The following is a 143,114-nucleotide window of genomic DNA, read 5'->3' on the forward strand; positions in this document are numbered from 1 at the left end:
TACCATGTTGTCCTTATGACAACCTACAATCTCACTTAGAAAGGCTAGCTAGAAGGTACTATATAGGTTTTTTAACCTCGTATAAATATTCAAATTTTTTTAGCTCATAATTGATGTGGGACTAAATAATGCTTGCACAGGCTCTTCTTACTTGCTTCCTAGCGCCCTCACCAGGCTAACCATTCAAATCTAATCAAATTAATCACCAACATGATGAGCAGCTCCTGAACAAAATTTAAAAGATCCATGCAATAGTGTCTTCTAGTCTACATAGTCTCTGGTTCAGACCTTGATGTCATTGCTAACAACCCAAAACCTTACCCAAAAAGACTAGTCAAAAAGTATTCTTGGATTTCTTGCCCTTGTATAAGTTCCTAAGGTCTTCCCAATGCAACCAATATGGAACTAAATACATGCTTGCACAGATTTTCAACCAAAAAGGTTAACCAAAATGTACTATTTGGATTTTTTATATAAATATCCAAGATCTCCTTAGTGTAACTGATGTGAGACTAAATACATGACCTATGGGTCCTCACATATTCTCCCCTTTAAGTTCTAGCATCCTTGTTAGGTTAGGAGTATAAATCCAGTCAAATCTAATCGCAAATGCCATGATTAATCATTCATAAAAGCCCATGTTCAGCCCCAAACAGGTTTGTATTGTAGTATGCCTTAGTCAATACAGACCATGGGCAGAATCCATTCTAATACCATCTGTAATGACTCAGAATCTAATTCAAAAAGGCAAGTTAGAAAATATTCTTTGGTTTCATTAGCCTTGTATAAATATTCAAGAGCTCTACAACAATAAATGATATGGACTAAACATACACCCGCATGAGTCCTCACACGTCTAGATCTAATTCAAACTAGTTCTAGTTTGGAAAGGAGTGATGCATCTAGTTGATCGATATGGTCTAGGTGGTTTCTAAATTAATATTTAGCTCAGGATGATGCAGGATAAAGGGAGAAGGAGGATAAAGAAGAAGAAGAAAATGAGTGAAGAAAAGAGAGTAAGAAGAAACTAAGAATCAAAAGGAGAGGGCAATTCAATATTCTCATATATCAATAATACAGAACTTAGGTTCTTAATTGCATATCGGTGGATATTTGTAGACTCCAAATTCTAATAAGAGTCCAAATGGAAATCCTAATATGTATAGAAATAGAAATATTGAAGTCCTCACAAAAGTCTAGTCTTAATAAAAATAGAATTTCTAATAAAAATAAAATTCTCTAATTTCTATATTTGTACCTAATGGTAATGCGCTTAAATCTCTTTTTAAATAGTCCTCCATCATACACCTCCAATTGGAAAGAACTCAAGTCAAGGGAGTTGGAGTGTAAATACCACTCAAAAAGCTCTGGATCTAAGCACACAACTTGTCCTTTGTAATCCAAGAAGTATCAGATGATGGGTGGCCTTTCAATTTTTTTTAACAAGATAACTATAGAAGCACCATCAGAAGAAGTAACAATCTTATCATTCAAGTCTGCTTCAGTCTCATCTCTTTGCTGAGGAAAATATGGCACCTTCAAAACTAAAATACTTGCATGATCACTAGATAGCAAAGCAGGAGGCTCAAAGGTGTAATAAATCCTCCACATTTAAAACAGGGCTAATATTCAGTTGATCAGCTAAATTACGTAGATATGCATCAGATCCAAGTTTTCTACTAATGGGGAATGGGCCAATGGCTTGTTTTAGGCAATCATTTTGGATAAATGCGAACCATGACATTAACCCCTACATGAAACTCTCCATCCCTGCATTGTACCTCAACAACAAATTTATAATTTTCATTACTCATTGCAATTTTACACCTTATCTCTATATATAAATTATGCATGTATTGGGCAAGATTTTCTGTAGGTTCAGAAACATGGGTATACCTAGGAATAGAGTTCTTATAAACAAATTCAGTAGTGGCAAAGGAACAAGATCAATAGAAGCATGAGTTGATATCCATAGACACACTCATTTGGGCTCTTACTCGTATACCTATGAATAGAGTTCTTATAGACAAATTCATAGTAGGTAAAACACGCCTTATGACATTACAACAGTGGTCAACTACACTTGAATTATCCTCAAACTTTTTCTCATCTCTAGAATATTCTATAAAATCTATTATTTGATCCTCAATCTCTTACGAATCATCAGACTCTTGCTCTGAGGCTAAAGCTCGCTAAGAACAATGTGCAACTATGTCACCCTTATTATGATAGTGATGACACCACACTGAAGAACCACAAGGACGAGTAACAGTCTGGAGTTCCCTATTCTTAGTGGTATTATCTTCAGAAGCTGTTTGAAAAGCAATCCTAGACTGAGTAACATATGTAGATTGACTAGACCATTCACTTTAGAAAAAAACCTATATTGAGGAGTCCTAAGATATCTTTCTATAGTGATGGCCTTTTAATATGCTTCCTCCAAAAAATTAGGGGCATATAACTCTACTTCCCTTTTAATATCTTCCCTAAGCCTATTGATAAATCTCCTAATTGTATGGAATGGATCTTTCTGTATCCTGGTCCTAAGCATAAGCTCATCAAATCTCTCCATGTACTTGGACACGGTTGAGATTTACCTATGATTCAAAAGCTGATCAAACAATTGGGTTTTATAATAAGAAGGTAGGTATTTCTCTTGTAACTTCTATCTTATGACTGCCTATTGGGTGATAAACAGTTTATCCAGATGCCGAAGGTTTTGCTGGATACTGCCAATATTTCTTGGAGCTCCTACTAATTTCATCTTAGCAAAATGATCTCTCTATCTCTATGAGTCATATCATACCAACAGATGTGGCAGGTGGCATGGCACTGATGTAGCAAAGTTGCTAATGTGTTGCTGACATGGCCGACGACGTCGACAAGAGTGATGATGTGGCAAAAAATTAGTTGGGTCGGCTAGTTGGATTTGAATCATACCCGAATCCGCAAGAGATTTATTGGATCTAGATTGGATCTAGGTTAGACCCTGATTCATAGCTACTTCTTTCTCGTAAAGGGCTTTGAGCCTGACACCCTAATCACATGGTGTAGATGGCCTCAGCCAAAGGCAGCAGACTCGGTTCGACTGGCAAGGGAGATTGAGGCCGATGGTGAGGGTCAATGGTGACAATATGAAGACGGTTGAGAAAAGCAGGTAGAATCAAGGAGAGGGGAAGAAGCACAGATATCGCAATGGAACATGGTGGAACTAATGGATGGGGAGAAATGAGAGGAAGGAGAATAAGAATCAGAAGGAGAGGGTAGTTCAATATTCTCAAATCTCAATCATATAGAATTTAGGTTACAATAGATATTTATAGATCCAAAATTTTAATAAGAGTCCGAGTAGAAATCCTAATAAGTATAAAAATAAAAATACCGGACTCCTCATAAAACTCTAATCCTAATAAAAGTAGAATTTCTAACAAAAATAAAATTTTCTAATTTCTATATTCGCACCTAATGGTAGTACACTTAGATCTTTTATCGGAGGGTCCTCCATCATTTGATAAAATGCCTTCTTGAAGAGCACATGTTTTAAATTTTATTGGGTTTAGTTGGCAGAAAACTTATGATGGTCAAGTTCGGTTGTGCTAGATTCAAATGGGACAATGTGAAATTTTTTTAGCAAAAGGTGACATGACCTAGACACAGGACAAAATCTCGGTTTCGGATCGAACTCTACCTACGGAGCAAGAGTTTGAGCTTTGGTCGAGCACTAGCTGGAGTAGTCTAGGATGAATAGGGCATCCACTCTATGAAGCCATGATAAATTTAAGAAAAGTAATATTTCTTGCTTTGTGCATGCATTTTAATTGATTATGTACGTAGGAATACGTAACAAGATCACACTAATATTTTAGCAAACTGATACCAGGTAAGTGCTAGTAAGTTACATAATTCCTGCTGATCATATAAAGGGCTAACTGTGATCCCTTGTGATGCACCTTTCAAGCACTATGGGTCATGGGATCTTTTGTTTTCTTTTAAAAAATTATACTTGTAAGCCTTCATGATGATTAGAGAAACACGTCGACTCATTGACTCTGCCGAAAAATTTTATGCCAATATATACCGATTGATAAGGTGAAAAATAGTTATAGAAAACTGTGTCTCCATGTATAAACAAGAGCCCCATTTCCATCCTCTTTCTCTCTCTCGGTAAAACCTGCACGCATCTTCATCACCTACCAATGAACGCAAGCAGAGCCTTAAAGCACTCCAGTAAAAAAGCTACATAACTAATCATGCTTCGGATCACAATTCGGACAAAAATGTGACTCAATAGATGCTTGGATGATACTTCTGAAATACCTCTGAAGTCCAAAATTTGGCTCCTCCTTTTCTGCATACACAAAGGTCATTCGAGATCCTATAAGCCTATATCCAATAAAATAAAATTTATCCAAACAGTTGAATAAAATAAATCTATCTAATCTATATAAAACTAAACCTAGACTTCTAGAATGTCTGAAGATCTACCATAAAGTTCATTATAGTTCCTTGAGTCAATTCTCAGCATCTTTTTAAAAAAGAATTATTGCACACCATGAGACTTTGAAAAAGCTATTTCTCCTATGAGCAATTTATTAATTTATAACATACATGCTATAATAACCCAGAATCTCCTCTAAAAAAACTAGCAGACGATGTTATTTAAGTTCTATGATTTTACATAAGTATCCAAGATTTATCCAATACTACAAGACGTATTCATGTAGGACTTTGCATATCAGCGTGGATCCTCTCATTTCCTGAGTTTAAATTCTAGCATCCGTGCTAGGCTAAAGAAATCCATGCGGACACATATTTAGTCCTACATCAGCTATGCAATTGGTAAATCTTGCATATTCATATAGGATCAAGAAATCCAAATAACACTTTCTTAGCTAGTTTTTTTTGAGTGAACAGCTAAATCTTATAAATGGAATCAGAGCAGATCTAGTTTATGGCTCATGTAAACTAGAGAAAACTGCAGTACAAACTTTTTTTTTTGGGCTGACCACAAATTGATCGTAGTGTTTGTAATTAAATTTGTTGTATTTATGATTGGATATGAATGAGTTTGGATTCTTCACTTGATAAGAATGCTCGAACTTAAACTGGGGGAGCATCTAAGGATCCATGAGAACTTGTATTTAATTTCATATCGGCTATATACCAAGTAGATCTTAAGTATTTATACAAAATCAAGAAATATAACTAACATCTTATAGATCAGTTTATTTGGATGAGATCTCATGTCATTATACATGCTCTGGAATCTAATTTACTAACAAGGCTTGACCCAACGGTGAGGAGAAAACAAAATAAAATCATTTTAATGCATGTATGCATGTTGGCCCAAGATGGCGTGTGTAACGTTACTCTATCAGAGCTTTTGTTCCAACCCTACCACCATGTGACATGGAGACATGACATTGGTTGGTGTTCCCCTACTAAAAGCATCATTTTTTTATTCTTCGAGCCCTTTCATATGGACCACAAGGAGTACCTCTCTTGTCAATTTGGACAAAGGAGAGTGGGTCTCGGAAGTTGGAACCACTTCCTTTTTTTTTTTTTTTCCATGGCAACTTCCAACCCACAAGAATTCCTCTTTGGCCTTGGCAAGTCTCACCACCCAACTTCCTCCTCCCTTCCCATTCCAAAGAAGTCATTTCCTTCCCGTCTACTACTTCCGCTCTGGCTTCGCACCATATTCAAGGAAAGAAGAACACAACTAGTAGAACAACCAAAGAATGCTGGTCTACGGTCATACCCATGAATACCTTCCATAAAATTAATGTTGTGCTTGAAACGACTCCATTTATCGGCATCACTTCAGGTAAAGGATGCATGCATGCGTGTCTCAAGAAGGGAGTGCAGAGGAAATATTAGGCGAGACAGAAATGCCATAATTTATGGCTGGCAAGCTCTTTGGTTGCTCAATTTTAGGAAGACTGCTGATATTAAAGCTTAAGAATAAAGTACAACTCTTCTATCTTAAATTTTGTGATTGGCTGATAAATAAGCAATGACGGGGGTTGTATTCATCTTCCTTTGCACGTAACCATCTTTGGATCATGCGATGGCGGCTTCGAGATCTTTGCAAGTGGATGACCCAAGAAGCTCGGAGTGCTTTGAGATTTATGTACGATGCGATCCAATAGTCGATGCTGCGAAAAAAGAACATCCATTCTTTGGTGCGAAAGATGCAACTAATTCAGTCATCAAGGGGCCAACTAATGGTTTGATTTATTGTTTCGCAACAGATGGTCTAGTCAGAACAATTGGAAAAATTTATGCCTGCCCCAAAGCCCAACCAGTTGACATCCCTGCAGATGTCCTTGTAATAGCTTTTTCTCAGTTTTATTTTTGCTAGGGAGAATTAGGGAAATGTTTAACCAAATATCCTCTCAAAGTATTCATTAACCTTTAAGAGGGATTAATTTTTAAATTTTTTTTACATAGGTGCATCTGTACTTTTTCTTCTTTATTACAGATTTCTTCTTTTAAGAAATATACTACTACTTAAATCCTAATAAGTAAGTGCAGCAAACGAAGAACCATGGATATCTATATTGTAATAACTTGATATCCAAGTTCTAGAACAATTTTCATGCAAAAGCTTGGACACAAACTTCATTTGGTTTCTCAAAGGCTAAATTACACAAAAGCTTCAACATTTAAGGAGGTAAGCGGATTAGTTTATAACTCATACTTGTTTTTCCACCTACAGACCCAACATGTACTGACTATTATAACAAAAAAGATCATTAAAGATCTTCAAATAGCAGACAGGCTACAAAGAAAGAAAATTGGTACTATATATATTGCTAGTTACTCTGAAAGAATTAAACAATGAAGCCAACTCATGCAAACTTTCAGACCGAAATTGCCCAAAAAATGTCGTAATGTGTCATGTTCTTCTGCCATTAGATCAAAATTAGATGCTAGCTAGATTGACATTAGACACCCACCATGCATATCTTATTAATTAATCAATGGTGAGTTGGAAAATGGAAATGCTGTGTGATGGGGATTACATTAGTGCTTAATCCGCTTTTATAATGTTTTAAGTACATTTTTTTCACGATCCCGGCGCACTCGACTCGCCGCCCTGTTCCTTTTTAGAACGGCGATCCGCTGACACCACTCCGAATCTTCTCGGCGATTAATTGAATAAGAAGACAAAAGATCGGCTCCACCAACGGTCTCCTCTCCATACTAATTTGTTTTGCTGTTTTTTTCAAACGTTATCCTCCAACCAATCACAGCTTTCCATCTCTCTCTAAGTCTTGCTGTTCTTCTAGAAGCTCGGACCACACGGTGGCAAACAAACGCCCTCGTACTGGATCCCAGGTTCTGGGGTTAAGGTCACCTCCAAATAAGGTTAATCTTGCTAGCTAAAAATTATAACATGTACTGCACCAATTACAGAGACGTATTACTATAGGCCAACCACTAAACCCATGATGAATGGAACTTATAACAAAATTTCTCGATGATTAGTGGCGTGCACAGCTATGTGATAATTTCTCATTAGTTAATATACTAATCAATAATAAGTTAATAAAATTTACTATTAAGCAAGAGCTTGATCGTGTTAAAATCACTCATTTGAATTATTTTTTAAGATTCAAAAGGACTTTTACTAACAAGATACCTTGATGATTGGTGGCATACACAGCCATATGGTAATTTCTCATTGGCTAATATATTAATCAATAACAAGTTAATAAAATTTACTATTAAGCAAGAGCTTAATCGTGTTAAAATCAGTTATTTGAATTATTTTTTACCTGTACCAAAAAATATTTTGTACATTCAAAAGGACTTTTTGTATTGTCATATTTGCACAAAATTGTAATTATTTATGGTGATTTGAACTATTTTAACTTCAGTAATTGTTATGTCACTCCCATGTAACTCTGAAGGTATATTAAAGAGATTTTTCATTAAAATTAAACTAAGATATTGCTTTTTAAATAAAGATATTGCCTTTTAAATAAATATATTTAGGTTGGAGTTAGCAGCTCTTGTCATTTCGTTGAGTTATAGAAACCAACATCATGCATGGGATATATACATAATTGATTGAAAAGAAACGGACAATATGAATTTGTAATCCAGTTGTATCTTTTAATAGTGCTCTTGTCTTTCATTTGTATGTTATGAATCAAAAAAGAGTAATGCATTTATAATGAGACTTAAAAATCAACAGATTTAAGACTTACACAAATCACAATACTGACGGTTGTAAACATGATTTTGGGGAAACCATCTCATCTAGCTACCCTACAAGAATTTCTTGCAAAAATTAATGCTATTAACCCTCTTTCTCCTCCTCCTCCTCCTCCTCCTCTATTTCACAGATTGATATGTATTGCATCACATAATTTCTTCTTAAGTAAGGGGAGTGAGTATGATTTAGGGGTAATTGAGATCCAACTTTGCATTCATTTCCATTCTAAGTTTAATCCCTATTTAGTAGAAGTTCTATTCCTGCCCCTTGATGTTGATCATGTCCATTTTATCTTTAGTTTTTGGTACAAATAACCACATGCAAAATATGTATTACTATGTATGCATGGATAAGCATAACTGTATGCGAAAAACTATGTATTAAGATAGCTCATTTATTTATTTGTTTGTTTGTTTGATTATTTGTATAGAGAGCACATTTACTTCATCCAACATAAGGAATGATGAAGTTTTCTACAAAGTGGTTCTTTAACAAGTGTCCTTATTTAGGAGGGTCTTCATTTACCCTAAGAAGCATGGCATGTGCAAGCCACTTAGTATTTATATTAACTGTATGTTTAATTTTGAGAAATATCATGCAGAACTATCTTAAGTTTTATAACTCATATGAGAGGCCTGCAACTCTATAACATACTCATGATTTTATAAAGTCGTCTTTAGATGTTTATATCCTGCGGATGGAAGCTACCTATAAAGGAAATTATATCATGCTCATTGTCTCTTTCGGAGGATCTTATCTAAAGGGGTCCAGCCAAGTTGCATCCTTGAACAGTGTTAGTTGAGATGCAACAAATGATCTCATAAACCCTTTCCACTATTCTTAATTTGTTAATTAGTGGACTTCTATTTGTGTTAACTATTGATGTTTGTCCACAAGGAAACATCTGATATCTACATCTAAAAATAACTTGTTATAAGAAACCATCACTTAAGACATCACTTAAATATCAGTGACTTTAGGTGAGCAGCCTTTGCTCAAAGTAGTATTCAGGATATTGAGATGTTTGTTTTCTTCTTGTAAGTACTGAAACAACAAGTGTAGAGGAATGCAATAATTTGATAAGGAGAATAAAATTTACACTAAAGAAAAACAAATTTTTACTAGACATCATTTCTTTCACATGATGCATCTTGAAGATAAGACGTTGATGTATTCGGAATACGCAAAATATTGATTTAGGGAGCAAGTATTTCAAGAAAATATGGACTTCAAAAGCCTCTATAGGGACTTGGTAGCTTCACCCTTTTTTACGATGTTCAAGATGGACTGAGATGGAGATGCTCATGCTCACAGGTTTCTCCATAAATTCTTATTTTAAATTCCTTAATTTTGGTGGGATTTTGATTCTTGTTGATTTTTATATTTGAAAAACTTCTATTTCTTAGCAAGCCAAGATGTTCACTTCATTAGCATCCAATGGAATAATCTGAAAAGAAAGTAATCTCAGCAAGAGATCATGCATTCCCATCATTTGTATTCCTTGTCATTATAATGAATCCTCCTCTCAATTTAGTTTTAGAATGTGGCTGTTCTACCAAAATCTAGCTATGTTTTTTTTTTATAAGGCAGATAAATCATATAAAACTAGTATGAGTACATCTAAGAAGATCAAAAAATGAAACATGATGGAAGGGAAGAGGGATAATATTGTAGTTAGCCCATAAAATGTTGTTAGAATGCTGTGCCAGATAGAAAGCGACCCAATCAGTTGCCCCATTTGTCTCCTAATATACATGATAATAGAAACGTGACATAATCTCTCGCTAGTCTGCGAATGTTCTGCAGTAGCGGATGCCTACTACGAGCCTTAGACTAGCTCCAAACTCATCCGGTCATCGTAGCTGAGTCCTCTTTGGGGTGAATGAGGTTTGCTCCTAGGATGAGCCTCGCACAGATGATGCCCTCCCAAGTTACCCTCAACTCATCTCTAAGAGTAAAGACATCATAGATAAGGCTGCCACTTGCCACTACAAGTCTAGAGTCAGGAAACTTGGTCATAAACTTTGCTCCTTCACTACTCGCACAATTAGTCACACTACCATCAAAGTTTATCTTAAGAAAGCTCGAGGATGGAGTCTCCTAAGAAATAAACATCATTTGGGTGGCTATAAGAGCACAATAGGAGTCCCAGATATTCTTTGCTATCACATGTTCTCCAATGGAGGGGAATTGAATGATCTCTGCCGCTTGAAGCAAGGCTTTGTCCACAACAAATCTTGAATGCTACCTTTTGTTCTAAAATACCCGGGCATTCCTATTGTTGTGGTTCAAATCTGGCATGAGGGTGACCACGCCGGGGGAGTAGAGGAAGCTGCCGGAGTGTGGGAGAAAAGGACGGGAGCTGCCTCCTGCGCGGCGGCATACCTGCACAAAGCTTCACCGGTGTTTCCAGTGAGGGCCCTCCGACGATCAAGTTAGGATGGTATTTAGTTGGTCCAGCCAAAAAAGTTTCTTAGGTGTTACCTAACGGGGCTATTTATAATCCCTGTGGAGAGGTCCAGGTAGCGGAGGTATTACCTGTCCTTATCATGAGAGAGGATGGCTCTAAGTCGGATGGCACGCAGCTAGAGCTTGCTGGTGGCATGCGGTGTCGTCCGTTCTTAAAAACAGTAAGGCGCTCACAGTCGCAGCAGGGTATGACCGGAGTAGCACGGTGTTGTCCTTGACTATCGTGGGCCAGCAAGCAAAGCATGGCGTGGTGGCGTCGCTATGTACGGCCACGTAGGAGGGCATAGGCATGCATATGGGTGCGGCCGTTGGCAGGGCCGAGCTCATTGAGAGGTCGCATCATGCATTTCTTGAGGACGACCTGACAAGTGTTGAGGTTAGCCTAACATCTTAGATTTCGAGGTGTGCTTGGTAGAGCGCCCCGAGCTCAAGGATCGGGCGTATCATTGGAGAGGGCGCTCCGAACTCGATTGAGGTGAGTTAGCAAATACAGGAGGTGCCCCGAGCTTGGTCGGAACGAGTCGGCGAATACGGAAAGCGCCCCAAGCTTGGTCGGGGCGAGTCGGCGATCGTAGAAGGCGCCCCGAACTTGGTCGGACGAGTCGGCGAATATTCGAGGTCCTAGGAGCTTTCGAAGGAGTCCGAAGTTGGGCTGGTTCTAGGCCGGACTGAAGTTCCGTTTAGCTGGTGTTGGTGTCTATTGGGCCGAAATTGGGGGTGGCCCTTTTATTGTGGGCAGGACCATCTATTTCGCCCCCCATCACCTATCATGCCAAATATGGTAGGCAATGTATGTGGTACTAATGCCCTATGGAATGGTAGCTGGTCTCTCATGGTTCCATTCATAAAGGCAAGAAAAGGTTCAACAGGGATTGTAGACTAAATAAAGCTCGAAAGGTGGTCCTGACGAGCCTCCATACCTGAGCCAACCTCGGACAACAAAATAATATATGCGCCTTGGACTCCTCATCAGGTTAGCCATCACAAGCAAGAGCCCTCTTCCACACAAAACACTCCTAATTAGGAGACAATCCCGCATGATCTTTCATAAAAAAGGGCAACATGGGGGTGAATGCGGAGCTTCTAGATCCAACCTCCATCAATCAATTGCATGGGCTCAACTCTGAACAAGTCACGAAAGTCCTTGGCTTTCACCTTCAACCTACATGTTGATCTCCAGATCCTTCTGTCAAAAATCTCATGCTTGGGGATAGGCATAGAAAGAACCCTCTCAACGAGCTGCTCCCTAAAGGTGTGCAGGACAGCAGCAACATTCTAACTTTTGAAGGAACATATCACAAACCTTTAGGCCATCAACACTATCTAGGTTGACCATACTAGGCAACATCCTCAGCGGCAATTCAAATACCTAGATATCATTCATCACGTCTACCGACTACCTGTCTTCGAAATACCATCTAATATTGGACAACACCACCAAAGCATGGGCGCATATCTCTCACCAAGTGAAAGAGGAGTGCCAGCCAACTTGGAGGTTTGTTGCTATGGTCCACAGGCCATACTTAGCCCTCATCACAGAGATCTAGAAACTATCCAGCTCAAGCAAGTTTTCAATAGCGTGCCTGGCCACTAGAGCCTCTTTTCTCATCAACAATGATTGGATACCTAAGCCACTGCTACATAGTGGTTGACATACCGCATCCTAGGCTACTGGGTGCACTCTTCCCATACCATCCTAAGTGTCCCATAGGAAATTTCTAAACATATGCTCTAGCATCAGCAACAGGGCTTTTGGCAAAATGGTGTTGGTTAGAAGATAGATTGAAACAGAACTGAGGACAGATCTCACCAGACTAACTTTGCCCCTCAAGCCATTGACAACTACTTTGCTCGATAGTGCTACACTCCATCTTCCATAACTGCCTTTCTGTAATGAGCACACTAAGATAACTCCAAATTCCATCCTGCTCTCTGACTCCAAGGCTTCTTTGAGATGTTTCTAAGCTGAGGCTTGATTTTCAAGCTAAAGTGGACAACAAATTTGGACAAATTCACTTTTTGCCCTGATGCAGCACAGTAGGTCTCCATAATTCTCAAGACAGAAAGTGCATTCTATGTCGTGGCCTGAACAAGGAGCACAGATCAAGTAAGAGGTAGGATCTGATCTGTAGGCCTCGAGGACTTGAGTCAGGAAAATAACCTAGAGTGCTCTAGATAAAGCGTCAGCACAAATAATAAAGAGATCAGTTGAGAGGGGACAACCATATCAAAGCCCAACCTTGGAGTTGAAGAAGTCTGTCAGTATGCCATTTATCAAGATAGCAAAGGAGGGAGTTCGCACACAACTAAGAATCTATCTAATCCACACCTCATGAAATCCAAAACTTTTTAAGAAATGAATTATAAAATTCTATCTCATACTATCATAGGCTCTCTTCATATCGAGCTTGATTGCCATTAGGCTGCGGCAACATGGGGCCCTCTGAAGATCATGCATGAACTCCTAAGCGATAAGAACATTAGAGTTGTTGGGGCTATGAACGAATGTCTCCTGTTCAAGGCTAACAAGGCGAGGAAGGACCATCTTTAATCTGGTCACCATAATTTTTGCTATGACCTTGTACAAAATGGTACACAACTGATGGGTTTGTAATGGCTGAGCTCAAAGGCATTCTTTTTCTTCAAAATTAGAGTGGTAAAGGTCCTCTTCCAAGCTCTAAGCATTGAGGCCATGTAAAAGAACTATTAGATAGCTGCTACCAACTGATGATGGATAATAGTGCAATACCTCCTAAAGAAGAAAGGGGAGAAGCCATTGGAACCTGGAGCTTTGTCGTCTACCAGGGATAAAATAGTATCTTGGACTTTCTTGGACGAAACCAGACTGGTAAAAGCAGCATTCTCAAGACTTTGAGACCTTTTCAGAAAGCATCAGTATGGAAGAAAGCCCACTTTCCCCAAGCTATGCAGTTCACCTCTGTCTGTAGAATGACAAAATCTCCCAACTGATAACGTCAGCATTATCAATCATTTAACCGCTACTGTCCCTTAGGCGCTAGATCTTTTTTCTCTACATACTGATAATCATCTACCGATTTATGAATTTGACATTCCATTCCCTCTCCTTAATCCACTGCACCTTAGACTTTTGTCACCATAGAACCTCTTATTGACGTAGTAAATAATGGTGCGTGGATAGCTTCATTTTGAGCTCAGACAGCTCCTCCAGAGATAGCCCACCACATTGCTCCTCCTTGGACTGGAGATAGGCAATAAAGTTTCAGCCTCCTCCAATCTCTTGAAGATATTAACCATCTTCTCTTTGTTCTACTTCTGAAGTCGGCGATTGGTTAACTCCAGTTTATAGAAGACACGATACATAGCATCTTTCTGCACCACATTCCTCTAAGCACCTTGCATAATATCCCAATATTGCGGATAAGATAGCTAGATGTTCTCGAAATAGAAGAGATAGTTATATGGAGTGAAAGAATCAGTACTGATTAGGATCAGCAATGATCTGATGCAATGATAGGCAAATGGCACACATGGGAGTCTAGAAACCATTGGATCCCCCCACCATGGTGAAAGGCATGTCAATCCTCTCAATTCTTAATTATCCTAGACAGTTATTGTACTAAGTGAATCTAGGCCTGGAAGAACCAAGATCAACAAGGCCATTAGCCGAAATGAACTTCTAGAATTCTCAAACCTCAATCTTGCCTGAGAAGATTTTGCCTATTTATCATGAGGCCCATCAATACAATTAAAGTCACCTGCCACCAGAGAAGAAATACTCTGTTGAATTAGACTACCCACATCACTCCACAAAGTGCGATGCTCCCTATAGTCCATGCTTGCATACACAGTAGACAAAAGCCAAGAGTCCCCATTGTAGTTAGAAATCACCATAACAACTTATTGATTACAGTTGTAAAAGACATAAAATATGGCAAAGACCAACTCCACATCACTACAATACCCCAAACAAACTTCGGGATACTACGACATAAAATCTCCAAGAGGGTGGAAATTGCCGAGGGACACGCAGAAGGCTCCCATTAGATAGACGTGTCTCAAATAAGACACACATATCCGAGTTGTGTAACTATAATAACCTCCTGAGGGAGCCAATGAAAGTGGGCTTTCTAGTGTGCCTACACTTTCAAAACCTGAACTTCATCACTAGGAGGGAGGCGGTAGGTTGAAGCATGCCACCAACATAGTCCTAGCCTCCGACGATTGTTGGCCTAATGCAAAATTTCCTATCTGCTCCTCCAAAACATCCAGATCCACGGATCCCCTGACCAAGGACAATTTGATCCTTCAAACCATTTCGCCTCCCTCCCCAGCCCGATCAACTAGCAACCCTGCCTCCCTCCCTACAACCCCACCGGTAGTTGCCGGTCCGCTTGTCCCAACATTGGTCGCGGCAGCCTCCGAGCGGGTGGCTTCCTCTGGCGGCCGAATCCCATCATATTATGGCTAAGAGTCGAATCAACTACTGTTGCCTGACTGACCTCTGTCGAGTCACCAAGGACACCAACCACCATAGGATCTGCCTTCAAGGTCGGGGTTGAAGGAGCTTGTTGGTGAGGGGCTCCATCTTCCTCCAGCATGCGAGAGCTAGTCAATGAGGTCTGCACCCCTCTCTAGGCCATAGGCGAGTCGACCCCATCTAGGGCGGCCTTTTTCTATGGAGAAGGTGGGCTTCTAGCCTATTTGAGCTGGACCAAGCCTGAGCTCGAATCCACCTTCTCCACGTCTATGCTGCCTGGTCCACTTTGTCACTATCTTGGGCTCGGCCTGCTTCAAGTCGTGGTTATAGGCTCAACTCAGTTCCTGTGCCGAGTTACCCCACCCCATCACCTTTCTATCGCGAATCATTAACCACATAGGCCTTCTTTAGGGATCGATGAGCACGACCTTAGTTAGTTTCTGCCAGCTGTTCGAATCTAGTGGGAACCTTAGTGAGCTTGGCCAGTCTGAAGTGAACTTGGGCTAGTTTCGGATGAACTCGACCTCGAGGTTGACTTGGTCTCCTTCCTCAATTGCAACACTACTTTTGAAATCTCGATTGTCAGATTTTTGCCGTGACATGCTAGGGGACAAACACCGGTCACCACTCAAGGCCTTGATGCTCTGCCTCTGTCGGAAAGGGGGTCTCCTTGCTGATGCCTGTCTCCACTACTATAGGAGATGGTGAATCATTCCTCAGCTTGTTGTTCGCCGTCGCCGCAAGGGCATAGGGAACTTGCACTCTTCATTCTTGTGGCCTATCCTGCCACACTGGTAACAAAAGGCCCGGATGTTTTCATACACGATTGCTTGCCAAAATACCTTAGAGCATCCCCTAATGAGGATCCCTAGCTTGAGCAGTTTTGGTCCTCTACTATGGAGAAGGATTTCACGTCGTACTCTAGCTTGCCTCTTGGTTTGAGATCCCTCAACTCAATCGGCTAATACTCTTCAGCCAAAGCTTCGAGCAATCACAGCCGTCGACTTCCATGCTTGCCTCGATGCCTCCATCCTCTCCTTCGGCAACTCTAGGACCTCCATAAAATAATGTTGATAATTCTCAAGCTCCTCATGGAAGATTAGTCCAGATGGCTTGCCTTGGGTGTCCTTGCACCACATTCGACCACGGCTGGTACTTATCTACATGCTTAGAAGATAAATGGTCCTCACTACAGGAGGATCTTCTTACGGTTTTTCTACTCCGGTCATCCATTGCTCGCGTACCCACCAATTGCTCGATAGAATAATGCAGAGCTATGCAAAAATTAAAGCACCCGCTTCCGCATGGCGCTAATCTAGCTATGTTCAAAGAACAAACCGCATTACAACAAGAAATTTAAAAAAAATTGGCTACAAATTGGAGCAGTGAAATTGTGAGTTGTGGACCACATCTTGGATCTGACAAAGCCATCATAATCGATCTATAGGTGCGTCCCCCTTTGCACTGTTGTATGCCAGAAAAACTCTATGGTCTACTATGCATAGTGAAATTAATATCTACATAAAATTAGATTACAAATTAAAGCCTCTAGCATAGTTTTTTTTTATAATTTATTTACCTTAAGCTAAATGCATAGGAATGACAAAAGAAGGCAGGTGAAAACAAAACTTAACAAAGCAAAACTAGATATTGTGCACGCTCCAGCATGTGGTGTACATCCTCCACACGGCAGAGCGGAGCAACCAGCCATTCAAGAAGGGAGGCGCAACGAGGGTGTCATCAAAGCACGGCGATGCGGACTCCTTCTTTTCATCAAAATATCTCCTCTTTTTCCCACCGTCCACAACCAGAGAATATATAACAGCAATATAAAAACATACGATCTCATAATAATATATACAAATAAAATAAGCTGCATTTGCGCCGAATTTCATTTCATTTCTCATTTCATTTCCTCTTAACCGGGGTTGCCTCTTAACCCACTCCCACCTAACCCAACCCCAACCCATGAGCTTTTTATTTATATTCTCCGGGAATCCCCCACCCCCGAGCTCTCAGTTCTCCGCCCCCTCCCTCCCTCCCTCCCCTCCTCCCTACTATTCTTCTTGGGCTACGAGGACTTGTGGGGATTCACTCGGTGGGATGCGTCTAAGGTGATGGGCTCTGAAGGAGAGGAGATGGGGAAGAAGGACACTCCGACTCCTACTCCTCCATCTCTTGCAGTCTCTCACTCACCCACACGCAGCTGCTCCCCTGGCCGCTGTGTCGAATCTCTTCTCCCCACCTCCTCCGAAAACACAAGCAACAACACATCTCCAGAAGAGAGGAAGTGTGTGTGAAACCTTTCAATTCTCGCACCATCTCTATTCCATCAGACAACCTCTTGCACAGCCAGATCCCAGATCTAGTGTGGGTATTAAGTGCGTTGACCGTCGACCACGTCAACAGCCATGAAGCGGCTCAGCAGCTCAGACTCTCTTATGCCCATCCGCCCGACCGGTACATTACGATTTGTTGCTTGCATCTTTTGCTCAAGTTCGAAGTTATATGAAACAATTTAAAATTTAGATTTAAAAGATTGTATGGATGTTTTGGAACGATCTAGGAGAAGAGAAGGGGGGGATGTATGGAAGGGGATTCCAGCCCATGATGGACGGGCTGGACGAGGAGGAGTGCGGCGACGAGGATCTGTGCTCCGGCATGCAGGGCGGTGGCGGCGGCGGCGGCGAGAAGAAGCGCCGCCTGAGCGTGGATCAAGTGAGGGCTTTGGAGAAGAATTTCGAGTTGGAGAACAAATTGGAGCCGGAGAGAAAGGTGAGGCTGGCCCAGGAGCTCGGCCTCCAGCCCCGGCAAGTCGCCGTCTGGTTCCAAAACCGGCGGGCCCGGTGGAAGACCAAGCAGCTGGAGCGCGACTACGCGGCCCTCAAGGCCAGCTACGATGCCCTCCGCGCCGACTTCGACGCCCTCCATCGCGACAAGGAGGCCCTCCTCGTTGAGGTCAGTAGCGAAAATCTTGTTGTGCAAACAGGTACGCCGAATTGAAAAAGACAAAATTCTGAAATTTTTGGGTGACCATGAATTGCATGCAGATCAAGGTGCTGAAGGAGAAGTTAGGAGAGGACGAAAGTCTGAGCCTGTCCTCGGTCAAAGAGGAGCCGGTGGTGTCGGAATCCGAGAACAAGGCCTCGGAGGAGCCACCGGCGCCGGTGTGCAAGGACGGGTCGTCGGACAGCGACTCGAGCGCAGTCCTCAACGACGTCCTGAACGACGAGAACAGCCCGCATGATCGCGGGATGTCCTCGCTCGGATTCGAGAACTCAACATCCTTCCCATGCTCGCCGCCATCATTGCTGAATTCCGACTCGAGGCAACCAAAGGGCGGATTCTTCTTTCAACACCAGCTGCTGAAGATGGAAGACGGCGGATTTCTCGGTGGCGAGGAGCCATGCTCTAGTTTCTTCTCAGATGACCATGCAGCCACTCTCAATTGGTACTACCCCGAGCACTGGCCCTAAACGAAGGACGAGACGGCGGCGGAGGAGGAAGACAATAATAATAGTATTGGAAGAAGGTAGGGGGAGGTCTTTAAAATTTTTGTAAAATTGGAAATGTATGTAGCTTTTGGGATGGGGTGCTCTGTGATGATGTACAAAAGCCTTTTTCCGGGTTGCAAAGGAAGAGAGACGAAAAAGGACGGGAAGGTGAGGAGGAAAGAGAGAGAGAGTGAGAAAGCTTGATCTCTTTTTATCTCAAATAAAGAATCTTTTTAATATTTTAGTAAAATGAATTTAAAAAAATATGGAGTAGAATATTGGGTGATTGGCGAAATAATATTATAATGATGAGATGGTATTTTTTTTGCTTCATGGGTGGGAGAGGTGGAGGGTTCACGTGGTTCTGGTATGCGTGACGTTGCCATTTCCTTTTCTTCTTTTGTCGTGATATAATATTATGAAGAAAGGACCGTTGGGGTCACCCTAATGGTTAGAAGTTTGTGCGAGCTTTGTCCCGTTTGATGCCGCATCATGTCGCGTAGAATTCGCCAGTGCACGGTGGTGATTGAGCTCATACAAGCTCAAGCTGGCACAGGAGAAGAGCCAAACTCTTGCCAAGATGGTAGCTCAGATGGAACGGAGCGTTTACTTCCAACCAAATGGTTCCAGGTTCGAAACGCGCGGACATCGATTAAATTTGGGGACCGAATGCTCCACGCCTGGACACGGGGTCTGGAAGTGCTACTGGTCGGCTGATAGCCTGGGTGGTGCCAGGTGTGACGTACTCACACGGAGGGTCGGGTCGGATAACCAAGCCGGCTCACGGGTGGGGAGGGTATAAGTAAAATAGGTCGGCGTGCCCAACACACAACCCGGTTTGCCCGCATCGAACATTCTCCTGGCGGGGTGGGGGGCCCAGTGGGGGCTGCTACGCGGGGTTGGGCTTGTCCCTTCCTCCCCCTGCTCCTTTTTTTAGCAAAAAAAAAAAAAAAAAAAAAAAAAGCGCCAAACTCTTGAATCACAGATTCACAGCTGAAGACCTGTCCATGTAGTACCGTTCTTAATCACAGCTGTGTTGTACCAGGGCATTCCCAATGAACTATAAATCTCTTCAGTAGGTGTCACGAGAGGAGTCCGTATCCTCTTTTAACCTGTGATGTTTGAACTGGAGAGGTACAATTTCTCAGTCCTTGTCTTGCTCAATTATCAGCTAGTTTGCAGTGTATGAATAATTGCTGGTGATCGAGAGTTGGATGTCTAATTAGGTTCAATCTTGAAGTACTAGAGAGGGTCCCTAGTTGATCCAATTAAATGGTACAATTAAGATTGGCTAGTGTACTTGTACCTATTTGTGCATTTGAGATTTTAAGGGGCTGAGTTTGCTTGAAGATTGACCAGTGTGCTTATATGTTTCTACTCTATACTTGGTGCATTTTGAGAATTGGAGGGGGTAGATTTATTGGAAGATGAAGCCAGTGTAACATGGAATTGAGTGTTTGAGCCAAACTTGTTGGAGGAATGAGTTTATAATGGAAATGTGCATGGCTGACGGATTTTTCCACTATGGAAACGGCGCAAGAAGAGCGTAAATTGGATTTTAAGCTGATCAATTTATAGGAAACTAGCCATTTTGACGCTGATAAAAGAAGGCTTTGAGTTGTTTAAAAAATTGACATTTTGATCCTAAATTATGTTTCAAATTGCAACAGGAAAATCAAACTTACACTTATATCTTACATCCTTTCAGAGTACATTGTTGGATATGTTACGCATCCATAAAAGTTTCGTTCCCTTGCTGGAGAAAGATTTCAAATTCAAAATAGAGATAGATACTAGATAGATAGATAGATAGATAGATAGAGTGAGACTTAACGCATCTGCTATATCTATGGAAGAAACAATTAGAAAGAGGTTCAAGTTAAATTCAAAATAGAGAGAACAAGAAAACATCTACCATTACTATGGAGGAAAAAACTGTTGTGGCTGAAGGGTCTGCTATTACCACACACACCCAAAAAAAAAAGGAATTGTGATTTATGGGTTGAGGGTGCAAACTGGCATTGTCACAAGGGAGTTGTACCAACTTGGGTTTAAGTCATGCCCTCACCCAAATTTTAACCAGATTTTATCTTAGTTATAAAAAACCATTATTGCAGGCAATATATTTTTGTTTTTTAGGTACAACAAGGTCAAGAGTACCCTCATCACAAATAAGGCAATGAATAGAAGTAGCAGCAGTAGCAGCAACAGCTTAGTGTACAGGGGAAACCATGAGTTAGCCTCAAGGATGTCCCATGCCATATTGGCCTCCCTAAGAAAATGAGTTGCAGAGAAAGAAACAAGAGGCTCCCTCATCCCTTTGACGTGCCTTAGGTGCCCATGAACACTTGTCCATGCCCATTAAGCCAATTTATTACCGTAAGTGAATCACCTTTAATTCATAAAAGAGCTTAACAGCTTTTCTAATTCCTTCCCAAGCTCTGGAATTAATAATGGGTGCAAATCTCTATCGTAGATTACCTTTACATGGTAACTCTGTACTGAGAAATGTGGTGAATGGGCTTTTGGTTCAATATCACAGTCATACGAGGGACAGTGTCTTCTAGAGACCAGAGAGTTCACCACTTGTTTGTGTTTATTATGTATTGATGGAGATCTGATATCATCTTCTAATGTATTCAAATGGACCACACCGTTCATCCCTTCTTGAAAGCAGCTGGGGCCCCATAACGAGCTTAGAATTTAGATTGCAACTACGATGCGGTCTCGATTCATCATTCTTGTCACCTTTAACACCGACTTCTCCAGTGAGAGCAAATTACTAAACTTCGTCACCCCAGTGAAAAAGCAACCATACTATTTATTTAATGACACCGAACCTGGTCAGCCCCTCGTCCACCTTCGGTCCTGTGCTCTTGTTGGGGCCCACAGTCTCTTTGCCACGTACAAGTAAACAATTGAAAGCAGTTATAATTAAAGATGTACATGATGGTTAAAATTTTAGAAGGGATGATTGGATTGCCCCTTTGCTGCTTGCTCATATTTTGAAGTGATTTTCTGTGCCTACTGTGTATCTGTTTCTTTATATCTCTAAAGTATATTTTTTTTCTAAACTTGTACGATAGTACTTATATAAGATTAGTGTGAACAGCCGATGTAAAATATATATATATATATATATATATATATATATATATATATATATATATATATATATATATATATATATATATATATATATATATATATATATATATATATATATATATATATATATATATATCTTAGAAATGGTTTCTTTCCCTTTAGAATCTCATCTCATGTCAGCCACATGGCCTTAACATGGCTTTAGTTATGTTTGGTACTCAGCACAACGGTCGGAATAATTACAAACATGGGTTAAAAAAAAACTTACATGGCTGTTATTCTTTCTTTAATGAACTCCTTGGAAGTTTCTACCGATCTTCTTCTTCTTCTGCTTTACTTTTTTCCTAATTGAAAGAGACCCATCGATTTCTTTTCTAATTTACAGAATTCTTTAAGAGATTCTTCTTTGACAACCGCAACCATATTTGTTTGGATGTACGAGCATGATGGAAATGGAAATCTTAGTGGGGACCGATACCGCGAGCTGGGATGTCATTTAATCTTGAGATAGAACGATGGAGGATTTATAAATATATTGAATTACTTATTCATAACTTATATAATAAAATAAAATAGTAATTCATGGATATATTGATGGTTCGATTTAATTTTCAGTAATTAAAAACCCTAGCCCTTTAGAGTGTGGTAAGTCTGGTATTATCCCTGGTCTTGCGAGGGAGATGGCATGCATTCTCTACTCTCTCTAAAAGTTCTGTCTTTTCTTTCTTTTCCGCTCTATGGAACTAGTTATGTCAATGCTTTTTTCTCGTGCAAACCGAAATGCGGTTTTACTTAACTTTGAGAATATATATAAAAAAAAAAATTAGGAAGGAGAGAAGGCATTTTGGTGAAACAAGGAGCCGGGGGACTCCACCCCCAATAGAACAGTATTAAAAGTAACATTTGGAGATATATTAGTTCAAATTAATCAAGTGAAACAAACATTGAATGTGAACGGCTCTAAGATGCCATGTTTGTCTAATCACGTGGAATTTGTACACTTCTATTTTGACTGTGATTTGTTGCATGCCCCAATTCAATGCCACTAGGACTAACTCAATTGAGCCACTGACTTTGTGGGAACTCAAGCTATCACATTAGCCGTCCTTTGTTGCATGGATGAGTAGTAGGTTGGAGAGTTCTTGTCTTATTGCAAGTCTGATGTCTTGATCACAAATATTATTCTCAACAAGTCTTTCACAAAAATTATATATAGTGCATTGCTTTATTGGCATGAGATGATCAATGGGAATCCCCAATCACTATGCTTGTTTCAATATCTTGAAAGACCTAGTGGAAGCTAGAATCCATTTTAAGATCACCTTGGCACTTTGCATGCCAATATTGAGTCAACTCTGTCCATAGGGATGCCTTTGTCCCAATTCACCATCATTGTTTTAGCTAAAGTCATGAGTTGGGGACCTGGGGTCCTCTTTGCTGTTTTAATCTTTGTTTTGCTCTTATTTTTTGAGAAAATACTTGAGAAATGTAGCTTTATTTTCAGATCAAATTCAGCATGTGGAAGACACAGCTGAGGGTAGATCATTGGTTACCAAGCTTTCCACATAAGTAGAAACTGAAAGAATGTACTGAAACAAAAGCAGCATTTCTTTGAGTATCCTAATACAGTTAATAATACTGAAATCATTAGATACTTCACATTTTATACACAATGCATCTATAAGCTGTAATTTTCACAAAACACCAACCAAAGGAATTAATATTAGAAGATATTGTGAGGCAAAGACCAGCCTTACAAGCAACCATTATTAGCAACTGTTATTTTCATCCAACCATGCACGCAAGGCAACAGATAGAATGCCAAAAATAATCGACAAGACTTAGAATTCAAAGTTCTCTTTTTAGTTTTTACTATGGACAAATTCAAGGTTTACCTAAATCAATATAATTTTTATGTGAAGATAAATGTAGAAAAGATGTATAAGAAACAAGAAATAAAAGAAAACTTCACAAATAAAATTCCATTAATTAATCAAAAATTTAAGTTAAACTAAACCGTTGGCCACCTTTATGGATGAGTCTTACAAAGCTATAAAAATTAAAAATGGGGTAAAATTAAAAAAAAAATAATAAGATTGTTCACCCTAGTTACGTATCTGGTAGACTTCCCAAAGTTTGGTAAAGTTCAACTAATTATACTAGCTATGGTAGGCTGTGCAAAACTTTTTGACTAGAGCGAGATGTAATGCACTTAATTTCATCATATAGGTTTCCCAACTGCCTTGTTTACATCATTTGCTTAGTAAAACTCCCAAAGTCGATGGTGCCTTGTGCACAACAAAGTTTGTTGTATTTTTTTCTCAGGAATATAATTTAAGGTTTGAACTTGGAACATTTTGCAATAGCAAGATTTAAAAGAATGGCATCAACCGAACCATCGGGCTCAAGTCTTGTTGGTCTTAGCAGCATGCATGATATCATTGTCACAAATCAGGACCTTATCTAAAAAAGTTAAGCAAAAAATGTTATTTGGGTTTCTTGGCTCTGTATAAGTACTCAAAATCTATCCAATACATATCGATATGGGACTAAATATATGCTTGTACGAATTTCCATATGCTCTCTCTATTTAAGCTATGACTTCCTCTCCAGACTTATTAAGGATCTAGATCCATTCAAATTCATTCACAATTACCATAATCTAATCATGAATATTACGATCAACCTATGATCAACCCAAATAAACTTGTGCCGCAGTGTCTTTTAGTCCACATGAATTATAAGCCAGAACTGCTTTGATACTATTTATCACAACCCAAGACATTCATCCAAAAAGCTAGTCAGAAGATGTTATTTTCCTTTCTTGATTCAACATAAATATCCACGATTTACCCAATACATAGCTGATATGTGGGACTAAGTACATGGCTATATGGATTCTCACAAGCATACTACAGGGAAACACAAATAAACCATGTAGATATATAGGGCAATTGGTTTGAGAAGGTGGAGGATGGATCTAACATATCCACATAGAGTTTCACAGAAAGACTCATCAATAACATAGTTTCTCATTTCACATCGCCATCTCATATCTGCCATGGATGCAATCTTTTTAGAACTTGGGGAATTGGAAAAAAGTCTTCTTAGTATTTTTTGCATCGTGCATGTTATGGGGAATCTTTCTTATTGTTTTGTTGGTAAACATTGTTTTTTGTTTAAAGATCCTTATTATTTATGGTGCGAAATTTTTGCATGATACAAACCTAGCATTGGCCATGAAGGATTAGCTAACGAATAATCTGAGCTGTCCCATGATTCCTTCCTTAAAATAAGGAGGTTTTGGATTGTTTCTTGCAGCTAGTGACTTGTTTGTCCAGTTGCTTCCATTGGTTGGTTGGTTTGCTCTTTAAAGCTTTTCCTATCCTCCACTTCTTGTTAATAACATACATAGGAAAATATCTGCTCAATAGATGAATGCATTTGTGTCTTCATACATTTGTAACCACTTTGATTTGTCTATATGATTTTAAGAATTATTATACAATATAATAGAACAATGTTATTCTTCCCATGCATTAACTTAAGTCCATTAACTTCACAATAGAGCACATTTTAAGCAATGTATTAGCTTCAATGGCGTGACCCTTTTTTCCTTGAAACCTTAGGGTGTAAAAATGGATATATTTTAAAAAGGTGTTATGTTATTTGATCTATTGAAGATGTTTTATGATTTTAATTACAAGTTGAGATTTTATAAAATTGCGTCTCTGTTTGTCCAACGAGAGTTCAAAAGATATCGATCTCAAATTCAGGAGGGGCCTCATTCTATCATAGTGATCAAGATGTTTAGATTATCAAGATTTTAAGTGAATGCAATAACATAACTCATAAAAGGCAAATGAATTATATTGGGTCAGAGGGATCAGATTGGGAGCTTATGATTATTCCACTTTTGAATACGTTTGTGTATCAATGTACATGATAGAAATCCTGTGGAGTGAGCTTTTCTTCTTATCTCTAAATTATTGTATTTTATGGCATGTTAGATATGGTTGTAATATAACCAAGCAGAGTCTTACAACAACTATTTCTAGCATAAAGAATTCCAATTGTAATCTCAAAATCCTCCAAATCCAAAATACGAATACAAGATGCGCGAGTTATTGAACATTGGAATGCTAGCAACATTTTTTGAGGACAAGGAACGATAGCAACTTAAGAGACTGGAGCCGTATCCAGAAGCTATTTAGCAATCCATGAATTTTTCTAAAATAGTTAGTTATAAAATGTGATTCTTTGTAAAACAAGTATTATAGAAAATTTAGAGAGTTATTTTTTGTAAAATTGATTTAGATTTTATGAGTTGTTCATTTGGGCAAAATAAGTTTTTCGCAAAAAAACAAATGACTTTTATTAAAACACATTCATTTAGTTTTCATAAACATGTTTAGTAAAACTTCGAGCAAAGCATCTCCTAGCGAACATTATTTGTAATTATAGAATAGCTGAATAGCTAAATGGCAATTTTTTCCTCATGCTACAATCAGACAGTATATTTAGTAATGCTAGATAGGCATTCGAATTTCTAGCTAAAAAAGCATAAGTATAATTTGTGAAGTAATTATATTTACACGCATAACTTCTACTACTCCAATGTTTTTTATTCTCCAACCAAAAGCAGCCAAAGTAAACTGATGGAACTTTCTCATTTTTAAAGGGGAAAAAAATAAGAATAAAGAAAGGGGAGGGAGTGGCTAAGTAATGTACAGGAAATGAGGTAACTTTTCCCGGTTTAGGAATCTTTCTAGAAGCATTTTTACCATTTCCAACGTCTATTTTCGGGAGGATTCTATAAATGGGGTATTTCCTTTGCATGGTTATTAGCTATCAAACGTGTAAAGCTCTTCTTTCTTTTCCCTCTTTTTAACATATCATGGTTTGGTACCTGTCTCCATTTGTAGGGCCAGGGCATTGAAAAGCTACGCCAAATTAACTGCCACGATACCACTAGTGCCTTTATTCCCATCCCGTACACACAGTATGAATAAATAAATAAACAAAACTAAGTGACTAACTACTAATTATGGGCCATTTTAGCCCCTCATTAATCATTAGCAATATCATACAGAAGAATTGTATAACTACTATCAAAAAAATTACCATACAACTTGAGAATAAATCTACCTCTCCACACTTGTTGTGGTAGAGGTGGTCTGATCTTTGTGAAAAAATGAGCGTAAACATGATCATGTCGAAGCTTGAAAAATTATTGTGAACGATGTCTAAAAATTGAGCAAGAAATGGCTGAGGATGAATTTTTACTCCAGTTATTTGCTTGGCATTGTTGAAATGGTGATGTATTAGAATCCATTGTCCACCAGCTACTAGTTTTGCTTCTCCCAATCGTTGAGCCTGATCGACTCGACTCTTTTTCCTGCCCCCCGGGCACTGTTGAAATGGTGATGTTTTAGAATCCACTGTCCACTAGCTACTAGGAAACTTTATGGAGGACTTGAGCCTCTAATCAATTCAGTTTATCATGTGGAAGAGGCTGATGTTTCATTAGGCTATATGCAAATGATTAGGCTAGCTGATGCCAAATCTCTCTCAAAGTGAATATTGATATATGGTTCAAAATAAAGGGATTTTGTCTAAAGATATAGTTCGTTAATTTGCAAGTACTATATAATGTTTCATTAGAATGGGGTACTTTTTTGCCATGAAGTGGGAATGATCTTGAGTCCTGACATGCTGCGATACCTACATTTGCATAAATTTATAACAAAAATTGTTTAAGTTTCGAAACTCACTTATGCAAATTTTAACAATAATGATTCTAAAATATGGATTAATAATTTTATAAGAAAATTTACTGAAATCATCAATACTATTTGCATAACTTTTGATAGTGCATTGCATAATTCTTTTTGAATAGAGGATCCAGGGAGCAGAGGAATATAACAAGATAATAAGGCCATGGACATTTCTAGTGGTAAAAAAGAAATGTTCCATTCTCGTGAAGAAAAAGCATATCAAAGTTGCAAATGATAAAACCAATTTTTCTTTTAACCTGAGTTTTCTTAAAATAATAACCACTGGTACAAAAATTTAAATGCTACTGCAGCAATTATGAAGTTCCCTATTATGTTATACAAATGTATAACAGGCGCTAAGACTAGCAACTAGTGTATGATCTACTCTTCTTTTTCTTTTCAATGATACATTATATGTTTGTACTGGTATAACAATTAAAATACTAAATCTTATTTTACATTTTCAACAAAGTAACAAGAAATAATGAAATAACCTGTAAATTGTGATACTATCAAGTAACACAGATTTTATTGTTATTTTAATGACCAAGAACGGCCTTAATTATAAACTTTTTTCTTTTTATTTCCTTTCTTTTTTCTTTTTTTTTTTTGTTTTTTGAGGGGGGGAGGGGAGCTTATATAGATTTGCAGCCATTGTTTTATCCTCACAAAAATTCTATCAAAATGCCCAATAGTAATTGCTGTAGGGTCTCAATCTGATAAACAATGTAATAGAGACCTTGAAAAGCTCAGCTCCGAGCACTCTTAAATACTCTTTATGTGAGAACCTTTTATCCTAAAAAATGGACATTGCATGTAGCATATTTATCTATTTTTTAAACTAGTAATAAATGAATGCATAGAGAACTACTCCAGAAACATATTCCATCAAGTGCAACGAATAAGTTGCATTTTTCGAAAACACATTTGCACTAATGATTTGAAATTTTGTTTGGAAATGTTTGACAACAAATTTCTCTAATATTTAAAAATAACTGGTTTTCAAAATAATGTCCAAACATATAAGCATGTATCACTATATGCTCCGTTAATAAGAACTTGTTTTCGATAATTAAGGAAGTTAATTATGAAATGGGAAATTTCATTCTGGGCTTTAATTAAGCTATTAGATTAGTTTACTGTTGGATTACAATGTCTTTGATGTTAATCTTTAATTAAAATTGGGCTATTAAGTTTGTCACTTGAGTAGCTTACCCAAATTTTTTCAGTGCTTTAACAAATTGCTCAATGACCAAGAGTTAACTATAACTCTAAAAATAATTCACTTGTCAAGTCGAGCTTGGGCTCATGAATAAATTAAAACTCATTACAAGCGGTAATACTATAAGGCATTGTGCCCTTTGTGTATGGAATGTGAACTGCATGGACAGTGAGATTCTAATTTAATGAATGGATCAACTTCTCCTTTCCTTCTTTATTTGCAGCAGCATGGGATTTTTATGCAATGGTGGAAAATCAAATTACTATTGATTCAAAGAGTGAAATTTGGAAAAAATGCAGTTGCTAGTCACCACCACTCAAGTTTGAACTTTCTTACATCCAACCTACTTCCTTTTCCTCCTTCTTCCTATACCTTTCTTACATCCTCATTCTTTCTTTATTTGAATAATTTTTCCTCTCCATTCCTCATTATATCTCACTCCCTAACTTCTCTCATAATTTACCCTAATTTTAATGGTGAATGGAGGTGTCTAGGAGAGTAATTCATAGGAAAGTTAGCTTGGGACCTTGGTATCTACTTAGGCTTTCAATTGTTGTCGAAAATAGAATTATCATCCTTTCAATTTGTGAGTTAGCATAAATTAAGTTGGGAAGTTAGAGGAACCCTAAGGCTAGGATGGCCCTTGAAAACCAAGGTTTTAGGGTAAGGGATGCATGGTGATGCTTAAAAATATTTAATTAGGTTAAATAGGCTAAGTTGAACAATTAATTCTTATGATTTTTCTAAATATTAAATGCTAGTTGTGTGGACCAACACCTTCAGACTAATTGAGATTGAGCCATGCTCATGTGGACGAGTTTGGTCAAACTTTCTAGCCTGAACTTTATCGCTTAGAAAGCAGCTGAGTTCGAGTATGCTATCTCTTAGATCCGCTGTACCACACCCTTGCCTTCTTTGTTCTTCTCACATCTAATTTGTGTAATTTGGTTCGATCATCTAGACAAGGAAGGGTTTGATCATCAAATCTTGAGATGTTCTTCTCCTCCACATTTGCAGCTGTACCATCACCAGCAGTCTCTTTTATCTTCTCTACAGTTTCAAGACCTTCTCAATCCTTTTTTCATGTTCACTTTCTCTAAGGCGCTCATCTTTGTGGATTCCTAAGGCAGAGTCTGCATAACCCCTAGAGATGGGCACTGGGCCGGGCCGCCCACGGCCCGGCACGGCACGGCACGAAGCCACGGCCCGCCAGCTACAGTGCCGGGCCGTGCCTGGCACGGCCCCTTTGATAGGGCCGTGCTGGGCTAGAGGTTCCTGGCCGGCGGGCCGTGCCAGGCACGGCCCGCTTCGGGCCTGGGCCGGCACGGCCCGGTCTAGGCCCGCGGGCCAGCACGGCACGGCCCATAAGGGCCTGGGCCGGGCTGGCACGCGAGCCTGGCACGGTCCGGGCCTGGGCCCGGCTCGGCCCGATAAAATTTTTTTAATAAATTAATAAATATTGAACACTAAGAAATCTTGATTTATGAATATAAAGCCACCTTAATGGTGGGGGGTTTGGCATAGACCCCTACCAGTTTATTAATTTAAATCAAAATGGTACATGAAGGGAGGTTTGGACCTTGGTCTGACCTCTAGATTCTAGAATACAATAAGAAACTAAGAAAGGGCCGAGGTTTGGACCTTGGTCTGACCTCCAGAATACAATAAAAATGTACAATTATAAAAAATTAAGAAATCTTATTAATCATCAGTGATTCAGTGAATCAGTATTCACTCTTCAGTCTTCAGTCTTCAGTCTTCAGTCTTCAGTCTTCAGTCTTCAGTAGTGTTTGTATCATCATCATCAGAGGATGTTGTATTATGTCCACCTTTATCTTGAAGTCTTGCCTCAGCATCCAGCCAATCCTTGAAGCAGAGAAGCATCTCCACCGTTTCGCCCGTCATCCTACTTCTCTTTTCGTCAAGAACACGCCGACCTGCACTAAAAACGGATTCCGATGCTACCGTGGACATCGGCACAGCTAAAATATCGCGTGCAATTGCAGACATAACAGGATATTGATTTCTAACACTCTTCCACCAAGATAATACATCTAGATTCTCTATTTGATTTTCATCATATGCAGACTGAAGATCATTTCGTAAATAAAATTCTAGTTCACTACTTAAAGATGAAGAAGATGAAGAGGAACTTGAAGCATGTGTGTGTCTTCTCTGTGCAATGAATGAAAAAATAGATGACGAACGAGAACTACTAGAAGGAGGAATAGAGGTTTGTATTTGTGTTCTAGATCCACGAATTTTTTCATCATATATAGCATAAATATCATAAAGAAGTTGTCTTACCTCATCTTTAGCAGATTCAGCATCTTGATTCATATTTTCAGCGTATGCATCAAGTAAAATTAGCATGCCATTTAATTTAACTCTAGGATCAAATACAGCAGCTAAGTTATGCATAGGACATATCCTGTCCCAATACTCATTCCATTTAGATTCCATTAGGTGAATAATAGGCATTAAAACATCATCATATCTATGTTCTGCAAATTTTTGACTAATTATATATGCTTGTTGTAAAAATGAACATGAAGTAGGGTAATAAATACCAGAAAGAACATTGGTAGCATTATAAAAACTAAGCAAAAAATCTTCCAAAATTTTTCCTTTATTCCAATCAGTTTCAGTCAATGTAAATCCTAATCCACGATCATTAATATATGCACTTAATAAATTTTTATATGGGTATGCATCATGTATCATGCTATATGTGGAGTTCCAACGAGTAATTACATCAAGTTTAAATTTTTTAAAACGTTTACCATGATTTATGCATAATTCCTTAAATTCTTGAAGTCTTGATCTAGAAGCATGAATAAAAGAAACTGCATTTCTAATTTTTGAAATCACATCTTGAATCATGCCCATGCCAGCTTGAACAGAAAGATTTAAGATATGACATGCACATCTAATATGCAGTAAATTTCCATTTAATATGGGATGCAATGAGTCTTTTAATAATACAACAGCAGAATTATTATTAGATGCATTATCAAAAGTAATAGACATAATTTTATCATTAATATTATATGAACATGCAGTTTGATAAATTATATTTGAAATTTGTTGCCCAGAATGTGGAAAATCAAAAGCACGAAAAGCAAGAATACGTTTATTTAATTGCCAATCATTATCAATATAATGAGCAGTAATGGCAATAAAACAATTACTACCTACAGATGCTGACCAAATATCAGAAGTTAATGAAATTTTTACATTTAAAGTAGAAAGTGTTTCAATTAAATTTTGTTTCATTGCTAAAAAATTGGTCATAGCTACTCTTCTAAATGTACGCCTACTAGTTCTTTTGTAAGCAGGTTGTAGGTTTAATTGAACATATTCTTCAAAATTAAAAGATTCACATAAACTAAAAGGTAATTCATCCTTAACTATCCATTTTACAAGTGCTTTTCTTTGATTTTCATGATTATATGCAAAATTACCTACAAGTAATCCCCCTTGTATATTAAGGTTACTTTGAGTTTGAGCATGAGAATCATGCATCCTATGACTCTCTTAATGTCTTTTTAAATGCCCTGTTCTCCCACTACTACTACAACTATAAAGTTTGGCACATTTTTTACATTTAGCTTCCAGACTCCCTCAACCATAACTCTATCAAATTCATTCCATACAGTACTAGTCCTCTTACGAGAAGAGGTTTGACCTTCACTCGGTTCACCAGTTCTAGAGGAACTAGGAACAGGGGGTTGGGGATTAGTTTCTTCTCCCTCAGAAACAGGAATGCCAAACTGACTTTCCTCAAAAGATGACATATCTATGATTAATTCAAAAAATAAAAACTAACCGCAAGGAGGAATTGAGTAGAGGGTCGGAGGGCAGAGGCAGAGCCGAGATTCCGAGCTTCCTCTTGTGCTCTCAACAGAAGCGACCTTCTCTTCTCAACAGGAACCTCCTCTTGTGTAGCACTTGAACAAACTAAAAATTAAATTGCTAGAATAGCACTTTGAAGAGAGAAATAATAGCAGTAGAGAAGGAGAGAATGAGAGGTTTGGTGTGGTGAGAATGAGGGAGGAATGGGCTATTTATAGAAGCCCCAAAAATTTTTTTTCCCAAAATATCCCTCAATTCAGCCGTTATTGGACTGTTGGGAGGGGTAAAAGGGTCATTTTCACGAAAATAGCCGTTGGAAACGGCTATTTTCCTCCCCCCTCTCCAGACGGGCCGTGCCTGGCACGGCCCGTCTGGAGACGTTGCGGGCCGTGCCTGGCACGGCCCGTTTGCGCCCGTTACGGGCCGTGCCTGGCACGGCCCGTGGCGTGCCGTGCCCGGCCCGGCCCACCAATAGAGGGGCCTGGGGCCGGGCCGGGCTGGCCTTCCGTGCTGGACGGGCCGTGCCAGGCACGGCCCGTTTAGTCTTTGGGCCCGGGGGGCCCGGGCCGGGCCGGCCCGGCACGCCCGTTGCCCACCTCTAATAACCCCTCCCTTTGGTATCAACCATAAAAAAAAAAGGACGTGATTCTTACATCCTCTCAAACAAGGACTTTGATTCTAACACAATTGTTTACGGATCTTCACGTTTTTCTTGATTTGCCCATTATAGCTTTATCGTGTCTCTTGTTTTAAAAAATAGGGACCTTAAAGCTATTGTCTTTTGATATACCCGTACCTATCGATAGTATGCATCTGAACTCATCTCTAGAGCTGGATTAACAAATAACAAGATTACTTCTGCATCATTTGAGATTCATGCCATATTAACACCTACGGATGGAACTTCTCTTTTAGATGCTGCCCATTACAGCAAGTTAGTTGGTACTTGCCTGATATAGCTTATGTCATTCATATGATTAGTCAATTTATGGCAGTTCCTAAATCTATTTATTATATTGCTATTTTGTTAATTCTATGTTATGTCAAGGGTCCTTCGTTTCGTAGTTTAAATTTTATTACAAATTCTTCGCTATGCCTGAGTGCTTGTTCTGATTGGGCTAGTGATCCTACTGACGTACACTTTACTACAAGCTATTATTTTTCTTTAGGCACTCTCTTATTTTTTGATGTAGTAAGAAGCAGATTGTTGTTTCCAAATCCAGGACTAAGGCCGGATACAGGCTGTTGCTGATACTACTGATGAACTTATTTAGCTCGAATGATATGGGAGTCACTCATCATGGTGTTACCATTTTTTATTATGATAATCAAAGTACCATTTAGATTGCTCATAATGATGTTCTTGATAAGTATACTAAAGATATTGAAGCTGATTGTCACTTTGTCTGCCAATACATTTGCTATGATACCGTACATCTTTGCTCTATTTCCTTTAGCGACCAAATAGTAGATATCTTCACTAAGGCACATCCATCCAAATATTTTCGAGACTTAGTCTCTGAACTCAAGTTAGCTTCTATCCACTACAGAAAAAATGGGTTATCCCGACGCTTTTTACAGCCTCTACCGACGCTTATAAGCATCAATAATTTTAGCGTCGATGCCTCCAAAAGCGTCGCAAAAACATAATGTAGGTGGGGGTTGAAAGCTATGCCGATGCTTATAAGCGTCAGCCCGTTTTGGAGTCCGCCGATATTTATAAGCGTCGGCGAAAACCAAAGATAGGCTGACGCTTATAAGTGTCGGCATAATTATTGTTTTTGAAAAAAAAATTATTTAGAAACCCTAACCCTAGAGGCCTTGAGGATGGCTTCCTGGGGTGGTCCCTAATCGTCCGAAGACGAGGAAGAAGAAGAGGAAGAGGCGGGGGAGGAGGCCTCCATTCCGAATCACTGTCCATGCTTTCCTATTGGAGAAATTATAAGAAGAAACATCAAGTTAATCAGAAGATAAAAAGATACTACACACCTCAACAACGGACGGAGAAGTCTTAAAAAGATAAACATATAGTAAATCCACACAAGGGGGAACCCTATGCATTCTGAAATCCTAAAAATCGGCAACATACTAGTCAGGTAAATCACACGACAAAGGCTTAAAAAACAAATCAAGAAAAAAGATAGTGAAGTAGAAAGTTAACGGAAGACGATACTAGGGCTTACATCAAGAAGATGGAGGAGTTCATCGATAGCGAATGGAGGAAAGGCGAGCCGGTTCCCAACCTCCTGAAGCTGGTCCTCTAGCCCTTTCTGCGCGGACATCATTCCTCCAGGCTCGAGATCGCCGACGCTCCGAACTCCCTTGAAGCGTTAGGGCATCGGAACCCTAGAAAAACCCTGGAAACCCACCATGAGGATTTGAATCAAGAGTCCAGAAGAATGGATTGGAGAGCGAAAAAAGCAAGAAAAAAAATCGAATTATAGGGTTTCGAATGGGAGAAAGAGTTAGGTTTTGGAAGACCGAGCTCGATGATATCGAATTATAGGGTTTCGAATGGAAAAAATCGAAAAGAAGACCCACCAGCCGCCCAGATGGACGACTCCTCATGCTTCATCATCAAGACACCTATGGCCCTCGGTTCCCGTAGCAGAAGAAGCTTGTCGCCGCAAATCCATCTCGAGGCGAGTCTTTTTGCCCCTTCGCCATGAAGAAGCTTGTCGCCTCCACAAGTTCTCCATCTCTCTTTGCTCTAGGAATCGAGAGGGGTTAGGAATCGGGAGGGGGCTGGGGATTTATGCGGGTGGGAGCGGGAAAAAATGGGTCTCGGACGACACTTTAGAGAAAGCGTCGCGGGGCTACGGGCAGGTGGTTCATTTAGATTCCGACGATGCTTTAGAGAAAGCGAAGAAGAGGGGAGAGTTCATTTAGACTCGGACGACGCTTTAGAGAAAGCATCGTTGGGGTATTTGGACTCCGACGATGCTTTTAAGCATCGTCTTATCACATTCTTTTTCGTTTGGCCTCCGACGAGGCTATCTAGCATCGTAATAATATCATGACCGCTGACGCTATTTAAAAGTGTCGGTATATTTTGGCGCTGGAGCTAAAATTACTGATACTTCTACCTAGAGTCGGCATATAAATGTTGAGATAGCCCATTTACTCTGTAGTGATCATACTATTTAGAGTTTGAGGAAGCATGTTGCTGTACTAGTCCAAATATGATTAATATTCTCTTATTAATTTTGATTCACTTTCTTATTAACCACATAATTCGGTTATATATATATATATTAGTATATAAGATATTAATATTAAAAATAATTTAAAGATTTTATCTTCCTCTTCCTCCATTTTATTCTCTCTGCAGGGTTGGACGATGACTAACGTGACTGAAAGTTTGAAGGAGCACAGACACGATCAGACATACATAAAGCAGAAATTGCTGCAGACTGAGGACCAATGGAGACACTCAATAGTCCTACTGCAACTGAGGATTTTGAGTCAAAAATTTCGGCCAACTAATATGCCATCTCCTTGTTGCTCCTTATCAGGATGACGACGAATTTCTAGGTCATATTTAGAGCACCTTGGCCCCTTTCACTCCGAAAAGATTGGTCAGAGTTGTCCACTGCTATTATCTCGACAAGGTGCACCTCAATACATTGCCCACTAAAAAGGCAGCTGCGTGACTACTTGGCTAGCCTTACTTGGTAGGCTTTTGTGATGGAGGATATAAATAAGTTGGAAAACGAAAAGGCCAAACAAAAAATCAAAAGGAAAAACGACATATGCTGGTACTTTGTATTGATTAAATTATGCAAGGTTATTGGAGAGGTCCAGCTCAATCCCATGCTATCAGTGTATAACAGCAAGCGTTCGGAAATGGTGGAAAGTACGTATGTTCCTGCCTTATCAAATCATTTATCTTGTAGTACAGCTATTGCACGATGAATGATTTGCGCTGGATCTCTTGAGCTCGAACGTGAACCTGAAAGGATTCAGACTGCCTACGGGGCCAGCTTCTGTTCACAACATCTCCAACAATGGTGGAATTCCTCGAGCTGCTTTCAAGTTTGTCCTCATGGGCCCACTCCAGGTGGACCAAACTCCCATGATTTGCATCCATTTAGCTGTCATCTTGCAGTTTGTCATTGCATTTATGGCCTCTGAAAGCCAACTGAGAGAGAACGATTCTTATTTCTTATGGTTGTGAATGTGAGAGAGGGGGGGAGAGAGAGAGCGAGAGCCGCTCCTGTGAGTTCGGATCCTCTGTGACCTTTGAAACTTGTGGTCTAAGATAGAGACCATAAAGTAAGATAACAACAATAAAAATTAATTCTATGGATCATGACTTTCATGTTAAACTAAGGGCGTGTTTGGTTTCTAGGAATTATCTGGTGACTAAGAGTGGATTATTTGTTTAACAGGCCAATGCATGAATTAATTTTATTTGATCAATCCCCCTCACCCCCCTCTCCAAAAAAAAAAAAACCTACTTAATTTGGTTAGCCTTATTTTATAAGGATAATAAAACAAAGTTAACTGATTCAGCTCATATTTTATGAGGAGGATCAAATGCAGCCTAATAGAAGTATTATAATAATATCAAAATCTCGAAAGCAGATGTATAATACTCTCATTGTAGCTATTAGTTACATCTAGCTCTTGATATATTCATATACATAAACATGTAATACACACACACACACACATATATATATATATATATATATATATATAGAGAGAGAGAGAGAGAGAGAGAGAGAGAGAGAGAGAGAGAGAGAGAGAGAGAGAAAAGGGAGGAATGGAAAAGTTTCATGTCATCTATGAAACTTTTATCTGTTACTTCAACAGTTCTCCTGAAATAACATAAGGGATGGAGAGCAAATGGTATGATGGAGTTTGTTGCACAAACCATCAATTTTCTTGTGCCAAATGGCTGGTTAATGGTGCAGAAGTTTCTCTGATATCAAAACGAAATCCAACCGAAGAACAATTATAAAAACAAATTATTTAGAAATATTAAACATTAATTGAAATCTTTTATGGATATATTTGTCGCCTAGAGGAATCCCATTGACTACTCCCTGCCCTGCTGCCTATCTAAAGCCACTTATCAAGCTCGTGACGGTACCAACCTTGGTCCCGAAAACACGCACCAAAAGAAAGCAACAGCCCACTACGGCAGTGGTCCTCGACCTCTTCTATCAACTGGACCCCACCCTAACATTTCTTTAAGCACATAAATTATTCTAGAGAGAAGAAAGAATAAAAAAGTGGACCGCATTAGAGAGAGAAAAGGTGACAGGCGGGCCCACCCGGAGAACCGAACCTCGTGGCTTGAAGCCCCAGCGGAAAGCAGCTTTTCCACGGGCTGCGGACTTTTAAATGCCCGTGGTTTCTTGGTGGACCCCATCTCCTCGAGAGGTGTCCGTCGTAGCTCCAGACGAAGGGTGTGGGCCCCCTCACAAAGACCACCACCCTCGTCGTAAAGAGACTTACGGAGTTTTACCCTAAAAAAAAGAAGAAAAAAAAAAACAGAGACTTAACGAGAAGGAAGCTGGCCAACGGATAGCGACGAGTGAAAGGGTGGCGAGAAAGCGATGGCGAGCTTTTTTTTCTTTCTTTCTTTTTATTTTTTTTAATGCAAGAAAGGAGGAAATGGAGACATAAACACAGCATTCAGGAAGGAAAAATTGGGCGTCTGTAAACATGGCAGCAAGTATTCTTCCCAAATTAGGTGGGAGCTGGTGTCTTAATGCTTTGGCCGCCGTCCAATCCGCAGCTTGAATAGCTTCACACAGTATGTGTGTCGCTTTGGACGCCCATACTGGCCTCTTTCATTGCAGAATATCCTTCAACGATGCCTTTGGACCCCTGAACGCCTCCACGGCAGAAGCCATGGGTCGTTGCTTTTATTTTATTTTAGAGGTGTCAGATTACATTAATTAGATAGGCAGGGCAGAATTTGGCTCATACATGCAAGAAAGAAGAGAGCTCTAAAAAAAAAACCTAGCCGAGGATTCTCGGTAATGAGCTGGGATGTGAAGAGAGAAGACAGGACAATCTTTTTCCCTTTTTTTTTTTTTTTGCAGTTTATATGTGACTAGTTTTGGGCATGTGAAATGCATATATGAAAGCAGATATATGTGGCTATAAATTATCTGGAGGTCATGTGAAACCTTTCTCTAATCTTTAGGGTCCATTGAAATTTATAATTAGTGCAGGACCATTTCGATTCTACAAGAAGAGAACATAGGGAAAGACAGATTGTTGGTGGAGAATAGAGAATGGATTCTCTAGAAAGATGTGTAAGAAGTGAATTGGGCAGATTACGTGAAAAGAAAATTCTAATTTATATTCAATGTACTTGAGAATAATACTACACGTAGAAGCCCTTGCTGATATAAACAATGTATGATCTGATTCTACTACAGGGAAACTACTTTACTGTGGCCACTTATTTGTGAAAATATAGATTCTTCTCACGAAGAATGGCTAATTTGTGATGACTATTAACAATTCTCATGAATTACAAGTTCTGGATTATTTACTGTGAAAGCGGAAAACCTTGTTTCTATTTAAAAATAATCTCCCCATGGAGAATGAAGCCATAAGCTGCATGACTGGTAAAACACTTCCTAACTGTTGCTTGTCCAGTCATACAGAAAATTTGCTTCTGCCATGAGGGAAGAGAGAAGAGAGTACTGTTGTGACTCATGGAAATTGGTGTGCTGCATGTAGGCTGAAAGAACTCTTTCTACCAGTTCCGATAATCCTTAGCCCACCAGCATTTCATAATATTTCTCATAAAATTCTGATGCGCCTGGCCAACAATCACCATGTTAGTTGGTTGGCACCCAGAAATTTGGACACCAGAAAGCTGGTTTATGGGTATTTGAATTCTGCATTTGGTTCAGCAACCATCTCAAAGTGATGAATTTTTGTGCGAGCAACAGATACTTGATGATCTTGTCCTTGACCATGTCACTATTTTTTTACCTGTACTGTAAAAGGAAGATCGTAGGTTATTTCTTAGAAAACAGGTAGCATGAAGTTTGCAGGAGGGAGCACATCTGTGACTACAGACATAATCCATGCAGGCCATCTTGAACTTACCCTTGTTATCATTCAATTAGCATGGTGTAAAATGTAAATCATTTATACAGTGGATGCCTTTTGTAGCCCTTCGTAACCAAAACAAGAAAAATTGCAAGAGAAAGCCTGATGGGTTCAAGAAATACAGAGAGGACAGATAATTGGTGACACAAGAAACCGCATGCATGGGGAAAAAAAAAAAGAAATACATTGACATGCAGTATTGCCGCACGCTCATGCACAAAAAAAAAAAAGAGTTCCACTTTCCTATGTCATTTCATCTCATTCTTAAGATCCATTGACATTTAAGAATCAATTTTAGTCACACAAGCCTTTACCATCCATTTTATTATCTCCCATGGTATATACCATCACAGGCAATCAGTCAGCAAAATTATGTAGCTTTCAACGGAGGCTCTGCATCCATTCTTCATTAATGCACTCATTGCCCTTGACGCAAGTCAACGGGCAACGTGATATATCAATTCAATCTTAATAAAAAATCTTGATTGAGATAATGTTGTACATTGCATTGAATGCGATTGTGAAATATATATGATTCCTCTAACCACATTAATGGGGATGGTAGGAAGGACTCTAATTTCAGATGAAGGTGACAGCCACCTAACATAAACACAAGCTACATAATTCAGTGTATCAGTTCATATCACTTAAGGTCATTGACACAAAATCCTGCACCTGTTAGTCCATGCAAAAGCAGTCGAGTTGAAAATCAAGCGCCCATTTCTTCTTTTATTATCATACAGGTCTAGCTGCTGCCAACAAAGTAAAAAAATGATGTCAACAACTTCCATCAAAATAATCCTCCTCATTGGTGATATGCACTTGAGTAGCACATCCATAGATATGCAATTATCATGCTTGCAACATGTCCAGCATCAGTGCTATTCATGATGGCTAAGCAGATTTCTGGCTTTCACATATGTAATTCAACTCTGCCATGTTTCTACAGGTTTCATAGGAACTCATCTATCACTTGAAGCTTCTCAAGGATTGTCTTCTCTTGCTTGGCATCTATGGCATGTTAAGAAACATTCAGAAGTTTGCAACAAACGAAAACAAGAAATAGATATATAGTGGGCAGAATTTATTTAAATAGTACAATTTGAAGCTAAGATGGTGGGATCCAACTACTAGTTGGGCATAGCTAATAACCAGGCATGGATAATGCTAAAAGAAACACAACTTCTATTCAGAACCAAAGAAAATCACTCATACAATATAGGAGCTGCATGCAGGGATATCTTGATGGTGCCAAAGATATAGAACATATTCTATTCTTAAAGGCAATAAACCATGGTACTATGATCAGATTACTCATATGCATGTAAATACTAACAGCACTAAACCACAACTATATATGAATCATTTGAGAGGATACATTCTTGATCAGGGTTATCAGCGAAGTTGGAGTGTAAAGCATTCCCAACACTGTCCACAATGGCGGATGTTGTCATTGATGATTCAATGCATAAGATGGCAGCAATGGCATCAAGCCGGGTGACCACATTCCTGAACATGAGCCTTGCATGTGCTATGATAGACAGAAGTTCAATATCCATAGATTAGAAACACTAGAGACTAGATGCATGAGTCCCAGGAATTTATGACGTACCTTGGGCTAATCGTATCAAACTTTCAAGCATGCGCACAGTGGTCCTAGCTGCATAACAAGTCTCAAGTGTGAGCCATTGCAATATATATCTTGGAAGAGGTGTGTCATCTAACCTGCGTTATGTGTTCCTGATCTTCTCTGAAGTTGATAATAACTTGAAATAACACTTTCTGACTCCTTTGTAAGCACTGGTGTAAAACATTGCTTTACATAGTGGATATACCTGCAGAAGAATCCTTGAGAAGCCAGAAGGAAATTTTCCCAGTTAACTGGAGAAATTACTGAAATTCAGTCACAGCACCATGGCATCCGACTGGATATTATCCTCATCTAAAACCATATACCAAAGTCATCAATTAACATTTCTTTTTATCCTAGTCATATTAAAGCTACATCACCAGTTTTTGTCTGGCAATCCAAGTAGAGATCACAAGAATCAACAGAACATGAAGACTGAAATTACACGGTGATAACTGCTGTCTACAGCTTCGGGCAAGAATTCTGCATATACAAGTGCTGATCAAGAAAGTTCAAAATGTCGAGTATTGCTGCCATTGGGAAAAACAGATCCTATGATTCGAACATTGATAACAATCAATTTGCAGAAATGTTCAAAATATAGATTAATGTGAAAGTGCATATCACTTTAGAGCAACTGGACTATTAATATTTGTGCCATAAGTAACCGATTTCTCTATAATTATCCAAATTAGATACATTTGACTACACACATGAACTAAGGGCTGTGGAGTGCTGTTGCAGTCGTTTGTGAGTGCAGCATACACCATCATGCTTGTGGAACTATTTGAGCAGATCTTAGTGCTTGAAGGCTGTACTGGACTTTGTGGGCCAAAGTTGGCATGTTACAAACTCTCGATATGGAGATCTATTGGATAACTCTTGGTAAACATTTTTTACAAAAAAAGAGCATAATTTGAAGCATTAGTCCCATATTAAAACCTAAATTTCCTATCCATTTCACCAATACACTTCAAATACTAGAAAGTGAACTAACTATTCTTGCCAGTAAAGTCCATTAACCACATAGATGGATGAAAATGCTCTCTAGTCATCACATTAAGAACCTGCAAGGGATATATAGAAATGTGAAGAGTCGGTTAGGACCTTACCTCCTCAGCATTGGTACTGACCAGACATTGTCAAAGTCTTCACCTCTTTTCTTTTTTCCAGATTCTCCTTTCTAAGCAATTCAGAATAAGTGGGATTTAAACATCAACCAAATGCTTCATGTCCAAGTTAATGCAGAAAATGTATTTGGGATGAATAAAGAATCACACATTTTTGTTTTGGTAGCATGGCACTAACATACAAAGTTATGGATAAATAAGGATGAATATTTACCTCGGCTAAAATATGAGATGAAACAATGGCATCCCATTCAGGATTTTTTGTATCCAAGAGGACAAGGACTATATCAAATCTGCTCAACAATGGTCCAGATAGAGTTGTATTGACAGATAAAGCTGAAGTTACAACAGAAGATAAGTATTGAAACATTTAATAATGTATTGAATTTTTTTTTGCAATATGAGCATTTCAATTAAGAAAGTATGTCCTGAAATTAGAATTTTGTTGTTGTTGAACTCTTTAAGTAGGTGTCACCATTTGGTTACAAGGATGATTATCTACAAAAATATACATAAGTAAATTTTGAGAAAACAATGTCTTATATTTTATGTTGAACATTAACAAAAAGAATAGAAAAAACTAATGCAGGACTCTTATTTACTTTTGTTTTATTTATTTTCCTTCAAGTAGCCATGATAGAGGTGGTTTAGTTTCTTTTTCCCAAAAAAGTGATCTTTCACAGTGGTGGTAAGGCAAAATGTGTAACACCTCCACAGCCAGGAGGAATAACAAAAAAGGCAAAAAAAAATGCGGTAGTGCTAGCCAGTGGAAGAACAAGGTGGACTCAGAAACTTGGATGTTTCAAAAATTCTCTTATTCACAGAAACGTCCATTTTTATATGGTGGAGTAATAGCTGGGTTATCTAGGTATTAATGTGGATATATAGGGCCAAAAATGGAGAAAATAAAAGGTCTAGTGTTTGTTTGTTAGCATTGGTGCAACAAGTTCCAACAATGATCCATCTAACAATTTTAGGTAATTGCAGTTAACAATTAAATATAACACACTTCATAGTTGATCAGATATAACACACTTCACAATTGATTGCAGAATAACAGTAGTGGGAATTCTTCAGATGAATGAAATACATTGAGTAGGATCATATTGTCCTTTTGGATTAGTTGCACCAAAAACAATGGTCCTGGTACTCAAAGTTGTCACGAGGCCAGCCTGAAGCATAAACAATTGTCAATCTAAGGTCACAATCCTTTTAAGTAAGAAATCTCATTCATTAAAAGGAAAAGTAAAAGAAGATTAAAAATGCATGATATCATTATCTTTATAGATGCATGATAAAAAATGCATGATATTGATAATGATAGTAACCATGATAATTGGCTCTTTGATTTAGGTTGAAGGAGAAAAGGAAAGATCAAAGAAAACTGGGAAGAAAGAGGTAAGAGAGGAAATCATGAAAGAGGATTTATGGTGTAAACATGAAAAGGCAAGAACTCATTATTTGTATTTTTTTATTTGCTGGCACAGAATTACACGACCATTTGATATTTCAAAGGTTGTAAACTTGTAATAATTATTTCCTAACTGGGATTCAAGAATGGCAGGGGAGAATCTAGTCAGGATCCTTATATTTGGTTATATCTACAAATAACCCATTCATAAATGTTCGTCAAGAAATTTAGAACTTATCTACCCATGTCTCTATCCCCATAACATGCCTTACAATATCGGTAGGTATGGTTAGTTTGAGCAATATATTTTGTTTTTCTATTGTTATGTTTCATCAGCTGATGTGCAAGTTATAAATATTCTTTTTCTACACCTATGGTTCATGGAATCATGATTTATAGAGCTTTTAATTGATGGTTTATTTAAATAATTCTACTTCCTCGAGTGATAACATGCTCGTATAAATATTGATGGTTTATTTTTTCTAAATTCATGGTTAATGATTAAGGCTTGGTTGTGACTTGTGACATTTAGAACTAAGTTAAATATTAATGTAAGCTTGAACCATGCTTGAGCCAGGCTTGGTTGATTTCAATTAGGGGTGAAAGTTGACCGGATAATACCCGGTTAGATCCATTTTCATATCCAAATCTATCCAAATATGGATAGAAATTTGAGCATCCGACTAATATCTGTAACTGTATATATATCCATCAAAGAAAAATGAATATAGATATGGATAGACAACTTCCTTGTTCGTATCTGAATATCCGATTCTATGTGTAATCCTCTTTAATTTTATCTAGCACTCATGAATTTTTAATAAAAATATATGACCACATTAACATACTATTAACTTGATTTACCATCCATTTAGTAATATATTTGATTCTATGATCATAAAGTTTAATTATCCAATTTATATCCATATTTATATCGATGCTTTCATATATGATCTGTTTAAAACAAATATGGATATAAATTTTTGCATCCGACTAATATTCGTATTCGTATCTGCATTCGTTAAACAAAATAAATATGGATATGGATACACTGGTATCTGATTCGGTTTCGGTCCTAATTCCAATTTGATGAAAGGTTATCAAGCTCATTGAGATAGGCCCATGTACATACTTGAAATTATGCTCAATTAAATAACAAATAAACTAAGCTTGATCCTCGAATAGTGGCTTGAAATTAATTTCAGGTGACAATTAATCGGACCCAAATTCAATCAACCTCAGTTTGGTTACATTCTGTGAGTGTTGTCTGATATTGCACTCATCTGATTATTGTAGTTGATAACTTGATATTGTCTGGCCATACACGAGGAGCAATTATTACCTTAAACAATGAAGAGGGATCACGCTAACACAGGAGCATGTTTTAGAACTCGTCAGTCATCTCATTCTTGTCAGGTTAAGGCCAAAAATAGTAAACATCCATAGTTAAATGATAGAGTATGTTGGGTGGCTTATAGAAAATGCATGGAGAGAGGTAAGTTTTAGGTTTATCTTGGGTCGTTTAAGTTGGGATAAGTAAAGGAATTGTCCATTAATTTCCCACTTAGATGTCCCAGCATAAACTAATAGAAGATTCATTAATCTCATTAAAGTGCAAAACCAAAATAGACTCTCACTATAGCAAGAAGATTGAGACTACTTGGCGCCTCACATTGCCATGAAGGTCATGTGGCTATGTTGCCTTGGAAATCCCACTCTTTTCTGTGATAACTAGAGCAAAATGAAGCACATCAGATTTACTTGTCACTCCTATCAGCACCTTTTCTGAACCATTAAATTGCTGAGAATTTTGGGTATATAATCAGTGAAATCATTCTATAATTTGCCAGCAGTTTGAAGATGGGAATATATCGCCAATGGATTGCATGGAATGTTCTATGTATACTTATGCATGATACCATGATGCATTATATGAGTGTTTTTCTAGTGACAGGATATAGCCAACTGAAAATTTACCGATTTAAGCTATTCCACCCATCTCAATTTATTGCACCGCTGCATCAATGCATCTTCTCAAAATATTGCCAACCACAAATTATGTTTTTTTTTAACTTAATCTTCTTTTGGAGGTTTCTAATTTCTATTTTCAAAATCATGATTCTGTTTTTTTTTTTCTTGATTCAAATTTATAGCTTTCAGATATTGAGATTTTCTTGTTCCAAGGTATTAGATTGATGAAATGGGAAGCATATAAAATTATAAACTGCAAATTAATAAAAGGATAGGGAGGAAAAAATTATAAACTTTAGATATTTTAATGAAAGTAAAAAATTTCAATTCAATGATTTTGGGAATTTTATGAATTTCCACCACACAACCAAAAACACAGATTCTATAATTAATTAATTATGAATCGTAATTTCGCAATCACAAAAAAACAAATTTTTTGATAAACCAAAATGCATCCTTACAGTGTGTTTGGATACACTAAGAAATCATGATATTTTGTTTTTTTTGGAAAGTGCTGGTCATGATTCTGGATAACCTGGTGTTTGTAGCACAATGAAATACAGATAATTCCTCAAGTTCATGTTTTCTCCCCTCCCTATCACATGGCAACTCCCCTTTCTTGAATTTCGCCTTTTAAAAACAACTAAACACCTAAAAAATCTCAAATATCAGAATCTAGAAAAACTGAAGGAATATGATAAGGTCATTTTCTTGAAATTTAAGATGTCCAAATGCAGCCTTAATCAGTAAGTTATTTGTGCTTCAAATTCATCATCATATAGTCAGCTCTTACTGTTTAAAACAATCTAGTTTCTAAAACTGGAAGTTGCAAACTAAACCATCTTCTTTTACAAGTCTCTTTAGTCTTTATGCATGAACCAGAAAGCTATGGATATTCAAGGTAGTGTTTTTGCTAAATAAGACCAACCTAGCCAAACAGGTTTATTATGTGGAATATCGGTGGTTTCTTACGCACCACAATGTTAAGTTTGAAGAGGATATTGTGTTCCCTGTTACAAACAATGTGTCTAAATGAAAATCACTTTTTATGAAAGCAAGATCAAGCAACAATTCAACAGTGTTTCACAAACGTATTAATGTATTATAATTAAATATTTCATATTCATATATAGATGATGATGTAAAGACAAAACAATCCATTTGGTGATAAATATGAAAAGACATGGTGGTACAAAATACCTTGGCAACACTTATTGTTTGTTGCTCCATCGCCTCATGTATGGTTGCCCTGTCATGCTGTCGCATGCTATTCAGACCAACAAAATTGTCAGCTCAAACCTCATATCAAAGCTCATACATGAAGAAGAATGAAGCAATAAAATCATCATAGATCCAGCATATTACAAAGTAGACATCTTAAAAACATACTATAACAATCCTGTGACTAATCACTACCTTGAGAATGCAGTTTCTAGCAAAATCCAAGTCCAAGGAGGATCTTAAATAACAATTCATTTCTCAAGATTATACCTGAGGACTGCATGCACAAGCATGCAAGAAAGGCTTCCATGTAAGCCCCCACTTCTGGATAAGTTCTCCCACATTTTTCTGAACTATGAATAAATTAAAGATAGGGAAAAGATATTCTTCTTTTAAACAAGTTTCCTTTTCTAGAACAGTTTAAGCCTTACAACCTGCTAATCCTGTATCAGTGTTCTCCTGTTTTAATAGTAATCACCAGTAAGGACTGGGGTACTGCCTGTACCAGCCACTCTGTTCAGTATTGGCTAGGGATCGGTGCAAGGTAGAAGTTATACAACCCCTAGATTGCATACCAGCCTCATACCAAATTGTATAGCACTAGACTACATCACATCACCCCATACTGAGACCACACTGCCTGAACCACTCGATACACCCCTTTTTATTATTTGTTTGCTCGTTTGAACCGGGCCCATACCACCTATGGTGACCTTGTATGATGATACATAGTACCAGCTAGTGACCAATATAGATATGTACCGCAATTATAAATCCTTGATCCCCACCAAGGAGACTCAATTCCTAATTACAGCCACAAGAACTCTTGGAAAAGCCGTTGCCAATCTAAAGGGCAAATTCAAATGTGACCATAACAAAGAAATTGCATTTTTCTTATGTTCATACAAGCCTAAGACCATGATGCTTCCAACTATAGCAAGCTGACATTTTTGTAAATTACCGATAGGTTATAGGAATTTTCACATATAGTGTTGAAACTCAACCATTCTAGTAACTTTTTAAGTTCAAAGAACCCCCACATGGATACAATTTATTTCATTGATGGTCAATTTTAGAAGCATAAAACTGCACCAAATTATCCACCTTTACATCTCGCCACCACCATTAAAGCATAGTTGATGGCCTACTGTAGATTTTGGCACTTGTGTACAAGATACCCCATCTCAGTACCGGTGCCATGCTATCATTGTGTCGGTATAGTATGGTACAGAGCCGGTTCAACGTACCAAGTGTCAGTACGGTCCCCGAACCATATATCGGTACCGAACCAGTATAGGACGCCCCATACCATCCGGTTCGGTACAGTACAACATACCATGCTTGCATATAATCTGTCAAGCGATTTTAGAGAAAAAACCATGCCTAGAATTTGCAAATTCAAAATTTGAAATATTTTTCAGAAAACTTAGTTGGCCCAAGGGTAAGGTGTGTAACCACTATTATAGTAACCTCCTCCTCACATGCAAGTGATGTGATAGGTCATGACCCAAGGCACAATGAGACTTGCACCAACAAGTGCTCAATGTGCACCTACATAGGTAGCAAAGGCACAAGCAAATTGCTTTTAAGAGAATTTGAATGCAAAAAAGACAGAAAAATTGGAGTTTGGGAGCCTATATTATGATCATTGGATGCTCTCTATTAGTGTTCCTAGTGACCTAGGATGGACCAATCAGATACCCCAAAAATCAGATCACATCCCCTTTTGTAGAGTCAGGGTGCGAAGACAACCCTTAAGGAAAGACCTAAAGGATACCTCAATGGAAAAGACATTGTTTCTCTCAGGCCAGTTCCGCAAAAGAGAAATCTTTTCTCTTAATGGATGCAACTGTTAGCGAAGAAACTCATATTAAATTAAACAAGAAAAATTAAAATGTAACATCATTAAATGGCTCAGCCCAAGACCAGCATATGAGTGGGCTTCAGCCCAAGCCAACAACATTAACCAAGCATGGAGACCAGGTATACCAAGATAGCTACATCACCACATGTAAGATTCAGTATCTTTAGAAAGCCACATAAGAAGAAACTAAGTTTTGAATCTTTACTAGTTTTGATTCATATAAAGCCCAAACACACAAGAAGAAAAAACAAACTACATCATTAAAAAGAATAAAACAAAACAAAGGAAAAGTTCATGAATCAAAACATAATTGTCTTAGAAAACATCCATATAAATCAATTTTTCATAAATTGAATCAAAGAAAACAAAACTTTCTAGGTTCTGTCATGTCCTTAATTTATAAAATAACAAAATAACCACATATTTTCCTCAAAAAATTAATATTTTTCTCAAAAACAAAATAACAGCCATATTATGTCCAATAACAATAATACCAAAGCCACCAAAGAGTTGCATACGTCGTCACTTGCTTTAATCACTACTAGATAGCTACAATCTCCTAACGTTTCCATATAAGTCAATTGCCACCCACCAAAAGCACCATCTATGACCATCTATCACCACTTTTATACACTAATATGTATTTAGAGCCCAAAAACAAGCACATGAATCGCCCCCGCCCCCCGCCCCCCCCCCCCCCCCCCCCCCCCCCCCCCCCCCCCACCACGGTCTTTACATGGTTCAACAGCGATCACTCTCTTGTTATAACAACACAAGTCCTAAATGTTTGTCTTGTGTGTCCTCTCACACCATCCCTTCTAACTCCTTTGAAGCTCTTTATATCTGTCATTCACATGCAGGGAAATTCTTGCATATGAACCATTCGATATCCATTCAATCTAAATTAAGTAGTTAAACCACAATCAAAAGACCTGGCAAAATCCATATATGTAAAAAAGATTCACTTGAGATCATCCATCCATTTGTTTTCTCCTACACTTCCTTGAAACTTGTATTTTCTCCTCTAGAACTCATTTTTCTCGTCTAGTGAAAGAACAAAGATGCCTCAAGGATAAAATAAAGGGTTTTTTGCAGATTAGGAGTTGAAATCATCATACTTGTGTATTAATCCCTATCTTTTCCAAATCTGTATTTTAAACCTTGAAATTTTTAACTTCTTGCTTATACATTCCTCAAGTTAACTAGGTGAAAACAGAATATTCTACTTTTGTTTTCTGGACGATGTTAATTCATAACTTCTAGATATTTTTTCCCTTAGCCTCAAACTTAACTGACCCCTTACTGTGCCCTCCACCGTTGGGCCCCAAGCAACCAAGTCACAAGCAAGAAGTGGCAAGTCCAACCTCATTCTCCATTAAGACAAGGACATTTTATCCTTCTATAACCCTGGTAATCTTAACTAGGGTTCGGCCAATTAAGACTAGCAAAAGTATCAATTTGTACAAATGGAGAATTCTACCAGGATTTTATACAAAATATGAAAATGACAGGGATTAATAAGCAAATATGGATGATTTCAGGGACTGATATGAAAAAAAAAAACCTAAAATAAAACAATCTTTCACTTAAGACCCCGATCCCTCGATTCCTTCCACTTTTACAATACGATTTTGATCCCTTTCTAACATATTATCGTTGGAATTTTAATATGTTTCTGTTTTCTTTGTTTCTTCTGTTATTTTTCTTCCAACTTTTCTAGAAGTTATCTTCATTTTTCTGGTTCTTCTAGAAATATATATATAATGGTCCTAACGACAGTAAATTGATAATGTTTTATTTAAAAACTTAACATTGGAAGATGGTCTATAGCTCAATGGTTGCATCTCCCCATGTGGATCTAGGTTCAAATCCAAGGTTCTAGGCTAAAATCCTGGTATTGCTGTTTCCCAAAAATTTGACCCAAGTAATTCCAACATATATATAGTGTACTACATGATCTAATCTAGTAATCATATGTATGTATGTATGTATATTAAGCAGCTGGTGTTACTATCTTCACCTAGAACAAATAAGCAATTCGAATTGAAGAATTGCATTTATATTAAGAAAATCATGGCATTGTGAGATGTGAGGGAAAAAAGTCTCAAACCTATCAAATTCATCTATACAACAAAGTCCACCATCAGCTAAAACAAGGGCCCCAGCCTCTAGCATCCATTCCCCTGTTGATGATCATATGGACTATGGGGTAAGACATCATGAAATGAAATATCACATGAACAAAGAGAGCACCTAAATGAACTAAACTTTAGTAATAGAAAGAAAGGATATGAAATGCATCTTTCATTAAATATCAATTACAATAATGACAATTAAAAAAGATGACATCATGGCACGAATGCCTATTAGATAGAACTGTAGCAAATGGTACAGCGTTATGTTGGCATTAGATGCAAGTAAAGGTAGATATTTAGCTATCAAAAAAAATAAATGCCTATTAACGGGCTTTAATGGGGACAACCCTGCAAAATCTTCATTGCCTTCACAATGCTTCACCATAAGTTCACCATTCAGGCTTCAATTGAACCAATTAAAAATGCATTGAAAAGCTGACCTGATATGGACATGATAGACATGTTCTCATGTCCAAATATTTTATGTGCTGATCCTGGTTAAGTGTTCTTAAGGTTTATGTACACTATGTTGGTCGTCAAAAGTTTACTGTCCAGGTGCACTTCTGGTCTGCATGAGGGGAATTCCACTATAACTACACTACTTGTTAGTAAACATGCCCAACAATCACTCTTTAAAAAAGGATTAAAATGAGTTTATAAACTAAAAGAACAGTAAATTAATCAAATTAGTCCAAAACAAACTTGACTAATGGGATCATGATGATCCATCAGAACCACCTTTTTGAAACAAACCATATGAATCAAATGGTTAAATCACTAAAAGTACTAACTACATTTCCCTCTTTTCTTCTTTCATCGTGAGACACCCACTATCTCTACACCTCCATCACCCTTCTCTGGCCTCTAATCTCCATTTGCCTCACAGGATTCTAACCATCATCCTGCGGTCCTTCCGTTTAGCTTCCTTATCTCTCCAAGATTGATTTCCCCAAATTACATATCCTGTAATAATGCCTATGGTGGTGACAAGGGTATGCCAAGCTATGTCACAAGGTCTGAAACTCTGAATAACATAGGAAATATCCTAGTCATAGGGTTGATGATATTTCCAAGCCAGATGACTATTTTGGAGATTTCTCAAAACAAACGCTAGATGATTATTTTTAAATATGTAAATTGATTTCTTTTTTTTCAGAAATAAATTAATTTTATTCAATTGCGAAACTTTAATATCCCCCTGATAAAAATAAATCCTAGCTGATGCTTGACTTACTTTCTCTATGAAATCCTCAAGTAAACAAGCATTCTTCACATCTACTCTCTATAGGAGGCTAACATAGCTACAGGAGAAGTTGTACAGTAGGTGAAAAGGATTTAAAAAAGTAAAGGCATTTGTATAGTCTTCCATATCAGATGTGCTTTTAATCATTCTTTGCACCTTCACCACATCTCATTCCCCATATGGAGCCACCATTACAGTCAGGCTGCAAATGGACTAAACAGATGGTTCACTTCACACTCTACAAAGGCATATATGGCAAGATTAGTATTTTGCAGCAGCATTTGTGACCTACTTATCATTGTGTGATTGCATGCAGCTCTTTTAGCATGACAACCACACGTGGCCTACGCTTATGCAAGCCCATGGCATGGGGTGGGTTCAAGCAAACCTTTAGGTTAGATATTAGTTTCAGGCAAAACTAAATCATGTATATTAATAATATACATGTATTAATTCTGCTATAATTATTATATTAAGTAGTAAGTAATAAATCAGTAATTATTAGATATTATAACTAATATTGCTCTTATCTATAAAAATTAAAAAGTGTTTCTGTTATTGTGTTTAACATATTTTCTTTTTTTAAAATATTTAAAAATACTACATATGCATCCATATAATGTAGGCACTATGCGGCCCCTTCACCTGCATACTGCAACCATCTTTTAAAACATCGTTTGAGGCTATGTAACCATAAGCATCTTACAAGTTCTTTTTTTTTTTTGCTTTAAAAAAGGGGAAGGGGGGAATCTTACAAGTTCTTTGCCATAGTGTAGATTGCTCCAATTTTATGACATCCAAGTCCAGCTCAATGGATAATCATGGTTACGTTGCTTAGCTTAGGGACTAAATAGATCCACAGTCTACCATTCCTGATTGCACCTTAAAAATTTATCATAGCGGTGCCAAATATAATATTATTTTTACTTCTATAGTGGTTAAAAAGTCAGTGGTAACTTCATCACGATTCTTCACTTAATCAAGTGGTATTCTGACCATTTTATAATTATTTTGCTTAACCCTAGTCAAGTTTGGCGGTAATAATTTAGGATGGCAATCATTCTTTAGTTTATGGACTAGGAGTGTGACCTCTTGTTAGTCATATTTTGGCATTAAAAACAAGAAGTTTTCAACTTGGAAATTGTTCTGATTTGCTTGTCCCAATCTTGACTCTATTGTGTTGGGAATTGTATCCTAAATGTCAATCGTCAGCGTGTTGATGATTGAATTTTGTAAAATGAATTGACAAATTAATAAAGTATTATTTGGCATTATTCATTATTTCATCTTTAAATGAACTCTTATATGATGAAGTCCTTAGAACTTATTTTATGATAAAGGAGGATTTATCTTCAAGTCCTTAAACCTGTTCGCGACCAAATGATTTGTTAATAGGACGACAGCATTGTCGAGATTAGGTCGTTGTGAGACATATACGTTGGTTGTCCTCTTAACCAAGGAGTGTGGAGACACTGATATGTCACACAGGTGAAGTGTAGGAGTACATTTCACTGAACGTGACCAATTCCGGAACGCTCTACTATTAAAAGATGTTCCAAGTGGATATGGGTATAAGTATCCCTCAGACCTGAGATCACCACAGTGACTAGCAAACAACTCACTGTACTTTGAAACCGGACTAGCAGAATTTCTAATTCTGGAACAGAAGATTACTGGGTGCAGTCAAGTATTTGCGAAATCAGTGCGTAAGTCAAGATGGAATTGACCCCTTCTGAAAACAGGAGATAATGCTTTGTGTTCAATTTAGCAAAACCTTGGCCATTCTTGTGATGAGTCACAAGATTTCTAAAGTTGATCACATAGTGGATCTACTGATTAGAGAGTTGACAGAGCACTGAGGTCATCCTAGCATTAGGAGTCAAAGGGACGAATTATACAGTAACCATAGTCCAGAATTTTAGAATATTTGCTTCGCATATATTCAGCCTATCCGGACGTCGGGTACCATTGCTAGATGGTCACATCCATTAGTGCAGAAAATCGTTCCTGTACTACCGGCTTAGATTCGAACCTATGAGGTCACACGCATAATAGTTTTCTGATTGATCAAGATGGCTGATGGATGATTGAAAATCATTCAGGAATAATTTGGTCAATTCGATTAGCAAATTATCCTACAAAATAATTAAAGTAATTATTGAAGGATTAATTAGTAATTAGATTACTAATAAACTCAATTTGATTGAGTAAATGGACTAAGGATGAGCCAAATTGAATTGGATTCAATTTTGGAATCAATCAGAATTTTGACCTTGATTGGGGTCGACTCGAGCTGGGGTCGACTCGAGCCTGACTAGGGTCGACTCGAGCAGAGAATCCAGAAGACGACCTCTTCTGTTTTTTCATGTGGGGTCGACTCGAGTTTTCTTGAGGTTGACTCGAGCTTTGGGGTCGACTCGCTGGGCGTATCAAGGGAAGAAGTTCTTTGTTGTCTCAGCCGGGGTCTGAAGCTATGGGGTCGACTCGGCTCGACTTTGGAGTCGACTCGAAGGGGAAGGAGTCGACTCGAGGCGACTTGGAGTCGACCAGAAATTCTGGAGCTCGCGGACGGGCTGAACTTGCGGGATTCGATCCAGAAATGGTTTTTCAATAAAATCTGAAGGGATTCGGATCGTGGCACATGTGGGAGAATGGGTAGATGATGATGGAAGATCATCACCATCCATTTTGATCTTAACCCACCCGCATGACCCAATTATTGTTTGGATTTTGAATTCAAACAAGATAAGATCTATCTTGTTGCAACTATCCCCTACATGCGCCAACAAGATACCAGATTTCTATTTGAATTTTGAATTCAAATGATCAGATGGCATGCCTTTAAAAAGGAAGAGTTCCAAGTCGCCAAATGCATGAAATCATTGAATGAAATTCAGCCTTTATCCCGCCCATTCCATCTCCTCTAAGTCCATCCGCCATAGCTGATAGGGATCTCTGAAAAGAGCTTTTAGATCATATCTAAGTCCTCTTCAATTCCTATAAACCATTCCTCCAAGTTCTTCTAAGAAGACGAATCAAAAGTTGATAGCGTTGGAAAGATCAAAGTTCAGCAAATGACGATCCTGCGCAAGCTAGCACTTCCGTGGGATTGGATCACTCCAGGAGCTTCGCGTGGATTACTCGTAGAGGCCAGACGAGTGTGTGCCTACGAAGCTCGAGCATCGGATACATTACTTTCAGATTTTATAAACGTATGAATCTAGATTCAAAGTTGTATCACTTATAGGTTCCAATCCCCGAGGGTTAAACCTCTTTTGGGGTCTTCACAGAATAATCTTCAGAGCCTATTCGATGGGCATTCGAAGATTAGTTGGGTGTTAGATTAATTGAGTTTAGAGCTCAATAATCTTATTTTAGATCTGAAATTAATTGTGCAATGATTTTAGCGTAATCGTTTAAACGATCCCGGCATATTGATCATGAATACTTGTAGTGGTACTTTGAAATTTGATTTCTTATGCATGCTAGAATTAAAATGTTTAATACGATTTTTTCGCTGCGATTTTTCAAAATTAAAAGAACTACGTGTGGCTTAATCCCCCTTGTGAAGGGATACATAGGCAACCCGAACACGTACAGCCATTGATTTTCAAAAAGTTTTAAATTTCAGCATGCTATCACTACTAGTGTCATCGATTCGCTTTCAGTGGTATCAGAGCCAAGTTACTTGTTTAATCTTTTCTGTTTTAAATCATTGCAATTAAATCTGGAATCATGAACATGTTTAGATTAGATCTAAAGTATTTTTATAATTGATTTAATTGCCGATTATGAATGATTAACTAGATCTGAAATTTGAATGCATGTGATGCAATGTTTATGTTAAGATATGTAACATGAATAAATCTGAAATCATAAAATTGTTTAGATTATATCTAAATAAAATTTATGATTCATTTAATCACTGATTTTAAAAGACTTATCAGATCTGAAAACAAATGCAACAGTTGTATTAATTCATAACAGTTTATATATATGATGTATGAACATAAATCGTAATGATTTAAACATGAATTAAAAGGTAAACTACACATGATTAATTATCAAACTCAGATCTGAAAAATATTTTAAGAACTGAAAGTTTATAATTAAGGTGTAATTAAAAGATTATGCAAAGATCTAAACTTTCATAAGCTTACACTTAATTAAGAATTAAGTGATATGAAAATCTAGATCTAGAATTGTAACTCAATTAAACGACAATTGCATAAGCTTTTGGGGGTTTGGGTTAGCTTGAATCAAGTTCTTAAGATTGGATTAGACCTAAGGTTAGAATCATTCATGGACTAATAGAATTAATTGATCAAATCTAATTAAGTAATAACTAGATTAGGTCAAGGTAATTGTAGTTCAATTTGCAATAGTTGTAGATTGATCAATTCCATGTCTTTGATTAGACCAAGATGGAACTTGATTGAGGCTCAGAGGTTGAGCCCAAGTCATTTGAGTAATCAAATCAAAATTGATTAACCAGTCGGTGTCTAAGATAAGTTTGGCAGCTTGACCGGTGGTTTTTAATTGAGAGCTACTCGCACTGATTGGTTTTTGTCGAGTTAATGGCATATCTCTTCCACCGATCTCACTTACCTGGCTGACATAATCAATCGCATTTTGATTGGATCACTTAATGATTCGAGTTGACCCATGCCTTTAAGGAAAATCAGTATGACTGATTTAGGTGTCTCCTTAACCGAATTGAATCTAGTTCTTATTGATCTGACTTGATGAAGTCAGTGGGAGGATCTAAATTAACCGGTTCTTCTAATCTATTCTCAATTAAATCAAATCCTCTAAAATTGTTAGGTTCTTAAAATGAAATTTATAGAAATAACTAGATCATAGCCTCCCATTAAGTTGGATGATAATGAGTCCAATGGCTAGATAATCATTGGAGGCGCCACACGCCTGGTGATTATTTGACCATTAGGATTGTCATTCAATATATGATGAGTCGAGTGTACCTTCAATAGGTGATCAGTTGGGCCGAGCCACACTCGGGCTTGGTCATCTATTAGTAGATTACACGGAACCCTATCATGTTAATGGTTGGATCTAACCAGAATTTTTGGTGGAGGCGCCACACGCCTGCCGGAAGGCTGGGGCAAAATCATCACTAAAAGTTGTTTGGTGAAACAATTAGTTCAGAACCTACCAATAGGTGCATATGGGTTGGCCGAGCCACACTTGGGCCCATATGCGATCTATTGGGTTCTAGTGCTCACTAAAGATTTAAGTGTAATTCTTCAAATTTGAGGTAGAGGCTACAAATTTGTATAAAATAGTAGAAAAATCTTTAGACTAAAGTCTAAGTATTTAGGGTATTGTCAGTTCATATACTGATAGCCGATTTTCTTTTTATGCAGAAATGACCACTAATCTGTCACTTCGTTCAATGTTGGATAATGACAAGTTGACTGGACCCAATTTCAATAAGTGGCTTAGAAAACTTAAGATAGTGCTAGAGCATGAACGGATCCTTTATGTGATAACGAATCCGGCACCTGAGCAGCCTGCTGCTAATGCACGGGGTACAGTCAGAGACACTTATCAGAAGTGGCTCAGTGACCGTATCACTGTCCGCTGCATTATGCTTGCTGTAATGAACGACGAGTTCAGTCGTAGGTTTGAGAATGCCCAGCCTGAAGAGATCGTTCAAGTGTTGAACGAATCTTTTGGCACTCCCGACGACGTTGAAAGGCACAAGACTAGTTGTGCTATTTTCAGCGCACGGATGAAGGATGGGGCATCGATGACCGATCATGTATTGTGCATGATTGAGTTGATCAAGCGCCTGAGCACTCTCGATTTTTTCCTTCATAATCAATTGGGGAAACATGCTATACTGAACTCTCTTCCTGGTTCGTACCGCCCATTTCTCACCAACTTTCTGACGAAACTGGTAGTAAATTATCACCAATTATTGGGTTTACTACAAACTTTTGAGAAGGATCACCAACTCCTAAAAGGGTCGGTAAATTTAGTGGAAGGTTCGTCCAGGGGTCGTGGCACCTTTAAGAAAGGGAAGAAAAAAAATAAGAATCAAAAGAAAAAGGTGCAACATGCTAAGCCAAGTCAGACAAAGAAGATAAAGGCTGATCAAAGTAAGGCAGAGTGCTTCATCTGCAAGAAGCAAGGACATTGGAAGAGGAACTATCCTCAATACATTGCCTCTTTTGACCCAAACAGGCAAAAAAGAAAGATGCAATCAGTTGCCGATGAAGGTACTTATATGATAATACCTTGTAATTTCTCAATATGTGATAATTCGACTTGGGTATTGGATATCGATAGTCCTTTTAACATTTGCAATTCGTTGCAGGGACTGCAAGTCAGTGAGAGATTTGGAGAAAGCGAAAGATTCCTGAACGTTGGAGATAGAAGATCAGTTCCAGTTCTAGCTTTAGGAAGTCTGAAACTTGTATTCAATTCTCAAGAAATTATCTTAAGTGACTATCACTTTTGTCCAAGTTTTTTGTTGAACATAATTTCTGTAGGCCTTTTGGCCATGAATGGTTATGAGATTTCAATAAAAAGAGATTATTGTGATATCATTATGAATGGTGTTACTGTAATGTATAGCCATTTAAGCAATGGAATTTATATATTGTCACAGCCTATTAATGTAATGTACAAGTCAAGTAAGCGACCTAGAATAGATAATGTCACGGATGTCTACCTTTGGCATCATAGGCTAAGTCATACTAACAAGAACAGAATGAACAGGTTAAGTAAAGAGGGAATCCTCAATATTAATGATTGTGAATCATTGACAACCTATGAATCATGTCTTCTTGGAAAAATAATCAAATCACCTTTTACTGAAAAAGATGAACGATACAGTGATTTATTGACCCTTGTACATTCTGATGTATGTGGACCAATGAGCACAAATGCTAGAGGTGGGTATTCATATTTCATTATGTTTATAGAAGACCTTTCTAGGTATAGTTATGTCTATTTAATTAGACATAAATCTGAATCATTTGAAATGTTCAAATTATATCGTAATGAAGTAGAAAAACAAAATAGAAAAAGTATTAAAACTCTTCGATCGGATCAAGGAGGTGAATATCTCTCCAGTGAGTTTTTGACATATCTAGGAGAAAATGGAATTCTCTTCCAATGGACTCCTGGTACACCGCGATATAATGGTGTGTCAGAAAGAAGAAATCGAACTCTGTTAGACATGGTTCGATCCATGATGGGGTTTGCTGATCTGCCCATATCCTTTTGGAGATATGCACTTGAGTCAGCCTGTTATATACTTAATAAGGTTCCAAGTAAATCTGTAAATAAAACACCACATGAGATGTGGACGGGATGGAAACCGGTACTTTCTCACCTTAGGATTTGGGGGTGTCGGCTTATGTCAAACGTTTGAAAGCAGACAAACTTGAATGATCCATCAGTATAATTATCAATATTATCGCTTACCTGCTGGATGCAATTTCCTACCCATTTGGGCTCTCGACAGCCGCTCAATGATGTCGATATACTCATGGGCATGGGCTAGATCTGCCTCCATGATCTGAGCGTTTACCTTCTCCATCATGTGATACATAAACCCCATTTGGAGATACCTCTCGCTATCCACGACCCACAGCACTTGATATAATGGTTTGATAGCCTTGACTATCGCATTGGCCCGCTGCCAGAATGATTGCCTCGTCACCAAGTCTTCCATCCTGCTTCCTTCAGTGTCGGCCTGGGCATATCTACTTTTCTGCCACTCGGGACTGACAAACATCTGACGTATGGCTCTTTTCTTCTCGATAAGGCTATCAAGTGCAATGTAGTTCGTAGCAAACCGTGTGACTCCTGGTCTCAGAATCTCTCACCCTGCATACTTTCTCATCAACGAAAGAATCCAAGTATGGCCATAAATATACCTGGTGATGCGTTGGGCTATCTCCACCATATGTTGCACCCTATAGAGCTTTTCAATGTCCATCAGGATGAGGTCGATGCAATGTGCAGCATATGGGCCCCAAAAAATTTGTGGTCGCTGCTCCATCAAGATCTCTCCGGCCAACTTATATTGCGGCCCATTATCAGTGACGACCTGCATGACATTCTCCTCTCCAACCTGATTAATCACGTCCTCTATAAGTCTAAGGATGTATGAGGCATTGTGCACCTGATTCGAAGCATCAACTGACTTGTGGGAGAAAGTCTTCACATCATAGTATGTCAGAAAGTTGATGATGCTCCACCTTGTCGGACCAGTCCAACCATCACACATCAGAGTGAGTCCATATGTGGACCACTTGCTCTTATAAGAGGCAATCCTGTAGCTCCTCCTTATTGTTGTCAAGAAGCTCACCTAGATGTCCTTCGGGCCTGAAGAATCGACATCGGGACCGGCAGACTGTATGGCGGAAATGGCAAACTTGTAGTACGTTTTGTCTGCCGCATTCGCTGGAATATGGCTGAAGTGGAACCAGGATCCAATAGCTCGCCACATATCCTTCTTCACCTTTCACATTGTGTCTACCCTCTGCTGCTTCAAATCTCTTTTGAAGAAGGCATGCAGATCTACATTATGGATTGACGCTCCTGGTGGAATCCCTCCGAAAGTCTTTTGGCTATAGGATAGATGCAATCCGGCTACATCCTCTGCCCTCGCCCTTTTTGACTAAGATTGTCCTTTGAAACTCCGAATCTTGTCTGCTTCCACCAGAACTGGCGCCTGAATCTTAAAACGAGGGCCCAAATCGAGTCCGATGCCTCGCCACCTTCTCCTGCTGCCACTGATCATCCAGGCTCGCCCGCATGACAGCCTGGATCTGTGTCTCCTCATCTGGACCTTTGACCTCCTCTGACTCCATAAAGTGATAGGAAGGTACCTCTACGGCTTGGCGTTCCACCTCCGCTTTCTTCTTGGCAGCCCTCGCCTTGGCTGCTCAGTGAGATTTTTCTTCATCAACAGACGGATCTTCGGTGGGCACTCCGGGCACGCAGATACCTCACGAGAATTACCGGCTAAGTATTGTTTTAACCTGGTTATCCCTCCTTCCTTGAAGCACTTGTGGCAATAATTGCACTAAAACTGGTGCCATTCATCGAGCATCTTCCCATGCTCCCAGCCAATATCACGCTCTTGGGGTTGCCCTCTCCTTGATGGCTCCATTCCTACGACCATATTAATTTTTTCTAAAATTTTAAATTATTTTTTACTTTTTTAATTATTTTTAATTTACCAAAAATTAATTCTCCCTCCAAAATGACTTTTGAATTACGTACAACATACTGGTATTTTTTAAAAAAAAATTTAATTATAAAATTAATTTTTAAACTTTTATTAAAATATAAATTATATATATTCTGTAAAAACAAAAGTTAATGTCGCCGTTCACATCGTCTATATATCGACAACATATAAAAAATTCAAGACAAAATAGAAACATTGGGCATCATTTCCTTTTTTTTGGCAATCTTTGACTTATTTTTTTAAGTAATTTAAAAGAAATATTAAAAAAGAATATAGGGAAAAGAAATCTTACCTTATTTAGCTTTTGCTGGATTTTTCTTGAAGAAAAACGATGCTTTCTGACCCTCAATTTTTTTCACGCCTGTCTTTGCCTTTCTATTCTTTTCCTCCTTCGTCTTTGTCTTTGCTTTCAGCTTGTTTTTGCCTTTGCCTAATGTATCATTCGGCTTTTATAGCCGAACCTATGCATTGTGGCAGCGACGCTGGGTGTTGTGGCACTTTCGAAAGTGCCACAGCACCTGCCCTCTCCTTTCAGCCAGCGCTGTGGCACTTTTAAAAGTGTCATTCAAACTACTGTACCTACCCTCTCCTTTCAGCTAGCGTGTGGCACTTTTGAAAATGCCATTCAAACCACGCTTGGTGCTATGGCACTTTCAAAAGTGCCACAGTGTGTACCGCGCTATCTCAACTCACCCCAAACTAGTGCATACCGCTCGGTTCGCACCAGTACGGGCATGTACCGGTGTGAACCAAGCCGATTGAGTCAGAATCGATTTTCTCCTTCGAACCGGACTAGTGCCTATCGGTGCCGGTCTGCTACGGGTTGAACCGACCAGTACCGGTCGGTTCAGGACACCATGGCCTAGATCTAAATTTGAAAAAAATTGAGAAATAAGTAGCCTATGATGCATGCCCATGAGCCTAGAAAAATATATGTAGCATCCATTATTGGATTCTATATGGATCTAAACTGAATTAAATTTTTGAAATATATGAGCTGAGGATACGATGCAGTTGCAGATGATCTCGCACATGGAGTAAGATCGATAGACGTATTAGGTTCCGAATCGTATACTAGATCCTATTACCCACAGCTACAGGCAACCTATAACCCATACGAATACGGATATAGATATAGATATGGTGCATCTGAGGCATCTTCCGGTGGTTACCATCCTACATAACCCGAAACATGAACCGGGTCGAATTTTATTGCCGGCTTATTCGGATGGGCCCTACACATGGTATGTCGTACCGTACCGAGCCAGACGGTATCGGAAGTACCGTAGCATACCAGTTCGATAACAGTACCAGTACCGGTGGCGTACCGAGGGCGCCAAAAAAACTCCATACCACACCGTACCAATACTATGCTAATGTGGCACCGGTACGGGATTCGATACTGGTACGGCGAACTTTAGCCTTGCATAGCCATTTTATTGGCCAATTTATCAGCTAAAAGATACCTCCTGACTATGCTAATGATCTGAATATCTACGAGAAGTATCACCATTCGACGAAATTTTAAATATCAGTATATATGTTGTTCTTTTATATATTTATAATTGATTGTATTATTTTATATTTTTTACCTCACTATTTGATTTAAGAATATTTTATGTTGCTTCTTATAGCATGCAACATCTCACTAATCATTTTATGTTTTGTATCATTTTAAAACAACAAGATACATCATTTTGGTTAAACCGAAATCATAAAAACATCAAAAAAAAATCAAATTAGACTTAAAATTATTGAAAAAGTTAAAAAAATAATTACTAATTAATTAAACATGAAGCGTACCATGTGTCGGTATGGTACCGAACCGGTACCGTATCGATCTGTTCGCCGACCGGTACGGATTTTGGTATCGGTTCGGCGGACCTTGCTTAGAATTAAAATTGCCAAAAGTTTTTCTATGCTACATACTGTTGAAATTTGAAACTTCGTAGCTTGATTAAGTTGAAGGCCCGATGCAACGGAAATATATATTTTAATTCTAATATACTCTTAAATAGATGATAAAACTTAAAATTAAAAAAAATCAAGAAAATGTACAGTATAAATCCAAACTTTGGATCATTCATTTTCAACTTAAGAATAAAAGAGAACCAAAAAAATACCGCCATCCTTGACAGCAGTGACAGTTAAGCCTGCACTGGTGCTCCCCAACCCAGTAGTAATCACAGATCTGTTGCTCAACTTGGCCGCGAACTTCAAAAACTGAGACTTCCCGGTACCTAAAATTTTAGAGAAGGCTTTAATAAAATATGCCTACCAGTGATACTATTTGTGTTTTATGCCAAGTTTCATCAAATTCAATTAGAAAACAGCAATGCTACAGATGTATGTATGCATACCAACACAACATATTGGAAAAAATTAAGTGTAGGACAGATATCAAAGTTTCAAACTCTCAATAATAATGAATTTCATATTTTTAGCAAGGAAAAATTGACTGGACCATATTAATTTGATATACCACAATTTCGAACTAAGAAGCTATTAGCCAGATTGGAGAGCATTTGCCTACGTGTTTCTTGTTTTTGAATGTAATTTGTTTTTCTACCTCAGGAATATAAAGAACATTGTAGATGATGTAGCTTTGTGCTTTAAGAATTTTCGTGATATTGAAGATATTGGTTCTTATACTATGCTAGCATGATAAAAGGTACAAAGGAACACGTGAAAAAGAAAATATCTTGGTTAAGCATCTCCACAAAATTTACTTTTCATCACTAAAAAATATAGACCACAAAGTGTCTCAGATAATGCATGTCAGTGCCCAAACACAAGTGCAAATTCATCGCTGCATGATGTACCAATACAGACTACCCTCACAGTTTTTCGCATTTGACATCATTCTCTAATACAATCGAGCATAGTAGGTTCACTTTGGACCTTACTAACAAGACTTATCCCAACTAATCTTGTGGAATTCATGAGTCGTTTCCAGTTTCCACCATTTATTTGTATTAAGATCCAACCCCACTATCAGTGTAAGTCTTCCCGATTAATTTTTCACATTCATCTGGATTCCTTGGATCTTCTCCTCATCTTCTCCAACAAAATATACAACGTTAATACTAAGAGATTGACCAAAAAAAAATATCAAAAGAAGGGAACATATGAAGCTCGGTGCAGATTTTCTAGCAGTGTTATTGATTAAAAATTGCTTCTGGTGCAAATAGCAAAGCAGCAGTCAACCTTCATCGGATTGCAGATTTCACAATGGTTATTTATTAGAAGTACCTGGGTCACCAACAAGAAGCAGGTGAGATTCTCCACGAATCTTTGTCCCAGAAGCATCAACATGTTGCACACCTCCAATCAGAGTCAAAGCAACTGTACATTTGAAGATTTATTAGAAATGATTACAAATACCGGTTACACCTCTTTAATCTAATCAGAGTGAAAATGATGGAGCAGAAAGGTAAGCAAGCAAGCATGCAGAGAGTGAGGGAGAAATACCTGCTTCAATTTAGAACACAAATTACTCTAATATCTGCAGTCAAGGATGCAACAGAAGAGCTGCATGTATAGTTTTGCATACCTGCAAGCTTCACTGTAAAGAGACCAAAGATTTGAGGGCAAATTCCTTGCAGAATGGCATTTCTCCCTGTAAATTCCATATTCAAAAATAGTTTGAAGAACTATACATGAACTGTAAGGATAAGTGGATAACAAGACTATTATCAAAGACAGTGATCACTGAATAAAACAGTGAATTTATCTTTTCTGTTATAAATAAATGAAGGAAAACAAGAAAATGTTCGTTATTTAGGGAAGAAGAAGAATGGACTCTCTAAAAATGCAGCTTCCTTTTCAATGTTGGGTTGGTGTAAAACTTTGAATAAATACCCAACAAATAATTTTGACATGTTCAACAAATGATTATAATGAACTTCAGAAAAAGATAAACAACAAAATAATAACCTCAAATACATATAGTTCTGCAAAAGAAGGTACTGATAGTGGTCAACATGATTGCTCTTACTAGCCACTTGGTAGATACTTGAAATACATAATTTATAAGTAATATCTAACACAGCACTGACAAAACATATAATGGACAGGTCAGAAAGTACCCTTCAGTGGAGTATCTCTGTAGTCTGACCAGAACTGCTCAAATTTCTTGATAACATCGTCAGGAATGTCAATCTCTGACTTCAGCTCATTGGTTCTTCTGAGAACAAATACAATATGAGTTAGAAATGCAAATAAAGCCAGCATATATTTTTTTATAGCAAAAACAAACCAACAGAAATTAATAGAATATAATATAAATAACAAATTTTGTTAACAGGAACGAAGGCTTTAAACAAAGAGCTTCATTATGAAACAAATTTCAAAGTCAAGCAAGCCAATTGGTGCAGGACAATGAACAGAGGGATACCAGGGTTGGCTGATAAGCATGAACATAAGGGTTTTGGTTTCAGGTTTTGGTGAGAAGAGGCAATAATCAATGGATTTAAGGAACAAATAACAAGATTAAACTTCCAACAGCATTATTCATTGTGGAGAAGTAAACAAGCACATGAGAAGATACATAATGGCTTAGTTCAGAAGAATACTACCATTGAACAACAAAGAGAGGATTGATGATTTGCTGCAATCCACAACACCATGCTATGGTTGGTCCTTGATGTTGCACGCAGCTAGCCTAGTTTAGGTACCAACAGTCTTTGGTTGAAGGACAGAAATTTTCTTTTGTTTAGGGACTAATTAAGATTTCTCTCGCTGATTGCAATATGGCACTGTAAGGGTCTATGCTAGGATGATGGATAAAGGGATTTGGAGGTGAATGGCATGGAGTAACAAAATTCACAGAAGGATGGTTGAATGTGGTCACAGATTTGGACAGTATGCTGAAACGGATGTGGTTGTAGACTTTAGGATATAAAAGGCAGTGGTTTTAGCATTGTTTCAAAAATTACTAGAAGTTTACCATATGATACGGCTAGTACCGTACTGTTCTGGCATGAAACCGGCACAGCGATGGATGCCGGTATGCCAAAACAGCCATTGTAATATGTACCGATCCATATTGGTGCTTATCAGTGACACTATACCAGTTGATACCAATGGTCTTTCAATTTTTGAAAGCTGTCAATTTTGGTGCATGTGGTTGGAATCGCTACCAAAAACAATACTATACCGTTCTGATGGCAAAATGATACGGGATTTGATACTGCTATTTAAAATATTGGGCTTTAGGTTGAGAGATGAAGAAGTTGAAAGGTAGAGTTATAGACAGGAACCTTGCAGTCATTCCAATTTTTTTGGACTCATTTAGAGAAAGATTCATTGCCTCACACCACTCATATTGAAGGCAAGAGAACTCTTAGTTACTTATCTACATCTGAGTTGACACCATTACTCCCCTTTTATTGCCATTTCATATTGTTTATAAAGGGAAAGCATAGTAAACTTGAGAAGAAAAATGAATAAAGGTAGAATACAATCGGCGAGAATACTGTCTCTTGATTCTCCCCTCATACCGTACTAAACTGGACCAGAACTGAGACGGTTCGGGCCATCAAACAGATCAGGGTGTGAACTAAGCCCACTTGGTTTAAACCAGGCCGAACCATCCGATTCTACACGGTTTTGGATGATATTGATGCAATTTAACTTGCCAAACCAACCATTGTTATAAAACGCCACCCATCTTCCTAGCCCTCGATCTCAATCTCTCTTTTCTCTCCCCGTCTCTCTCTTGCTTCTCTCTCTCTCTCGTCAATCTCCTTTGAGACCTTGATTGCCAATCACCTCTCATCAACTATCCATGCAAGTTGCCCCAGCTGATTGCCCTCATCGATCGCCCCCTCAAGGACCTCCTCAACCATGGCATCTCCCTCTAATTTGCTGCCTACCGGCTCCATCGCGTCTGCCACCACTATCGGGTGCCCTTGCCACCCTCCCTACTCTTCTCTCCCTGCCTCCACTTGTCGAGCTCTCAATCGACAAAAGAACAAGAATAAGAAAGGTTTTGGGGTGTATCAGTGCTCGACCAACACAGTCGAGCATATTGTGGCAATATAGTACAATACCATACTGTACCAACCGAGTTCCTAACCAGTACAAGTCTTCATACCGGTTCAAGAAACCTCTAAGGATAATGAAAGACATTCCTATTGGAGTATTATCTTATATAATAGATCCCGATTGAAGTCAAAAAATACAAATGATGGTTAAAGGAACAAAACTTCTTTGCTTGAGTTAGTTAACTTGGTGAAGTTGTGAAAATAATCAAAATTGAAATTTTCTTTCAAATATAACAATGATGAGAATACTACCATTTACCTCACATAGTTAGCGATTAAAATAGGATCAAGGTCACAACGCACATCTTTTAAGTCCGAGGACCATTTTGCTGATAAAACTCCCGTAACTATGACATCATCTAAAGTAAGAATGAATCATGTTAACTATGACAAAAGGATCGAAATTTATCTTTATCATGATTAAACTAGCAATTAAACAAAATTCAGCAAGAATAGAGATAACAGCAATGCAAACTATGCACTGAACACAAATGGATCATTGCACATGAGGAATGAATGAACATTGATTTTGTATACATATCTCAGAATTTGAAATGAGAGAACTAAGCTTCAAACTCCACAATCAACTCATCATATATTTAAAAAAAAAACATATAAGGCGTGACCATCATAGTTCATCAAAAATAACATCAATATCAAAGCAATCCTTAAAAGAAACCACGTGATGAATAACTAAAAATATAATATGAGCCTAACTTTTAGATAAAATCCACTTAGAGCCATAAAAATAGCCCATTATATAAAATATTATACCTCTAGAACACAAGCAACAAAAAAAAACACTAATGTGGTATTGGTATTGCTTCAACAATTGCTAGATCCAAGGTTCTCCGTCTCGGTACCAGATCCCGTACCAGTACCATACTAGCATAGTATTAGCACAGTACAGTACAAAATTTTTTTGCATACCAAGTATCGGTATGTTATCTGTACCAGATATCGATACCGAACTAATATAGTACGGTATGTTCCATACCGCCCGGTTTGAGCTAGTACGGCGTACCTTAGCTAGATCTTATAAAACAACTTTAGAATGTTGAGTCCTCTTTCTTTAGAAAGGTGGACTATACCATTCACTAATCATTTTATAATAGATGAAGTTACACAGCTCGGCAAGTAACTCCTATCATGTTCAAAAAATTTAAATTTTCATGAAAAATAGATGACTTCTAAAACTTAACATGTCAATCAAATTATCATTCTAAAATCCAGACTAAATAATAAGGTAATATGAATGACCAGACACATTTTAAAATTCAAAAAAGTTTTAATGTTCCCATAGATTAAATAATCTTACAAGGTTTGCCTACAATTATTAAGGCCACATAAATCCTCCTAGTGTGGATGAGGTAGCTATATCCTCACTAGTTAACCAGAAGAGGCCACTTATTTAGAGATCTACTCATCTACATATCTCTTTATTCACAATTTGAATAAGACCAAATATGCCTCCCGGCTAGAGGCCCAACCAAAGTTTGTCGTGCCGGTACGGGAGCCCATACCTATCGGCTAGCGGCATAGTTTGGTATGCCCCTGTGCCATTCCATACTGGGCCCGTACTGACACAGCAGAGAGGGCGATGGAGAAGGGGAACGAGAAAGAGGAAAAAAGAGAGAAAGGGGGGAGGGAGAGGAAAGAAGGGAGGGAGAGAGGGTTTCTCAGGACTTCGGAGGCCGTTGAAGGGCGTCGAAGGGGTGCCAAAGGGCGTCGGATGGCCGCAAAGGCTGGAGGAGGGGCTCCACCCTCCAGATCCCTATTTTGTTTGAAACAGGGGTCTATTGAGGCTCCTTTTTTATTTTAAAAATTTTAAGTGAAGTCAATAACCCCCTTTGTCAATTTCACTTAAAATTTGGACTCCTTTTTTTATTTTAAAAATTTTAAGTGAAGTCGGCAAGAGAGTTTCCAACTTTACTTAAATTTTCAAAACAAAAAATGGGGCCCCGACGAACTACTGTTTCGAAAGAAACAGGGGTCCAGATAGCGGAGCCCCTCCTCCGACCCTCTGCGGAGCTCCAACAACCTCCGACAGGCGGCAGCCCTCCCTCCCTCTCCCCCTCCCTTCCTCTCCCTCCTCTCTCTCTCTTTTTCTTTCTTTCCTTATCCCTCTCCCCCTCCTGCCAATTTTTCAATGCTGGAACCAGTTTGCCGCCGGCACAACTTGGTATGCCCCAAATTGGGCGGTTCAGAACAGTTCCACATTCCTTGGGTCCAATTGTAATATATGATTATAACAATATATGTTCAGATTTCAAAGAGATCCAGCATTTCACATGTAAATACATGAACACAAATTCAGAAATATCATTTAGGAACTCGTTATTCAAAATTTTTGAACGGATACCAAAACATGAACTGGAACTAACATGGCAGCAAATTTATAGAGAAGAATAAGTCAAAATTCCTTGCAACTAATCATAGATTTCACCATTCAGCTTGACTTTAAAACTGAGCTCAAAATTCCAGAATAAAACTTAGGCTTTGGAAAGAATCCTAAAGTTTAGGATTTAGAGAAAAGCTTTCAATCCAAGTTTTAAGAACAAAAGCAAAACTTAAGTTCAAGATGCTTGAAAAAGGCTACTTATAAAGGAAAAATTAGGTTTTTGAAAGGATTACCTACAAAGGAGATCATAGGCTTTTGGAAACTATTACAAGGTTGAGAGTTTCAAGACGAACATACACCCAAAAACTTGAAAGACAATGACAACCAAAAAAACCTTGTCCAACCTCCCACTCTCTATCTATCCCTCTCTATGTGTGCGTGCGCACACGCGTGTCTGAGTCTAAGACATTTCCTTTTCCTTGGTTTACTCTCATTGCATCTTTTTATTAGCAAGATAAACTGGTCCACCTATATAGGTTTATCGCCTAGCTATGTTAGTTCCCTTGAGTCTGTCAAGGGTTTGGGCTAGCTAGGTTAGTTGACTCGACAGGCGAACAACTAAAGATAGGTAGACAAGCTATTAAACATAGGCCTGATTTATATAAATATCATTAAAGTAAAAAATCATGTTAGAAATTTAACTCCATAACAATAAAGTCAACTTAACAACCCAAAAAGAAAATCTAGATATTACATGTAAATTAGGAATTAGTCACCAACCGAAAAGTGAATCATGTAACATGTATGTATGAATGTGTGCACATGTGTTGCTGAGGGGGCATGGTTTCAGGTAAGAGACGGTAATAGACAATTCTCAAACTTTTAGAGTTTCAATATATTATAACTTGATAACAAAAGTCAATAACAAAAGTCAACTCTATATTGATGAGAATCATGGGACAGAAAATCCTTATTAAGGTGAAAATAAAACATTGGCCAATAATAGAAGAAAAAGATTGGAATGATTTATTTGCTTGTAAGTTGTGAACGATAACTAGGAAATCATAAAGAAAAATTCAAGCTTAAATACTACTATTGTATCTTTGAACAGCCAACGCATGGAATTGCATATGGAAAATACGCATATCATATGCGGAAACATAAATATCAGCTAGTAAAAGCACCTAGTACTGTAGATAGGATGTAGCAGCTATTACAAATATAGAGTTGCCATAGATGTCTGAGAGGGCAATTATTACTTGAAAAAGAATAAAAACGAAAGTCTGCATGGTGTAATACCTCCAGCTTTGACAACATCAACCAGATCATCCATTAAAACAATTTGAATCGAACGAGGTATAGATCCAATGCCCAGAAGCCGTGTGCTTTCTTGGATTTTGATCTCTTGGTAATCGTGGCATACTTTACTATCCTCTACATATTGGAAATGTGTCCCCTCACAAGATTTAGACTCCTGATGAGAAAAGTTCTAGCAAAATTCTCATCAGCTGCTTGCAGCATCGGTAGGATGGAGCTTTATGATAATGATGTAACAATAACATGGGTGGAAGGTTGCATGTAAAGTGCATACTTAAAACTGACAATGAATAAACCAGGTCATAAAAGAATTGCCACAAAATCATTCAATAGTAAAATGGAAGGAAACAAGAAATAGTAAAATAAAAATAGCAATAAGTGATATAGCAAAGAAGTGCAAAGGACTATACTCGAGATGGGCAAGAGGCAGGCAATCTTATACTATTTCCAGTTTCCAGTTCCGGATAAACTTTGAACCTAAAAATTATAAAGTAAAATAATTGTTATTTAATGCTCATAGAAGATAAATAAAATCTGAGAAGGATAACTTTTAAAATATCAAGGAAATATCAAGCTGCATTTAACCAGAATTCTGCTTCCCGCCCCCAAACCAAAAAAAAACACTAAGATAAAATAATTAATGAGTTGCACCAATACTCCACAATAGATAACAGGATACTTTAAATGACGTTTAGAAACATAAAATAGATGCAAGAATAACTTGATGGAAGTAATCTAGTTTCTATACAATAATATGCCTAGACTACTAGATACAATTGCAAGTCCTTATAGTTGCTTAAGCACAGCATTCTTGCCAGTCATTTCTTGAACTCTACCAAACACAACTAAGAAAACCTGCTAGGCCCAAAAAGCCATGCAGAAAAAAGCAGCAAGGTGTGCACCAGCATGCCCTGCACCTACTTTTATGCCAAGCCAAACAAACTTTGTTAGACAATAGAGAACCAAGATTACAATCCTTGTTGTCAATGTTGGTATCCTTGACATCAGCATGCTCGTAAGATACAGGTACTTGAAAAGTTTCCAACAATAGGTTTTGAAATCAGGGACCTAAGTCATTTGATTTCTTTTTTGTGAATAAAAGGGACTAAACTGAAGCAGAAAATATTTACCAAGTGTACACTATTTTTACTCTGTGATCTTGTGAAGCAGGGACTCTAACAGAACAATTCTATGGACCAAATTTTCATCCTGACAAGCAAAATGGAGAACATCTTTGTAGCATGTTTGTTTGTGTTCCAAAGGCAAGTTAGGAGGTAAATTTGTCCTATGCTTGCTAATACAATGTTATTATGATGTAACTGCAATCACCCATCTTTTAAATTCAGCTAAAATTTGAAGAATCTGCTATCTTGGTAGCACCAATCACTTCCAAATTTACATTATCCCCATGCCAGTCTGAAGAGATACGCAACACTACCGATGAATACTCAAAATATTCTAACTATGTTTTCCTAATTCTATTGGAGGTTCAAACAAACACACTTAAAGCAGTGAGAATCAATGATAGCATGATATAAAACACATAGAACATAAATACCAAAAGAACAACCCTATTCTTTTATTTAAGTAATGGAGGTTCAGATTGCAAATTCTGTAAAACAATGAGATGTTTTGGGCCCCTGTCTATCCGAAAAAAGCACGCAAGAACAATCATCCATGCTTTGCTTGATCCCAATCTGAGGACTCAAAAATTAGTTGCTCATTTAGGAAGTTATTTACTTAATTAAAAGTTGAAGTGCTGATTGAACAAAATCAACTGTCAGAGATTGTTTGGGGTTTTCTTTCTTTTCTTATATTGTTACTTTTCCCATGACCTTAGCATGGTTACTTACATTGCAGTGCCTTAAATGAACAAGGGCTTTGGGTACCCCAAAAAAATCTGTTTATTAGTCGTTAAGAGTGGTTGAGAGATCCGACTAGAAAACATACAAGGTGTCAGATGAGTCAACAAAAGGGCTTGAGATAGCTGGTTGAGGGGGCCATGTATGCTCGGTGCTTCTTTAAGAAGAAGAAAGAAGAATGATGAAGGGGCAGACAGTCCATTTCCCCTAATGTATTTACTCTTTTCCATCTCCTATCTCAACTTAATCTCTCTTCTTTTTTTAATATTTCTGTTCCTTATACTACTGCATAATCTAAATCAAAGCTTTTCTCTGTATGAACCTAATATCAGGTCTATTTTCTGTTGAATCTGCTGCAAATACTTCTCTTCATTGATTATTCTTTGTAATAACCATCTATGAATTCCAGGACCTGATCTAAACATGCACTCAGTCAGATCTAATAGCCAATATCATGGTACGCCATATCGTACCAATCCGGATGGTACAAAAAACATTGTACCATCCCTGTTTGGTACCAGTTCATGGTATGGTAGGCATACTAACACTCAGTATGCCGAACCGGCCTCCGTACTGGACATACCAACACAGTAACAGAGTGGCACCGATATGAGACCGGTACCGAGACGGCATACTTTAGTGAAAATTTTTTCTTTAATCCATAGTTGAATACCTAGGAATGCTAAAGGATCCTAGTTTGATAATTAAGACTACACTTTGTTCTTCCCCTCTCAGCTCTTAATTCTGACTAGAATTAATTAAAATCTTCACTAGCTGTGATTTCCTGCACAGAAATAAGGAACCTGAAATCTGATATTCAGCAAAGACCAAACCTTTTTTCTTTAATTTCAGAATATGAAGGCATCCTTCCTAAACCTAACCATATTGTAAGAAATTTAAGGCAGGTCTATCGCACGCCCAAATTTCTCATGATAATAAGTGTTCTTTTCTGTCATATTCTAAAAACCATAAGGCAAGTTAACAATTCTAACTTAAGCATACGCTCTCCCAGTTCTTTTAGTTCCCCCATTACATAAACACATATGCTCTTGTTTCTTCTATACTAATGTACTCAACGAAGAAAGCACCATCTGGACTCAATTAAACAAATATTGAATCATAATTCACCTTTAACAATGAATATGTCTACGGGCAACAAACAATGTTAACTTGAGAGAGTAAACAACATAGCAATACATTTATTTTATCGATTTCACGTTACATGTTAATATTTGTAAAGGTAGCTAAGTGAATTTCTAAAAGACACTGCTGAGTAATTACATGTAAAAAAGGATTATCCAGAGGTGGTAATTCATAAATTAAAAATCTTCACTGGAGCATTGTACAAGGACATCTTAGAAAGGTCATCACATGATGGAGGGCTAGCAGTTTCTTCATTCCTAGTGGCACAAGATAGCTATATGACTGCTTATTAGGTTCAATAGGTTCTGTTTCAACAGCTCAGGATGGATTTTCCTCCAGAATAGGTGGATTATGCCTTTTCCCCTCTCTAAAACTCTTCTTGATCTCATAGGTCATCCTACCATAACTGGCATGTAAACCAATCAGTAGAGTCCTACTAGCAGAAAGTGGCGATTGTTGGGTTGTCATTGAGTCAACTGCTCATTGGACTCTATGAAATCAGCTATCATATGTCAAACAACCAATATCCTAGCATAAACGCTGGTGGGACACTAGCCTAGCTGGAGGAATTCAAAAGTTTCACAAAATGTAGAAATAAAATTTTGCATTTCTCAATAAAAGCTGTTCAAAATTTAGATATGCAAGTCCTAGATCATGTTTTTGGTCACAAATTTGTCACTCCTAATGTACATGAAACATTCTAAAGAATGAGTGATTACCACTAATGACGGCATCAAAATTATATCTTTTCAATCTCTCTAGCATATTTCAATCACGAATCTGAGATAAAACCAACAAAAAATATGTACAAACTACTCATCAAATTAATGACAGCAACAAAATTGAAAGAACTACACGATTTCTTGCCTGTGCTTGCACTTTCTGCACTCATACAAGCGCTCCAATTCTATCATCTTGATGGCCCCAGACCTAATGACAGTCCCCTTCAGAGTGAGCAAAATCCCCCGGTGCTTCACCCTGACCCTCCCGATGCTAGGGAACGCCTCTGAACAAATTTAAAAACCCCCAAAACCCATCTTTTCCATTACATATCCATCTGCCAAATCAGAATCAAACATCAAATTTGAAGATTCGAAAAAGATAAAGATCTCACCCGGGCATTCCAAGGGGGAGCCGCAGACGTTGATCCGGACATGGACGAGGCCCTTCCGGCTGGCGCTTTCTTCCAGATCCTCGGAAGCACCGAGAATGACACCCTAGAAATGCGATTATTAAATGGGGGCAGAGAGAAGGGGAAATTTAGAGGAGGTGGATGGAAGAGGAGAGGAGAACGAACCTGGGCGCGGAAAGCGGCTTCATCGAAGAGGGGGAGGAGATCGGAGGGACGAGAGAAGAGGAGGTGGGCGAGGGGAGGATCGTAGTCCAGTAGCTCCGCAAAGCTGGGAGAGAACAAAAGAGAATTAGAGGGAGAGACAGGGAAGGGGAGAGAGAGAAGATATGGATGCGTTTTACTCGATGAAGAGAGGGTAGTGAAGGGAGCAGTCGGGGGAGAGGAGGATGGAACGGAGATAGGAGGAGTGGCGGCGGATGAGGAAGGCGGCGAAGGCGTTAATGTGGACTTCAGCATTGCCGGAAGCCGACATTCTCTTGGAGTTTGGGCAGTGAAGGGTGAGACGGGGATGGAAGGGGGATTGGCGGGAAGGGGAAGGAAGCAGGCCAAGGAATAAGTATAGGGCAGCAGCAGTACATACAGCGTAGCATAACTTTTTGGCTGCCTCCTCAGTATTCGAGGCCTGCTGTTCCAATTCGCGTGCAGAAACAATATATAATATATATATATATATATATAATACTGGCAGTTATGGAAAATGGTCAGGATACTAGACATAAAAAGCCCGTGTAATTGCAAAGTTTGGAGAAGGTCAAATATATGAATCTTATCCCACGTAAGAAAAGATTGTTCCTATGTTTTAGATTCATAACATTCATGTTATAATGGAGCAAGTTTATTGTTGCACCAAGACTCACTCTTTAAGCTGACATTGTACATTATTTGTAGCAATTCAAAAGAAAAAGTTGTCTGGCCATGATTTAAAGTATTTGTGTGATCATAGCTATCCAGCCAATTTACTATGCCATTTACCTTTGGAGATATATATTAAAGGCAATATTCTACACTAAAGGCTTATTCATCCAAAGGATATTTTCACCCTCCGTGAATATAGTAACAAGGTTGAGCGAATCACTTTCAATAATCAATTTTAAAAAATCTAGAATATTATTAATAACTAATACCTCCCTCATGGCCCAAGATTCAGCAGGGAGAAAGCATTTGGCCAAAAGCATCTGAGCACCTATATAAAGAACTCGAGCTTTAGTTGAAAAAAATAAAATAAGCACTTGCAAAAGGATGATTCTAAAAGAAGAATTCATCTGCATTAACTTTTATGAAGTTAGGTAGCAAAAAGTTCTCATGTAAAAATGGTAGGTTAAGGCTTGTTGCTCCCTCAAATTCTTCTATCCATTTTCTTCTCCTTCTTTTTCTTCTCTTCTTCCTAGCATGCCAATCCCCTCTCCTCCTCCTCATAGCATACTAACTAGCCCAGTTGAGCTAGCTTCTGTTCTCTCTTCTTTCCTTTTTTTTCTTATTCTCCCCTGCCAACTAGGCCAACAAGACACACGCTTCTCCTTCTTTCCATCTTTCTTATCTCTTCATGAGTGCAATATTTCCTTTTTCTCCTTCCCTGCACTCTAGCTAAGCTAGCAACACTTTCTTTCCCTCTTTCCTTCTCCCCCACAAGGACATAGTATCCCTAATCCCCTGCCTCTCTTCCATTATATTCTCTCTGCCAGGTTGGCCTCTCCTTCCTTTCTCTCTCCCCCAACATAGTATCCTGATCGTAGCCTCTCTCTCTCTCCAATTCTTCACCCTATGCACATACTTCTCTCTTTTTCCATTTATTTCTCCCACATGCACCTCTCCTCTACTTTATGGCATGCTCAGTAGGACACTGCATAGTCATCATTACACTAGTTTCAATGGAACAATTACTTAATTATCATCATGCCACTACGAAGGGAAGTCAAGGAAGCAGCTGCAGAGAAAGCAACCGCTACACTAAGGCTACTTTTGGAGCAGTGTGCAACATCTTCAACTTTAATAGCGGAACGGGTTGAAAAACTTGTGTTTAGGATTGAAAGCCAATGTGTTCAACCACGATACATTCCAGCATATCCTGTGGAAGAGAAATTTGATTCCATTCTAGTGAAGGATGAATCGATTCTATATGAAAGTACTAGGATAGATGAAGAACCCAAATTGAAGGCTTCAGATCATTGAGAGATAATTGCTAAAGATAATTCAGTAGAATGCTCAGAATCCACTGAATAAGTCATCACAAAAGTTACACTAGCGAGGTTGCAGTAGACCAAACTACCGAGGGATACTATCGGTCAATACCTGGTTGATATTTGAGATTGTCAATCATAGTAAACTACAAAAAATCATTGGTGAAGCTGGCAAGTTCACACCAACAATAATTCTTTATCATTTGCGCAGGAGGAGTGAAGGAAAAAATGATAATGACTTCATAGTGCTAATCATTTACATCATAACGGCTAGGAGGTAACCTTACCAAGGGATGCTTCCAAAGTTTGTCTATGTGATGCACAATCTATATGCCAGAAGGCAACACGATATAAAGGTCAATTCAGCCTAGTACCCAAATAATACTCTACTATGATGGATTCTATATTGTAGGCCTTTCATAACTCAATCACTTCTACTTTTTTGTGTTGGAGAATATTGGATGCTAGTTCGCAAGCTTCTCCAAGAGTCATACTTCTTAGCAGATGTTGGTCATCTTTACCTCAAAGGACTCGATCCATCTTTTCTAGATTAGCCAATATTAGAAATTTTAGGCCAGTCGATGTTGAAGATCGTCGACTTGATCTATCAAGGGCTAGGCCGAATGTTGAAAAATGCTGATGCTTGAGCCCTTAATCGAAAGCTTATATTGAAAGAGGCATATAAGAAAATGTAAAGTTAGAAGATCATGATATTTTATTACTATCAGCTCTCTGGGAATCAAGTTGCTTCAGTCAGACCAATGACCGCCGCCTATCATTTTTAGGAGAACCCGGGTTCTAAAATGGAGTCCCAGAGCTCTTATTCCAAGTATGAGTACAACGCTGATTGAATCGATACTCTAGGAGTTCACTTCACTCCTGACTACAACTAATACATCTTTTATCATTGTTGGTCTGTTGAAGCTTCAAGATGATTAAATGTTCTACCATTCACACTTCATCGTCGATTGCAATAGAGGTAAAGCAAGTGCAGCGTGCTTAGGGCTTACGTGCAGACGTGGTTGATAAGAGTGGAAATGTGCAAGAATTTGCTCCAACTAGCCCAAAAACCATGAGGGCTCAAATAATAGTAGAAGGTTAGTTGGAAATGTATCAACTTGCTAATTTGAAAGTCCTTAACTAAACAACAAGATCACTACCAGAAAACAAGCATATAGTGACGGAAAACTAGTGACGGCCCGTTATCAATCACTATTTGTGACGGATTAGTGACAGACAGAAATTCGGTCACCGTGGTGTGAACTTAGTGACAGATTAGTGACAGACCGGTTACAGAATATGTGGGTAGGGTGGGCGCCAAAATTTAGTGACCACCGTAGTGACGAGATATCTGTCACAAAACTTATAACCAAAATTACAACCAAACAGTGACAAATTCAACCATCACAAAATTGTAATCCAAGTGTTTATAAATTTTTAAAAGATTATTTTTGGCAGTGACGGATTATTAAAAGAAACTTCCATCACCAAATTTAATTTAATTCTAAAAATATTAAAAATATTATTTTTGAGTAATTATAAATAAAAAAAAAGTAAAAAGAGGGAATCCAAGATGAAACCCACCACCCTACCCAAATCCTTTCAATAGCCCAAATCCTAGTCGAGAAAACCCATTGCCTTCAGCAAAAAAAAAAAAGAAAACCCATTGCCTCTTTTGCCCATGCCCTAATATTCTCCGCTCCTGTCTGAAGGAAAGATCACCGCTTCCTCCCGCGATCCTCTTCTCGTCTCTCGATCCCTGTAAGTTTTTCTTTTTTTGTCTGTTTGATCTCTCTGTGGAGGTTTAAATCTATTCCTATTTCGTTTCTTCACCTACTTTTGCTTCATCCAGCGCAAAATGTTTTCTTTCTTTTAATGTCCTAGATCTGAGCATCGTTCTTTTCTTTTGAATCCATGTAACCGAATATCTGATTTTCTTGGATGCTTTGATCCCAGCAGGCGACAAGGTAATCCAATGAGGTAGAGAGAGAGGTGATCCCAGCAGGCGACAAGGTAATCCAATGAGGGAGAGGGAGAGAGAGAGAGGGAGGGAGGGGGAGGCGAAGGAGAGGGAGGGAGGGAGAGAGGTTCCTTGCCTGTTTTCAGGCTACAAGTCTTCCCCCTTGATGGAAGGGAGGTGGAGAGTTTCCTGGCCTACAGAGAGGCAATTTGGGAAGTTGGGGACAGTAGTTTTGTTTTGGGTGGGGAGAAAGAGAGAGGAGGGATTTGGTTGGCTAAGAGAGAAAAGGAGGGAGGGGGTTGAATGGCTGTTGTGCTGTGATGTTGCAATTGCTGCTTGGGTACCCGCTCGAAGGGGAAATGGTGGGATGGGACTTTTATTAATTAGATGGTGTGAAATTCTCATGGTCATGTCTATGGCTTTAGTCGCCTAGAGGATCTTACTGGAATTATTGGGCAATCATCATCCTCTTCCACCTCTACAAGTCAAGTTCCAGAGCTGTACATGCGTGAAGACCTTCTAGGTATTCTTGAGCACGAAAAGAAAAAATGGCAAGACGAGGTTCTTCAGAAGATGAGAGAAGAGATTGGCTTTGGACCAAGGCATGCATATCAGGGGAGTAATGGTGATTCTGGTTCTGCCGATCATGCTTCATTATGATTGCTTTTGCCTTAGATGATAGGTCTTTGCATTCGTAGGAGGAATGAAATCTCTGTTGATCTCTATGACATACTTTTGGACTTTGATTTTGATGGATTTAGGACATGTTGATGCCTATTTTGAATGACATATTAAATGACTTTTGCGTAATGTTAAGTGCCTTTACTATTACTGATATTATTATTATTATTATTATTATTATTATTATTATTATTATTATGAACCAATCAATGTACCAAATGTACTAGGTAATTGGAATGTGATTAGTGACCAAATTTGGTTACTAAATTGTTTACCACGTATTATGACGAGCAGCCATAAACTTAGTGACAGAATTTTGGCTACTAAAAATTGATTTTGCCCAGTGAGTTGTGATAAATTAGTGACAGTAACCTTGTCACTAGGTCAGTGATGAGATTAATGACAAATTTAGTGATAAAATTTGTGATCATGTCTATGATGACTAAATTTGTCACTGAAGGTTGTGACAGATCAATGACTAAATTTGTGATCGAATTCTGTGACAAAGCAGTGACCAAGTTATCTTCATCACTAACTCAGGGACTGGTTAGTGACAAAAAATACGTAATTTTAAATATTTAATTTTTGAATTTGTAACGGCTTAATGACGGCGGTTCTGTCACGGAGTTTAGTGACGGAAATCGCTGTCGTCACTGAGAATTTAGTGACGCATATTTTTGTAACCAATTTAGTGACAAGAGCTCCAGTCACAGATTCCATATTAGTAACCGGAAATACGGTATAGTGATAGAAATCTCCGTCACTATACGCATTTTTTCTGGTAGTGGATGGTGGTGGAGGTAATCCAATTCATCAACAAAATCAAATTGCGATAATGCCCCAATTTGTGATGGTATTCCAATTTAGCAAACCAATTTAAAGTTGATCAATCAAAACAAATGGATTGCCACGGCCCATACTCAATCTCACTCACCATAATAAGTGAAAAGAGATTATAAGGCATAAAGATAGTTAGGAGGAAGATGAGATGTGAGCACTAAAGAGAAGAATGAAGGACCTATCTATATAGCAGAAGCATGTTTTACCAGAAGATAAATCAAAATCCCTATGGAAGATAAATCCAGATCTCTCTAAATGTAGAAGATCCTTTGAGTGATATGCAGATCATTTCGGCACAAGAGTATTGCACGAAGAGAGATATGATAGAAGTATAAGGCTCTGAGGAATAGAAAAGATGTGAGCAGATTACCAAAACGATATTTCAGTAAAAAAGCAACAATAATCAAGTAGCAAATTGAGATTATAATTCTAGAAGTACCAAGCAATGACAACAAACATCCCATCGACCTCTTGATCATTGGCCGATGGGATGTGGGGCATTGTTTATATCCCATCTCGATAACTTAGCTGGAAGCCATGAGTAAGTGCCTGATGAACAAGGTAAGACGAAATAAGGATAAATAGAAATCATGTGACCCTGCTGAGATGGAAAGGGTTCGGACATAAGAAATCTTTCCTTTGGTGGTGTAGATCGAAGAAATAGAGTTCAACTATAGTGTTGATGAGCAGGCTGTTGGGAATTGTGTCCCAAAGCCAATTTTTATTGTAAGAATAATGTATATGTTTTATTTAATGAATAATAAAATCTATTATGGCACTCTTTTCATCACAAGTGTTGCATCTTCAAATAGGAACTCCTGTGTATTGTGATGAAGTCCTTAGGACTAATTTAGTGGATAAAGGAGGTTTTATCATTTAGTCCTTAAATTAGTTCGCGACCGATTGACAAGCTATTAATTGGACAATAGCTATGTCAAGTATAGGTCGTTGTATGCCATTTAGTTGGTTGTCCTCTTAACCAAGGAGTGTGGAGACACTGGTATGGCATATAGGTGAGATGTAGGAGTACATCGTCGCTGAACAGTGACTCACCTGTTGAGCACTCCACTGTCAGGAGTTAGCTCACAAAGCATATGGGCATAAGTATCCCTTAGACCTGAGACTATCACGGTGACTTGCAAGCAACTCACTGTACTTTGGCACTGAACGATCTGAATTTCTAATTCAGATATTGAAAAGTTGCTGGGTGCAGTCAAGTACTCGCGAAGTCTGTGTATGAGTCAAGAAGGGATTGACCGCTCCAGATTATAGGAGTTGATGTTTCGCTGTGTTTCAATTTAGTAAAACCTTGGCCAGGGTAAACCAAGTGATTGGTCACTTGAATTTAATTAATTGAAATACAATATGGATGACCGGACCAAAGTATGACAGTTCACTTTAGGTCATCTTGAGCATCGTTGGTCAAAAGGATCAATTATGCGGTAACCATATGAATGGGTTCTTGAATGTTGCTTTGCATATTCGACCTATCCGGACGTCGGGTATCATTGCTAGATGGTCACCTCGATTAGTGCATGAAGTGGTTCATGTACTACCGGCTTAGTGTTCGAACCTATCGGAGTCACGCACACAAGTCAAGTTAAGTAGGAAGGACTTGATCCAATTTAATTGAGAATTAAATTGTGGGTCATGTGAGATTTGGTTTTGTCTATGTTCAGCTAGCACTGAACATGAGGTACATACTGAATTTCATGGATGTGTATTTGATTATGTCTGTATTCTGGCTTAATCAAGTTTCAATTAATGTAATTGAAATTGATTTGGGCTCATTTGTTGAGTATGGTTTTGAATTGGATTCAAATAAATATAATTGGGCTTTATGATGATTTATTCCATATTTATTCTAGTCCAAGTGTGACTCGGATTGATCTGAAAATTGAACTAATTGGAGTTCACATGAATCAGATTCATGTGGAATTTTTTCGGATCCAAAATCTTTCAAATTGGTCTTCAATTTGGTTTAGAACCAATAATGGACCCAAGCCCATTTTAATTCAGCCCATTTGAATTAAACCATTTAAGAAAAATCAATTTGAATTGGGAATTTACTTAGATGCCCTCCTGAATTAAATGACTCGTTTCCTGTGTTTCTTCTTCGGTCCACACAAGCCTGTGAACCACTTTTCTGCTGAAACGTTCTCCCGTGAACCACGGTTTTTCCCTTCTTCGAAACACATAAATTGACCGCTTGATCTTCCTCATCCTGCAACCATTTGAAGATCCGAAGAGACGTGTCTCTTCGGTTTTCAAAACTCTTTAATGTAGTGCTGATTTAAATGAAATCAAACGGTTCAAAAAAATTTAATTAAATCATGAATCGTTTGGCGTTTTCTCTTCCCTGGTTCAGCCTTTTCTTTGCCTATAAATAGGCTAGGGTTCTCTTCATTCTTTGCTAGAGATTTTATCTGGGGAGAGGGGAGATTCATGATCTTTTGAGTAGCTTGAAAAGAGAGGAAAAGGAAACGGGAAGAAAGAGGAAAAGAAAGAAAAGAAAAAAAAGGGAAGAAAGAATTTTTGAAATTCTTTTCTTCCAGGGGTTTATTTGCAAAAAAAGGTTTTTGCACTATACAGACATCATCCTACCTTCCTGCATTTCTTGGCGTGCGTGTGAAGTAGAGGGTCCGTACATCCGGGCCTCGCATAGCACCAGATCCACCAGTACCAGATCCGGCACCAGATCCAGTTCCAGATCCAGTTCCCGATCCAGTACCAGATCTAGCATCCGATCCAGTATCTGATCCAGCACTTGGCCCTGTACCAGATTCTGTTCCAGAGTACCTCGATCAATCTTCCGCTGCGGGACCGAGGTATGGTAAACATAATATAGTTATGTTATTTATTTATACCTGTTATAAATAAATAGATAAAAATTTAAAACTGATTTTCTGACCTGGCATCCGATTTTATCGAATTTTGCGGGAGATTTTTACTTCAATTGGTATCAGAGCTAGGTTGGCCGATGGAATTGGCCTATAATATCTAGAATTATGCATGATTTAATTTTTTAAATTTAGATTAGATCTAGATTTATTGATAAAATATCAATCTTGTGCTGAATTATAAGGTTGTCCTGCTATAAGGTTAACCCCTTATAGTGAAAAGGTTGTCCTAGCACAAAATTGAGATTAATTTGTATCATAAAATAAATAGTTTATTTTTGTGAAATTATGCATAATTGATGTTTATGAAATTTTAGTTTTAAATTTATTATGACCACAAAGTTTAAATATAAATTGTTTATATTTGGAATAAATTGACATCTTGAATCCATGATCATAATACATTTAATAAAGAATTAAATGTTGAATTTAAAATTTAAAATTTGAATTTCAAATAAAGATTTAAAATTCAAAATTTGAAATTCGAATTAAAATTTAAATTTGAACATGGGTTTTGGGGCATGGGTTAGCACAATCAGATTAGTTGATTAGGTTAGACCTAATGTTAGAATTGAATTGGAATCAATAGTTGTATTAGACTAAATTCATTTTTCTAATTTGATCAAACTCAATAGTTTAGTTGATCATGTCCAAACACTTCAATTGGATCTGATTGTGGCTCAGTGGTCGAGCCTGAGTTCTCAATGACTATCTAAATCAACTTGACATACCATTTGGTGTCTAAGACAAGTTGGATCTACGGTTATTAATTGGGGCTACCTCTTTCCTGGCCAACTCTGTTGGTGTCTAGGAAAGACGGTTAATGGCGGAACCCTCCCGTGATCTCTCTTACCTGGCCAATGTGGTCGTTCAAGCTTTGATTTAGATATCTTGAGACTTGGTACTCACCCATGTCAATAAGAAAATCAGTATGACTGATTTAGATGTCCATAGACCAATGAAATTCTATGTTCTCTATATGACTCAGTGCAGTCAGTGGGAGGATATAGAATTATCGGTCTCTCTAAAATCCTCTAAATTATTAGGTCCTTAAAATGATATAGTTATATAGATAACTAGGTCATAGCCTCCCATTAAAATGGATGATAATTGGTCCAGTATTTCAGTTGGACATGCAGGACGCTTCCGTCTGGTGTTCATCTGAATATTGGAATTATCCTTCATTATATGATAGCTCTTTGAGCTATCTGATTGTGATTAGGTTGGCCGAGCTTTCCTCGGGCCTGATCATACATTAGGTAGTGTCATCGAGTTAGTTCATTAACGGTTGGATCTGACCAGGATTTTCAGTGGAGGCCTCCGCCTACTGATTACCACCTGGGGCAAAATAAAATACTAGAAATTATTTAGAGAAATAATTGGTAATGTACCTACCCTTAGATGCATATGGGTTGGCCGAGCTTTCCTCGGGCCTGTATACAGTCCATGTGGATTCTAGTACCCGCTAAGGAATTAAAGTAATTCCTCGAATTAAAGGTAAAGGTTAAAAATTTGACTAAAATAGTGGAAGAAATCTTTAGACTGAAGTCCAAGTCTTTAGAATTAAAATAAATCATATACTAATTAGCTCTGGTTTTTCCTTTCAGATATGGCTAACTCATTATCCCTCCGAACACTATTAGACAATGATAAGCTTAATGGACCTAACTTCGATAGCTAGTATCGAAAGATGAAAATAGTATTAGAGCATGAGCGGATCCTGTATGTGATATCGGATCCTGCACCTGAGGAACCTGCAGCCAATGCACCACGTGCAATCAGAGACGCTTATCAGAAGTGGCTCAACGATCGCACTACAGTGCGTTGCATCATGAGGGCCTCGATGAATGACGAGTTTAGTCGTAAATTCGAGGAAGCGCAGCCAGTGGAAATCCTTCAAATGTTGAAGGAGTCTTTCGGCACACCTGATGATGTTGAACGACATAAGACCTCCTGCGCTATATTCAATGCCCGCATGAGGGAAGGGGCATCGGTCACCGATCATGTATTGTACATGGTCGAACAAATCGATCGCCTAAGTAAACTTGGCTTTCCTTTGCACGAGCAATTGGGCAAGGATGCCATTTTGAATTCACTTCCCAAGTCCTACCTGACCTTCCTTAGTCATTATAGAATGACTAAACCTGAAGTATCCTATCATGGTTTACTAGGTTTACTGCAGACCTATGAGAAGGATCACCAACTCAAAAAGGAGTCGGTGAATGTGGTAGGTGGGACTTCTGCAGGACTTTCTTTCTTTAAGAAAGGAAAGAAGAAGAAGGTGCAGAAAGCTCGTGCTGGGGTCTCTAAGCCCAAACAGACTATGAAGCAGAAATCTGATCAGAGTAAGGCAGAATGCTTCTTCTGCAAGAAGCAGGGTCACTGGAAGCGGAACTGTCCGGCTTATTTAGCATCCCTTGATCCAAACAGGCCAAAGAAGAAAATGCAGCAAACAGTTGCCGCACAAGGTAATTATATGATAACACCTTGTAATTTTTCTGTTTATGATTCTACTACCTGGGTATTGGATACCGGAAGTCCAATTAATATTTGCAATTCTTTGCAGGGACTTCAAGTAAGTAGAAGATTCAAGAACGGCGATCGATTCCTAAATGTTGGTGATGGAAGATCGGTTCCAGTCCTAGCTTTAGGAGTCATTGAGTTGTTTTTTGAGTCTGGAGTAGTTATGTTAGATGATTGTCACTTTTGTCCAGCATTCTTGATGAATGTCATCTCTGTAGGCTTTTTAGCCAAGAATGGTTATACCTTTTATATAAATGAAAGATTTTGTGATATCATTTTGAATGATACTAAAATTTTCAGTGGACAAATGAAATATGGCATTTATACTCTATCATTGCCTGTGAATGTAATGTACACATCTAATAAACACCCTAAATTAGATAAAGTCAATGAAACCTATTTATGGCATTGCCGGCTTGGTCATATAAACAAAAACAGGATAAACAGGTTAGCCCAACAAGGCATTTTAGAAATCAATGATTGTGAATCATTGCCAACTTGTGAATCCTGTCTACTGGGTAAAATGACCAAGTCACCTTTTTCTGGAAAGGGTGAACGAGCCAGCGATGTTCTTGGCCTCATACATACTGATATATGTGGACCTATGAACGTAAGTGCCAAAGGTGATTATGCCTACTTCATAACCTTCACAGATGACCTATCCAGGTATGGGTATGTCTATCTGATGAAGCATAAGTCGGAATCATTTGAAATGTTCAAACGATTTCGTAATGAAGTAGAAAAACAGACTGGAAAGAGTATTAAGATCCTTCGGTCAGACCGAGGAGGAGAATACCTTTCCGGTGATTTCTTGACTTATCTAGAGGAGAATGGGATTCTCTCACAATGGACCCCTCCAGGAACACCTCAGCATAATGGTGTATCCGAAAGGAGGAATCGAACTCTGTTAGACATGGTTCGATCCATGATGGGGTTTACTAGTCTGCCTCTATCTTTTTGGGGTTATGCTTTAGAGTCTGCGTGTATAATACTAAATAAGGTTCCAAGTAAGTCTGTTGAGAAGACTCCATATGAGATATGGACTGGGCGTAAGCCGACACTTTCATACCTTAGGGTTTGGGGATGTCCGGCTTATGTTAAACGTTCTCAAACTGACAAACTGGGTCCTAGGTCCGATAAGTGTTATTTTGTAGGGTACCCCAAGCAAACTAGGGGTTATTACTTTTACCTTCCTAATGAACAAAAGGTGTTCGTAGGACTTAAGGCAACATTTTTGGAAAAGGAATTCCTTGGTGAAGGAATTGTTGCCTCTAAGGTTGAACTTAGTGAAGTTCAGCAGGTGGAAGATTTAACACAATCTACTGAACCCACAGAATCGGTTTTGATTAGATCAAACCCGGAGCCCAATGTAGAAGCACCATTAAGGCGATCCGGTAGAGTACCGCGTCAAGTGGATAGATACTACAGTTTCTTGGTCCATGACGCGGATCCTATTGAGCTCGATGAGAACAATGAGGATCCGATCACCTATATGGATGCTATGCAGAGGTCTGACTCTGAGTTGTGGCTTAATGCGATGAAATCCGAAATGGAGTCCATGGAAATCAATAGTGTATGGACACTAGTTGATCCACCCGAAGGGATAAAACCCATAGGGTGCAAATGGATCTTCAAAAGAAAGAGAGGCGCAGACGGAAAGGTGGAGACCTATAAAGCCCGTCTGGTTGCCAAGGGGTATCGTCAACGTTATGGTATCGATTATGACGAGACTTTTTCCCCTGTGGCAATGCTAAAATCTATTCGGATCATGCTAGCTATAGCAGCATATATGGATTATGAAATCTGGCAAATGGATGTGAAAACAGCTTTTCTAAATGGAGAGCTGGAAGAAGAGGTGTATATGATACAACCTGAGGGTTTCATATCCACAGACGAGTCCAAAGTATGCAAGCTGCAAAAGTCCATTTATGGACTTAAGCAAGCTTCTCGAAGTTGGAACATACGTTTCGATAAAACTATCAAAACGTATGGCTTCGTTAAGAACGAAGAAGAACCTTGTGTTTACAAGTGGGCTAACGGTTCAGTGATCACATTCCTTGTCTTGTATGTGGATGACATTCTCTTAATTGGGAATGACATTCCTGCATTACAAAATGTGAAACTCTGGCTGTCATCACAGTTCTCCATGAAGGATCTGGGAGAAGCATCCTACATCCTAGGGATGAAAATCTATAGAGATAGATCTAAGAGGTTGCTTGGATTATCCCAATCCACGTACATCGACACTATGTTGAAGCGGTTCAACATGGAGCATTCCAAGAAGGGCTATCTTCGGATAGGCCAAGGAATTTCTCTCTCTAAGAAAGATTGTCCGACAACTTCCGAAGAAAGAGAGCGTATGAGTAGAATCCCATATGCTTCTGCAGTAGGTTCTATCATGTACGCCATGACATGTACAAGACCGGACGTTGCTTACTCACTAGCAGTAGCGAGTAGGTATCAGTCTAATCCGGGTGAGAACCATTGGAAGGTGGTGAAAACCATCCTTAAGTATTTGAGAAATACTAAGGACCAATGGTTAATCTATGGAGAATCTAACTTAAAACTTGTGGGGTTTACAGACTCTAGTTTTCAGTCAGACCATGATGATAGTAAGAGTATGTCAGGATTTGTGTTTACCCTGAATGGAGGAGCAGTCTGCTGGAAAAGTTCCAAGCAGCATTCAGTAGCCGATTCCGTATGCGAAGCAGAGTATGTTGCTGCATCAGATGCGGCAAAGAAAGCTGTTTGGATCAAGAAGTTTGTAAATCAACTTGGTGTTGCTCCCTCAATCAACGGTCCAGTTTTTTTGTATTGTGACAATACTGGAGCCATTGCACAAGCAAAGGAGCCAAAGTCCCACCATAGAACCAAGCACATTCTGCGTCGCTACCACCTTGTACGAGAGATCGTGGAACGAGGTGACGTCAATCTTCAAAAGATCGATGGAAAGGAGAACCTAGCTGACCCATTCACTAAAGCCCTTTCTGTAAAGGAGTTCGATTATCACAAATCGAAGATGGGTATTAGATACTGTACAAATTGGCTTTAGTTCAAGTGGGAGTTGTTGGGAATTGTGTCCCAAAGCCAATTTTTATTGTAAGAATAATGTATATGTTTTATTTAATGAATAATAAAATCTATTATGGCACTCTTTTCATCACAAGTGTTGCATCTTCAAATAGGAACTCCTGTGTATTGTGATGAAGTCCTTAGGACTAATTTAGTGGATAAAGGAGGTTTGATCATTTAGTCCTTAAATTAGTTCGCGACCGATTGACAAGCTATTAATTGGACAATAGCTATGTCAAGTATAGGTCGTTGTATGTCATTTAGTTGGTTGTCCTTTTAACCAAGGAGTGTGGAGACACTGGTATGGCATATAGGTGAGATGTAGGAGTACATCGTCGCTGAACAGTGACTCACCTGTTGAGCACTCCACTGTCAGGAGTTAGCTCATAAAGCATATGGGCATAAGTATCCCTTAGACCTGAGACTATCACGGTGACTTGCAAGCAACTCACTGTACTTTGGCACTGAACGATCTGAATTTCTAATTCAGATATTGAAAAGTTGCTGGGTGCAGTCAAGTACTCGCGAAGTCTGTGTATGAGTCAAGAAGGGATTGACCGCTCCAGATTATAGGAGTTGATGTTTCGCTGTGTTTCAATTTAGTAAAACCTTGGCCAGGGTAAACCAAGTGATTGGTCACTTGAATTTAATTAATTGAAATACAATATGGATGACCGGACCAAAGTATGACAGTTCACTTTAGGTCATCTTGAGCATCGTTGGTCAAAAGGATCAATTATGCGGTAACCATATGAATGGGTTCTTGAATGTTGCTTTGCATATTCGACCTATCCGGACGTCGGGTATCATTGCTAGATGGTCACCTCGATTAGTGCATGAAGTGGTTCATGTACTACCGGCTTAGTGTTCGAACCTATCGGAGTCACGCACACAAGTCAAGTTAAGTAGGAAGGACTTGATCCAATTTAATTGAGAATTAAATTGTGGGTCATGTGAGATTTGGTTTTGTCTATGTTCAGCTAGCACTGAACATGAGGTACATACTGAATTTCATGGATGTGTATTTGATTATGTCTGTATTCTGGCTTAATCAAGTTTCAATTAATGTAATTGAAATTGATTTGGGCTCATTTGTTGAGTATGGTTTTGAATTGGATTCAAATAAATATAATTGGGCTTTATGACGATTTATTCCATATTTATTCTAGTCCAAGTGTGACTCGGATTGATCTGAAAATTGAACTAATTGGAGTTCACATGAATCAGATTCATGTGGAATTTTTTCGGATCCAAAATCTTTCAAATTGGTCTTCAATTTGGTTTAGAACCAATAATGGACCCAAGCCCATTTTAATTCAGCCCATTTGAATTAAACCATTTAAGAAAAATCAATTTGAATTGGGAATTTACTTAGATGCCCTCCTGAATTAAATGACTCGTTTCCTGTGTTTCTTCTTCGGTCCACACAAGCCTGTGAACCACTTTTCTGCTGAAACGTTCTCCCGTGAACCACGGTTTTTCCCTTCTTCGAAACACATAAATTGACCGCTTGATCTTCCTCATCCTGCAACCATTTGAAGATCCGAAGAGACGTGTCTCTTCGGTTTTCAAAACTCTTTAATGTAGTGCTGATTTAAATGAAATCAAACGGTTCAAAAAAATTTAATTAAATCATGAATCGTTTGGCGTTTTCTCTTCCCTGGTTCAGCCTTTTCTTTGCCTATAAATAGGCTGGGGTTCTCTTCATTCTTTGCTAGAGATTTTATCTGGGGAGAGGGGAGATTCATGATCTTTTGAGTAGCTTGAAAAGAGAGGAAAAGGAAACGGGAAGAAAGAGGAAAAGAAAGAAAAGAAAAAAAAGGGAAGAAAGAATTTTTGAAATTCTTTTCTTCCAGGAATTATTTGCAAAAAAAGGTTTTTGCACTATACAGACATCATCCTACCTTCCTGCATTTCTTGGCGTGCGTGTGAAGTAGAGGGTCCGTACATCCGGGCCTCGCATAGCACCAGATCCACCAGTACCAGATCCGGCACCAGATCCAGTTCCAGATCCAGTTCCCGATCCAGTACCAGATCTAGCATCCGATCCAGTATCTGATCCAGCACTTGGCCCTGTACCAGATTCTGTTCCAGAGTACCTCGATCAATCTTCCGCTGCGGGACCGAGGTATGGTAAACATAATATAGTTATGTTATTTATTTATACCTGTTATAAATAAATAGATAAAAATTTAAAACTGATTTTCTGACCTGGCATCCGATTTTATCGGATTTTGCGGGAGATTTTTACTTCACAGGCCAATAGACCAATCACTATAAAAAGCATTTGAAGTCAAATTGCTCGCAGGAGTAGGCCGAGCTGAATGAACCAGTCTTCAAGATATTTTCAAAGTTCAAAAGACCAAATTGTAGGCCGAAATAAAAGATGACCAATGTAAGTATAACTAATAAGACATGATTATCGATCTAATAATTGGTGCAGAGCAGCCATGCTCACAAACATGCATAATGAAGAATCACTGGTGATAGCTATCAAAACAACTAGAAGTGGAGGCCAGACATAGTGGTAGCCACCAAAGGGTGCAATTATTATCTATTAATATAAATAAGTAAAAATTGTACTTTGTAAAAGATCCTTCGGCATCTAATTTAATGAATTTTATCTTATATTAGTTTTACTCTATTAGTAGTTTCTATCCTAGGAGTAGCTATAACTTAGTTTTTTTACTATAGTTCAACGTTGCATCCCTCACCCAATGCTACACCCCTTATCCATCTCTTTCGAATGGTGATGTGAAGGTGATGGAAGTTCTTGAAGGCCAATGCACCTAGCTACATACTACCTTCTATCCTTGAGTTGATTATCATCTTTCTAGTTATCTCCACTCTTCTTTGCCACACCTAGCCGGTGTTCCAATGGGTTTTGTAATATATTCGGATGGGATAAAAAGAGCGCCAATAGGATGTTAATTGTGTATTCTATGAAGGATAGAGAGAATAAATATGGCATCATGGTATGCTATACCGGTCAATACCGATGTGTGTCAAGCGTACCGTGCCAAGCTTACCACATTAGGCTTATCATACCATACTGTACAGGTACCAAACTATTATGCAGCACGAAAGGGCATACCAAGTGTTAGTATAGTAAACCGATCTCTGTACCAGATGTACCAACGTTGTATCAGGATGGTACTCATATGGGATCTAGTACCAAGATGGTAAATCTTGTATATTATCTTTTGCTCAATATAGTTTTGCATCTGTATTATAGAATCGCTTTTGGGGATTATTCAATGTAAGAAGGAAACCTGAAATGGTTAAGTACGGTTGGTTGAAGAAGAGGGATCGTCGAAGACGATGGAGGAAAGTTGGATTTTATTGATTATAGCTACATGTTGGCAAATTTGGTTAGCAAGGAATTGACAGATGTTCAGAAAGGATAATAAGGAGGTATAGAGATGAGATGGGAAGTTATTATGTAATAGGCTAAGAATTAAAGGAGTTTATGTGTGGTTCTTGTTGTTTTTTTTCCTTTTACTCCTCTATTTCTCCCCCTTTTTTTCTTATCTCTGTAATTCTATCTTTTCAACTAACAAATCTCTTTAGGCATTGTTGTGCCTATTGTCTTGTCACAAAAAATAATCTGGGTGCCCAAAAAAAATCTTCCTCTCTAATCAATTATGACATATGAATTTTTAGCTCAAACTAATGGAAATATATATTACATAATAATCAAGATAAAAAGAACTAACTAAGTCTATCATATGGGACTATACATACGTGTACAGGTCATCAAATGCTCTGGTTTCATAGCATCTCACCAAGCTAAAGGTTTAATCTCAAACATAAATATAAATACCATGATCGGTTATAGTCAATCCTAAAAGGACCATGCTGAGGATCCCTAATCATACATGGACCATGGGCTAGATCAACTCTAATACTATTTATAACAACCTGAGACTTCACCAAAAAAGGGCTTTGCAATTTGGGATCCTTGGCCTTGTTCATGTAGAATCTCCCCTATACATAATTGACATGAGACTCAACATATGGTCATATGAGTCTTCACACTGTATATCCCATACAGGCATTTGCTAAGTCTCGCATTATTTATGTATTTAAAAGATCTTGGATACTTATATAGGATATAAGAACCTAGTAATGATTTTCAAGCTAGCTTTTATTGGATAAAATCCTTGGTCACTACACATAGTATCTGAATGGACCTAGCCCATGATTCATGTGTAGGAACACTGCAAATCAAGCTTTTTTGAGGTTAACCACAAGCAAATCATAGTGTTTGTGGTTTATTTGTGATTAGATTGGACGTTAGTCAGGCAAGGATGCTAGGGATTAAATGGCTGAGTACCTATATGGGCATATGTTTAGTCCTTATATGTTGTGTAGTAGAAACATTTGATACAAGCTAGGGGCCTAGTGCAAGCTTCCAGAGCTACCTAGCGAAAGAGTAAAGCTAGAGATACAACGAAAAAAGTTAAACTAAGCATGGAATTTTGAAAACAATCTTAGAATTTTAAATCAGAAGGGAAGGGAACTAGATGCTACAAAAAAAAAACTAAAGGAATTAGAAAGGGATAAATAGTAGCATTATTGTCTCGCTACAAAGAGAGCACCATTATTGCCAAATACTTCACCAACCAACATCTTCAAAGTGCTCCATGATCAAGGACTCCACCAACTAGTTGTGTCCCCAACCTGAAATCTATCCTAGTGTCACATAGAATCTCTTAAAATCTTTCTGGCTACTTTTTTTTTGATGAAGTTCTAGGTTGGTACAACTACTTTACTCACACTTCCTAAGACCTTGACCTATCAACAATTAGCTTTATAGATAGAAAGATTCCCTAATGTTTCAGTCCTACCCTTCCATTGCAGAAGAATGCGGCCTCTACACAAATCAACAAGCCCAAACTTTAGATTGGCAATTTCTTTCTAGGACAACCAACCCATTCGAAATAAATAGGTTTGAATGAGGATTTTTCATAATGGGATGAGTTAGGTTTGAGTTATCTAAGATTAACTTAATAAAAGATAACTCAAGCTTGGGCTTGGCTCTTGAACTTGACAAATCATCATAGATTGAACAAACCTTTACGAAATAGAATCCTAGAATCCTAGTCCCCAAGGATAGGGGTAATTTTGCCAATGACCATGCTAATTGAAACTTTGTTCAAGTGATTGTGGATGATCAAATACAATAATATATGTCCAAATATGTTTCATTGTCCAATCTATTGGATATGGACATAATTCTAACATTTGACAAACATATGTATTTGTTTTTGCAAAAGTCAAAGAAATTAAATTGAATGCAAATATGACAATTTGTATCCAAAAATATTTGATTATTCAATCTCATATATCTCTAATAAACTTTTAAGGTGGATAAGAGACAATATTGTAATATTTTTATTTATGGCTGGGGCAACAACACAAGTTGCTGCTACTGGAGTCAAGATCCTCTGCATGCATGTTTTGCACTGTAGAGAACTCTACATATTTTTCCAAACAACACGATGGGTGATAGCCATCTATTTTCAAGGGGTCAAGGATATAACTTTTACACAAAAGAAGAATTCTCCTTCCTTCGTGCAAATCCCCTGTTGGATTGCTCAATGCATAAATCTCAAAGCACTCCAACCTACATCATTCATCACTTGCATAGATCTCAAAGTGATAGTGGATAATTCAATGGTTTGATTCTAATCCTTCAGCATGAAAGTTACACCCTCGACCCATTTCTAAGATGGGAAAAATGTTGCCTTCCAAACATGCAAAGTGCTGGTGCACCGCAAAAGATCGCTGCTCCCCACAATGATGAATGGCAACTCATTATTACCCATCATGAAGCAATGCACTGCCCAAAACAACTGTTCTTTCTAATATCAAGTCATTAATACAAAACTAAAATCTATAGGCAACCGAACTAGATTAGGAGATGGATTCATGGAAGATTGGTCACACATCCCTTTCCAACTAAGTATCACGGCTTTCTCCAGGAACATTACTCTCACATGAATGTGGATTGATGTGAGAGGGCAATGCTACAGTGGAACAGGACGAGATTATTTCATAAGAGGCCCTAGAGAATAATTTGTCCCCATGAACATGGAGTGAGGAGGTACATGGTGCTGAATCACCATGGCTGAGGTCAATATTGTGGAGGAAAGAAATGGGGATATTTTCAGAGGCACAGGTAGGGATGAGCATGGCCTAGGCGTATCTCTAATTAATCAATCTGATTAAAGACGTAAGGCATGTTTGGATATTCCTATAAGAATCGGGCTTGTTGGCCCGCCCAACCTGCATCTTCTAAGAGACTGTTCAGGGTGTCCTCACGGCCGTATGCAGTGAAATGCTATTACACCAAAAAAAAAAAAAAAGAGAGGAAGAAAATATTTTTCCTCCTGTCAGATTTGAGTTGAAGGTATTGGATTGATACGAGTCACTTAAATAGGTTGCACAATCCACAAATCCAGCAGGATGCCTAATTTTGCAAGATTTCCCAAATAGGCCTTTAATAGTAGAAAGAAACTAGGTTTGAAAGGTAGGCGTAATATGTTTAGTTTTCTAAATTGCAACCTTAACAATTAGCCCTTTTCAACTAAATCGTGGAGCATAGCAAAGTTATTAGCATCCACCATAAATATCATATGGTTAAGTGGATTAGAGCAATATTATTTATTTATTATTTTTTGTAAGATCATCTTTTGTTTTAAAAGCATAACTAAAGAAAATTGCAGGCTTGTTTGTTAAAATATAAAGCGGCATATATGATATCTTCCTCACAAATTTGTATTGGCTCTTATTTCCCTATGTTTAATATCTTGTTCACATTCATGCATATTCATTTACTTGTACATAGATATAAATTTTAGCATCCAGTTGAAACCCATAAATGTACTTGCACTCGTTAAACCAAAAATGAGGATATACTAGCATATAAAAATAAAAGAAAAGCTGGATGCGGTATAATACCTAGGTCTATTTTTATTTTTATTTTTTTGAAAATGTACCATGCATTCAAGAATCTAACCCGGGAACCAATCTTTATTTTTTCTTTTTCTTTTGGAGATGCACCATCTGAAAACTGAACCCAAACCTTTGTAACCACCACAGCAAAACCCCACCATAATTTTGTTTTTTGGGCCACGCAACCAGTCTAGATTTTCTTAAGAAATGCACCATTCAAAAATTGAACCTAAACCTTTGCCACCAGCGTAAGCCCAAATATAAGTTTGGACTTCCTGCGATTTGTTCCGGTCTAAAATTCCCGCGACAAGCCATACCAAATAAGCAAAGATTACATGCTCCGTCCTTCCACTTCAGTCCAAGTTTTGTCCGCTCTAGGATGGTCTCATGTAAGGCTGCAAATAAGTCGAGTTGACCCGTGACCTGACCCAACCCGATCTATTTTGGAAGACCCATGAGGTCAAATTGGGTCCTAAAATTAGACCTGTTTCATTTTTTGAGTCAGGTCTGGATTTACTGAATTCAGACCCAGCCCAACCCATTTGAAATTTAAGTAATTTGGAATTTTTAATCCTGCGACCCGATCCGACCCGACCGAATCTATAAAATTATTTAGGCCCGCAGGCTGCAGCCCGTGGGGGTGCAAACACAAGTTCTAAAGTCATGGATGGGTTGACAAAAACCAGACCCAACCCAGACTCGACCCAGACCCGAACCGGATTCGAACTGGATCCAAATTATTTTGGTTGAGTCTGGGTTATACATGGACCCAACCCAACCCGAATGACCTGTTGGATCAAAAATTGTAATGGTGGACCCTATCCGATCCGACCCGATCTGATCTTCTATTGGGTCGGGTCTATATCCAAAATTAGGACCTAAGAAATCGGGTTGAGTCAGGGTCACTCATAACTTGACCCGACCCTACCCATTTGCACCCCTAGTCTCGTGCAGTTCTTTGTCATTTTTGTAGGTTCAGCCCGCTTCCAGCCGAGGCGCCCGGTCGCGCGCCACATGGTTGGCCCTCATGCGGGAGGCCTCCAAGCGCGCCCAGGACTCGCATCCCGGCCATTCAGGTCACACGTCCCGGGCGAGCGGATAGAGCAGGCCAAAGTGTCGCGCCTCTCGGTCTCTATCCCGGTGCCTTCGGTTGAAGTCACATCCAAGCATGCGCAAGGACCTAGGGTGATTCGTCGGTCCGGTTGAGCTCATTTCCGGTTGGAGGACTCCCATGGTATCGTGCCCGACTACCTTTCAGTATATCTCGGAAGTCGAAGTTTGTTGGACATATTAGCTCTAGAATTGCTATAGTTATTCAAGTAGCACCTTTGATTTTTTTTAAATACTAAGATTCCTAGAAGCTGACCAACGCTAACCTAGCAATGGATTCTCTCCAAGACTCCAACCAAAATTATAAGAAATTCCTACTATATTAATTCTCCGCTGATTTCATGGGCCCAAAATAAATAATATACAAGGAATTCTCTCCCTATTTAAAGGAAGCTTTCCGCCAAATAAGATGCATGCCAAAGTTAGTGTATAAAATTCTCTCCGTAATTAAAGCAAGCCTTGCCACGCACCGAATGATGAAAATTTCCAACAACCACTTTCGTGTGTAAAATTCCCAGTCTCCGCAAGAGAAATCACAAGAACCCAGAAGAAAATAACTGCTCAGCTTTAAAGAGAGAGAGAGGAGATATGATCAAGCCGGAGGCGGAGGGAGACAGGTGCGAACGGCACCCAGTGCACTTGAAGTCAATAGGAGTTTGCCCCTGCTGCCTCCGCGAGGCTCTGTCTCGCCTCCTCTGGGCCTCCTCCTATGGAATCTATGCCGCTGCTGCTTCCACCCCCTCTTCATCTCCTTACTCTTACCTCTCTTCTGTTTCCGTGTCTCCATCCTACATTGATCTGAAGAGGCCAAGGCCATCTTTTCACTTCGAAAGGAGCGTCGAGGACCGAGACTCTGCCGGTTGGAAGGAACCGCTGACAAAGAGCCAGTCTTTGGTCTTCGCGAGAGGCCGGAAGAATGGGAAAAAAGAGAAGGAAAAGGAAGGGAAGAAGGAGAAGAAAGGAAGGTTTTGGTCTAAGCTGCTGTGGGGTTCAAGCAAGAGGAAGGAGGAGGGTGTTGCCTCCTTGGACTCCAAGGCTTTCAAGGGGAAGCCTTCTACCAAGTAGGTTTAATTAGTTCTAGCAGGCCTTTATCCTTCTTTTTGTTGTTTCAATAAAGGAGGGGGTTTATAAGGTCTATTTCTTTGTTGTTATCAGTGGAACCTTTTATTTGTGTTGGATTTATTAAAAGATTGGTATCTGTTCATGCACAGAGAAAAGAAGAAATACTTGCTTGGATTCATGAAAATGTGCTTGGTTTTACTGTGCTCTATAATTTTCTTTTGAGTTGAGATCTGAAAGATTATAATGATGAGAGTAGTTTAGGCACTTGGATGATGCCCAGTGTGCCATGCACTGTTTACAGGGAAAGGAGATTGCACTAAAAATATCATGGTCTTCATGATCAATCAAGATATGATCATAACGATGATGTGGTGATTGCTGATTCCATGACATAATGATTGGTTTCTATCTCTTGATTTAATCACAGTGATCATATCTTTGATCGTCATCTCCTTTCTGAATAAGGTTATGTTATCATTATTAAGTAATAACTTGCCTTTTGGGCATAGGACTCATTAGTTAATTGAAGCTTCTGGTATATTATTTCTTTCTATATTTCTTGCACAGGATCTCTCATATTCCCTCCATCTCAATCCCATATTGAGTGTCCATGGTTCCTTAATTTTGAAATAATTAATATTAGGAAATATAGGACATGCATGAATTGTATATTAGTTATGCAGCCTAAAATTTAGAGTCTAATGTCCTAATGACACCTCTAATCAGATCTTGGCACATAATTTAAGATAACAAGGTTATTGTTGCCTTTTGCCATTCCTTTCTAGCTAGGAAAATTGATCCTGGTAAATCAGAAGATCTTATGTGAAAAAGGTCTTGCTTAATCTAGGAGACAAAATCGCAAGGGTTTGGTTTTTTAATTATTTTTGTTTAGATTAATCATGCTTAGTAAGAGTTAATTGAACCGCTCATCCTTACTATATTAAGAGTGTCAAGTTTGATGTAGGGGCTGGTTGGAAGCACAATTCCTACGCCATGCATAATTTTAACTATATAGAGACTATTTATAGCATTGATAAAGTGCCTAGTTCATCTACCAATGCTTAATGAAACGAACTAAACTTAATGTGTCGGCATTTTACATTTGATTAGTGATCGACTCTAAGGCCCTTGCGAAAGCTTGATATATTGATAGAATCTGTGTAATGATAAGAAAGTCCTGATAAGAAATTTATATATGGTAGGCCACAAATGGCATGGTTAGAGTGTCAAATTTAGATTGTTAATGATTTGAGTAAATCAATGAATTAGATGAGCTAACTCATGAGCTAATAAGGAATAACTTGATATTAAATTAGAAATGTAGAAATTTAAACTTTCATACCGACATGTTTAATGTAGCTAGAAAGTATATTTACGAGAACAATTCCAAGAACTTGTCTTAGTTACTGAATTGGATCGTTGAGTTTTTTATTGGAATCTTTCCTCAAATTTAGATGATCTGTCCAATAATTCCACCAATCCAATCAGTGTGATATTGTATGAGTTCTGCATATTTTCTGAACATGGTCTAGAGCTATCTATTATGAATTAGCAGGCATTACAATTTCTCTAGCACATTGTAAAAAAAATTGTTCAACATGTCCTCTCTAACAGTGGAGACTAAGAACAAGACTGTTGTCATCAAATTTTTCATAAGCTTATACAAAAATAAAGTTAAGTTGATTTTCCAACAAAAATTTCAGTTGACATAGACCAATCTGAATAACATCTCAAGTAGAAGCGGTAAAAGTTGCAGTAATAGTAGTAGCAATAGTATTATATCCATTGATCTAGTTTTTTTATTAAATAGCTCAAGCATAAATAATTTGTCAGCAACATCAAATTCACCCTTCACACCCTTTCCCTTCAAATATATGACAATGGAAATTATCGATCTTGATTGAGCATGAACATACCAATTCGGAACCCCAAGCTCCAACCACATGGATACACCTTGGAAAACCAAATCCAATTTGTCTTCTTATCACTGTTACTAAACATCCAATTGCTTATCATTTCCAAGTCCCTATGCCAATGTTGGCACTTTCTTATACAAACCTCACCTAAACCAACACCTATACATTCCCCTGCCTGCCTTAGAGACAACACCAGAGTCATATAGTTGGCACCCATATGGCATCCTTGTACATTAGTTGAATCCAATATAGCAGTCGAACCTTGATAAAATACAAGCAAAATGAGCTTAGAATAATGTCATGTGATAAAGGGGCACGAGCCATACGGGTGGTACCTTGTGGTTTGGTCAGGGGGACGGGGGGACACGGCACGTGCGCACAGGTCTCTCTTTAGGAAATGATCGACATATGAGTCACGTATAAAAACCGAATGGGTTCGTTGGCACACGTGGAAAGACTTTTCGGGACGGAGCGCAGCTTCCGCGCGCATGCGGGCAATTCCTCGCGGCTTCACGCTCACGCAACTCGCCGATTTTTTGTCGGCGCTCTTTTTACGTGTCAAACTACGGGATTAAAAAAGGGTGGAAAGGGAGACTTGAGAGTTGGCGTAAAGCTACATTTGAGCTGCTGCCGAGAAAGTCGAGCACGGAACGAAACTTAATCGAGTCTATAAATAAATATTATTCAATGAGAAAGCTGGAGACTCTGCCCTGATTTTCCTTCCTTATTTTTTTGAAAACTTTATTTCGAAGATCCATATGGTCAATTGTTTATTAGAAATATCTTAAATATATTTATAAAATTAAAAAATCTAAATAATATTTTTTGGCTAATATTTTGTGATGAAGTTCTGAATTGTTAGAGGCGAATGCGGCCCATAACCTACGTAAACTAGAAAATACTGCAGCACAAGTTTATAGAAGTTAACTACAAATCGATCGTGATGCTTGTGATTAAATTCGAATATTCAACAGTGGAGATTGGTAAATGTCACTATAGCCAAGAGTTACTCATTGAACCATTGAATCGTGCATCATGTTTTGGGCCCGACGTTCGTACACATAAGAATCACTGCCATTAAATTTTATTAAGCTTGGATGATGTACCATTGAATCATGCATCATATTTTGGGCCCAAAATTTCGTACACATAAGAATCACGGCCATTAAATTTTATTAAGCTTGGATGATGTAGGTTTCCTAGTAGAATTAGTAATCTTGCTAAGGGAGACAGACACTAATGAAAGTACACACGTCTTAGTGGTAGTCCTCTGATGGGAACGTTAAATTTGAAGGAGAGGAGAGCAGAAGGAGCGCAAGGTGATCATGTCGCACAACCCTTCTCATCTCCTCAAACAGGAAATCAGGAGCTTGTTGGAACGCTTTGGGATTTTGAAGTCTATACCGATATGGTCCTTAAAGATGTCTCCAAATATGAAATCATAACTGAAGGCCGCCAGATGATCAAAAATAATAGAACGGTTATATTGTTGAAGCACGCTGATGTTTATTTTCTCTATCAAGTTTGTGATCTGATATAAATCAAAATCCAATAAGCAGATTGTTTTGAGGTGCTTGCATTCAACTTAACATTCAGCTCAATTTTAGCATGCAAGGTTAGTAAATAATCCAAGCTAGAGCTAGACTAGGCTTTCTCAAGCTCCTCTTAAATATATATACATATATATTTATGAGATAGATTTTATTCCTCTCAAGAGGAGAAGATATATATTCTTCTTGGTTATCCAAATTAAATATCCACACTGTTAATCATGATCTAGACTACTAACAATATCTAAAAATTAAAATTCATATGTTTTGCTGGTTTTTAAAATTAAAATAGACAAAATATAGTCCATCCGTATTTATAATTATTATTTATAAATATATATTTTATAACAAAAAATATTAAATAAAAAATATAATTTTAAAAAAAACATATTTTAGCTAATTACTAAGATATGATAGTAAAATAGGAAAGCATTGGAGGATCTTGAGCTTCTAGTGATCCTTGAGCAAGTCCGCTTGAGTTTGATGTCAAATTAAATAAACTAGTTCAAATTTGACTTGGTTATAAATCAAGCCTATTAAGCTATGCCAAGCTAGTTGGCTTAGAACTCTAATTACAAGGTATGCTGGTTGTTAATTAGGTGCAATAGTCGTAGCAATGATAATGATGCACCGTAGCACATTTTGTTTTTAATCTTCAATGTACAAACTTGATTTCACTGTTATAGAGCATAATCGGAATTTTTCCATCAAAATCATATGGTCATTATTTTTTCAGTTAATTTTATTTCTGAAAAATTCTTATTTTTAGTTACATACATCCCATAGAAATATGTCAAATCCATAATACCAGTCGCACTTTCATGCCAAATTCCAGTCACTCATGAAACTTTCTCCGGTTTCCCTGCTTTTATATTTTTTTTGGAAGTTTACCGGCGGCTATATCAGATCACCATAGATCGCGACGAGTTTTTCGCGATTAGCGAGCCAGGTGGGGTCTGGTCACCGTCTTGGATATCCTGCGGTCCGCCAGCCAATCCCAGTCGGTTGAATGCAAGGCCAAACCAAACACCAACTTGTGGACTCGGAAACTTTGAGAACTATCCAGGAAACTCTCCGACCCCTCACCTATATTACTTGCACTTCCAACCCCATGCCCATGTAAGAGAACCAAGAACAATTCTCTGAGAGAGAGAGAGAGAGAGAGATGGGAAGGTCAAGGATGGAGGAGACCAGGTGCAAGAGGCACCCAAAGCACCAGTCCAAAGGGGTGTGCCCCTTCTGCCTCCGAGAGAGGCTCTCCGGCCTCCTCGCAGCCTCATCTTCTAGGACCTACGCTTGTTCATCGACGGTCTCTTCGTCCCCTTACTCTTCTGACTCCGACCTCTCGTCATCGGCCACCACTCCTCCCTACCATGATCTGAAGAGAGCGAAGCTTTCTCTTCTGTTCAAGGCGAGAGGTGATGGTGGTCGGTTGGTCGGTATCAGCGAGCCGCTGACAAAGAGCCGATCTCTAGCTTTTGCAGTGGTCGGTAATCGGAAGAAGGAGGACAAGGAGGACGAGAAAGAAGAGAAGGAGAAAGGGAAAGAGGAGGAGAAGAAGAAGAAGAAAAGAAAGTTTTGGTCCAAGTTGTTTGGTGGCTCCTGGAGGTCGGGTGAGGTTGGTGGTGTTTCATTGCACTCCAGGACCGTCAAGGAGAAGTCCTTCTCATTTGTGTGACAAGCTGTCCTTGTTCTTTGTTAGTTTTCAATTTTATTTTTTCTTTTTTCATTTGATAACACCATACAGGTTGCCATTAGTGTATAGATCAAGGAAAGATCGATGAATTTATTCGATTTCTTTTTTTGTTTGGTGGTGATCAATGTCGGAAATAATGGTGTTAATGGAGGCCTGCTGCCTGCATATTATTTTATGTTAATATTTGGAATTGAAGAATGAAATCATCTGGGAACTAATCTGCCATAGATGTCATTATATAATTGGAATAAGAGCCACTATTTGACATTTTCACAGTTTATCCATATGAAATAATATTTTTAGATTGACATCTCTATGCCACCTGGTGGAAAATGGATTGGTGAACAAATTTGGTTAAATAGAGTTTTTTTTCCCTGCTTAATAACATTATTATTTTTTATTGTAATGACAAATTACAACACCTAAATGATACATCAAAGGGATGAGGCAGCAAATTTTCCAATATTTCGGAGATATCGGCATCTTTTTTGTAGTTATCGATAATTGTAATTTGCTCATTTCTTCGTAAGGTTATGGGTATGTATATGCAATAATCTAGGTGATGAAGTAGAGACATCATCCAAAATATTCTAATCTATATAAAATATAAAAATAAAAGTTTTGAAATCAAAATATATCTCTCTTAAATTTAATTATCAATGTCGATACCAAGGATACTCTTCCTATTTATTTTAAAGAAATATGTTAAAACCGTGCGATCTTTTTCTCTGTTAATTATCACATGTATTTCTCATTTTCTGATAAGATTGGATCTCTTTCGTAAAACTCTTAAACAAATTGGGCTATATCACATGCCCTATTTTGCACATGCCCGGTTACTGGTCGTATGCAAAACTGATGAAATATGAGTAAAAATAAATGATAAGGGAGAGAAATACTGAACTAGAAAAGAATGAATAAGGCCCAAAGGCTGCTTCAAGAATACTATACTTGTAATTGTAGTGTCTGTGGCTTTATCTACTAGCTATATATATAACATGAAACTAATTATTTACAAAGCCAGTCCGCTAACTTAGCAATTTGCAGACTTCAATGGAATTTAATACTGTACCCTCTAACTGATAAGCTTCTATCCTATATCCAAATAAATGACCCTTTTGATTTTATCCCAATGCTCTGATTTGCACTGATTTTTTTTCTTTTCTTTTTTTGCCAAAGGATTTGCAGTGATTTTAGCCATTTGATCAGATAAGCGTGCATAACACAACTGCCGTTTGGTCAATGCCCGAAAACTACACTTGTAAAATCACATGTCACAGTCAGGAAACAGACACGGAGACTAGTGGTCAAACAGAATATGTCATCACTATCATATATGTGGGGCAATGGAAACTTCCAAGAAACTAGCTTACACTTGAATTCAACAATAGGAATCTTCTAGGCAACCCCGCATTTGGAACACAAGTAAAAGAAGAAATCTATATTTCGTTGAATCATGTGCTCAAACCCAAAGTAACAAGGACTCAGCTGGCCAAAAATCATTGATACAGACTTGCCTGCTTCATTGACATACAAGTTACATATCTCCAAAGGCAGGCTGGAGTCTGGCGCTCTACTTTGCTCGTGAAGCGCCTCGAACGGTATTTTTACCTGAAAGCCCCACCCGCGAGCTTTTCTAAGATCAATTTCGATAGATGCGTGCTAAATGACGGTACGAGAGAAGACGCTGGCTTCATCATCAGAAGTTCGGACTTTAGTGTAATTGTTGCTGGTGGGTGTTAGATCTTTGATACCTCGATGCTGGAGGCTGAGCTGAGAGCACATGGGCTGGGTTGGGCTATACCCGACGTGTGCTGCGGGCCAGAGCAGTTATGCTTGAGGGTGACTCGGCTACGACTATTGGTTAGATCCAGGATGCATAGACGGTGTGTGTGGGTGTCACTCCATGCTCTGAGATATTTGGACCATGGTCAGTGGTGGCGTGGTTCTCCAGACCAACGGGCCGTAGGCTGGGTGGCCTCATATATAACCAACCACTTTGAAGGTGCCTTATGGGCCGAGAAGAGGGAACTGCTTAGAGCGCTCCGGAATATATTATTTTTTGATTTTTTTTGGATGCGTCCGTACTAGAATTATATCAATCATCCGTTTTAGCGAAAAAAAAAAAAAAGGTTGGAGTTGGAGATAATCCTAGATCTCATGGACTCTGACCATGTGTAATCCTTGGACGCTTTTCCTGTTCATAGTCCATCTGTAAACATATACAGCTTTGGGTATGTAATCCAAAATATCCTGTATGACCTGCAGGCAATCCAGTCAACAAAAAACAGGAGGGAAAAAAGAAAAAAAAAACATTGCTTTCGTACTAACCAGCTTCTGAATCTGTACATTGTCTGGAATCCCACACTGTGACATCCTTGTTGCCTAGAATCCCACATTGTGACATCCTTGCCATGTAACCATTTATGTCTGCTTTTCTAGATGAGTGATGTCCTGTACTATCTGCTTAACCCTGAACTTGTTACATACATATCATCATCATCAAAATCAAAGTCTAAATCTTGGTCTCCCTTTGGATGTTGCTTCAATGTTTGGAAGATTTCATCGAGGGACTAAAGAGGAGACACGGGAATGCAGAGGGGTTTGCAGAGCTTGATGCAGTGGAAGACACTTTCCTTGCCCCTTTGCTGGCCTTGAAATTCTGTAAGCCAGTCTTCATAGACGCCCATGATTTCAAGCCTTGTACTAGATCTACAGCCCTCTTCTTTTAGAGGTCTTGATTGACTTCCTTTTCCACTTCCCATGGATTGAGTTGCCACTGGTTTCATCTCCACTGTGATTCTATCCTGGACAGAATACTTGAACAAGTGGCTTGAAAAAAGAAATGGATCAACAGAATGCAAATCAAACATGAGATTTATTGGTATGAACAAGCAATATTTTGGGGAGATGGATGTTCAGTATATGAGGGTTGTCTTGCTACCCGATCACCATCTTTCCTCGCATTGTTGCTTTAACTTTACCCAGACACCCAACCACAACCAAAAAACAAAGGACACAGAACATTCCTCAAAACATAAATCCCAATATGAAATCATGGTGAGATGTCTAGGAAAAAAATGGTAAATTGAATGGAATTGACTGATTCTGGACCGAAAAAATTGTTTATATTATCTCTCGTCTATGAATCCAACATTCTCCCACATCAAATTGCAATGCAACCAAGGAGATGACATATATACCAGTGGTACAGTGGCAGATTCAGCATCCATACTTGTACTGTTAAAATTTCTTGCTAAAGGTATAACCTGCTCACCAACTTTACGCCCTTGCTCAAGCCAAGACCACTCTGCAGTGATATAAAAAGCCTGCAAATATTAGATTTGTATCTCCATAGGTAATGGCTAAAACACAAATAATGGTCTGCTACAACCATCCTGCTGCCTCTACTCATGTCAACACCTCTATGGTGATATAAAGGACCAAAAGTATCCATTAACTACTGACTTATGTACAACTAAAAGAATAGATAATGGCTTGCAAGAAACGTTCCGGTGTCACACAGGGTGTAGGAACAATTTTTTAAGCCTGAACCTAATCTAAACCCACACTTGAAAATTAGACAAGCTCTTTAGCAGGCCCGAACAAGCCCAACCATTGTGGCAGTATAGCTAAACAAAACTCACTTAAATCAGCTTTGCATAATTCAAAACAGCATACTTAATTTAACATGAGTCCAACAGACAAGTGATCTAAGCCTTATCATTTCAAAACCGAACGAATTGTAGCTTGATTTCAAATTATGGGTGCGTAAAGCAAAAGCCTCTAAACTCCAAATTAGGTGCTACAAGCTCAAATGGGGTAGCTGAAAGCTGTAATACATCCATGCATAATATATAGGAGAGAAATGCATAACTAAACAGAAATAAAAGAGTGGATGAAGTGCCAATCAGAAAAATGAAATCATATGAATACATGAAAAATATATTTCTCACCTTTCTGAAGGATAATCATACCGAAGGGATCAAACCCATCCTTGTTTTATTGCTTACTTTGAAACTTCAACCATTTCCTGCTTCCAAAGTAATCAATTAGGCCCTGTTTGGGGGAGCTTTTGGAGGGCGAAAAAGCACTTTCTGGCCCTCCAAAAGTACTTTTAGGTCAAAAATGGTGTTTGGTAAAATTTTGGAAAAGCTATTTCAGCTTTTTCGAAAAGCTGAAAACAGTTTTTTGGCAGAAGCTCCATTTTGGAGCTTTCCGAAAATGCTGTTTTCAACTTTGTCGGAAAGCTATATTTTTGACCAAAATACCCCCATTTAAAAGTTTCTTTTTCCTCCCAAAATTCTCCATCCCACCGCCTCTTCCTCTCTTACCATCCCTTTTCTCTCTCTCTCTCTCTCTCCCTCTATCTCCTTCTTCTCCTCAATGCTGCCAGCCCTCCTCCTTTTTTTGTTTTTGTTTTTGTTTTGGGAGGCAGCCCGTGGCTGCCCACGGTGGCAGCCACCACGCCGGCCACCCGTGGCCGCCTCCCCAGCCGCCGCTGCGGCATGTCGCCCCGTCCCGGCCCCCTCCCGAGCCCCCCCTCCCCCACAGTCGCTGCGGCCCGCTGTCCCGGCCCCCTCCCGAGCCCCCCTCCCTCCGCGGTCGCCGGGGCCCGCCGTCCCAGTCCCCTCCCAGGCCTCCTCCCGCGGACACCGCGGCCCGCCGTCCCGGCCCCCCTTCCGCGGCCGCTGCGGCCCGGCCCCCTTCCGACGCCGCCGGCCTCGCGGGAGAAGAAGGAAAAAGAGGAAGGAAGGAGAAGAAAGGAGAAGGAAAGAGAGGAAGGAAGGAGAAGAAGAGAAGAAAAAAGAAAAGAAAAAAAGAAGAAGAAAAGGAAAGAAAAAGAAGAAAAGGAAAGAAAAAAAAAAAGAGAAGAAAAAAAAAAAGAAAAGGAAAGAAAAAAAAGAAATAAATAAATAAATAAATATGTATATAAATGAATGAATGAATGAATAAATAAAATAATAAATAAATATATTTTAATAAAATAAATAAATAAATAAATAAAAATAAATATTTGTAATTATTTAACCAATTTTATCACCTAGCTAAAAAATTTGTTAGCGAGATAAATGGTCATCAAAAGAGTGAAAAATTAATTTACACTAATAATTATAATATTTTATACATTTATTATTGTATTATACTATAAATATAATATTGTTGCTGGAAATTGGACCCGGGGGCGATCGTCGGTCGAGGAGGGGGAGCGGCGGTGGACACAGGAGAGTGGCGGTCCGTCGGCGGGCGGTGTCCTCCGTCGGGGTGCCTGCAGAAAAGCCGGTGGCCGGGTCTTCCGGCGCCGGCCCTCCGATGCTTAAGTCAGAGGGGGGCAATTAGTGTTCAAAGGAGAAAGAAAACAGTATCTTTTGAGTTTTCTGTGTCCAATCCCCCTTTGAGAAGCAAGGGTTCCCTTTTATAGGGGGGTCGGTTTACCTGTGATGTGATGGAGCGAGGCCGTCGTACGGCTCGGCATGTTGCTTGGACTGGCAAACGATCGGGTGAATCATTGCATTAATGTCGGAAATGAGGTCGTCGTACGACCCGAGCTGGTACGCGATCGAGTGAATCATTGCATTGGTGTCGGAGGTAAGGCCGAGATTAAAGACTTATCACGGTTGACTGGACTCCGCTGAGCTGATTTGCCGTGGAGAGCCATGGGTCCGTAGACAATAGGAGCCATGCGCATTAATTGTTAAGTAAGCCGGAGGTGCGCATTAATTGCTGAGTAGGCCGGAGATTTGCATTAATCGTTGAGTAGGCCGGAGATTTGCATTAATTGTTGAGTGAACCAGGGATTTGCAGAGGTTATGCACAATAAATGCTGGGGCAGTGGCAGGATATGGTCCTCGGCCGGACCTCGGAGGGGTTCGGCCGTAGTAGGTGGTTGACAAGGACATACCTCTGGGGTCGAGAATTCTCCAGGTCGGAGGTTTTGAGGTCGGACATTCGGAGGTCGGACGCTGACCTCAGTCGTCCAAGGTTGGCGACTACGTGGCCTTTTGGGGCGGGGTTACTATATTGCTGGGGGAAAACCGTATTCCCCCAACACTACCCCCCGACTTTCGAGTTCGAGCGACTTGCAAGCTCGGACGTAGGAAGTAGAAGTCGTCGTTGTGGTTATTGAGGTCGAAGGGGATTACGTCCGCACCCTTACGTACCATGAAGCTTTTAAAACGGAGTCTGCACCCTTTGGCCCTTCGAGATCGCTCTACATGGCGAACTTATAACGGGGTCTGCGTCCTTACGCATCCCGAAGCAATTACGACGGGGACAGCGCCCTTTGGATCTCCAAGATTGCTTCGTACGGCGAACTCATGATGAGGGTCTCTGGGCCCAATGGGGCGGCGTCTCGATCTCGTGGTCGAGGTCTCCCTCTTAAATGGGTACGCCGTTTCGCGCCTCAAAATGAACACGCGGCTTGATCCGAGGTCGAATGTTTCGGATCTCGTATTGGCGGGATAGTGATCTGGGGAGGCTGAGGTTACATCGGCGCTCCACGTATCCCTGAGGCTTATTAAATGGAGGGAGCGGGGGTGACGTCCGCTCGTCTTTCAAGGTGGTTCGGTTTTGCGGACCCATGATGAGGCCGTGAGATCCGATGGGACGGCGCTTCGATTTTGTACCCGACTTATTGATCTGGAGTGAATGCGGTGCTTCGGCTTCCGAGGCCGACACGTGGCGCAATCCAGACGGGGGGTGGGAACCGAACCCGCCGATCTGGGCCGTTAGGGGGGTCTATATAAACCCCACGAATCTGCCCTAAGAGTTCATTTGGTTGCCTTTCATTTTGCCGTTTCCTCCTTCATCCTACCTTTCGACCAAACCTTGCCGGCGGTGCCCGGAGCGATTTCTGGCGACTTTCCTGTAGGTTTCCACCCTGTGTTAGCTAGGGTTCCTCTTCCTCCTCCTCCTTACTCTCTTTACCTTTAGTTTATTTCATTTCTCTGTAAAATGGGTCCCGGTCCAGAGGAAGTAGGGTCGAGTTTGTCGGGGGAGGAGTTGGAGTTAATCCGCTCCCGGTTCTTCTTCCAGGCCGGGTTTCGTCTCGAAACTGCGGGACCGGAGGATAGGGTGACGCGGCCGCCCCCGGGTCGGATCGCGATCCACCGCGAGACGCTCTGGGCCGGCCTGCGGTTTCCTGTTCACGAGTTCGTGAACAACTTGCTGGTAGAGTATCAACTCGTCCCAGCACAGCTTGCTCCGAACTCGTGGAGGACCATAATCGGGTTCTTGTCCTTGTGTCTTGCACACGGGATCCCGACCTCGGTGAGTATTTTCCGCCGGTGTTTTTTATTAAAGAAAAACCCGACGGATGCGGGGTGGCTATACTTCGCCTTTCAGGGCGGTATGTCACTCTTTCAGGGCGCCCCTTCCTCTATTCATGAGTGGAAGGTGAAATTTTTCTTTCTTGCGTTCGAGGTGCCGTGGGGGTTCGACCCGAGGTGGGGGCACCCTCGGTTGAAGGCTCTCAATAGGCTCTCCGAGCCCTCGGGGAGGGAGCTGAGGGTCTTGGACTCCCTACGGGCCCTCGGGAAGGGATTCAACCTAACCGAGCTCCTACGAGAGGACGCCTTGGCGAGCGTGGGCTTGAGTTCGGCGCGCCCCGAGGGTAAGAGTAGTCGCATCGCTTTGTTTTTATCTATTTTCTCTTTTTACTAACATTGGTCTGACACTTGAGAAAATTTTTGGTTTCAGACATCCCCCACATGCCGACCAGCAACACGTCCCTCTTCTCTCGATTGAAGAGGCGGGAGGCCGAGGCTGGGGGGGCTATTCCCCATCCTCGGAAGAAGTCGAGGTCGGCCGGTGCTTCCACATCGGCCGGGACGGGAGGCCCGGAGGCGGGGGCCTCCACAATTGATCAGGGGCGGACACGGGCCGCCGACGACGCGGGCCCAGCGGCCCCTCCTTGTCCCGCCCCCGTTGCCCAGCGGGAGGGGCCGACCGTAATTCGCTTACGGCGCCCGGGGCCTGAGCCGACCAGAGGCCCCGAAGTTAGAGGCCCCGAGGTCCCTAGCTCGGACGAGCCGAGCTTTTCAAGGGTCCAGAGGGAGGAGTCGGCCGAGCTAGGATCCCCACTCCTCGAGGGGAGCTCGGCCATTCACGACGCCGATGTCGCACGCGCCATATTTCGGCGTGCGATGCTTCCAGCGGACCGGGCCGAGTTCCGGAACTTGCCGCTGGAAGAGATTGTCGACGGTACTTACCGCGATACCGCTCGGGTAAGCTACTTTCCCAGCTTTCCTTAGACTACTGGCGAATATGTTATGTTTTTCAACTCATGATCGCTTTACCCTTTTTCTTTTGCAGCATATCCACGAAGTCGACACCCTGGTATTCATTGCTCAAGGGTGTCAAGAAGAAACTCGGCAAATAAGCCGACAATTTGAGCTGGCCAATAAGAAGATCGCCGAGTTGGGGGCGGCGCTGGCCGAGGCCGAGGCGCGGAGGGAGGCCACTGAGGCCGGGCGCCTTGCAATGGTCGAGGTGCTTGAAGAAGAAAGGGCCGCCCACTCTTTGGCCAAGTCAGCTCTGCGCGCCTCGGAGGCGCGCCTGGGGGAGGTCCAATCCGAGGTCACGGGCCTCAGGTACGAGGGCGGGGTCCTGCGCCTCAAGATCGAGCAACTGGAGGCTCGAGAAAGGAGGGCACTCGAGCGGGCCGAACATGCCGTAGACTCCTTCAAAGAATCAGAGGAGTTTCTCGACATGTTAGAGGAGGAGACCGTCGACGGGTTCCTCCGGGGCTTCGACAACTTTCGAAAGCAGATGGCCCAGATCTGCCCCCAGTTCGATCTTTCGACGATTCGTCCGAGGATGAAGCTGGGTTACGGCTCCGATTCGGACGACGTTCCCGCCACCCTGGCATCCGAGGCGGAGTCGGCTGAGTTGGACGCAATCGAGCCTGCGACGGCGGTGGCCGAGTTGGAGGGTGTTCCCGAGGCACCCGCCGAGGCCCCTGCCGCAGACCCCGAGCCCGTGCTCGCCGAAGACCCTCCAGTCATCGCCATAGATGACCCCGAGGGTGACGCTGACGCGGTCGCCGCCCCTTAGGACTTAGATTTATTTCTTCTTTCCATTGTAATCGAGGTCGACCTTCAAATTTTTGAATGGTCGACTTCCAATTTTGTACTTAGCCTTCGGGCCTTTTATTAATGAAAAATCTTTTTGTCACTCCGCGTTGATCTTTTGTTGTAAACGAGGCCGGAACTTTAACTTGATTGTTTTACCGACCCTCAACTTTGTATATTAGCTTTCGAGTTGCTTGATAAAGGCATGTTTCTCTTTGGCTATGTTTCGCTTTCCTGAGTTCTGATTACGCTAACTAGAGGGAGCTCCGAGCTTAGATTCTAGAAAACTTTTCTAAGTCCTGTAGCTCAGACTTGAAGATTGCGGAGGTCGCCGTGTTTGGCTTTTAGATTTTTGAGGCGTCGAGCTCGGGCCTCAAACCTCCGAGCGGGGCCGTGCTAGACTCGCATAGGCCGCTGTCTGGGGGTCTAGCCGAGCTTTCGGGCTCGGCTTTCGGACCATAGGTCAATAAAAAAGGTTAGTTGTCGCCCTCGGACCCCGCCGAGGCTTCAGCGAGCGGGGCCGGAGCCTGTGGAGGATACCTCGACCTTCTCGAGCTCGATCAGTATGCCCGCGGTCGAGGTCATCTTCATAGGTTAACGTTGGGGTTTCTGCGTATGAGGGCCGAATTGGGCCCTGGTGCCTGTGGGTTCACATAAGTTGTCGAGGAGGTTATCGGCAGACGGAGCATGCATGAGGTCAGTAGACTAAACCGACTTGCAGGAGCAATGCAACCTTGGCCAGAATAAGGTCCCGATTTTAATCAGGATGTGGCTGGCAATATATAGATAAATATAACGAGGCAAGCATCAAGTAGGATGTACCTTCTGTATTTCCAAAATTGCGCTCCTCGTAGCGGAGTAGGCGGCCTTATTTCCTTGCCGACTTTCGGAGTCATTCTTTGACTTTCGGAGAACTCGGGCTTCTCATGGGCCCGATGGCGCCCGCCGAGGTTGAAGGGGTTTGGGAATGCTCCATTAATCTGCGACTCTTTCCGAGGTCGAGGGAGTTTGGGATTCTACGGTCGACCCTCGAGGCATCCCGACCTTGGTTGAGGAATCGTAGGTCAGATCGACGGGTCTGGGAATGCTCTATCGGCCTGCGACGCTTCCCGAGGTCGAGGGAGTTTGGGACTCTACGGTCGACCCTCGGGGCATTCCGACCTTAGTCGAGGAATCGTACGTCAGATCGATGGGTCTGGAAACGCTCTATCGACCTGCGACGCTTTCCGAGGTCGAGGAAGTTTGGAACTCTACGGTCGACCCTCGGGGCATCCTGACCTTAGTCGAGAAATCGTACGTCAGGTCGACGGGTCTGGGAACGCTCTATCGACCTGCGATGCTTTCCGAGGTCGAGGGAGTTTGGGACTCTACGGTCGACCCTCGAGGCATCCCGACCTTAGTCGAGGAATCGTACGTCAGGTCGACGGGTATAGGAACGCTCTATCGACCTGCGACGCTTCCCGAGGTCGAGGGAGTTTGGGACTCTACGGTCGACCCTCGGGGCATCCCGACCTTAGTCGAGGAATCGTACATCAGGTCGACGGGTCTGGGAACGCTCTATCGACCTACGACGCTTCCCGAGGTCGAGGGAGTTTGGGACTCTACGGTCGACCCTCGGGGCATCCCGACCTTAGTCGAGGAATCGTACGTCAGGTCGATGGGTCTGGAAACGCTCTATCGACCTGCGACGCTTCTCGAGGTCGAGGGAGTTTGAGACTCTACGGTCGACCCTCGAGGCATCCCGACCTTAGTCGAGGAATCGTACGTCAGGTCGATGGGTCAGGTCGATACTTTATCGTCCTGCGATACTTTCCGAGGTCGAGGAAGTTTGGGACTCTACGGTCGAGCCTCGAGGCATCCCGATCTTAGTCGAGGAATCTGAGGATCACAAACAACCCGACATTAGGAGAAATAATCATAATTATTGGAATGGACAAATCATTTGTAAAAAGGAGACTGAGTCCATGTTCCTGGTTGTCTTGAACCCCTAGGGGTTTCATTGGTAGTACATTCGTAGATTCTCGGAGTTCCAGCTTCGCGGAATTGGAGTCCCTTCGAGGGATTTCAACTTGTATGCTCCGGGTCGTTGTACTCGGGCGATTTGATACGGCCCCTCCCAATTTGGGGCGAGCTTTCTCTGCTCAGTTGGCTAAGAAGCCTCGGCTCTCCTGAGGACGGGGTCCCCTACTTTGAAGAGCTTGGGCTTAGCTCTGGAGTTGTAGTATTGGGCCGTTTTTTGTTGGTATCTTGCCATACGGATCCAGGCGACCTCTCGTGTCTCTTCAACGAGATCCAGATTACTCCTGAGTCGGGAAGAGTTGGAGTCGGGGTCGTAGTGCTCCACCCTTGAAGAAGGAAGGCCGATTTCCAGCGGAATGACAGCCTCTATGCCATATGCTAGGTTGAAGGGGGTCTCTCCTGTGGGCAATCGGAACGTAGTCCGGTATGCCCAGAGGACGTTGTACAAGTCCTCGACCCACTGTCCTTTGGACTGATCAAGCCTAGCCTTGAGTCCCTGCAAAATGGTACGATTAGTTACCTCCGTTTCTCCGTTAGTCTGGGGATGGGCGATCGAGGTGAAGCGGTGATCGATGCCGAGCTCGGAGCAAAATTCTCTGAAGTGGACGTTGTCGAATTGTCGGCCATTGTCAGATATAAGAATTCGGGGAAGTCCGAATCTGCAGATTATGGACTTCCATACGAAGTCCCGCATCTTTTGCTCGGTGATTCGGGCTACAGGTTCAGCTTCAACCCATTTGGTGAAGTAGTCGATGGAGACGACCAGAAATTTTCTTTGCCCGGTGGCCAGAGAAAAGGGCCCCAGAATGTCGATCCCCCACTGGGCAAATGGCCAGGGGGCGATGATTGAAGTTAGCAGGGCCGAAGGTCGGCGTTGGATGTTGGCGTTCCGTTGGCACCAGTCGCACTTCCGAACGAAGTCCGTCGCATCCTTCTGGAGCGTGGGCCAGTAATATCCCTGCCTCAGGATCTTATAGGCTAACGCCCGATCTCCCAGGTGGTTTCCGCAAATTCCTTTATGGACTTCTCGGAGGGCGTAGTCCGCCTCAGAGGGGCGGAGACATCTGAGAAGAGGAGAAGTGAATGATCGACGATAGAGCTTGTTTTCATATAGGACATACCGGGAAGCTTGCGCTTGATCCGGCGAGCCTCTGTCTCATCATGGGGGAGGGTTCCGTCCTGGAAATAGCGGACGAACCCGTCGACCCAGCTCGGCTCGAAGTCGATGCACATGGTGGGTTCGGGTTCCTCCGTGCTGGGTGTCTGAAGATACTCGAGCGTTGTCTCCTTGGAAAGCTCGCTCATGCGGGAGGTCGCCAGTTTGGACAACTGGTCTGCCCTGAGATTCTCCGCTCTGGGAATGTGCTGGATGCTGAAAGAGCCCAAGGCAGACGTGAGTTCCCGCACTTTTTGGAGATATTTTTGCATTGATGGCTCTTTTGCTTCAAAGTCTCCCTGGATCTGGCTCACTATCAGCTGGGAGTCGCTGAAGGCCTTCAGGTCTTCCACTTTCAGTTTCTTCGCCAATTTGAGCCCAGCAATGAGAGCCTCATACTCTGCCTCGTTGTTTGAGGTCGGGAATTCGAGGCGCAAGGCTTGTTCGGCCACCACTCCATCCGGGCTGGTGAGGATGAGTCCAGCTCCGCTACCCCCCGAAGTTGACGACCCGTCCGAATGTAAGACCCCTGGTAGCCTCAGGGTTCCCCCCATGGATGCAAACGGTAGCTCGGGATCGTCTGGCAAGGTGCATTCCACGAGGAAGTCGGCGAGTATTTGAGCTTTAATGGCCGGCCTGGGCCGATACTCGAGGTCGAACTCCCCGAGCTCGACCGCCCACTTGGCGATCCTCCCCGCGCGATCTGACCTTTGCAATATTTGCTTCATAGGCTGGTCGGTCAGTATGACTATTGTATGTGCTTGAAAATAAGGCCGGAGTCTCCGAGCCGAGATGATAAGGGCAAAAATTGTCTTCTCAAGCTTAGAATATCGGGTCTCAGCATCCCTGAGGACCCGGCTGATGTAGTAGATCGGCTTTTGGAGCTTGTCTTCTTTCCGGACCAGGACCGAGCTTACTGCAACCGGGGAAACGGCCAGGTATAAGTAAAGAACTTCGTCCCGCTGAGGCTTGGTGAGTAACGGGGGAGAGGCCAGAAGGCGCCTGAGCTCTTCAAAGGCCTGCTGGCATTCTTCTGACCACAGGAAGTCCTTTGGCCGCTTAAGAATCTTGAAGAAGGGGAGGCAGCGCTCAGCCGATCGGGAGACAAATCTCTCCAAGGCGGCAACTCGTCCGGTAAGCCGCTGCACTTCTTTGACTGTCTTTGGGGGCGCCATCTGTTGCAGCGCTCGGATTTTCTCGGGGTTGGCTTCAATTCCGCGCTGGGTCACTATGAAACCCAGGAATTTGCCCGAGGTGACTCCAAACGCGCACTTTGCTGGGTTGAGCTTCATTCGGTATCTCCTGAGCTTGGTGAACGTCTCGTTGAGGTCAGCTACATGGTGCTCCGCCGCCCGGCTCTTCACCAACATGTCATCCACATAAACTTCCATATTTCGGCCGATCTGGTCCTCAAAAATTTGGCTGACCAGCCTCTGATATGTAGCTCCGGCGTTCTTCAAACCGAAAGGCATCACCCTGTAGCAATAGGTGCTCTTGTCGGTGATGAAGGCCGTTTTCTCCTCGTCTTGTGGCGCCATTCGGATTTGATTATATCCCGAGAAGGCGTCCATGAAGGTCAGCGATTGATGTCCTGAGGTGGAATCGACGAGCTGGTCGATGCTTGGAAGGGAGAAACTGTCTTTCGGGCAAGCCTTGTTCAGGTCGGTGTAGTCCACGCACATGCGCCATTTCCCGTTGGCCTTCTTCACGAGGACTATGTTGGCGAGCCAGTCTGGGTAGGAGACCTCCCGGATGAAGTCAGCTTCAAGGAGTTTGTCCACTTCCTCGGCTGCAGCTCGTTGTCGTTCCGGGGCGGAGCCTCTTTTTCTGCTTCACAGGTCTGCTGGTCGGCTTTACTTGGAGTCGATGGACCATGACCTCAAGGTCAATTCCTGGTACGTCGGCGGGTGACCAGGCGAAGACATCAGCATTGTCCCGCAGGAAGCTGATGAGGTGATCCCTCTCGCGGACGCCAAGGCCGGAGCCGACCTGCACAGTTAGCTCGGAAAAATTTTCTCGTAGAGGAACTTGAATGAGGAGCTCATCAGGCTCTACTTGCTTCTTCCAGAGGTCGTCCCTTGCATCCAGGGTTTCTATGGGTAGCGAGGGGCCCGCTGCCTGAGTCGGCGCCTCAGTTGGTTGCTTCACTCTGTGAGCCGCCATGTAACATTGCTTGGCGACCAGCTGATCCCCACGGACCTCGCCTACTCCTTGGCCGGTGGGAAATCGCATGAGTAGATGGCGGGTTGAGACCACGGCTCGAAGGGCATTTAGCCCTGGCCGTCCAAGGATGGCGTTGTAGGCTGAGCATAGACGGACCACAAGGAAGTCCGTCCTCACAGTGCTTTTCTGGGGAGCGAGGCCGACCGTAATAAGGAAGCTGACCTCACCCTCGACTGGGACCGAGTCTCCGGTGAGCCCAACTAGTGGGGTATTAATTTTCCGGAGATGTCCTTCTGGCAACCCTATTTTTTGGTAGGCATGGTAGTACAAAACGTTGGCTGAACTTTCATTGTCAACTAGGACACGTTTTACATCAAACTTATTTACAATCATGAAGATGACCATGGCGTCATCATGGGGGGTCTCAACCCCTTTCAAGTCCTCGTCCGAGAACGAAATGACTTCAGCAGTACGTGGGCGCTTCGGGGAGACTCCTTGGGCTGATCCTCCTGCTGAGGCTCCTCCGATCACATTGATGGTGCCGGCGATAGGCCTGTTGTCGTCCGGATTTTCGGGCGGTGTGGCGTTTTCTGCTGGCCTCCTTTCCTCACGTCGGTTTCTTACGAACCGATTGAGTACTCCGCGGTGGATAAGCGCCTCTATCTCGTCTCGGAGCTGAAGGCAATCCTCCGTGTCATGCCCGCGGTCTCGGTGGAAGCGGCGGTACTTCCTGAGATTTCGGGAAACTCCTGTATCCCGCATAGGAGGCGGAGGTCGGAAGAAATCCCGACCTTCGATTTCCATCAAAATCTCGGCCTGGGGAGCATTGACAGGTGTGTAATTCTCGTACCTCCCTGGGTACGTTCGAGGCCGTGGCGGGGACCTTTGTCGAGGTGAGGTCCTCTGTTGAGGTTGTCCCCGCTGCCGAGGCGGACTCCTCAGTCGGGGGAGGTTCTTCTCTCGACGGGGGGATCGGCTTCTTTGTCGGCCGCGCTCCTCGCGGCGTTTTTTTTGCTTCCTTGAGGCAGGCTTAATCGCACCCCGCCTGGAGGCGATTGCCTCCTCGGCCTTTGCATACTTCCGAGCTCGGGCCAGCATCTCGGTGAAGTCGGCCGGGAAGCTCTTCTCGATAGAGAAGAGGAATCGATAAGAGCGAACCCCAGTCTTTAGAGCCGACATGGCTATCGACTGGTCCAGCTCGCGAACTTCCCACGTGGCAGCAGTAAAACGGTCTAGATACTCCTTGAGGGATTCCTCCTCCTTCTGCTTGATATCCAGGAGGGAGTCCGACGTCCGCCGTTGGCGTCGGCTGGCAGCAAAATTGGTAGCAAACTGTCTGCCGAGCTGCTCGAAGGAAGATACCGTGCTCGGCTTTAGCCCAGAAAACCAAAGCCGAGCTGTCCCTCGAAGAGTCGCCGGGAAGGCCTTACAAAGTACGGCCTCCGAGGATCCTTGTAGGGCCATGAGAGCTCGGTAACTCTCCAAGTAGTCGAGGGGGTCGGTGATTCCGCTGTAGGGCTCCACTTGAGGCATCTTAAACCTCGCGGGGACCGGCTCATCCGCTGGATAAATTCATGTTGATTTGGTATGATACATGTGTTGGGAACCCGCCCATGCCGCTGATATTTCAAAAATTAAATCAGACGGCAGCGGAAGAGGCATGTGCGGGATCGACGTTCATCGCATGAACGTTGTTTCGAGACCTTTCGTAATTAGGTAAGAATTAAAACTTTTAGAACTATTAGGAAGATCAAATCTTCACCTTGCGCGAGTAGATGATCACCGCAAATCTGAATTCGTGGTTTTGGAAGAGGGTTCGCTTGAAGCCATTCAAACGTCCGGCCTCTACGAGTATCCACACGAAGCAGGATCCGATCCAAGCTCTCTATCTCACCGGGGTGCTAGCTCCCTTGCAGAGATAGCTTTGATGGCTGATGTCCTCTCTTTCAATCAACTCTTGATTGCACTTGAGAGGAGGAAGAAGAAGGATGAAGAAGAGGAAGAAGATCAAAGCCCTTCGCAGCCTTCTTCTCTTCACACGCGTTGAAGCCAAAAGGAGGAAGAAGGGATGTCGCCAAGCTCTCCTTTGCTTGCACCTTGCTTGCGGCTGAACACCAAGGGAAAGGAGAGGGCCACGGCTTGGAGGAAGAGAGGATTCAACCTTGAGGGGGGCCGGCCCTAGTCCTCCTTTTAAAGTGAGTGGAGCTCCTAACAATTAGGAGCTCCATGATAACTTACCAAAGAAGGGGCGCCGGCCCTAGCTCTTCATGTCGCCCTAGCCAAGTGGAGAGGGGCTGATGTCCCTCTTACTTGGTTAACCTAATCCTCTTTCAAAGAGGATTAGGTGCCTCTCTCATGGTTTAATCCTAATCTAATTAGGATTCGCCAAATTGGGTTCAATCTATGCTAGTCCTAATCCAATTAGGACTTGAATGAACCATGACTCAATTGAACTCTTCAATCCTAATCCAATTAGGAGTCATGTTGATTCATTAGATTAATAATTAATTTAGACTTAAGGAATCCTAATCCAATTAGGATGTATTTAATTTTAGTCCTAATCCAATTAGGACTCTATTTGAATCTGAAGTCCTAATCCAATTAGGATTTCTAGGAATCCTACTTCAAGTAGGAATCCGATTTTGATTCAAAATTCCTAATCTTATTAGGATTGTAGGAATCCTATTCCAAGTAGGAATCCTAGTCCTACTCCAATTGGGATTCCCAGTCCTAATCCAATTAGGACTCTAGGAATCCTAGCCGAAGTAGGACTCTTGTTTCAAGTCCAATTAATTAATCCCCTTTGTTCCTTCTTCAACTTCTTATCAATCAAATTGATTACTCGTGATTCATAATCACTTTTCAACCATCGGATCGGTCAATACTTCTAGTGTGTGTGACCCCATAGGTTCTACTCTGACTGGTAGTGAGATATATTGTGATCTCTATCTCAATATCATTGAAAACTCCTTTCAATGGGTTGGAACGATTCCAACTCTACTCATTAGGGTTTATCGATCATCGAGATAATCCTTGTGAGTCCCACCATCCACCAGTGACACCTAGCAGCATGTAGTGGCTACCCAGCAGAATGGAATGATGAACCTCTAGGTGCAGTTAACATGTGATACAGTCCTACTATCGTGGATCCCTACAGGACGGAGGTCATGGACAACTCGTCAAACCCCATCGTCTGTCATATGTCAAGATTTATTTGACTCGAGTTCGATAGTGGAAAACTCTTTCTCCACTTTATATTACTGCCCTGGCCAAGGTCTTAGAACTCAGTCTAACAAATCACATAGGATCACTCCTCTTCTATCAAGGTCGATAGATTCCTTATAGGTGCATACCCTACTCCTACAGTGAACCTACTGCAGCCAATCTACACTGCATGGACCCATATGGCTAGAGACCATGTATGTGTGCAGTCAAACTACAATAACCTCACTGTGAGTAGCCGAAGCACCGCAGGTCAAAGGACCAGTCACACTACTGCAACATCAAGCAAGTCACTGACGAGTGGATAAACATCCAAGTGACTTCTTGTCTTGGTCACGCTCAGTACCCTTGTTCTCTAACAAGCACCTGCACTATCACTTCAGTGTCCCTACACTGTGGACTCAAGTCTCGTCCATCCAGAAGAAAAGTGATCTGTGCACTGATCGGATCGATCACCGTCCTCGTGATGATTCATTGATCAGGAGCATTTAGAAATTAATCACCAATGATACATGGCTCAAATTCTCAACTCTTGAGAATATGTATCATCATCTTATTAATTTCTTGGACGATTCATAGACACATAAACAATATGAATGAAAAGATGCCTTTTATTTATTCAATAATAAATAGTCAAGTACAAAATTATGTCCCTAGAATTAATAATGTGTCAGCCAGATTGGCTTCTAGGGCATACATCTAACAATCTCCCACTTGCACTAAAGCCAATTGGTCATATATCTTAGGCCCATCTTCTCAAGGTGGGCTTCAGTCTTTTGCTGACTCAGCTGCTTAGTGAACGGGTCCGCCACGTTATCCGCGGAGTCTACTCTCTGCACCTCTACATATTTCTTCTCCACATAGTCGCGTATGAGGTGAAAGCGCCGCTCTATATGCTTAGACTTCTGATGAGACCTTGGCTCCTTAGCAAGGGCTATGGCGCCATTATTATCGCAGTAGAGTGTTATGGCATCTGATGTCATCACGTCCAACTCTGCAATGAATTTCTTGAACCAAAAGCCTTCCTTAGCAGCTTCAGAGGCGGCGATGTATTCAGCTTCCATAGTAGAATCAGCAATGATCGGTTGTTTAGAACTCTTCCAATTTACCGTACCACCATTGCACAAGAACACATATCTAGATGTTGACTTCCTGTCATCGACATCAGTCATGAAGTCTGAATCTGTGTACCCTTCTACCTTTAACTCTGATGATCCTCCAAAAGCCAAGAATAAATCTTTAGTTCTTCTCAAGTACTTAAGAATATTCTTCACAGCTGTCCAGTGTTCTTCACCTGGGTTCGACTGATATCTGCTTGTGACACTCACAGCAAGAGCTATATCAGGTCGTGTACATAGCATGGCATACATGAGGCTTCCTATTGCCGATGCATAAGGAATCTTGCTCATGCGTTGAATCTCTTCAGATGTGTTGGGGCACATCTTCTTGGAGAGATGAATTCCATGCCTTAGGGGTAAGAGACCCCTCTTGGAGTTTTCCATGCTGAACCTCTTCAGCACCTCCTCTATGTACATCTTCTGTGAAAGGCCAAGCATCCTTTTAGATCTATCTCTATAGACCTTTATTCCCAAAATATAGGATGCTTCCCCAAGGTCTTTCATGGAGAATTCTTTTGACAACCAGACCTTGACCGAGGTTAGCATGGGAATATCATTCCCAATCAGGAGAATGTCATCTACGTACAGTACGAGAAAAACGATAGCACTCCCACTAACCTTTTTGTAAACACACGGTTCCTCTTCATTTTTGATGAAATCAAACGTTTTGATTGCATCATCGAAACGAGTGTTCCAACTCCGAGATGCTTGCTTTAGTCCATAGATGGACCTTTGCAGCTTGCAGACCTTGTGATCTCCATCACTGGAAGTGAAACCCAAAGGCTGTTCCATATAGATATCTTCATCAAGATATCCATTCAGGAAAGCAGTTTTCATATCCATCTGCCAGATTTCATAATCATGAAATGCTGCAATGGCAAGCAATGTTCGGATGGATTTTAGCATGGCTACAGGTGAAAAGGTCTCCTGATAGTCAATGCCTTCGCGTTGACTATACCCTTTCGCCACAAGCCTTGCCTTATAGGTCTCTACCTCTCCATCCGAACCTATCTTCCTTTTGTAGATCCATTTGCATCCAATAGGTACAATACCTTCTGGTGGATCTACTAAGGTCCAGACTTGGTTGGAATGCATGGAGTCTAACTCTGACTTCATAGCTTCCAGCCATTTCTCGGAATCGATATCAGATATCGCTTCGTTGTAGGTTTTGGGATCCTGTATGTGATCCCTATCTCCCACTAGGAACATTTCCTCGGTATCCTTTTCTAGTATACCTAAGTATCTATCGGGAGGATGGGAGACCCTACTAAATCTACGAGGTGGTTGAGGGACATCGTGCACTGGCTCTTTATGAATGGGTTCTATAGGATCCATGACTCGTTGCTTTTCAGAGACTTTCTCTTCAAGCTCAATTTTCCTTCCACTGCCTCTATCAAGGATAAACTAATTTTTCAAGAAGATGGCATGACGGCTCACAAACACATTGTGATCCTCTGAGATGTAGAAATTGTATCCTAATGACTCTTTAGGATATCCTATAAAACGAGCACTTATGGTCCTAGCCTCTAACTTGTCCGCCTGTAGTCGCTTGACGTGGGCCGGACATCCCCAAATCTTGAGATGACCCAGACTTGGTTTCTTGCCATGCCATATCTCATACGGTGTGGTAGGAACGGATTTAGAGGGAACTCTATTCAATAAATAAATCGCTGTGAGTAAGGCATCTCCCCAAAGGAACATAGGTAAATCAGTGAAGCTCATCATGGACCTGACCATATCCAATAGGGTCCGATTCCTCCTCTCTGACACCCCGTTGAGTTGAGGTGTACTCGGAGGTGTCCATTGTGAGACTATGCCGTTTTCTTTGAGATAGTCCCGGAATTCTCTACTAAGGTATTCTCCTCCTCGATCTGATCGAAGAGCCTTAAGAGGTTTTCCAGTTTGTTTTTCTACTTCATTCTTGAACTCTTTGAACTTTTCAAAAGAGTCAGACTTGTGTCTCATAAGATACACATACCCATACCGTGAATAATCATCGGTAAAGGTAATGAAGTAAGAATAACGTCCCCTGGCTAGCACATCGAATGGGCCACATACATCTGTATGTATTAGGATAAGTATTTCAGTGGTCCTCTCCCCATGTCCTACAAAGGGCAGTCTAGCCATTTTTCCTTGAAGACAGGACTCGCAAACTGGATATGACTCGGAAGTCAATGAGCCGAGAAGCCCATCTTTATCCATTTTGTTCATCCTATCCTCTCCAATATGGCCAAGTCTGAGGTGCTACAAATATCTTTGGTTTATCTCATCTCTGGATCTTTTGGATCCTTTGGCACTCACATCTTGCTCGGTAACATTCACAGATACATCCATATGTAAATGATAGAGACTGTCAATCATGAAACCACGTGCGACTATTTTATTTCTCAAATAAATAGAACAGCAGTCTTTGTCAAATGTAAAAACATGACCTTCCTGTGCTAGACATGAAACAGAAATCAAATTTCTGCTAGCAACAGGTACATAATAGCAGTCTCTAAGTATTAAACTAAATCCAGACGGTAGTCGCAGATGGTAGGTGCCCACAGCCACAGCAGCAACTTTTGCCCCGTTGCCAACCCGAAGGGTTACCGCACCTTCCGCCAGCCTTCTACTTTTCTTTAGACCCTGCATGGTAGTGCACAAATGAGCACTAGAACCAGAATCTATAACCCAACTAGAAGTAGAAGAAACCATTAGATTAGTTTTAATTATGAGCAAGTCTATACCTTCTGAAGGTGTGTCACCTTTCTTGTTCTTCAGGCTCTCGAGGTATGAAGGACAGTTTCTCTTCCAGTGGCCTTCGACATTGCAGTGGAAACATTTTCCTTTGTCGTTAGCCTTTTTCTTTTGAACTTCCTTCTTTGGCTTCTTGTCTTTCTTCTGCTTCTTTGCAGGCTTCTTTTTCTTCCAAGTAGACTTTCTCTTGGAACCAGAAGTCAACTCAGCAGCAAGGACATTGCCCCTTGAATCTTTCAAGGCTCCCTCAGCAGTTACCAACATGTTGATTAGTTCAGTCTTAGTGCATTCAATCTTATTCATGTGGTAGTTTACTATAAACTGACCAAATGAATCAGGAAGTGACTGTAGGATCAAATCCACTTGTAATTCCTTGTGCATGTCCATACCGAGCTTCTCAAGCTCCTCTAGGTCCTTGATCATGGTCAGACCGTGATCATGGACAGACTGCCCCTCGCGCATCTTCGCTTTGAAGAGCCTCTTGGACACTTCAAAACGAGCTGTGCGACTCTGCTCACCATACAACTCTTGCAGGTGTGCCAGTATGTCCCTAGCAGTCTTTATATTTTCATGCTGGCATTGGAGTTCATTAGACATGGATGCCATCATATAGCATTTTACTCTAATGTCATCATCCAACCACTTTTTATGCATTTCACGCTGAACATCAGTAGGACGTGCTGGTAGTGTGGGGATATCTGAATCGAGTATGTAGCCTATCTTCTCACAGTCCAAAACTATTTTGAGATTTCTAAGCCAGTCTTTGTAATTGGTTCCGGTCAGTCGGTTGGTCTCAAGAATACGGGTCAAAGGGTTTGAAGCCGACATTGTATCTGCAGAGAGTAAAGATTCTAGTTAGACTTTTGTACTTGATCCTAATCTGTTCTAAGGTCTTTTAGAACAAATGTAACTCCCACTATTTTCTCGAATCCCTCACACTCCCCTGGTAGGGAAACGGAAATCCCACACGACTAGGATTTCTAGTGGGTACTGCGGTCCCACCAATTTACATGCCACCTCACCTAACAGTTATTAGTGACACATAGATGGATGAGTGTACAACTCTTGTACAATGCTTCTCAAGCATGTTGCAGTGTAACTTGGTCTCTAAGCCATGAATACCTCACCTAACAGTTATTGGTCCCATTTCTTAGTTAAGTCAGACCCACCGTATAACCGTAGGAATAAAGTCGTCATTGGGTCCTCACCTAACAGTTATTGGTGCCCAACCCCACCTTTACCCTACAACATCTCATGTCTTATAGAGAGGTCCAGCCCCCCGATGCAACTTGACCACTGTGTCCAGCCGAGACAAATCAACATCAGAAAGGCCTTAGCAGCTCTACTACAGTGGAAGACCTATTGACTTAATATTGGTTAATCAGGTCTTAGTGTTTGCAACTTGAGCCCTTCATAAGAGGTAATCGAACAATTGGCCAGGTAAGCAGGTGGGAGGCTCCCCTTACTCAGAGAGTAAGGTCCTAATTAAGTAACCACCTTTCATGCTTTCCTAGACACCAATTAGATCAATTAATCTAATATGACTTGCTCATGTCGGTTCACTCTCGACTTGATTGAGGAGGTTTTGATTTAGGTCTCAATTGGGTTTGCTACATCACATGTAAACCTATCTACCCGACTCGCATTCACATCTCATGCAAACGGTACATCACAGGCAGTTATAATCGCAGCATCAAATAAAGTTAAACTTTAAATAGGTGATGATCATGGATTCTAATTAGGTCGTATTACAAGCACATGCACATCAATCGATCAAGTGGTCTTCAACTCTTGAATTGGTTCTAAGCCTCCTTGATTCGATCCTTGATCAACTCTTGATCCCATCGCCATCAACCGCTTAGATCACCTTTCATCTCATGCCTTTGCTTCAACTTGATCGTTGATGTACATCACATCACAGAAATACAACCAGATGTAAATTAAAAATAAAAATAAATTACATCTCCTTTTAGGAGGCACGCAGGCCTCTCAAAACATCAAATAAGATGCATGCAAGCATCTGAAAAATTACATGACATCGCAGATCACATCGCAGGTCATTACATTTGATACCAAAAGGGTTTGAATCCTATGATCATCACCGTATGCAACAATTATAATTTTCAGATCTGAAAACTAACTGATTATATCATGACATAGGTCGCTGATCATGCTAATCATGATTCTAAACTTTGTAATCCCATTAACAATGCAATTAGAATCATCTTTTTATCACATAAAAATCAGCATGCAAAAATCAGCACCCCTGAAAAATCTGCATGCAGAATTTTTCAGCATGCATGATCATTCAATTTTCAGATCTAATAAACCTTTAGATATTTAATTCCTACCTTAATCTACGAAGCCTAGGCTCTGATACCACTGTTGGGAACCCGCCCATGCCGCTGATATTTCAAAAATTAAATCAGATGGCAGCGGAAGAGGCATGTGCGGGATCGACGTTCATCGCATGAACGTTGTTTCGAGACCTTTCGTAATTAGGTAAGAATTAAAACTTTTAGAACTATTAGGAAGATCAAATCTTCACCTTGCGCAGGTAGATGATCACCGCAAATCTGAATTCGTGGTTTTGGAAGAGGGTTCGCTTGAAGCCGTTCAAACGTCCGGCCTCTACGGGTATCCACACGAAGCAGGATCCGATCCAAGCTCTCTATCTCACCGGGGTGCTAGCTCCCTTGCAGAGATAGCTTTGATGGCTGATGTCCTCTCTTTCAATCAACTCTTGATTGCACTTGAGAGGAGGAAGAAGAAGGATGAAGAAGAGGAAGAAGATCAAAGCCCTTCGCAGCCTTCTTCTCTTCACACGCGTTGAAGCCAAAAGGAGGAAGAAGGGATGTCGCCAAGCTCTCCTTTGCTTGCACCTTGCTTGCGGCTGAACACCAAGGGAAAGGAGAGGGCCACGGCTTGGAGGAAGAGAGGATTCAACCTTGAGGGGGGCCGGCCCTAGTCCTCCTTTTAAAGTGAGTGGAGCTCCTAACAATTAGGAGCTCCATGATAACTTACCAAAGAAGGGGCGCCGGCCCTAGCTCTTCATGTCGCCCTAGCCAAGTGGAGAGGGGCTGATGTCCCTCTTACTTGGTTAACCTAATCCTCTTTCAAAGAGGATTAGGTGCCTCTCTCATGGTTTAATCCTAATCTAATTAGGATTCGCCAAATTGGGTTCAATCTATGCTAGTCCTAATCCAATTAGGACTTGAATGAACCATGACTCAATTGAACTCTTCAATCCTAATCCAATTAGGAGTCATGTTGATTCATTAGATTAATAATTAATTTAGACTTAAGGAATCCTAATCCAATTAGGATGTATTTAATTTTAGTCCTAATCCAATTAGGACTCTATTTGAATCTGAAGTCCTAATCCAATTAGGATTTCTAGGAATCCTACTTCAAGTAGGAATCCGATTTTGATTCAAAATTCCTAATCTTATTAGGATTGTAGGAATCCTATTCCAAGTAGGAATCCTAGTCCTACTCCAATTAGGATTCTCAGTCCTAATCCAATTAGGACTCTAGGAATCCTACCCGAAGTAGGACTCTTGTTTCAAGTCCAATTAATTAATCCCCTTTGTTCCTTCTTCAACTTCTTATCAATCAAATTGATTACTCGTTATTCATAATCACTTTTCAACCATCGGATCGGTCAATACTTCTAGTGTGTGTGACCCCATAGGTTCTACTCTGACTGGTAGTGAGATATATTGTGATCTCTATTTCAATATCATTGAAAACTCCTTTCAATGGGTTGGAACGATTCCAACTCTACTCATTAGGGTTTATCGATCATCGAGATAATCCCTGTGAGTCCCACCATCCACCAGTGACACCTAGCAGCATGTAGTGGCTACCCAGCAGAATGGAATGATGAACCTCTAGGTGCAGTTAACATGTGATACAGTCCTACTATCGTGGATCTCTACAGGACGGAGGTCATGGACAACTCGTCAAACCCCATCGTCTGTCATATGTCAAGATTTATTTGACTCGAGTTCGATAGTGGAAAACTCTTTCTCCACTTTATATTACTGCCCTGGCCAAGGTCTTAGAACTCAATCTAACAAATCACATAGGATCACTCCTCTTCTATCAAGGTCGATAGATTCCTTATAGGTGCATACCCTACTCCTACAGTGAACCTACTGCAGCCAATCTACACTGCATGGACCCATATGGCTAGAGACCATGTATGTGTGCAGTCAAACTACAATAACCTCACTGTGAGTAGCCGAAGCACCGCAGGTCAAAGGACCAGTCACACTACTGCAACATCAAGCAAGTCACTGACGAGTGGATAGACATCCAAGTGACTTCTTGTCTTGGTCACGCTCAGTACCCTTGTTCTCTAACAAGCACCTGCACTATCACTTCAGTGTCCCTACACTGTGGACTCAAATCTCGTCCATCCAGAAGGAAAGTGATCTGTGCACTGATCGGATCGATCACCGTCCTCGTGATGATTCATTGATCAGGAGCATTTAGAAATTAATCACCAATGATACATGGCTCAAATTCTCAACTCTTGAGAATATGTATCATCATCTTATTAATTTCTTGGACGATTCATAGACACATAAACAATATGAATGAAAAGATGCCTTTTATTTATTCAATAATAAATAGTCAAGTACAAAATTATGTCCCTAGAATTAATAATGTGTCAGCCAGATTGGCTTCTAGGGCATACATCTAACAACATGATGAACCAATGATAGGGTCTCCTGATCTAGTTGTTGTTTGACTCATAACAGATATGTGAATCAAAAATAACCTTCATGCAACTCAGTGAACAGTGATAAAACAAATCAGGCTAGAAAGAAAAACTTATGAACATATCATAAGCAAGCTGACTGAGTTGTTTGTCTTGGAGTTAATGAATAGAACATTAGCATTCCAATCTTGACCAAGGAATAATATATGCAAATACGTACATTAGTGGAACAAATGCAGCTATCTGCAAAGCATATTTGTAATTACTAAATTGCCAAATCATAATAAAACTGAGGAAAGTAACAAGATAGCAGGAACATCTCAATAAGTAGAAGCAAGAAGAATGTTGGATGCCATGCCGACTTCTTGAACAGAAACATATGCTAAGTGAATCATGCATAATGCACATAACAAAATATAAATAGTTGGATTTGCGTAATCTTGGTATGGAGGTTATTAAAATTAATCATATCAAATATTTATCACCTCTCCTTACCATGGCAATGGAAATCTTTTCCAGATTATTATTAATTTGGCTTTCCATGAATGATCTACCTATCAACACTGTGAATGCCACCAAGAATCAAACTGCCACATGCATTATACATTCTGTCTTTGGAATCTATTCAGCAAAGTCTTGGTGACTAAATTTGCCAGGGGAGGCTAACTCAGAGAAATGGATGTTTATGCCCATTGAATTATCTTTCTTGTGAATTATCATATGTTTATTTTACTCATAGACCAACATGGAGAACCCCAACCCTGTACAAATACTGCATATGGGACATCTGCCATATTCATCGATCACTATGAACATTAAAACATTTCCAATCTTTTTCATTAAGCTTCAACAAGTAAATGAAAAGTTGCCCACTTATTGTTTCACCTCATTTTGTTATACCAAGGATTGATACATGTACATATATAGGTCAGAAGAATTGTGTAAAAATGTGACCATATTTAGAGAGAGTAATGCTAGAATTCTTATAAAATGCGATTAAAAGCTATAATGCTTCATCCAGGCATCTATCAAATACTATTTTTGTATATAAACCAAGACGTATAGAGAGATACAAGTTGTATAGCTCATAATTTTTAATGTTGGACAGAAATAATGCGTAAGAGCTTTTCCAGGAAAGCAAGTGATAAACAACTTTTTCCGATAGAATTTCTGAAACAGAACATGTTCATTCTCAATACAGCAAATCAGACAGCCAGCTAAAATATTGCTTGTATTTTTGGTGCAAATCAGTAAATAACCTTAGTGCAAATCTACGCAGAACCAACAGAATTATCCGACATATTTTTCAAAAATTACCTGGACTAGCACTTCTTGCTTTCTCACAGCACGTACAGGAATGGTGGAAAGAGATAAATCAACTCCACTTGTTAACAAAGTGGCTTCAGCCAGTGGAATAGCAGCTGACATGTACCCAAGAATCACAGCCAAGAGTTTCTGGAGTTGCTTACTTAGTATACAATGCCATAAGAACTCTGCAAAAGCCACAAATAGTTCCAATAATTATTTTGCAGTCACATGGAACTGATGTATCTTAATTCTCGAAAACAATAAAGATTCTTTGCTGATCATTCAAAATATACTGAAAAAATTGAGCATATTTCCAATAATCATGCATCTCCACTTGAAATATCAAGCATCAACAGAGCAAGTTAGTAAATATTTCTTCAAGAACCAGAAGAATACCCATAATATCAAGAAAGGATCCTATATTGCCCCTTCGACCTTTTCTGAAACTTGAAACATATTTCCTGCAACAATTGATGACCAAAGAATTAAATCAAATATCCCAAGTCACAACTGTAGCATGCTGATAGTTCAACATCTTCATAAAAAAGTGTGGGATATGCATTTCCATATTCGTTACATCAGCCATACTGCATCATGATTTGTTTGCTACAGTGCCTGACTCTAGAAGCTTTAGAGTTGTTTGGCATTTGAAATATGGCATTTGAAATATTTATTCGAAAAATTAGATGCAAAACACTTCGTGTGAATAGATAGAGCCTTCCAGGGTGCCAACCAGTGCAATTGATAACGTCAGTATTTAGAGTTGTTTGGTTTCTCCCATGAACTCAATGTCATACCATTCCACTCAAGTGGTCGGAGCTTCAACTTATTGTCAACCATATTCTAATGATAGCTGGAATTTTTATCATAAAATTTTGGTTTATAGTCACAATAAATGCAATGCATGCAGCGCTTCTCCAATTGGCTTCCATTTCATATGAGTAAGCCACTTGATTTTGTCAAAAAAATCGAGTGGAACCAAGCCAAAAATCAGGCCAAAAAGTCGAGGCATTTGACTTGATCACAAAAATCAGGCCAAAGAGTGTAACCAAGCCTAGCCTGAGTGGAAGCTTGTTTGATCCAAACTCGAGACTCAAAGCCACTCGATTTTGTCAAGCTCTCAGTTTAGATCAGAACTTGTCAGTGCCCTTATATTCCCCACGAATGAGTTATCATACGGGATTGGTCAGCTATGTCTTTAGAATTTTTATCAAAAGGTTTGAGTATGGTTAATTAGCTTGCCTAATGCCTAGATGGAGTTGTGACTTATTAGAATCATTTAGACCTTGTTTGGAGGAGCTATTAGTAGTAGAGCTTTTGGAAGTAGAGCTATTAGAAGTAGAGCTGTTTGAAGCAGAGCGTTTATAAAAAGCTGTTTGCTGTTTGGTAACTACATTTTTAAAGTGTTGTGGCACTTTAATACGTGTTTGGTAAATAAACTGAGAAAGTACTTTTATGTGACAAAATGACTATAAAGGACATTACCAGTATTACATAACAGAGTATAATAAAATATAATATGCATTAATACATAAATATATGATATAGTATAATATTAATGTAATGTAATATAATATTATTATAATATAATACTATAACATTATGTATTATAAAATAATAATTTAATATAATATTAAATTATTTAAATAACATATCAATGTATTATGATATAATGTAATATAATATTATATTTATAGTATAATACAATAACAAATATATAAAATATTATAATTATTAGTGTAAATTAATTTTTCATCTTTCTAATGACCATTTATCTCTCTAACAAATAGAAAGAAAAGAAGAAGAAGATTGAGAGGGAAAGGGAGAAAGGAAGAGGTAGGATAAGGGTTTTGGGGGAAAAAAGTATGATTTAAATAGGGGTATTTTGGTTCAAAAACAGCTTCCCGACAAAGCTGAAAACAGCATTTTCGGAAAGCGCGGGAAGCTGAAAACAGCTTTCTGAAATTTTACCAAACACTATTTTTTACCTAAAAGTACTTTTGGAGGGCTAGAAAGTGCTTTTTGGCCCTCCAAAAGCTCCCCCAAACAGAACCTTAGGCTAATTAGTAATAAGCCGAGGTCATTAGGAAGAATTTATGCTATTTAAACAAAGTTGTGCTAGGATCATCGACCTCGTTAAGCCAGTCGGTGATGCGAGTGCAGACTCAATTGGATGATAAAAACGTAATTTCTTGGACTTTAATTTGATTATCACCTGACAATGGAGTCTTTTGGACTTTATTATAACTTCAAGTCACTACCTTGTTTATTATTTATGTGTGTTGATGCCATGTTTCATCCAGAATTATGCGGGCCGTATGAGCAAGACCACATGGCGCAGTATGCATCACATCGGTGCCCGTTGATTGGCGCTTGCACCACCCCATCTAAGCTTAATTGTATGTTAATGATAGATGCTTATGGGCTTGAACCGAACTCGATCCGAACTGTTAGTGAACCAATGATCTCATTAAACTCGTTCCCACCACCCCAACTCACACCCCTTCCCATGAGGTGATCTTCACCAATTGCTCACCCATTACCAACTTCCTATTGGTAGCTTAAATGAAGATTGATTGGTCCAAGCTCAAACTAACTGGTCTCATCGAGTATAGAGCAAATCAAATTGGCTCTTACATGCTTTGGTTGGTTGATACCTCTAATTGCATGCTCCCACCCTCCAATATCCCTTTTTTCTTAAAAAAAAACAGACAAAAAGGTTCATTTCTACCTTAGAATCCACATCAAATTCATGAATCAGGTGAGGGAGGGACACATTATAGATATAATATTTTAAAATTACTGCAATTTATAAAAAATAATCTATCCATGATGGATTTCATTTAAGAACCATTATTTTCTAATCAACTTGTCTGATGATTATTGAAAAAAAAATCACATCCACTATTTCACATTTCCACTAACTTGACAATAATATCCTATAAATTTAATTTTTCATACTAATTCAACGATGAAATCAAATAACCAATCAACTTAGCTCAGTTGGTTAGCACTCCGCTCTACTTAAGAGGTGTTTAGGGTTTATATCCGGGTAATGGTGTCCTCCGGCAAAAAAATCATTACTTAGCCATTAATATTTATTTTTGTTCTATCATGATGACCTAATATGGTCATTATCTATATAGCCAGTCCTTCACTTTATAAAAAGTCCATTCTGGCTTTGACTCCCTAGACAACGGCCACTAATAGAACGTTATGGCGGTCCCCAATGTGGCAGTTCCATGACTTCTAGCTATGTGAAAACCAGTACAACATCATAAGATTGATGTCTTAAATTAAGAAGCTCACTAGCTGGGTTCTATATTTGGTTTCAAATAGCCTTTCCCACATTCTCATTGTGTCCTTCGCAATTATTTGAATGGGTTTGGCTCCTCGCATGGGCTCCTGTGGCATGGCCCCCGGGACCTAAAGCCACCAACTCTCTTTCTTGGCCTTGATGCCTTGAAGAGCATCATTAGTAATCATACCCTTCAACCTTTCTGCTTTTCCTTTTTGACAGCCCCCACACCTTGGACTTCAAGAAAGAACCATGGGAGCTAGATTGAGAAGACTGCCAAAGTGCCATGGAAGCTTTCTTAGGTGGCAATGGCTGCTTTTGTTTCTTTTTTCACAGACATTCTTCGGCCTCTTGTGTTTTGTCCACTCAATTGTCATCCACTATCTTAACTCAGTCATCAATCCTTTTTTACAAAGTAAAACTCATGTAATAATTAAGGTTCCAAAATTGCATGCATCACTTGACATCTCATTGAACAACCAACTGCACCCATAACTCGGTTTAGGTAGCACATGACATCCTAGATCTTTAAATAAACTATATACTTTGCCACATTTTGATCTTGATGATAAGATAATTTGGCTTTTTAAATAGTAATTAAGCATTGCAATATTTAACTATCGCTAAGTATATGGAGGCTTTAGATAGGGGTGGACGATATATGGTCCTACCTTATCGTCACTATTGCAATTATGCAAGGGAGACGACATGCGAGTTGTGGCAAAACTACGTAAGCCTCTATATGTGATTTAGACATTTAGTGGTGTACCGCATCACTCGTGCTATCTACAATAAAAGTAACTATCAGTTTATATACAAATAGATTAGATGGTATAGGAAAAATGGGTGCAGATATATTTTGGAATTGTTTGTTTTGAGGATAAACAAACCATTCGCATGTTACATTTCCAAGACAGAAGTGGGAGAGGTGAGAGAACCCGCCAATCATGGCCAACCCTAATTTTGAACCAAACCAATTTTATATAGATTTTCTTTATAATCTAAATCTCGCTTAAGCTAGCAATAAATGGACCAACTAAACCCAATGTGTATCTAGGTTTAAAATTTGGACTAGGCTTGGTTGGCCTAAGTTGAATCAACAATAAGGTACATCTAATGAAATAAGGATTTATTATGTTTTTTTTTTTAATTTCTTATCTAAAAACTCGGACATTTAGATAGATGAGCCGAAAAGTATATAAACACCACAAGAGTCCTAACCTATCTAATGTGGAACTATTATTCCTTAGCATGATTGTTTTATAAATTTTATAAGAATGTAGCTTTTCTCTCCTATCATTTGATATATATGTTTATTATTGTAATGAAAACTCTCCCATTCCCATTTTATCAAATTTGTATTTTCACTATTTTAATATTTTTCAATAGTCGAGTCCTTCTCACCATCTCTCTTTCATCCTTTTAGACTTAATGAGAATATCAGACAATGGACTCAAAGCATCCAAATAGGCGACAGGTCTATATGAAAACTTTTTATTGGCTTTATTGAATCGAGTTTTGTTCATGGGAACTATTTAGCATGCCTTTAATTAGTGATAATAGAGAAATGAAAATACTTTAGGACCCAAATCCAATACCCAAAAAGAAAATGCTAATGCAATGTGTGAGAGGATAATTTGTCTATCACACCAATACCTCTCCATGAATAGCGCTCATCTCATGAATTGCACCAATCCCCCTCTGGGACACAGTATACCCATTTATGAAAAGCTTTTTCTTAATACCAGATGAGCCCTAGTTGCATTACTCCAGGATAATAAGTTAAATTTTGATCTTTACTAACATAATTTCTGATAATTTTATATTTAACGATTTTACTTTTTGACAAATAATTTTATACATCTAATATAATAGAAATACTTGGAAAATGAGGATCCATAAAGCCGATCCGGATAGTTAGAGAAAGGTTTGATTATATGATTATGTTTATGATATCTATTATAACAATGGAAGAGTTTTATATGGCTAGATTCTTCTTCATATGATGGCAAGAAAATACGATTTTTTTCTCTCCAAATTTTATGTCTGTTTGTGTGCGCTCGCATGTGTATAGATGTAAAACTCGATTTTAACGAATGCATTCTACTCCAATATACATGGGACTTGACTCCATGTGGAAAAAGCTGTTGAAATTAAATCAGGCTAGAATAATCATAGCACATGATTTAATTTTTAAATTATTATTTAGGAAATTACCATGTTAGTGTCATATGCAATGCAACTAGGTATAGAAGATGGAGAGAGAAGCAATTCAACTTTCTGATCATAAAGGAGAGGATAGACAGATGATCTTCTTCCCATCTCTGAGGATAAAAAAAAGAAAACCAACTCGTGCCCGCCAACAAGGGACAGAGTTGAAAAACCGACAGCGAAAATAAAAATTGATCTTCATTACATTAGTTAGGTAAGAACTTAGTGCAATATATGATCTAATATAAGAATAAAATATATTCAGCAATTGGTGATCATGATCATAGAGTTCTTCCCTATTGGCTTGGTGGTAAGTTATGATAAGCATCACTAAGTAGTGGTCATTTGTGCTTTATTTTGTATTGATCGAGTCAGATACTAGTACAAGATTTAAGTACTAAATATGTTGGAAGTGGATTATACGTGCTATTCCTTTTGAGCATTTATCTTGTCGACTTTCTGGAAGTGATAGAGATAATTTTAGGCATAGCAGACGTATGCTTAAACAAAGCAAAATCCAAGTCAAGTCAAGGAAAATAAAATGGTAGCGGTCTGATAACGCTTACTTTACGCTCTCCACAAATGACTTCCTAATAAAAACTATTTAAAGGACACAACTTTCTAAGGTGGGAGACAAATATTGGCATTAGTAAATAGTAACACAAAGATCATTGGCATTAGTAACTTGAGTTGACGACCAGACACCCCAATATTAGAAAGAGAAATAGTTTATTTGCACATAGCTTTCATATTCCCTCCCTCAACTTAAAAACCTGGTCATCTACCATTTATTGCTGTGGAATAACTAGGACCACAAGTCTGAACAGTACCATGACTTTCCATGCATGGAAAGACCTAGCTTGGGCATGCAGCTGTTGACTGTGTTTGCAATGGTCTCAAAAGGGCTCCACCCAGAAATCATGTGCCATATAAGAACTCCCATCCATTTGCCACAATTGCAATAGCAACCAACAGCAACCTTTCAATCATTTCAGGTAGCCTATTATTTTTTTTTTGTAAATCAGATAAATTAAACCGAACGAGCATAAATATATCTATGAGAATCAGCAGGCAAAATATTCCACAACGAATCAGAAGATTTGTCGTAGCATCCAATAATATCGATTCTATGTTATTGGTCACATAAGTTGTCATCCAATCAGCCGTACTATCGACTTTCCAAAATATATGAAAAATTCGAAAGAGAACAACGTGCCCAACAAATGCCAGCAATCCTGAAGAATAGGATGGAGGCCAAATTCAGCAAACGGTGGATCTGAAAGCCATCTAATAATTGTCAGAATATATATATCTTTGATTTTCCGACAAACATATATATTTTGAACCCAACCAATACATAAATGTAACAACCTAAGGTTATCCCATAATGCACTGCACCTATTTTCTGAAATCGTTCAAGTCATACCATGCCACGCTTGTTGGCAGAAATTAACAATTGCCCCACCATATGTGAACTATCATGGCTGGGATTAATCGATTCAACACCTCCCCCATTATATGCAACAAAGTCCAATCTATAATGACCTAGCACGTTGAAAGTAACATGTAAGGCTGCACTTCTTCAAAGAAGGTGGCGTCGAGACGCTTCCCTGCCACCCACGGTGCTCCCTGTTTGGTCATCTCGGTGGACCCATTTGGGTGGATTCCAAGAGTTTGGTGCAGTGCCATAGACGACGTGGAAGCATGGAGACAAATGCCACGACTTTTGGATCGGGGTTAGGTGGCCTCTTCTCCTCTTTTTTTTTTTTTTTTGCAGTCAACTGCCGCTAATATACCTTAAATTAAACTGGGAGCAGGTATTAAAGCTGTCAGCTGTTTTATTCCCCTGGTCAGGGCCGTCAGATCCTGATCGCATGGCAGGGCTGCGCACCGTGCTCCCCCCTTTTTTTTTCTAAAGCTTTTATCCGACATTCGATCCAAGGACTGGAATATAATACCTCTCGTTATTAAAGCTATGGCCGAAGACATTCGATCCAGGAGAGGCTGAGGGGTGTGGGCACAGACCACCCCTTGGTTTGGAACATTGGGATAATGTGTGGGGTTGGGGTGGCCGTTGTAGCCAAACATGTATTCAGAGAAGCCAATGGGGCGGCCGATTGGGTGGTTGCCTTTGCGGCTCATCATTCCGGGTACACCTTTTGGGTGGGGGAGGCGAAGATGCCATTGGCACTCCATGAGCTAGTGTTTTTTGACTTTATTGAGTGTATTCATACACGTAGTGTATGATAACCCGTTTTCAGCCAAAAAAAAAAAGACATTCGATCGAGGCTGTCCAAACGATTTTTTTTCTTTTTTTTTCTTTTGGCTTGAAACGGGTATTTCATACAATACATATACGAATACATCCAAGAAAGTCAAAATACAGCAACTCGCGGAGTGTTAGTGCAGCTCTTCCTCTCCTGACCAAAGGGTGTACCCTGAGTGGTGGGCCGCTCCATTGGCCTCTCTGAATACATGCTTGGCCTGAAAGGCCCTCCCATCTCCCATCATCATCCCTATGTCACAGATCAAGGAGTGGTCTATGCCGTCACCCCGTGACCCCCTCTGAATCTATCGGATAACCGTGGCCGAGTCGCCCTCCAGAATCATCGAACTGGCCTACAGCACCACCCGCGTATGACGCAGACCTGCCCAGGCAACTCGCAGCTCTGCCCTTGGGACCGACGTGTCGAATAGCTGGCAGCCACCTGTTGCCACCACCCTGGAGTGCGGGCCCCGTATGACAAAGCCTGCACCGCCCTGCGCACCGCCATCCAACACCGACCCGTCAAAATTGACCTTGAGGAAACTCGGGGGGTGGGGGCTCTCAGGTGAAGAACACCATCTGAGGAGCTGCCGTAGCAGAAGGGGACTCCAGGTGTCCCGAGCTGTCAAAGGTCTATCTGAAGAAAGGGTGGGCCTGATCTCCGTGCCCTGTGCTCGGGCAAGCTCCGCAACAAACCTCGGCAACACCCTGCACTCCTCGAGAGTACGAGCGTTCCTTACCAGCCAAATCTGATGTGCTGTGCAAGTCGCTCTAATGGCCTCCGGCCGAGTCCTCAGACTGGCCAGCCACTGCCGTATCACCTGGAGGAACTGTAGCCTCGCGCTTCGAGCCTCCTGCGGGATCTTGGTCCACTGCCATGTCGACCTCGCTCATGTACACTAGAAAAGCATATGGCCCACCGACTCCTCAGCTCCACACGTCCCACACTCTGCGGGGATCCCCCAGCCACGCCTGCTCAGCACTGCTCTCGTCGGAAGGCAATCCCAAAATACCTTCTATAAGAAGAGGGTTGCCCGCGGGTGGAGTCCGGACCTCCAGATCTAAGTACAATCCGGCCCCCGCTCATGCTCTGGCTGGATAACACGGGATAGGTCCCCCAGCCTGACATTGGCCCGGCTCGATGTACCCCAAATCCTAATATCCAGCTCTACACATCCTAGTAACGGAAGGGATCGAATCCTCGCAGCTAGGTATACCCCGAACAGCCGTCGACGTCTGGCCTCATCCTACTCTGCTCCACCTGCAACTAGGAGGTCACAAACCCGCGGTCCTCTACTGCCAGCTATTTCTGGGCCATGGTTTATTAAAGCAGGGCACGTGGCAAGTAGCTGTGTGGGGTACGGGTGAGCTGTTGTTATATGCCACAGGGATCAGGTAGATGAGGCAAAACAGCTTGCATTTTGTTGTCATACCAATTGAGGAGAAGGGCGTTTGGAAACACCTGTTGCTATCTTATGGCACTAGCCTTGGACACTGTTAAACTTATTTTTAACCACAGACACACCTTCCTCTAAATCAAATGAAAAACAGTAAAACACCAGCTCTGCCTGCTCCTACAGTCAATTATATCTGTTATTTTCATATGTGAAGTGGGAAAAATAGAATCAAATGCCTAACTAACCTAGCGTAACAATTAAATGGCAATCAATCCAAAGGTTGAATTTCAACTTCCCCGTTGAAACTTATGGTGTACCTTCTTACATATAAAATATGAGGACTTTTGTGGGTGGATGTTTAGTTCCACATCGGCTATGTAATGGGTAAATTCTGGATACTTATATAGTACTAAGAAACCTAAATAATATCTTATGGCTTTCTATCAAAAAAAAAAAAAAAATCTTATGGCTAGCCTTTTTGGATGAGGTCCTATGTCGTTATAAATGATATTAGAGAGGATTAGTAGAATTCTAATTTATGTATAGAAGTAGCAGTTGTATCTTATCCTATCCTTCTTCTTTCAAATAGATGGTGGGACAATAGCAAATTTTTTTGAAAGTTAAGGTATCTATTTTCATTATCATACTTTGATCTTTCTATTTCCGGTTAATCCAATGCTGGTGGCATGTATGTGCATTTACCACAGCCTAGGCATGATTTGTCACCACTTTTTGTAAGCGAACTATTTTTTTAGCACACCCACCTCTCCTCTTTAGATAGTTGAAGCAAGAGCTGGCGCTAACAGTTACTAGGTGGTCTGGTTTGAGCTTCAAAGTATACCATATATTTGATGCAGTGCCTTAGGACATTCAAATCTAAATCCTTCTTTATCCTATCCTAGTTCTTCCATATATAACGAGATTGATATGGAGAGACATGGTTAGAGTACTCATGCTATTGCTTTTGAACCCTTCTTTAGGATATAAGAATAATAAGCAATTGAACAAAAACCCTTGAGGATTATATTTTAGAAGAAAGTTGATAGGATATCGACAGGAATATTGAAAGATTTATAAGGAAATGATAATAGTCAAGAATCACATAAATGCTTAGAACCTTAGCTAGGAGAAAGGATCAATCTTGATGAATCCGATGGAAAGATAGAATGGAGCAAAATGCTTGAATTGTCCTTTTTCTCAAGGCATACTAATGGATTTTTGTTAAACAAGCAGAACATTATATAGACCAGAAATTAGAAGCCGCTCTAAAGAATCACCTTCAATCTGAAGATCATATACACTTTTTATTTCTCACGATTTATGATGCTCGGGAGTTGTGTTCATTGGATTCTCGTTCTTGATCTCTATCTAAGCCACCTCGTCTCTATCTCTCCTTGTTTCTAGGAAAGAGGTGTTCAAGTTTTTGATAGCATCATCTCTATCGGATCAAGTTCCACTTTCTTACTTCTCTTTAGTAATTTTTTATTTTTTTGAAATATACATTGATATTAAAAAATTTGGGATTTCTTAAGTATTTTGTTAACAACTAATCACACAGGGTTAAACTTTAGAGACTCGAAAAACTTTATTTTCTAAAAAAGTTTTTTAGTAAAATTAGATGTTTATTTATCGGATGCTATCTTTCAATACATTTCGACGATTATTTATGCATTGAATGAAGAAATGGCAATCCAGTTGGATTGGACGACATGCACACATTGAGTCACATATAACATAAGTCAAAAAAATATCAATTCAAATCTTATCTGCTTATAAAATAGGCTAAAAGTTTAGATTCAAATATAATTATTTGATTAAATAGATAATTTAATTTAATCTAGATTGAATAAGTTAAATAGAATAAGTGGTTAAGTATTACGTCCATGGTAGGGCGCAGGCCGGCAGTAGTTGACAGAAATTTTTGAAGTCAAACGGGGGGATCCGACATTCCACCGCTTCCACGGAATCTGACGTCACGTCAATTTCGGAAAGAGAAAAGTCCCCGGCAATTAAGACCCCACTCCGATTACCGAGAAATTCCAACACCTCTCAAGTACCCATGGCGATGTCTCACACGGCGGACGCATCCTGACCGTCCGTTCGCTAGTCCCCGCCCTCCCAACATTCCGATTCCAGCCATCATCCGGTGAAATAAACCCCTTTATGCATCATTAGACTTAAGTTGGAGTTCTAAAGGTAATGATTACTCAATTAATTGATTAATTTCTGGTGGGATCAATACATAAACAGAGTTGGTTGCATGACATAGGCGTGGGGTCTGGCTGAAATTAATTAATGATGGATCTTCCTTAAAAGTAACTCACTATAATTACAACCTAATTGTTCGAATACCATTCATTGGCCTCTGGGATTTCCCATCTTATGAACTTTTGATTAAATAATGGTGGGGCGGCAAGAGCTTAGCACCGGAGTTTGAGAGAGCCTATAGAGTTATTAGAGTTTCTCATTGCTCCTCCACACAACACTAGCTTTTCGGTTTTCTAACACATTGGGTGGCCAATTCAAATCATGAGTGGCCGCTCATTTGCTTTTCACTTGGGTTTTTCCCATTTTACTGCAAATATGATGACTTG

At 40.0% G+C, this 143,114-nt stretch overlaps 2 protein-coding genes across 5 annotated transcripts; one reads left to right on the forward strand and one right to left on the reverse strand.

Annotated features, from left to right (window-relative positions):
• Window positions 1–17,118: 17,118 nt before the first annotated feature.
• On the forward strand, window positions 17,119–19,114 carry LOC103718729 (homeobox-leucine zipper protein ATHB-6-like). The gene is made up of 3 exons (XM_008807674.5): window positions 17,119–17,615; window positions 17,722–18,113; window positions 18,206–19,114. The coding sequence occupies exons 1-3, from the start codon at window positions 17,567–17,569 to the stop codon at window positions 18,629–18,631; spliced, it is 867 nt and encodes a 288-aa protein (XP_008805896.2). The 5' UTR covers window positions 17,119–17,566; the 3' UTR covers window positions 18,632–19,114.
• Window positions 19,115–40,076: 20,962 nt separating this feature from the next.
• Window positions 40,077–75,961, reverse strand: MCM9 (minichromosome maintenance 9). Of its 4 annotated transcripts, none has more exons than XM_039116985.2 (20): window positions 75,718–75,961; window positions 75,542–75,644; window positions 75,359–75,461; window positions 75,112–75,250; window positions 71,650–71,716; window positions 71,222–71,411; window positions 67,841–67,940; window positions 65,623–65,720; window positions 65,088–65,153; window positions 64,787–64,879; window positions 63,658–63,774; window positions 51,035–51,107; window positions 47,040–47,106; window positions 43,548–43,629; window positions 42,672–42,793; window positions 42,440–42,510; window positions 41,423–41,532; window positions 41,310–41,357; window positions 41,076–41,228; window positions 40,077–40,708 (listed from the first exon to the last, which is right to left on the reverse strand). In XM_039116985.2, the coding sequence occupies exons 1-20, from the start codon at window positions 75,846–75,848 to the stop codon at window positions 40,650–40,652; spliced, it is 1,992 nt and encodes a 663-aa protein (XP_038972913.2). In that variant the 5' UTR covers window positions 75,849–75,961; the 3' UTR covers window positions 40,077–40,649. The 4 variants fall into 4 exon arrangements, 3 of the variants coding, with proteins under 3 accessions (XP_038972913.2, XP_038972914.2, XP_088557525.1); XM_039116986.2 differs by having other exon boundaries at window positions 71,222–71,396; window positions 75,718–75,960; XR_005507370.2 differs by having other exon boundaries at window positions 40,573–40,708; window positions 41,076–41,206; window positions 75,718–75,960.
• Between the last annotated feature and the right edge of the window lie 67,153 nt (window positions 75,962–143,114).

This window comes from Phoenix dactylifera, chromosome 7 (assembly GCF_051530095.1).
Source record: "Phoenix dactylifera cultivar Ajwa chromosome 7, Ajwa_hap1_PhDact_Kaust_v1.1, whole genome shotgun sequence".
In the NCBI taxonomy this organism is placed as follows: Eukaryota; Viridiplantae; Streptophyta; class Magnoliopsida; order Arecales; family Arecaceae; genus Phoenix; species Phoenix dactylifera.

What these genes read in the sequence shown, in the direction of transcription:
- LOC103718729 (XM_008807674.5), top strand. Translation starts at nt 17,567, where the DNA reads ATGAAGCGGCTCAGCAGCTCAGACTCTCTTATGCCCATCCGCCCGACC. An exon ending in TATGCCCATCCGCCCGACCG is followed by an intron (nt 17,616 to 17,721) that starts GTACATTACGAT and finishes GGAACGATCTAG; the next exon opens with GAGAAGAGAAGGGGGGGATG. An exon ending in AGGAGGCCCTCCTCGTTGAG is followed by an intron (nt 18,114 to 18,205) that starts GTCAGTAGCGAA and finishes AATTGCATGCAG; the next exon opens with ATCAAGGTGCTGAAGGAGAA.
- MCM9 (XM_039116985.2), bottom strand. Translation starts at nt 75,848, where the DNA reads ATGTCGGCTTCCGGCAATGCTGAAGTCCACATTAACGCCTTCGCCGCC. An exon ending in AAACAATAAGTGTTGCCAAG is followed by an intron (nt 43,630 to 47,039) that starts GTATTTTGTACC and finishes TTTATGCTTCAG; the next exon opens with GCTGGCCTCGTGACAACTTT. An exon ending in TCAGTACCAATGCTGAGGAG is followed by an intron (nt 41,533 to 42,439) that starts GTAAGGTCCTAA and finishes ATTCTTCTGCAG; the next exon opens with GTATATCCACTATGTAAAGC.